Source organism: Rhizophagus irregularis, chromosome 20 (genome assembly GCF_026210795.1).
Source record: "Rhizophagus irregularis chromosome 20, complete sequence".
NCBI classification, from domain to species: domain Eukaryota; kingdom Fungi; phylum Glomeromycota; class Glomeromycetes; order Glomerales; family Glomeraceae; genus Rhizophagus; species Rhizophagus irregularis.
The window spans coordinates 1,193,299-1,337,477 of NC_089448.1; the positions used below are offsets into that span (position 1 = coordinate 1,193,299).

Genomic DNA, 144,179 nt, shown 5'->3' on the forward strand with positions numbered 1-144,179 from the left:
ATATGTAACGTACTCAATATGTCGGATATTAACGGGCGTAACAATAAAAAACAATTGAATGGTTTTATTTATTTGTATTGTTTGCGTTCTCTATTCTTATTACACAAAAAAGAAATCATGCCAAAGAAAGTCTCATTATTACAAGCAAGAAATTTGGCGTCACGAAAAATATTAACCTTTTTTATTACCAAAACTCTTTATTTTCATCGCCACGCACTATATTTGGATATATATAAATTATTTTCGTCATTCATAAATAACTACAAAATGAATATTGTTATAGCAGAGGATATTTTACACGTGATAACTAAATGATTTAGAATTTATTAGACCTATTTTTGAGACGTTCAACCAATGTAAATACAATATCAATAAACCATAATCTGCATTAACTGAGAAAAAAAAGGAGTCCGGACAAGCCACACGCAGGGAAGTAAATGATTGGCAGCGGTGCAGAAAAAAAAGCTAAGGGGCGATTGCACAACCTTCCAATTTTACTAAACTGAGAAATCATACTGTAACTTGATCCACCAAGAGAGAAAGATCTGCTAATTGTTTATCAAAAAATGATTAAAAAGGGTCATACAAATCGAGTGCAAACGAACTCATTATCATTATGGATGAAATATTTTGGATTTTCATCGAGAGGTTCAGAAAACTAACTATAATCACGGATGGATGTCTTGGATTTTAATAGATAAAAATCATTTTTTTTTATTTTAGTTTAAAATATTTAAGTTTATTAATAAGGATATTTTTAATTACTGACTGCTATTAGTACAATATTATAAATATTATAACAAAGTAAACAATTTAATACTACTTATAACCACTTATTAAATAATAATAATAACGAAAATGATTATTAAATAAAATTTGCCGTTAAAATTGTATGTCACTCGTTATTGAAATAAAAAGGCTTTATTAACAATCTAGTATTATGACATATAATAAGAATAAGATAAATCCTAAGGTTAATTTGAAAATGACGACTTTAAACCAGTAGGAGCACGTGTAATATTCAGGAATTTATTCAATGATTTCCAATTATTTTATTGCTGAAGATAGTTTAAGGGAGAAGACCACTGGTTTATGTATAATGAAGAAAATTTAAAAATAAGTGACTTACTTAAAATTATTTGTATTATTTTTGTAACATTAGCCATGTAATAACCTAATCATACTCACCAATAAAACCATGTTTAACGGAAAGAAGACCCAAAAAACAACTGAACCGCGAATGGATCATTTGTAGTTTGTAAAGGTAATCGACTTAATGTATTAATATTAAACGCATTTCTATATTTTCTATTAACGATTCTACGTCTTCTTCGTTTATGAATAACACGATTGAAATTATCAGAAGGAACATGATTCTTTAACGTCATCTTAAATAATAAAATAAGGTTTGAAGTGAAAGTTAAAAGGATGAAAGAACGAAAGAAAATTTCATTAGTTATATTTATATTGTAATTTGTGTAACACTGTAGTATTAAATACATGCCGTTCATTTGAGAATATATAGAAAGTAAGTAACGGAAATTGGCTAAGTAAGTAACGTAAAGTCACATGATCTATTACGTTACTTCTCTTATATAAGGTACGGAACGTAAAATTTTTTGGTAAATACTTTACGTTACTCTTATTACTAGGGTCATCGATCACGTGACGGATTTAATATTTTTGATTGGCCAAATTGGCCACATGATCGCGTCATGTTTATTTGTTTATCGTTTCCTCAGTTCTTTCGGTCTCAAGGTATTTTTCTTTTCTTTTATTTTTATTTCTAACTAACTCTATTTCATCATTTTTAGGTCCTTTAGTCCTTCCAGTTCTGCAATTAAGGTTCAGTTGTTTTTTCACTTTACGTTTCGTTTCTTGCTCATTATTTTATTATTTTATTTATTTTGTTTCTGTTTGATATTTCGTTTTTCACTTTTATTTCATTTTTTTTTTAGATATTTTAGTTCTTTCAGTTCTACAATTAATAAAGGTATGCTTTTTTATTTTTTATTTATTTTTTTTATTTCATTTTTATCTTATATTTCGTTTCTTACTAACTTCATTTTTTTTTACTTTATGGTTTATTTTTTACTTGGTTTCCTATCATTACTCAACCTCTTATCATGATCTTTTTTTATTTTTTGTCTCTCATCATTTTTCACCTCATATTACTTCTCATTATTCGTCTCCCATTATTTTCTATTACATCTTTCATTTTCCTTTATTTCTTTTCTCTCCTGTTTACTTCCCATCATTTCTTTATGTCTCTCATCGCTTCTTTATGTCTCTCATGTCTCTCATCACTTCTTTTCGTTTCCCATTACTCCTTTTTGTCTACCATCACTCCTCTTTGCTCGTCTCCCATCACTCTTTTTTGTCTCCCATCACTCCTCTTCGTCTCCCATCGCTCTTTTTCGTCTCCCATCACTCCTTTTCGTCTCCCATCACTCCTTTTCATCTTCCATCACTCCTCTTCATCTTCCCATCACTTCTTTCGTCTCCCATCACTCTTTTTCATCATCCATCATGTCCTATTTCTCCTTTTTGTTTCCTATCAATTCTCATTACTCTTTTTTACTACCTTTCTTCTTCTATTACAGTTGGCTCGCGTTATAACGAATTTGGTGTCCATGCTGATCTGACCTTCGTTATGGAAAAATTCGGTAACACTATAACGGATTTTTTTGACATCCATATAGCAAAATTCGGAATATTGTATAACGAATTTTTATTAAAAATTCGTTAAATATTTTAAAGTAAATTTATGTAAATAAATGTAAATTATAATATATTTATATTATTTATTATTAAATGTAATACAATTATTATATTATATATTGTAAACATTAATGAAATTAAGAGATATTAATAAAATCATTAAGATTCGTTTGTCTTGCAGAAATAAAACGTTGTTTTAACGCTTCCTTCCTAAGTTTTTTAATGCATCTTATTTCTTCTTTTTTCATATCAAATTTATCCTCTTGTTGCTCTAAATACAAAATCACCTTATCATAATGTTCAATGACCTCGCTATGAGTAATGGATGGTAAAGGATCAGAATTTAGTTCTTCTACCTCTTGTTCATGATTATTGGGAAGAACTACTTTCAAAATTTCTTCATTGGATATCATTTCTGCTGTAAGTTCAGATTCATCACATTGAATAAATTCATCAGCAGTTAAAGGATTTCAAGATTAAGTTGATCAATTAAATCTTGAACTTCTTTCAGCTCATTTGTATGTGTTAGAAGAACTTGTGTTTCAGCACAGAAATCCATATCAATTTCACTTTCATTATCTTTAGGTAAAATATCTGCTTTTAACCAGCAATTTTCAATAGTAGATTGAGTAACATTATCCCATGCGCGTGCGACATATTTGATGCACTTTTTGATATTAATTTCAACAGGGTTAATGCCAAATTCATTATAATTATCAAAGGCTTTAACACGATTTTGCAATAATAATTTTCGGTATTGTGCCTGAAATAAAATTAAATTTTTTATAGTTAATAAAAGGATTTGAAATTACTAAAATATAAGGTGTAGATTTGAAGTTAAAGTATGAATTCAACTACCTTGAAACTGTTAACGATCCCTTGATCACATGGCTGGAGGTGTGAAGTGGTATTTGGAGGAAGGAATTCAATTTTAATATTAGTTAATTTTGTATTTTCATTGAGAGAATGAGTTGGTGCATTATCAACAAGAAGAATGATATTTCGGTTCTGTACTCTCATTTGAGCATCAAGCCTTTTAAGATATGCATTCCAGATCGATACTTGCATCCAACTTTTTGAATTCCAATAATAATTTACTGGAAGAGTAGTTTTGTTAATATTTTTTAGAGCCCAGGAATTTTCATATTTGTGTATGAATAAGGGGCGCAACTTTTCAGTCCCAGTTGCATTAGAGCATTACAAGTAAATAAGTCCGTTATACGATCCTTAGATTGTTTCGTTCCAGCCACAGGACCATTAGATATGGTGTGATTAGGTCGTATTTTCCAAAAAAGACCTGTCTCATCACAGTTAAAAATATCATTGGGATCATAATTTTTTAGAATTTGGCGAAGATTTTCATGCATTGTGTTAAGTTCTGCAAGTGGTGCACTTGCCGCTTCTCCATGCATATTATATTGTTTAAGATTATGCCATTTTTTAAATTTGTCGATCCATCCATCTGATCCCTTGAATTTTTCTTCATTACACAAAAAAGCAAATTCTAAGGTTTGATTGAAAGAATATCATCACTAATAATAAGACCAGCCTGGAGTGCATTTTCCACCCAAAGAGCTAAAGCCTCTTCAATAACAATAAAAGGGAGTTTTCTTTCTCGTCTCAAACCAGCTTGATATGAATAAAGATCCACAACAAGCCAACGGTCTTTTGTCTTTAGAATATCACAAATCATCCCTTCACTAACATCATACTCTTTGGCTAGGTCTTTGTTTTTTAAGAAAGGTGAAGATTTTTTTTTAAGCAAACTTCTTGTTTCTGTGCAGCAGTAAGAGACTTACGTTTTTTAGGGGCAGAAGTTTCCTTAGAAAGTTGTTTCTTGGACAGGTTAATAGGCTTAGCTTTCGGCATTTCAAAAAAAAAGAATAGAAAATATGAAAACTAACACGAAATACGAGACGCGAATATCCCTTAAAAAAATACATTTTGCGACAAATCTTCGTTATAATTAAAAAAAATTTCGGTATAAAAAAAATTCATTATAATGCGATTCATTTTATATATATAATTTATGCAGTTTATTTTGTTATATGTTATACAGCATTTTAATAGTAAAATTCGGTTTAGCGAAATTTTATTCATATGATAAAATCTGTACCACAATGAAAATTCGTTGTATTAAATAATTCGTTAAATCAAAATTCATTGTAACGTGAGCTGACTGTACTTTCAATTACTCTATTGTTATTTCATTTTTTTATTAGCATCTTTCTCCTTGATCAATGTCGGTAATTTACTTATCTTTTTTATTTATTGTTATTGTTTTTTTATTTGTATCTTCATTAAAAATAAATACAGTGATTTTTTCTTTAAAATCGAAATTGTGGGACTTAAATTTTAATATTTGCAAATAAAATTTCATTAAAGATTATTTTGAATAATGTTTGTAAAAAAATTTTTTAAAAATACCGCAATAAAATTTTAAGTTTAACCGATCAAAAATTAGTTAAGTTAAAAAAATCAGCCATCAGCCGATTAAATAAATTTACTTTATATATTGTACATCATGTGAAATATTTGAAAAAATAACCCAGAGGATGTTTAGTACCTTATATAAGAGGAGTAACATAAAGTAAATATAATTGACTTTACGTTCCGTGCCTTATATAAGGGGAGTAACGTAAATTGACCTAAAATAGTAATTTTATGTTACTTAGCCAATTTCCGTTACTTACTTGCTACCTACCGTTCATTTGCGAATCCTCAAAAAAATATAAATTCTTCGGAAAAAAATTCCTCGTGCATATTTTTTGCAGCCTTCTATAATTAAATATCATTCAGTAAAAGTGGCAAAATAAAAGGAACCAAATCACAAGTCTAAAAAGTGAGTTTTATTTCTAGGAATAGCTAGTGCATATGAAATCTCTTTTTGTTTTGTACCGTATAAAATTTTTTACTTTTGGGCGTTATAAAATTATCCAATAAAAATCTTCTAATAACAATCAAATTTAATATAAAATGCATTATTTAGTACATGTATATGATTGTCTTAAAAAAAGATGTAAAGATTGATAGAATTTCCAAAAAAAAAGATCCTTGATCTTTTAATCTTTGTAAATATAAGTCATAAACTGCATCAGATATGAATGTTTATAAAGAAAACATTTCTCTGAAATTCTCAAATATTATGGTCACGAGCTGTCAAAATCTAACCAAAATATGAAAAGATCTGCAAAATACAATTTCATTCAAGAATAATAATATACTATCAGCTATACTTTCTAAGTTCATAAGTTCGGAATTTAATCGAAATCATTATTTTTTTTTAACTATAATAGTTATCGTTACAGAGTTTACGGATACACGATGATATTGGTTGCATTTTCTTTTATTAATTGAACTATAAATCGCTAACTTTATTATGTAATTGTATCAATAATTTCGTCATATGTAACGTGCTCTTATCGTTAATCTCGCTAATATTCGACATATTGAGACAATTGATGATATTATTTGTATTGTTTGCGTTCTTTATTTTTATTGCATGAAAAAAAGGTAAGAATCTTCCGTGACGCCGCTTATAATAATGCAACATTTTTCTTTTGAGCATGAATTTTTTTTTCCACCAAAACACTTTCTTTTCATTATCGCTATATTTGGTTACATATATGTTACTTCTGTTTCTTCTGTAATTAATTAAATAAATATGGCGTATTGTACGTTAGTTACCTTGAGCGATGAGGAAACTTCGTTGTTTTCTATTAATATAAAAGAAAAAAAAATTATATTCAGTAAGTATAATCGTATGTAATGAAGGCGATGGAAATTCCCTTTCTTTAGAGTTACATTTAGAATCACGTACGAAAATTTTGACGGCATGTAATAATCATTCTCCGTAAGAAAGTATATAAATGAATGCTTCTGGGCTTCCGATTTATAAAATAATTAAATAATAATAAAAACAATTAAGTAAAGTCTACTTCTCACATTTGTTCTTTAAATTGATTATTATAATCTTTTTTCCTAAAACAATTATAATCAATAATCTATACGAAGAAAAGATCTGATAACTGTTTCCTTCTATTTCGTCAAGAAATGATGAAAGAAATGTCGTACAAGAAACTACATTTCCTAATATTCGGCACGTGATCAATGAGCTATAGGGCAAATCTGTGAATAAAATTTATATAATGCAGGCCCGAACTATAATACGTTGATCAATCCGTGTATAAATTTTACGATGATATTATAACACAATTTTCGAACCATAAAACATCATTTTACGTTAGATAGTATTTACACGCAAACGCTTTATTTTATAGGGTGAAAGATTAAAACTGTCTATATATATATATATATATATGGGCTTTTTGTCCTCTTCAATAGCGAGTGACTTGTAGAAAGCACTCGACACGGGGTTGGTCTGTAGATTAAGTCTTGGGCAGTATATTTTACTTTAAATTCATCATGTGTCACTTTTTATTTTATAATTAATATATAGAATTTAATAAAGTTTAATAAACAACGTGCGGCTTCAATTTAAAGTCTCTTTACCGTAAAATAAAAAAATAAACAATATTATAGCGAAGATAAACTATAAAAAATTTTATCCGTTATTTCTGTAAAAACTCCATAAAAATGAGCCTTTCAAGGATCCATTCACGGAATATTGAAATCAAAGGGCTTTATTAACAATCTAGTACTATGACATATAATAATGAAATAAATCCTAATGTTAATTTCGCGACTTTAAACCAGCAGGAGTACGTGCAATATTCAATTTATTCAGTGATTTCCAATTGTTTAATTGCTGAAGATAGTTTATTAAAGCGAGAAAATCACTGGCTTATTATGAAAAAAACTTTGAAAATAAGTAACTTTTTAAAATTATCTGTATTTATTTTTGTTGATGTCAATTAAATATTTCGCGTCATTTAGATGTCTTTAAATCAAACATATCACTTAGATAAAAATAGCCTAAATTTATTTAATTCAGTTTAATTTTAAACCTTCTTACTATTAAATGCCCAATAAAAAATTTCTACCGTAATGGTAGTGGAGCAGCAATTTTGAGGCGATTCCCTTGTAACACAATTTTTTGTAATACTTATTACTTGTAACACGTGATTTATAATTAAAAATATGATTGGCTCAAAAATACTAATCATCAGCCACACAATTCGTGTAACATCTGTTTTTTAAAATATTTTTGGCTTTTTTTTCGCGTGCGTCATAACTAGCTTCAAGCTTTCTTTTAAAAAAAAAGTGAAAAAAATTATACATCAATTCTTCATGAATTTTTAAATATTAAAGAATAAAAAAATATGATGTAATTTTGTACATATTAATAATATAATCAGTTAGAGATTTTAATAAACCATAATAAAATTTTTATTTAATTTTTTGTTAACAATTATTAGCGTCAGTTTAATCTTGAAAAATACAAAACTTTTTTATTAAGTAAAAGCTTTATTTGAATTAAATACCAAAAATCAATATCGGAATTAACGCTTTACATTCTATTAAATGTTATTAAATGTTATATTGTTTTAACACTGAAATTTTTACTTAAAAGAATGCGTTCTAACGTTATTACAAAAACAAAAAGACAATCAATGACTCGCACAGCCACTTAAGCTAAACCCCATGAAAATTAATATACAAGTATTTTAATAATTACTGAATAACTTTTAAGTTGTTTGATTATTTTCTTTGACTAAAGCATTCAAGTTACAACTTGAAAGTAAAAAAAAGACAAAAATGCGTCTTGATATTATTAAACTTATATGATTTCTTCTTAATAAGCGATAATTAAATTTATATATGCATATTTTTGATAGATTAATTAAAAAAAAAAGTAATATAAAAACTTAATATGTTTCTCATTTTAGGTTAAAATCAAAATCTTACCTATCAAAGCTTATAAAATATGCAAAAATTTGATCAAACTTCACATCGGCATATCCAGTGATCGTAGAAGGATGAGATATGGTTTGTTAGAATCGTTTCATTGAAATGCATCTAATGGCAATAGATTTATATTTTTAGCATCAATAGATAAAATTTTATTGACTTTTGTTTGGTTTATATATATATATATATATACTCGAACAAACTAATGAAACGACGCCGGACGTTCCAACAAATCCAAGAAAAAAAAGATTCTGGTAATAGTGAATCTAGTGGTGATAACAATAATAATGTAAAGAGAAGGAGTTTAAATGGTCGAAGATTAAAGAGACCATCTGATGGTCCATCTACACCATCTACACCATCAAAACCAAAAGATGAGAATATTTCTCTCTTTGTAATTTTATCTGCAATAGAATTAATATACGTACACGGTATTATTGTTTTATTACAAAATTTTATTATGAGAATATTAAGTTTTATACCTCATTAATAAACTCCTTTAGCGTAGTTGTGTAATATATATATATAGAACTTTTGGAGATATCATGATATCTATATTGATTCTATAATACCATCATTTGACACGTCTCAATAATCAATAATTAATGCAATTAGTACTCTTGTAAAAATCAGTAAAAATCATTAAAATTTCACTTTTCAAAATTAAATAATTCTTTATATTCTCAAATAATTTGGAAGGATTTATTTACCTTCACATTTTGGAAATTTCTTAATAGCTCACCTCCTTCTTATCCGAATTACGAATTAACTTTATTAATTGCTTTAGGAAAAATAAAACATAAAGAAAAAGAAAATTTATTATCGTTAATTAATGATAAGCGAATAATTATAAACTCTTCAATTAGTTGGTACAAATTTGCATCATATATGATTGAAGAAGAAAATGGTAAACCAAACAAATTTGAGATCTAGGTTAAGATTCCCCCGTATTTACACAGATTCATAATAAGCGACGACGAACTTCAACGTTTCGTTTACCTAGATTTATATTCCGAGAAGGCATATAATCAAATGGGTGGGATATGTTACTACTATATTCGGTCCACACAAAAGGATCATGTAGTGCAGGTCCGAGTTAGAAGATATATTTCTAATAAGTCGTTGATCCAAAGACTTTGTAGCTTTCCATAAATACTTCCTTTTGAACGTGCTAATAACGTATTGGAGATATCTAAATGCTGCTGCCGTTATAAATTTTACAATATTATTGTAAAATATTATAAAATATTCAACCAAATAAATAATTTAATACTACTCATAATCACATAATAACGAAAATGATTATAAAGATTTGTCGTAAAATTGTATATTATCAAATGGCTTTATTAATAATCTATTATTATGACATACAAATAATGAAATAAATTCTAATCTTAATTTCTGAAATGACGACTTTAAACCAGTGAGAGTACATGCTTCAATAATTTCCAAGTATTATATCGCTGAAGATAGTTTAAGCGAGAAGATCACTTGTTAAAGGAAAATTTAAAATGAGCGACTTGCTTAAAATTATTCACATTAATTTATTACTTTATTTATAATAACCAATCTTACTCACCAGTAAAATCGACCATTAACGGAAAGAAGCTCCAGAAAACAATTGAACCGCGAATGGATCATTTGTAATTTGTAAAGGTAATCGACTTAATGTACTAACATTAAACGTACTTCCATGTATTTTGTTGATGACTCTGCGTCTTCTTCGTTTATGAATAACACGATTGAAATTATCAGAGGGAACATGATTCTTTAATATCATTTTAATAAATAAATATAAAGGTTGGATTGAAAGTAAAAAGGACGAAAGAACGAAAGAAAATTTATTATTATATTTATATTGATATTCGTGCAATTATAATATTTAAATACATACCGTTTATTTGTGAATTTTTGATGATTTAATGCCATCGTTTCCCCAAATAAAAATAAAAAAAAAATAAATTCATCGAAGAAAAACACTAATTTTTTTTTTACTATAAAAGGTCTTTGTAGAGTCGATGAATACCAGATACACGAAGTACGTAATTTTTCATAATCACTTTTTCGGATTCTATATAATCTATAGTAGAATAAGCATGATAGAATAAGCAACAGACATATGCATATAATGTTAATAAATTGATTGAGAGATGAAAAAAATTACCTTCTCGGAGTTCTCGGGAGTTATTCAATCCGAATTACTAATTTTTTAAATATAAATAATGAAAACTTTTTTGGATATATTAAAAAAAATAAATGTTAATTTAAACAATGTTAATATAAAAAATAAAGAAAAACAATATATGAAATTTTTATTTAAATAAAGTTTGATTCTGCATATTATTGGCTTTGTGGGTGGGTGCTTTTTGCATATAAAGAAATGATCGGTAATGAGTCACATGATCTTTTTTTTTTTTTACGACGTTTGCTCTATAAAAAAAAAATTTATTATAATAGTTCTGATTCCTTCTGATTCTTATAAAAGTAATTTAACCATTAATATCATGGCACGCGTTGGTATTTTTTTTTTTATTTTTTTAACAAAATAATTTGGAAAAGAGAAATACTCGATAATTTGAACCTTTCCATATCGTCCCATTATTAAAAGAAAAAAAAATGTAAAAGTTTCCCCTTAAAGTATAAAACAACAAAAATCTTTTTTTTATTTCTTTATCAAATATAGACAAGCTAAATCTTAACGAAACAAAATAAAATACATTTTTTTAACTCCGAACTCCGTCGTGCGATCTCAATTACAGAAGTACAAGCAATAAAAAAGAGAAAAGGTTTTAGACAATAAGATTTAGTTCGGTCAGTCGGTTTTAAAAAACAAAATTTATTTTTTTAATAAAGTAAGTCGGTAAAGATTTATTATTATAATACATATATATTATATATTTTATAGTTTATTTATAATAGTAATTTATATGAAAATAAAATGAAAAAATGTTACTGGAATTATTGTAATTGATACAAGTATAATTTAAGAAAAAAAAGAAGTTTTTAGTATAGCTTTGTGTTGAGGAGACGTTATTCCTTACTATTACAAAATTGGCTAATATTTATTATTTTTATTTTATTATAAAAAGGTCGCCATTATCGCTCTTTTTTCCTCATTACTGATATTTGAGTCAAACGGGTTGAGAAAAAAAAAAAAAATTCTTTACGACGAAACCTTAATGTTACCAGAAACTAGTTTCCAATCCAACATTACGCAAGATAATTTTATTCGTGAATTCCCGAATAAAAAAAAGGAAAAGCCCAAATGGGTTCATTAAATATCGAACGGTAGAATGGCAACGCTTCAAGAAGAAATACCCTAACGTTACGACTCAACAATTTTCATCTATTGCTGCAGAACAATGGCACAGAATGACCGATAGCGAAAAAAATTACTACATTAAATTAAAACTAGACAAACGGCCAAAAAAGAATAATAGAGACGGGCCCAAGCAAAAGTACGACAAGAAGAATAACGAAAAGAACGATATCGAACGAGATTTATCAGCAGAATCTTCTCTTTTTCACTTACAATTAGATTTTAATAACTATAACGAAAACCTTTATTTCAATAATTCTACTAACCAAGAGGATGATAATTTTTTATTACCCTATCCTTCTTATTCTTTATATGATGACGCAAACATTTTTTTTGATTTTGGTTTTTAATAGTATTTTACTATATCAGATATATTTAACTGGGTGAACGCTATATTTTTATTATTTATTTATGTAACTGGGGTTAAATATGTATGTTTTTTATTTATGTAACTGGGGGTTATGTATGCAAAGGGAATATGTACATTCGGTGCTTATGCACCATTCACATTATGTAATAGCATGATGTATTTTTTTATCAAATAAATGTTTTTATCAATAAATCGGTAATTTTTTCGACGCATCAATAATTGATCCCTAAATCATTGAACTTTGATTGAGTAAAAAAAAAATATGATCCACGTGAATATCAGTTTAACAAATAGCAGAGATTTCATTTTTTTTTGCACGTGATAATTGATGATAAATAACACAGCGTCGCACAAAAAAGTTGTGCCCGTACCGTGCATTCAGAAATAATGACTTAAAAAATTCTATTATTTAAATTCAAAATAATTTATTTTTTTTCAAAATTAAAATATTTTCTTGGTACGAAGTTGATCAATTAACCGGAAAAGAAGATAACAAAAAAATTAAGATTGGTACGATATCATTTTTTTTTGCATTTCCATTCATTTCAATTTTAATGAATGTTAAGTTGAATGAATATTAATAAATTATAACATTTTGTACAAATTATTTTTAAAAATAATTAGACTAAACAAGAATAATCCTGTTAATCCTCGTTTGCTCGTGCAAATTATTTTTTTTTTGTTTCACAGGTGACGAAAATCAATATTTTTAAAGAAGACGATTAAAGATCTGACTGTATTAAAATTTTATGATTTTGTAATCAAAAAAATGTGGTGAAATGATAAATAAATTTTGTTCACCCAAATAAGATAATGCAGAGTTTTTCATAGACTGATATTTTAATAATTAACATATGATTAATCTAGTATTGATATAATTGATAACTGCATTAAAACCACTTATTTAATAAAGTGGAATGTAAAAAAAAGATGTAAATGAAAATTTATGGTAGTTAATATAAAGCTTATAAATAGTATAATGCATAATAAATGGAAGTTTACATAAAGCTTATTTATTGATGATATAATTAATGATGATCAAAAAGGCGTCAGTACGATAATACTTTTATTGGATGTGGATACCTTCATTAATTGGTGAAAATGGCCATTACTTGGCTCATTCTCATCCAATCATTTTCTCCTGTGACCGATATAGCTATCAATGTTATATACATATATATCATAAAATATATGATATAAAAAAAAAAAAGGTTTTCCTAGATCAAAAGTTTATGTGCAACAGGATTGACGACACTAGACATTATTGGTGAGGATCAACTGTTGGTCAATTTTCATATGGATACACCATTTTAATAGACATTAAAAGGATATTAAATTACGGAAAATGTATATCATTTTGCTCATTATTAACTAGAAATGAAACCCATTATTTAGTTCGGAACGAAATAAAACTGAGAGTAAATTTATTTTTCACCTTAAGGTGAGATTTGATATTTCTCACTCCAAATTGATTGGCGGTAGATTAATTTTTTTTTAACTACGTACAATTTTAACGGTAAATCTTGTTTAATAGCCATTTTTGTTAATATGTGATTATGAGTAGCACTAAATTGTTTATTTGTTTGAAGACGAAACAAAAAAAAAAGAAGGAAATTGTACCTTTTGCTGCAAAATTAAAGATCATAAAGACCTAAAAAGAAAGAAAAAAAAGAAAATTAAAATGGAATGTTGAAAAATAAAAACTACCCGCCAAAAAAAATTGCAAACTGACACGTTTTTTTCTATTGTACAATTTAATTTATTCCCATTATACGACTTACTGTACGACTCTTGTTTTTGATTATCGATATTATTAGACGTGACAAACGGAAATCCTCACGTGACCTTTTTCACACTAATTCCTAAGAGTATTAGTCCAGTGTTGGAATTTGGCCGAAATTTGTTTTGCCGTTTGGCCGATTTTGCGATCGACCAAAGCCAACAGCCAAAATTGACGGCCAAAAATTGATTGAGAATTGGTCGCGGCCAAGAACTAAATTGGCCAAATTGGCCAAATCGACTAAATATAATGGTCAAATATTTAAGTTTTTTTTCATACTTGATTCATTGGAATAATAAAAAATTGTTTTATAAAATTATTTTATTAAAATGTCTCAATTTTGGTGATTTTTATTGAAATATTAATAGAGAAAGTAATTTTACTGAAGATATTTCAGATTAATTGTTAACTTTATAATTTTCAAAATAAATATATAAATATAAATAAATTTACTATTGAAAGATAAATTACTATATGGTCAAAATTTATTAGAAATTTGGTCATTCGGCCGGCTAAAACTTTTAAAAGTTTGGCCGAAACGGCTAACGGCCAAGTTCTAACACTCTAGAGAATAGTAAACCATTGTGAGTCCGGAGCAAGGATCATTTGTATAACATTTACTTTGGGTTAATATCTATTTGTCCAGCCAATCAGAAATAACGTGGCGTCGTGGCAGGACGAACGGAAATCCCACGTGATTTCAAAATTTTCACAAACGTCCTTCTGGACAATTAATCGATAATGACAAAAATTTTAAATTTTATTAATTCTAAAGTTTTATACACAGATATATTTTCAATATTGGACCATGCTTATCTTGTATTTATACTTAAACTAATTTTTTTCAATAAAACAAAAAAGTCAATCGAATTTGGAAAATATAATATTTAATATTCTAATTAGCAGAATAAGAAAAGAATTTTGTCATTGAGAAAATTCATAAAAAATCATTTTTTTGTCTAAGCTTCCAGTGACAAAAAATTTGACACATCAAGTAAAATCTTTAGTATCTTCGATATTGTCTGAACTCTTCTTTTTAAATGTCAACATCTATCTTTCAATATTCTATTGGTCATATTCATATTATTAATATTGTAAAAAAATATAATATTCTTTGCAATCTTGTTTATTTTTTTTGTTTTGACATTTCCAAATTAATTCATCATCTTTATATCTAATCCATGGTACAAACTTGATGGAAAAAAAATCAAACCTTTATTTTATTTATTAGATAATATAAGTTATACCTTACAGAATTTCTATATAATGTATGACTTGTAAATTTTAAGGTCATAGTACTGCCGACTAAAAGATCTCCTTTGGTGTACTCATATGAATACCCGTCTCTCAATATGTGACTCATTCAACGACTATTACTTCAACGACAATCATTCACCGACGGACGTTTCACCGACTGTATCATCTCACCGATGTGTCATTTCACCGAAATTTATAGTAATTCAATTATATTAAAATTTAATTTTATCTTTAGCAATTGTCCGAAGCGTAAGCGTAAGACACTTAATTAATAATATAAATAACAATGTATCAATCATTATATCATTATTCAAATAATAAATAAAACTCAAATTGACATAAATTTTAAGTTTTAATTGTGTTTTAATGTTTTTATATTCTTGAAATACAGTACATATATTAAAAAATGAAGTATATGATTACCATTTTGAATTCTTGTCTAGTATATCGTGTGACAATAAATATGTTATGTAATTTTGTTTGCATCACATTAAATAATAATCGATTAGTTTATATACTTTAACGATAAACAAGTGATTATAACGCTTCGGATGTCCAACGGTTCCCGTTACTTAGTATTTAATAATTATAATAATAATATGTAAAAAATTTATTATTTTGTTATCTTGTGTATTTCTAAAAACTCTATTCAAATTATTATATTTTGTTTGCTTGGAGTACACAGAAAACTGTTATTATTTTATTATTGTGTTAATTAAATTATAGAAATTCCGAATTAAATACATACTGTGTATTAATAAATTTAACCTATGTCACAGGCTAAAGTTAGTCAATATCATCTTATTGTCCGAAGCGGAGCGGAGGACTTTTACATTCGCATGCTGTCCCGCACGTGACTTATATACACGTGACCATATATAACAATGTATACTTTTTAATTTTTATACTATTAGCGTGTTTTAAAGTACTTTGTCAAAATATTAATTGCCGCGTGAGCGGCAAAATTTTTTTTTTGCCATATTACATGGAATTCTTGTGGATTTCCATGGAATTTTTGTAAAATCCATAAAAATTACATGAAAACTAGTCCGAAATTTTATATTTTTATTATTGCTACTTATTAAAATTATCCAACTTTAACCCATAATATTAATTAAAATTCTTATTAAATTCTATAAAATAATCCGATAGAAATGTTTAGTACATGTTGCTATATCATTTTATCGGTTTAGTTTTTTCTTTTTACTATTCAATTACAATTTATAAAAATTTGAAGTCACTTAATATTAGTGTAGTTTATAGGTGACAGCCACCATAGTCAGAATTAAAATTCGGCCAGGATTAGCATCAAATATATTTTTAATCCCGGCCAAAATTAGGCCAGACCAAAACTCTAACAATCGAAACGAAACTCTAGCTAAAAGACGAAATTCAGGCCAAAATTGTCTGGCCGGCACTATGAATTTCGGCCCGCATATATAACACAAAAAATTCCTTACCTGGTGGCTAAACTTTTATCCGAAGTCCCGTGATTTATAATTCTGGCCGGCACTGTAAATTTGGCCAGAATTACGCATTTTAACCGGTTAATTTAACCGATTAATTTAACCGATTAATTTAACCGGATAATTTAACCGGATAATTTACAGCAAATTTCAAAATATACGGGACACTTGAGAAATTTGATTGTCGGGTTGTCGGGTAGCCGGGTTACTCGGCAGTAGGTTGTTTATTAGAAAAGTATAAATAACACGTGACGAGTATAATGAATAGTAGTATATCAGATTATATAATAACCTACTGCCGAGTAACCCGGCTACCCGACAACCCGACAATCAAATTTCTCAAGTGTCCCGTATATTTTGAAATTTGCTGTAACCGGTTAAAAATTGTTTTTTAACCGGTTAACAAATGTTTTAACCGGTTAACCGTTTTAACCGGTTAATTAACCGATTAAGCTTAACCGGTTCCAACCTCTAATTTTTATGTGAAAATAAAAATACAATTTTCTACAAATATAACGTGTAATATTATTAATATTGTTAATACTAAGATCTATATGTCTTCTCCCCAGGAAATATTTGAAGGTGAAGTACCTGAACAACGTAAAAAGAGATTACATAATGAAAGGCAAGCACATTATCACTATGAAAAGAGGCAAAAAAGACCAAACATAAATTGGGTATAAGTCTTATAGATGGGCAGTATATTAACATAGAGCATCATGAACTGGGAAGGATGAATCAGATTTGCACTCATTATGGTGCTAAATTTTGGATAGACGAAAGAAACCATAATAGCAGCCAAACTTTTCCATCTTTCGAAATGTGCTGTGCTGGTGGTAAAGTCAGTTTACTACCTCTACTTGAACCACCAACATATTTACTTTAAATAAAAATAATAATTAGTTAAATCTTTTTTTAAAATAAAATTTTAATATTCATTATTTTTATTTAAAATAAATTCAAATTGCTAGATTTATATACTTCATCAAGTTCTGAATCAAGTTCATTTCGCAAAAATATAAGAGCCTATATTAAATTTTGATATGGTTAAAATAAACTGCAATTAAATTTTTTTTGATTTTTTCTCCCGATAACAATGGGCACGCCGATTTTTTTAAAAAAATTATATTTTTTTGCCAATAACAATAGGCCGCAACAGATTTTTTTTTAATAATATTATTTTTTTAATATTAGTAGTATTCTTATTTTAAATTATATTTTTTTTTAATCGATAACAATAGGGAGGAATCATCATTTTTTTTAATCGATAACAATAGGGAGGAATCATCATTTCAAAATATTCAGCCACAACCATTTGGTATTGAAGTTGCATCGAATATTTTTAATAAACTATTAGGCACTTAAATCATTAATTAATGGTTATACTATTTAACAAATAATAAACAATAAGAATATTTCTGTTTGTGAAGCAAAAAATCATATATTATAAAAATTGCATTTTAAATAAAAAGAATCATTTTTTTATCGTAATTGCAATAAGGAAATTCATCCGGATGGTTCCATAATTATTAGTGGGTCATGTGTACATTCGATGGCCAATCTGATCACTAATAAAGTTCCGGTTAATGAAATTTAATAATTTAATCGAATAGTTTTTTTTTTGCTAATTAACGAAAAAAACTTTTAATTTGTTTTACTAATCATGTTTCATTTTTGACCATTCCCACCCACCCTTTCAATCTGCTACCAGCAGATATCCGAATGTGAATTTTTTCCAGTTAGATTGGATCTTTTTTTATATAATAATATTTTTTTCGGCCTTTTTAGACTATATCTTCTTTTTTTTAATAATATTTTTCTTGGTCTCCTTTTTTTGAGACTGGAACTTTTTTTCAGTCTTTTTTTTAGACTGGATCATTTTTTTTAATATTTTTTTTTTGGTTTCTTTTTTTTTAGAGCGGATTTTTTTAATATTTAATATTTTTTTTTTATTTTTTAAACCGAGATTTTAATAATTTTTCTTTACAATTTTTTTAAAACTGAATTTTCAATATTTCTCATCCTGGTTTTTTTCTCTTTATAATAATAATCTATACAAATATGTTATTATGTAATTTTTTATTTATTTTTAACACTTTTTTATGTATAGATATTATCGTTATTATTTATTTCGTCTTTTAGGCTTAGATCTAGATCAGTGATTGGACCTTTAACGTACAATTATTTTATTTTCTAGAATCCATAAAAACAATAAATTTCACTAAACTCAACAGGTTAGACTGACGCACTAACACTGCAATCCTACAGTGAGTATCACCTCTTAGGTTTTGATCGGCGATACAATCAAAATAAAATATTTTTTTTATTGAATAAATATACTTTGTTTTATTTTTTTAGTTAGAATAAATATATTTTTTCTTACTTAAAATAAAAAAAAAACATGTTAATATAATAAGATCATAATTCATCTAAATATAAAACAAAAATAGTATATTGATTTAAACTTATTTAATCCTGTTGCAACGCAACAGGTTGCGGCTAGTAAATATTTATGAGAAACTATCGTCTTTTTTATAAACCACGACTAGTTACAATAAACGAATTGATAGATTTTAAAAAATAATATATAATAAATTGGAATGTTTTCCGAATATCTCCACTAATAATTCATCAGGTCTATAAATCCAAGGAAGAATTATCTTTTGGATTTTTTTTTTTAGCTACATTAGCCTTGTGAATAAAAATACAAATTTTTTTCTTTGGTTTCTTGATGGTAATACTGTCTCACAACTCAGAAATATCTACTATTATATCGATTTTATGGATGAAAACCTCTAGCATTATAAGACCTTCGGTTTTATGCTTTGGTTAGATAATTGAGTTCATCTTGTTAGCTAGATATCTGTTGTTAGCATTATGTTTCGTTTCAATCCAAAAATAATAAAATAATAACTGCATAATAAATAATTAATAAGAATTCGAACTTAATATATATAAAATATTATACCTAGAATATATCGTATAATATTTGAGCTTTATTTCTTCGAAATGAATGTTAATGAATTCATTTAATATTAAAATCCACATGTTATTTAAAGGTTAAATGCAAGTCATTTTTTCTAATATAGTTTGACTATTAACATATAAAGTTTTTTATTTTTAAATATCAAAAGTATCATTTGCAGTCTATCTAACACCTTTAATTTATCCATTAAAATTATTTGTTTTAACATACTAGAAAACGGGGAAACCGTTATTAAGTCCGAAGTGTTGTTTAAGCCTTTAAAGGTTTATTGTTGTACTTCTTCACGTGTCGGACGGACATTTTGGTGTTACCTTTGTATAGTAGTGTATAGTCTTTTGTTACACTTCGGACTAATAAAAAATACGTTACTTTTGCAGTTTTTTGTATTTTTTTTTGTAACCTTTAATAATTTATATACGCAAAAACATCATATCAAAAAGGTATCTAATCTAAAAATTTTGAAACTACACTATAAAAGATTAATTAACTTGAAACCCTTCTAATATAGCGCTAAAATCATACTTTTGTATATTTATTCATTCCCTTCACTATCATCATCCTCCTCGAGAACCTGCAACACGTTTCTTGTTTTCATTAATATTATCACCAATTTTTAGTTTCCTTTAATACTTTACCTGTTGGTTCATTACCGTTAATTTCCTTAATTCTGTCACTAAAAACTTGCTTGTTCAAATTCTCCTTCAGATCTGTTAGAGCGTCCCTTGTATCGTAAAATTGTTCGTCATCCGACTTCTCAAACTGCCGTCCTTCCCTATAAGTTCATCTTGACTTTTAGTTGTAACCCTTGGCCTATTTCGTCTTCCATTCCCGATTTATATACTTGTTCATCATTTCATTTTCGTTGTTAAAGTATAAAAGGATATATTTAATTTTGTTAACCTAATAACTTTTCCGAAAAATCCTCCATATTTTTTAATATTTTCTTTAATGATTTCTCCATAGGTTTATCACTACCTGCTACAATTTTCTTAACTGCTTACTAACCAAACTTTTTATTTAATTCACGTGGTAATAAATCAGAGTCAAACATTCGGAAAAAATATTGACGACCATTTCTAAGAATTGTAATATTGGCCCCCAACTCGCTTATAAGTGTTTTCATATTCTTTGGTAAAACAAAATCTGGCCTTGATCGTCTTATATTTATAACTTCTTTTGATTGTTATTTTCTCCACATAACCTACATCTCTTATACATTCGTCGTCTGACCAATACCAAGGAAAATCGTAAAAGGTCATATCACGTGATTTCTCAAATAACTTTTTACCGTCCATTTCATCGCAGTTGTTGTAACAATCGGAAGCCCGGTGATCCTTCCATTTGGGTAATTTTGTGTATCCGAATTTTTCCGGCTTTTACGCTTCATCAGAATAATTTGTATTAGATTTTTTTTTCATAAATTAGTTTCAGATATGTATTAAGTTAATACGATATCAATCCATAAAATTAACAAATTTTTTTTCAAATTTCCAAATTCTTTTTGGTTAGGTAATAATCAACATTCGTAAAAGTTTAAATTAAATTCACGTTGATATTTAATTTCGTATTTTCTTATTTTAATTTTACCTATTATGGAGAATTTAAATAAAAAATTGTAATTTACCAAAATTGAATAAATTTAATTGCAGATCAAGATTATTGTGTTTCCTCTGTGTATTTTAACTAGTCTTTTTTTGATAATTTTGTTGCCGATCTTGAAATCATTGCAACATTTCACCACTTTTTTTTCGTTTTTTTTTCTTTTCTTTTCCTTTATTAATTTTTAGTAATTTTTACATTGCGAATTAATAACATTTTTTTGTTTAAAAATTATTTATTAAAATGGATGAAATTAAATTAAGTGATGATGTCATTGAACAAATAAAAGGCTTCCATTATTGGAATTTGACTAAAGAACAAGAATCGTTAATTGATAAACTAATAACAGACAAAGAATTAAAAGAACGTTATAAAGGCTTTGGTTTATGTGAAAAATGTAAACAACCTAAAATTTATCCTGATTATTGTCGGCCATGTAAATCACAATATTTTAAACAAAATTTCAAAAATTGGACAAGTGGAAATCATAATGTTGATGAATTTATTCAAAAAGCACAATTAAAAGCTAAAAATATTGATCAAGTCATAGAATGGGTTGAATATGATAAATTTGAAAATGTTGAATATTTAGCAAAAGGGAGATTTGGAACTACTTTTAAAGCAGTTTGGAAAGATGGTCCTTGGAAATTGAATGATAACTATCAATTGGAAAGAAAAGGTGAAACAAAAGTCGCTTTAAAATGTTTACATAATTCACAAGATATTACAGCAGAATTTTTAAAAGAAGTAAGATATTTTCTTTTAAATCTTAATTAGCCTTTATAAATGTTAAACTAACCATAATTTTCTTTTAAGGTTGAATCAAATATTTTAGTATATAATACTGGTTGGGTAGTTCGTTGTTTTGGTATTACCAAAGATCCTAAAACAAATGATTTTATGATGGTTATGGTTTTAAAAGATGGTAGTTTAAGACAATATTTAAACAACAACTTCATTTCAATTAATTGGGAGGAAAAGTTGCTTAATTTACAAGGTATTGCATTTGGTCTTAAAGATATTCATAATAAAGGATTAATTCATCATGATTTTCATTGTGGGAATATATTAAGCTCTTCTGTTCCATATTTTCATGTTTCTATTACTGGTTTGGGATTATGTCAACCTGCTAATGTCAAATCCTCTCAAAAGAGTAATAAAAAAATATATGGAGTATTACCTTATGTAGCTCCTGAAGTTTTAAGAGGAAAAGAATATACTCAAGCAAGTGATATCTATGGATTTGGAATCATTGCATATGAAATTTGTACAGGTTTCCCTCCTTATTATGATATAGCTCATGATGAATTCTTAGCAATGAAAATTTGTAAGGGATTGAGGCCAACGTCTGATTATAAAATCCCTCAATTAATTTTTAATATTATTAATCAATGTTGGGATGCAGACCCTTTAAAGCGACCTGATGCAAATGAATTGCATGATTTAATAGCGGAATTAGATAATGATATTAGTGACAATAAAGTATCTTCTGTAATTTATGGGCAAGTTAAAGAAGCAGATGAAATTAAAGAGTCATCTTTAACAGTTCAATTACCATTACCATCTACAAGTACGCTCTCATATATGTTACATCCTCAAGCAGTTTATACAAGCAGACTTTTAGATTTTAAAAATCTTCCAGAACCAAAAAATGCTGATAATAATGATTTACTGAAGTAGAATTTTCAGGTAAACACTTATAGTTTTCTATAATAATTTAAATTAGTTTTATAATTCTGACAACCAATATTTATAGGTTCCTTAAAAATGGATTTTACTAAACTTGATATTAATCCTAAAGGTAATTTCTTTTGCATGTGATTTTTTGGTCTATTAGAATTTAATTAAACTATTTTTTTTATTATAGATGAAAAAAATTAAAATACTTTTAACTTTAAATGAAAATATTTTGTATATAAATCAAATATAATTTTATTTTGAACTTGAGGCAGGATAGTCTTTAATATTATTCAATGGTAATATAATAAGACTGATAATTTATCAATTATTCATATCTGAAAGATTGAATATTAATTTGATTGTAAATGAATAAGATTTTTTTTTTATTAATAAATTTGGTTATATTAAATTATTTATAAATAAATCATTAATATTTCAATTGTATAAATCAGTTGATAAACAAGGGAACACATTTTTTTTTCACTTTATAATGTAATTTTGCCATTTTGGTTAAATAAAACAGGACTTGGAAGATTAAGTAAGTTGTTCATTGGGCGTGAAACTACCCACGTGTAAATTTTTATCAAGCTAACTCAAGTACTTATGAATTTTTAATGGTATTAATCTTTGAGTTTTTTTTTGTGTAAAAAGATTATATGTATAGATAATATTACTATTATTATATTCATTTAATAAATTTAATAAAGAAATTATAAAATTTTATTTATGAAAGTTTTATTTTCATATTGTTCATATTTTTCATAAAGCCAAATTTTAAGATTTTTGAGCCAACTATTTTTGAGAAAAGAGCAGCACTGTACGATCTTAATTTGTAGAAGTTCGTACAGCAGTACTGTACTGTACTGTACTGTATGAACTTGTTAAAACTTACTGTACAGTACTGTTTATAGATCTGCCTTTTGAATAAACATAGAGAGAACAAAATTTTATTTTATCAAATAAAATTAAAGCTTTATACTCATTTATTTTTATACAGTGGTTAAAATTAAAGAATAATTGTGCAAATTCTGCAATCATTTTTAAAATGATTCACGAAGTTTTATAGTAATATATGAAAATTTCTTTATGAAACTAAGTCCACCTTTTTCTTCTTTCTGCTTTTATTTTTTTATTTTTTATCTATCAAGTCACAATTACTAATATAGGAATTTTTAATAGATGTATTTTATTACAACAAAGATATTAATGAAAGTAATTTTATACATTAAAGTTAACGGCACAGTAATTTTATGCAAAAAAATCTATATCTCCACCAATATTTAAGCTAACTTGATAAAATTATTGTCTGAATAGTCCTAACAACTTTAAGACCTGTTTATTTAACCAAAATGACGAACGTTATAAAATGAAAAAACATGCAGCATATAAAGAAAATCATACCTCCACAAATATTAAAAATCGATATCTAAATATTCTTACACTTGCTAAACAACTTTACTTAATCCCACAAGATCTGTTTTATTTAATCAAAATGATGAAATTAAAATAAATATGAGCGCCACAGTAATCTATCTTATTAAAAAAATTCCTGTGAAACCGTTATTCGATATTTATACAGGTTAATCTAAATTTCTGAGTTGTGCAACGCATCATTCCCCTGCGCCAGATTTGCGCCTGATCTATACTTAAGTGTTTAATGTTTTTGATCAGCAAATTTGTGATTGCTAATACCAATTTTTAGTTTCCCGAGTAACTAATACAAATAACTATTAGAATAGATAGATTATTAGCTTTTTTTAATAATGATGATAAATTTCTATAATCGATAATAAAATTTTTTCATATTAATTTTTCATATTAATTTTTTCTCCCCATATAATATTAGATCAATTTAATAGTTTAGTATATAAAAGAGAATTATTTGGCCTTTTCCCTAATAAAATTTTTTTATATTGATTTTTTTCTCCCGATAATAATAATTCAGTGTAATAAAGATAAAGATTTTTTAGCGTTTTTTCTCCTAGTATCAATAAAACTATTTATAATAAATTTGAAAATATTCTACAGTACTGTAACATCTACTTTATACAATAAATAAAATTTATATTAATTTCTTATCAATATATTATTAATATATTTCTTCAGACCAAAAACATTGTAATAATGAAATCTTTCAAAATATTTAAACATGCTATAATAATACTACATTTTTCAAATATACAAAAAAAAGTTTATCTCACACATAAAAAAATTTTTTTGCCATCATATACAAAAAAAAAAATTCTAGCAAATGAAAAGATATGTTTTCTAAGCTCTAAGAACTCCATCTTAGCCTTTTTTTTATCACCTTTTTTAAATTTATTAAATTTATTTTTTATTTTATTATCATTTATTTACACTCCTTTAGATTTCTAATTATGAACAATAATAAAACTTGAAGTTTTTAAACATATATCATAATTTTCCTTTCATTATTCATTACTACATTAATATAAAACAACTTACTAATCCCGGTGCGAAGCAGCGAGCTACTGCTAGTTTTATACAAAAAAAATCATATTTCCACGAATATTTAAAATAATTTATGTCTGAATAGTTCAACACTCCCTAAACAACTTTATATTATCCCCAAGATCTATTACATTTAACTAAAGTGGTAAAATTACGCTATAAAATGAAGGGAAAATGCGACGCATAACACAGTAATGCATTTATTATCAACTTTACATTTATTAAAGAGAGTGTAATAGTTTTTTTATTATTTAACAAATATTTTACAAAGAAAAGAAAATGAGTTAGAAAAGTAAGGGGCGAGCAAGTAAACAATGAAACAATGATAAACAAATAATCAGTATCACGTGAAAATCTTGTACTATACGATTGTTACATACAATCGCAGTTCGTACAGTGCATTTTATATGTATACTTTATTCAAATGGATAAGAGAAATTAAATTAAGTCTTTCATAAATCATCAGCGGAGCTAATAAGTTTATGCAGATTTACAAGATTTATATTAATTCTAATAATATATGTAAATTCATGTAAAAAACTTTTAAAATCTATGTTCCATTATAAGAACTCTCTTAATATGAATTTTATTGAAAAAAAAAAACATTAACTGAACGTTCATACTGTTATGCTTCATATTTAAAAAATGAGAAAAAGTCAGGTCAGACAATAATAATATTGTGAACTTTGTGAAAAATTTTTTTTTTTAAAAAAAATTATTAAAAGAAGTTAAATTAATACATATGATGATGAGATTAATTTTATTGTATAATTACATTATCAATTTATAAGAAAATCCTGCAAAAATGCGCAAATAAAATTTGAAATTTTGCAAAAAGAACAGAAAAGGAAAAATTGCAATTATCTTTTTAAATTTAAAAACAATTTCAAATTTTCAAATTCTCTTTTAGTTAGTAATAATCAACATTCGTAAAAGGTTAACTTAAATTCATGTTGATATTTAATTTCGTATTTTCTTATTTTAATCTTACCTAATTATGGAGAATTTAAATAAAAAAGCAGGCAGAGATTGGGACAAGTAGTCTTTGTAGGATTGTAATTTACCAAAATTGAATAAATTTAATTGCAGATCAAGATTATTGTGTTTCCTCTGTGTATTTTGTGTATTTTTAACTAGTCTTTTTTTGATAATTTTGTTGCCGATCTTTAAATCATTGCAACATTAAAATAATGTTTCACCACTTTTTTTTTTATTTTTTTTCTTTTCCTTTATTATTTTTTAGTAATTTTACGTACGAATTAATAACATATTTTTGTTTAAATAAAATGGATGAAATTAAATTAAGTGATGATGTTATTGAGCAAATAAAAGATTTAAATTATTATTACCTGACAAAAGAACAAAAATCGTTAATTGATAAACTAATAATAGACAAAGAATTAATAGAATGTTATAAAAAATATAATTTATGTAAAAAATGTAAGCAGCCTAAAACTGGATATAAATATTGTCGGTTATGTAATTCACAACATTTTAAACAAAATTTCAAAAATTGGACAAGTGGAAATCATGATATTGATGAATTTATTCAAAAAGCACAATTAAAAGCTAAAAATTTTGGTCAAGCCATAGAATGGATTGAATATGATAAATTTGAAAATGTTGAATATTTAGCAAAAGGGGGATTTGGAACTACTTTTAAAGCAGTTTGGAAAGATGGTCCTATATGGAAATATGATCATAATCAATGGAGAAGAGAAGGTAAAACAAAAGTTGCTTTAAAATGTTTACATAATTCACAAGATATTACAGCAGAATTTTTAAAAGAAGTAAGATATTTTATTATAAATCTTAATTAGCTTTATAAATGTTAAACTAACTATAATTTTCTTTTAAGGTTGAGTCAAATATTTTAGCATATGAAACTAGTTGGATAGTTCGTTGTTTTGGTATTACCAAAGATCCAAAAACAAATGATTTTATGATGGTTATGGATTTGAAAGATGGTAGTTTAAGACAATTTTTAAATGATAACTTCATTTCACTGAATTGGGAGAATAAGTTATATAATTTACAAGGTATTGCATTTGGTCTTAAAGATATTCATAATAAAGGATTAATTCATCATGATTTTCATTGTGGGAATATATTAAGCAATTTTAATGAAGAGGCTTTTGTTACTGATTTGGGATTATGTCAACCTGCTAATGCCAAATCCTCTCAAAATAGTAATAAAAAAATATATGGAGTATTACCTTATGTAGCTCCTGAAGTTTTAAGAGGAAAAGAATATACTCAAGCAAGTGATATTTATGGATTTGGAATCATTGCATATGAAATTTGTACAGGTTTCCCTCCTTATTATGATATAGCTCATGATGAATTCTTAGCAATGAAAATTTGTAAGGGATTGAGGCCAACGTCTAATTATAAAATTCCTCAGTTAATTTTTGACATTATTAATCAATGTTGGGATGCAGACCCTTTAAAACGACCTAATGCAGAAGAATTACATGAATCAATATGGAAGTTATATCCTGATATTGATAACAATAAAGTGGATTCTTTAATTTATGGGCAAGTTAAAGAGGCAGATAAAATTAATAAAAAGTCATCTTTTCCAGTCCAATTTCCATTATCATCTACAAGTAAACTCTCATATACAACACATCCTCAAGCAGTTTATACAAGTAGACTTTTAGATTTTAAAAATCTTCCAGAACCAAAAAATGCTGATAATAATGATTTACTTGGAGTGGAATATTCAGGTAAATACATATAGTTTTCAATAATAATTTAAATTAGTTTTATAATTCTGGCAACCAATATTTATAGATTCCTTAAAAATGGATTTTACTAAACTTGATATTAATCCTAAAGGTAATTTCTTTTACATGTGATTATTTGGTCTATTAGAATTTAATTAAACTATTTTTTTTTTATTATAGATGAAAAAATTAAAACACATTTAACTTTAAATGAAAATATTTTGTATATAAAAAAAACACATCAAATATAATTACTTGAGGATGGTCTTTAATATTAATCTGGGATATTTGATGGAAATATAGAAGACTGATAATTTATCAATTATTTATATCTGAAAGATCAAGGATTAGCGTTGTAATAAATTTAAAAATTGTTTTTTTTATTAATAAATTTGATCATATTAAATTATCTAAAATTTATAATAAATAAATCATTTATATTTCAATTGTATTAATAAGTATCATGGTTGATAAGCAAGAGAATTAAGTTTAATGTAAATAATTACTTTTCAGTGATGTCTTTATATTACAGTAAAAACACCCACTAGAAGTTCATGTATAAATCGTGGCTTGATAAATTATTTTGTATGTAAGTTATATAAGAATGATCCTTTTACATTAAATAAATTATGGATTATTGCGAAATAAAAATTATTTTTTATATGATAGAAAGTATAAAAAGAGATTTAAAATATTTGAAGTTAAATAATCACTTAAAATTTTAGCATTTTTATTTTAGTGGTTGGAACTGATTAACGTTAATCGATTATTTAATTAACTATTAGTAAGCAAACTAGTCGATTAAAATTATTTAAATCATTATTCTCAAATTATATAATGTAACCCAGAAATGTTATTTTATGCTTTAATAATAAGATTATTAAAATATATGGCTTCATGTAATTAATTTATAACGGAGTAATATAATTTGCAGCCAAAAAACAGCTTCTAACCGGTTAATCATTCCAACCTCTTTTATTTTAGTGTTTAAAACAGTCACTTGTTAACTCATCAAGTTAAACTTGCACCCAGAGATTCTTTTACATACTAAAGAGTAATGATATTAATTTTATGGATTGATATAATGACTTTAGCGTTTAACTACATTTTTACATTTTTAATTTGTTTATAATTTTCATATTTTTTATTATTTCGTGTAATAAAGCCAAAAAATACTCGGCAAATGGAATGGTAATGGGAACCTTTAGCAGATTAGACTTTTAATATTTTTTTTTTAATGTCATGTGAAATTTAAAATATTTGATAGAGTTAAAAATAATCAAGAAACATTAATTAAAGGAGTAAGCAAATTAGCAAAACAATGGGTAAACGCCACACAATCACGTGGGGGAGAAAATTTATAAGGTAGCTCTTTCACCATTATTCACTATTCCCAAAGTAATTAGAAAGTACAAAGAGTACAGTATGATGAATTATTTTTTTTCTTCTGCAAGTAAACATGAAAAAGATATTATAGGAATTTTGTTGGTAAATGGATTTATTCTATATCTGATATAAATAAATTAAGCGTATTATACTTTTTAAATAAAAACTTGATGTGAAATAATTAAAATAAATTTTTATATTCTGTGAATATTTTATTTAAATAAATGTAGCTAACTACTCATCCTATTTCATTTTTACAAAAAAAGAAATTTTCAATTATTTATAAAATCTAATATAACTTGTAACCTGTCGGGTCATGTCATATCCAATTTTTTTCAAACCGAAATTTTTTTTCGTTTTCTTTATAAACCCGATTTTTTTATTATATTATATATTTTTTTTGATTTCTTTTTTTTCAAACCGAAAATAAAATTTTAATTTTATCAATCTTTTTTTTATTTTTTTTTCAGACGATCTTGGCTGTTAGAACTGCCGTTAGGCTCCATCACCCGAGTTTGTCCGTCAGATCAGTTCATACCAAAGAATAATTTTGTTTTAATCCTTTTTTTTTTATTTTCCGAAAATAAAATTTTTTTCATTCTTTTTATTTTCGGTTTCTTTCAATACCGAGAATATTTTAAAGGCAATTATTTTCAAAATTTTAATATTTTTTCAATATATTTTCTCTTAAATTTTTTGTACGTTCACCCGACTTCTCTTATTCAAAGTTTTCCCTTTTTTTATTTTTTAAAAAAAAGTCTTTATTTCATTATTTTTAAAACTTTATAATTTAGGGTTTCTTTTTTTTGTAGCACATTAGGTTTCTTTTTATAGGACCAAACTCCCGAAGACTTAAATTAATCCAGACTACTGGAAGAAATATACGGAGAAGTTATACTTTCGATTGTATTAAAGGAATTAAAGAAATGTAGTAATATTCTTTTTTTTTGTTTTTAAACCGCTGGACATTCTAGAGACTTAAACGAACCTGGATTTAGGTACTATATATAGAGAGGTGTTGTATAGCAATAATTTACTGTCACATTTAAAATTATTTACATCATTCCAAAGGTTAATTTTCTAATAAAAAAAAATATATTTTTTTAAAAGGGATTTCTTTCATGATAAAAAATTTAATTTAAACCCAAATAATAGAAATGGTATAATAATAATAAAAAATAAAATGTGAATTACTGATACAATAGTATATTTTTTTTTCTAATTTCCTAACAAAAATAAAACCGAAATTTTTTTTTTTGAATTTTTTTAACGAAATAAAAAATGAAATAAAAAAATATTTTCTTTGCAGAAATAAAAAAATGATGTTTCTAATTTTTCAAAAAAAAAAATCGAAAAAAAAAAATGTTTTTTTCTAATTTTATTAAAAAAAGATGATATTTCTAACAGAGGGCTGAAAAAAAAAATTGTGTTTAAATATTATACAACTTTTGTGTTGTTGCGTAGTCTCGTGTCAGACAAAAATTGTATTACCTTTGCATAACATTATTCCTTCGTTACATATTGGACTAATAATAATTACCTTCTAATAATTTGCGAAACAAGTTTTTCATGCATATTTAGGTATTTATGCTGTATATTCGAAATTCTTTCTCTCGGAAAAGTTCTTTTGTAGTACTTAATCCTTCTCATGATCTGTGTAATATATAGGAAAAAATTTTGTAAATACGATTGGAATAATTTATTTTGGAAATCTGATGTTTATAAAATTTATAGAAGAGTTTGTGAAAATCCCATAGTTAACTAATAATAGTGATAGAAACAAACTAGTTACAGGAAATGTGAAAGAGCAAAAAATAGTATGATGCAGGGATTCGCATTATATGGCCCTGAAAGTGTCACATTGCTACTCTAAAACTTTTGATATTACTAATAAAGTTTCCTTGTATGCAACAGAAAATAATAATACGTCATGTATGTTAATATCATTTCTTTAAAGATTAGTAATTTTATGTTATAAATTGCATTGTAAGTTAGCGTAAAAAAATTTTTTTAAAAATAAATTTATTAATAAATTTTGAGGCGTGATCAGCATAAAATTCAGTTACGCAATTCTAAACGAAATGAGAAAAAGCTATAATATTTGAAAAACGTTCTTAAATCTTGAACTGGAAATTTTCTAAGTTGTTACGGGGAATTTGAGTTATTTCATAGCAATCTTCTAAATCTTGTAGATCTTTCAGATATTAAACGTTCGGTATGTACTTTGCCTATCCCTGTGAATGATGTTAACTCAGAAAATTTGGTCTTGTTGGCATTTAATTGATCACTGCGCGCTAACAGGAAGGCTCTTCCTGCAAAGGGACCGAAATACGACCTCCAATGATTACCATCAACAATAGCAGATAATGATGGAAGTTTATCTACATCGGAAGATCCACCTCCCTTATCGGTTGCTTTTTTTGCTCATTGTCGAACATTGTTTTGCTCACTTTTGTTGACTTTAGAAGTTTACACTGATGGGACTTAATATAAATCTGAGGTGAAGTGAACATAGGTATATCCATACACTACATGTTATCGTAACAGTGACGTAACACCCATTTTTAAGTAGATAAATTTCGTTGGATAATCATCATCAGTTCTTGTAACATCAGTAATCTCTTTGACAGTATATTCTTGAGTTAGACGCTCAGTAGAATCGTTAACATAGCAAAAAGCTACAAATTTTGCAGGCATTATTTTTTAATAAAATATTTTTTTTCGGAATTTAAATATACGTAAAATTTTTTCTCTCTTTATTTATTTCTCAAGCTAAATAAATGTCTGTAATGTTTTTATAAAAAAGTATAATATTGTAGACATTTTAATTTTATTTTATTTTATTTTTACTTTGTAATTTTTTCAAAAAAATATTTACGCGAAAAAAAAAAAAATTTTACGTGAAAATAAATTAAAATTTAAAAGTATTTACATAATTTATGTTATGTTATTTATTAAAAAGTCAAAAAAGTACATTTTCGCATAAATAAAATATTTATGGAAAAATATTACAAATATTTACATAATTTATCTTACGCATGAGATATTCATATTACACCGAAAAAAATTATTATGAACATTTTCATACTTAGTTATAATTTAAATAAACAAGTTAACTTAATCATAACCGGAAGTTTTAAATAGATTCATATGAGACAAACTTCTTTAATATTAAAAATAGTAATAATAATAATAATTATTTATTGTTTAAAATAAATAAATAATAAATAACTACACAAATATTAAGAAGTGTTTAAATTTCAAATTATATTAATTTTGCAAAAAAAAAAGTTGTCAAATTTAATAAAAAAAATAATCTATTTTGTTGTATTCTCTTTTAATTATTCAAATCATTCAAAAAAAAAAAAAAATCTTCCGTAATTTTTTTTTAAAAAAAGATCTCAAGCAATTATATATTTTAGTAAAAAAAAATCTTATATAATTACTTATTTATTAAATAAAAGATAATTAATGTATATTGTTGTACTTTATTTTAGAAATAAAAAATTTTTTTAATTGTTAATTCGTTACTAAATTTTCAGATCACGTGTAAATGAACTCATGCAATGACTACGCCAAAGATCATGTGATAAAGTATTTTCTTACGATCGTTCCGGGACCGTTCAAGGCGTTTCATCTGAGGGACTAAGAGGATGGCTGTGTTTATTAATGCGAAGTGGCACGGGAAAAGGTTAATAACCATTCTCTGATGTGATATGAAATTTATGTCTGAAATTTAAATCGTTGTTCTGAAAATTTTAGTTGTGAGATGGTAGGAAGTTAATGTTATGAGATGAGTGAAAAATTTATGAATATAAATATATCGTGAATTAAATTTATTATACATATAAAAAATTATCTGTTATCATCAAAAACTGAAAAGTTCATTTCATTTATAAACCTATCTAGAATATACTGTATTGTACATCATTAAAATTATATTATAAATTTTATATTTTTATTTATATTCGTCTAAATAATCCTTAAAGACGTTTTTTTCTTTTAATGATAAAATGTTATATGATGGGTTAAACATAGCATCAGTTATTCAGTTACAGTACAATGACAATGGAAATGGATTATAAGATGTTAAAACGGTTAACGATAATCCGTTCTAATCAATCAATCACTAAACGTCAAATAGTTCTCCCTGTTTAAGAAATTTTATAATAATCTACGTCACACTATAAAGTGTCTTCATGACTTTCATAATTTTTCACACATAATTATCTACATTTATAGTCAATCATAATTATATTGTGACCGAAAACTTTTGTTTATTTATTTCTCGGTTTCTTGGTCTCCAATTCAATAAGCATTTTATAAAATGTTTTTATTTAATGTGCATAAAAACATTACTACTCCTGTCATAAGAACACTAATTTTAATAAGAAATAAAACATTAAATAATTTTTATAATTTATTATTTTCGAAGAATAGTAGCCGAGATTTAGATGATTCTTCGTTCCATTAACTAATATGATCTTTAGGAATTTCTGCTGTTATTCCTATCCCCAAATAATGCTAATGCAAAATTTAATTATCAGCTTCGCTTATTTTATCGGCGAAAAGCAATTTCAATATATATACGATATACGAGTAGTTTCTAAAGAAAAAATATTTATTTACCATTGTCAATCACTGTATGTTTCAATTTGTGTAATTGTAAGATAAACTAATTAAATGTTGATACAAGCCTTAATTTACTAATTTTAGAAATTAAGGGTTTGTTTATCCTATAATACTCGTAGTACCTAATTCCTTTAACAGTTTTTTTTAAAAAAATTTTCATATTGTGAAAATAAGGCTAATATTACGTTATATAACTTTATTGAATTTAAATATTCCAAAGTGCTACCTTTCAGAAAAAAGGATTCTCATTCTATCTTTTTCAAAAAAAAAGATAATGATGATGATGGTGGTGAAATTAGAAGCGTTGCTTTACACTAAGGAAGGTACGAAATAATACATTAGTAGGAATTTTAATATCTTTTCTCTTTTTTAATATTAAATAAATTATATAGGATCATTTAATAATCAATTTATATGTTATTCATTCAAATGAATTATTAAGTCACAGATGGCGGAAGTATTCGTGAGCGGTAGGTTATTTTATTTTATTTTTTTTTTACAAAAATAATATTATATCAATAATAATTTTTTACTTACAACTGAATTTTTTATTCATGCTAAATATATTATCCAACTAGTTTGTATTTTTTTTTTCTAATTAATTACTTTTATTTTATTTGTTAATTGTCTTATTAATTGATTAATTTTCTTTTAAAGTTGATAAATCTGATCTAACAATTCAAGAAAAAATAGCAATTGATGAACTTCAAATTAAATCTAGTTATTTCTAAGAAACGGGCAGGTATAGTCAAGAAAATATTATTAAATAGTAATAGGGAAGAAGAACGGAAACTAAAGTTAAAATTTATTGTATTGTAAAGATAGCAACAAAAGAAAAAAAATTATGAACGTATTAATAATATTATGATTATGAGATTCCAAAAAAACGAAATTTTGTCCTCCAATAAAATCGTGAAACGAGCTACCCAAGGTTACATCAATTTCCAAACTGGAAATTGTCGATCACTTAGTTATTATTCAAGTCACGTGACTAGTGCTTCGACCCGGATGAAAACCGTCATCCGGATTACACAAAAAAAAATCCGGATTATATCCGGATTGACCCGGATTTTGAATCCGGATCAGATAATCCGGATAGAAACCGGAAACCGGATTGGATTTACAAATGATCGGCAATAATTCTGGCCAGAATTCATAACGCCGGCCAGAATAACAAGTTGTGTAACATTAAATTTTCATGCCAGCCGATAAAAAATTTTTTGCCCGGTGGCTAAACTATTTTTCCGGTGTCACGTGATGTTAATTTCGGCCAGAATTACAAATTTGGCCAAAATTATCCAAGACCACGAAATTTACATAATTCCAATTTCATTAAATACTTTTCTTTAAAACAATTTCACATTATTTCAGCATTGTCTCAGACTATTGTTTAACATTTCTTTGTAAATTAACTAATTATGAAATTTTAAACAAGATATTTTTATATACAGCTAAAGATTACTATAAATAGATGTGTTGGGTTAGTAAGGCAATTTTTTAAGGATTTGTTTCTTCTTTCAAAAATTAAAGAATCATTTGAATCAAATTATATAACACTAGTTTTAATTTTTAAAAAAAGTTTTTATAATTATATAAATTTATAATATTGAACAATTTTTCATTTAAAACAATAATTATTATTTTGTTGTAACAAAAATAATATAAAGTTTTTTTCTTTTGAACGTTTGAATGTGAAATCTAAAATTATTTGTTATTTGTTAATGTATAAATTTAAATAAACAAATCTGATACAAACTTCAATAAATAAATTATAATTGAAAAATCTTCTTAAACTTACTGTATTAAAAAGTTTAATATAACAAATATAAATTTAATATATTTTAATAAAAAAATTGGTATTAGGCGCAAAAATAATTAGCCATAATATCATTTAGATATAGATCTTTATGGATCAGCAAAATTATTATTAATAAAAAAAAAATAATAAAAATTTCATCCGGATTCCGGGTCAAACCGGATATTTTTCATCCGGTTTATAATCCGGATGAAAACCGTGAAAATCCGGATATCCGAAAAAAAAAATCCGGATCAATCCGGATTGATCCGGATACGGGTCGAGGCACTACACGTGACAAATATTAATTACGACATAAAGTTACAAAAATATATGGCAAATACATCACAAACTTTACAGCCGGTTACAACTATTACAGTGACCAACACTAGCAATAATATTTTTTACAGGGTAAAAATGATGGTTATATGTCCTTAAATTTTCGATGAGGAGAAATTTTCAACTTTTGAAGACAGCTGCGGGTGGCGAAGTAAAGATGATATTCACATGAGCGACCATAATAGTTGTGATGATTGATTAAATAGATAGTGGAACGGTAAAAGATGTTGTGCACTCCACCTTGCAGATCCTTAGATCAAGAATGATAAGAACGGAAATATATTCTGAAAAAATTTTGTTGTCAAATAGGAAGATTTTGATTTGTAACTGCGGAACTTTTTCTTGATGTATTGGTAATACTTTTAGTTTTTAAAATTATAAAACAAAAACATTGGAAATTTAACATATGTAGTGCTTTATTATTCTTTTTTTTACTTCTACATTGTTGAAAAGTGTAGCATTTGCATAGTTTGATGATCTTCAATAAAGAGAGAAATTTAAAAAAAAATGATTTTAAACTATCGAAGCAGTAATTCATATAATGACAATCACTTTTTTTTTCTTTCATTTGTACACGTACAGTACATTGATTTGCATAAATTTAGGTAGTACAATGTTATTTTATGTACTGTAACCTTCACTTTGGTTACATATTACTATTTTAATATCTATAACTACGGAGTTAAACCACCGGTTTCTTCTTTTTTTTTTATTAAAAAAAATTAATAAATATATTTATAAAAAAAATTTAAATCCTTATAACATATTTCATTATGTCATATGGTAAAAATAAATTAATTAATAATGCACTTAACAGATCATTTGCATTAATGGATTCAAATGTTCGTAGTAGTGCACACAAAGCTTATGAATTTAGTAAACAAACAATTCTTGATGATGATTCACTTACGGAAAATGAAAAATCTGAAGCAATAAGAATAATAACTCAAAATTATGATTATAACAAATTTATTTTAAATGAAGGAACAAAAAGAATTTGTGAAAATTGTAATCAAGAATGTTTAGCTACAACATATTGTGAAAATTGTGTTCGAAATTATTTAAAAGAAAATTTTTCAAATTGGACATCTGGAAATGTTATTATTGATAATTTAATACAAGAATGTCAAATGAAAACAATTGTCCCAAGACTAATTCCAGAATGGATTCCATATAATAATCTACAAAATATTAAATATCTAACAAAAGGTGGATTTTCAGAAATTTATACAGCAGACTGGATTGATGGGAATTTTATTGAATGGGATTCTGAAAGGCAACAATTAAAAAGATTTGGAAGTCATCATGTAATACTTAAAAGATTAGAAAATGTTGAAAATGCAAACCAAAGTTGGATTGAAGAGGTTTGTAATATAAATATTAAAAAAGTTAACAAATAAATATTTTGTTTAAATTTTTTTAATGGTTTATTTTATAGGCTAAATCACATTTAAATATAAGCAATAAATATGGTGAAATTGTCCAATGTTTTGGATTAACACAAAATCCATCAAATGGAGATTATATGCTTGTAATGAATAAGATGAATATAGATTTAAGAAAATATTTACAACAAAATCATAATCAACTTACATGGAAAGAAAGAATTCAAATTATTACTAATATAACTATTGCACTTAGAAGGATTCATGAAGAAAATGCAACTCATAGAGATTTGCATTCTGGAAATATATTATATAATATCCAATTTTACATTAGTGACCTTGGGTTTTGTGGACCTGCAGATAAACCATTAAAAAGTATATATGGAAATCTTCCTTATATAGCACCTGAGGTTATTATTGGAAAAGAACAGACTTTTAAATCTGATATTTATAGTATCGCAATGCTTATGTGGGAAGTTTCATCAGGACGACCACCATTTATTAATTATGAACATGATTATGATCTTGCAATGAATATTGTTAATGGTATAAGACCAAAAATTGTACCAGGAACTCCTTTAGAATATAAAAATTTAATGAAACAATGTTGGGATGCTGATCCATCAAAAAGACCTGATATAGTTACACTTGATGTAAAAATAAGAGAAATTAATTTATTTTATCAAAGTAAATCAAATGAATCATTAACTCAACCAGAAGAAAATAATAATTTTGAAATAGAAAATTGTACTAGCAGTAGCAAACTATTTACAAGTAAACTTCATCAATTTGATAATCTTCCTGAACCAAGAAATGCAACAGAAGGTATTTATTGATTTATTAACCTTTTGTTTAATTTCTTAAAAAGTGTATTAATATATTTAATTATTAATGTTTATTTTTGTATTTAAATAATAATTGAAGAACAAGAAGGTACAAATTAAATAAAATATATAATTTTAATTTATAAAAATCAATGGTAATAATGGTTAATTTTTTTTATAGCATTTCATAGTAATAAATCATATGATTTTTATATTCCTAATAATAGTAAGTGCAATTGCAATTATATATGTCAAATATTATATAATGAAGTGTTATTTATTGGCTTATTTTGCTTTTTTTTAGTTGATGATTTTAATAAATCAAGTAGTAAGAAAAATATTACTTCAAAAATAAGTACCATATTTAAAGGTAATTAAATATTATATTTATTTTATTTAAAATAGTCAAATGAATGTATAGCTTATAATTAAGATTATTTAGATAGCAGCAAAAGGTTATCCAATATATTTAAAAGAAGCTCAAAAAATGGTAAGTAAAATAATTTAAAATATGTTAATTTTTATTATAATATTAAACATGATTTATTATTTAGATGATTACAAAGTTGAATCAAGAATAAAGAAACTTCATATTAATGATAATGGTACTATAAAACAATTATCTAAATTCTTAAAATAATTATTCTGTAGTATTTTTTTTTAATTTTAAATTTTAATTTATATTTGATAGATGAAGATGAAGCACATAACAATCCAAATCTTCATTCAGAAGAACAAGATGAATTGGAACTTCCTGAAAGTAAGAATTATTTTTTAAAATGTTTAAAAATTACCTCTTACATTATCAAATTAAACGAAATATTTTTTTTCTTTATCTTAGATATTTAGATACAGAATAATTATATAAATTGAATCAAATAACATTATTATATCTGATTTTATTTCTTATCATAAATTATTTAAACACTATGACTTGGTGAAATTTTTTCTTCAAGATTCTTAGTTTGTAATTTGAATAATTTATTTTTTTTTATTTTTTATTTGTTTTTTATTTTTATATTATTTTATATATTAGTAGAGTATCATGTGTATAAATTGAACATGTATTTATTAAATAAATTTTATAGTAAATTTTTAAAGGTTTTACTATTCTTTAAAGGTTTTTACTTCAAATCACCGGGGGTGATCATCACCGTTGGCCGGATTATCAATTTTTACCGGCACTATATTTTTTTAATGCTGGTCGATTGTCATAATTTCAGTCACCGGTGATGATCACTCCCGGTGACAGTTAGAAAAATTCATTTTTAATTGTAAAATTTTATAATATTTAAATATTTAAATATTAAATATAAATGGCTAACTACAGTGATCGTTAATAAATTTCATGGCCGGAATTGTCAGAATTATCATAATTTTGGATCCAAATCGCATAAACGGCATGTATCCACCACACACAGCCGCATCTCGGTAATATAGCGATCTCATTAACCAATAAATTAATTTTAAAATTAAAAGGAAAAGGGATCAAAATGAAATTAAATTATATATATTATATTGATTTTTACTTCAAATCACCGGGGGTAATCATCACCGTTGGCCGGAATTATCAATTTTTACCGGCACTATATTTTTTAATGCTGGTCGATCGTCGTAATTTCAGTCACCGGCGATCATCACCCCCGGTGATAGTTAGAAAAATTCTATTATATTTATTATATGATATAAATTTTTTTATTATAAATAATTAAGTATTCGCTACTCTTGTAAAACTTATAAAATCCTTTTTTTTCCTTATTTTCAAGGGTTTAAATGAATAAAAATAAGTACAATGTCTAATAATAATATTATAATGCTTGATAAACTTTTTTTTTAATACAAAAAATTAATGGAAAGAAATTAAAATTAAAAATACTGTATCTGCGACTAGAAAATAAATAAATAAATACTTTTATTTTTTTAAATAATTTTTTTAATATAATGCATGAATTTTAAAATATAAAAGAACGAAAAGTAAAATTCGAAGCATGTTGTTATATACTTCCACCATTAGTACTATTACTGCTATTACTATTATTATTACTTCCAACACTGCTATTTCCGTTATATTATTCATTTTTTTCAGACCATTTTTTTACTTTTTCCAACATTTTTAAACTAACAGGTTTAGTTAAAAATCCATCAACTCCACTTTCAAAAGCTAGATCTTTATATTTTTCACTAGCTGCTAATTCAGCTAAAGTTAAATATTAAAGAACGAGAACGTTTAGTAATAGTATTGATATTACCATTATTAAATATAGGAAGGTATGTGATGAATGTACTGGAAATGGAGATGGTAAAAGTTAGTGGTATGTTTGATTTTGTTGAAGTTATTATTGATATTTTAGGTTTTAATAAACTGAGTTCGTAATTTGAATAATATATTTTTATTTTATTTTTATTTATTATATATTTATATATTATTGTATAGGGGAGGAGCAATATCACTTATTTTAGTATAGGTCAATGTATGATTGGTTTTAATTTTGCCACGTCAGTGGCAAAATTAGTAACCAATCATACATTGACCTATAAAATAAGTGATTTTGCCCCCTGTACAATAATATTATTATCGTTTGGAACTGACCATAACATTTAAAAGCTTAAAAAAGTTTATTTAAAAGTTTAATTTTTTACTGTTTATATTGAAAAAATGATTTACAAATTATGCTTTTTTCTCTTGCTGACTCTTTAGTATTTTTATAATAATGCCACCACAAAAATCTCAAAAGTAATATTTATTTGTATTCATTCAGTTAATATTTTATTTTATTTTTTTTTTGCATTTTATTAAAGATTTTTTTTTAGAATAAAAAAACTTTCACATATATGGCCCCTACTGAAGAAAAAATAAAAAGTATGCAAACAGCAGCTCGTGGCAAAGCTACACATAATTCTACAAGTACTTGGACTAATGCACTTGAAACTTTTCGTAAGTATATTGGATTACCTGGAAAAATAGATGATGTGAATTCTAAAGAAGAGTTAGAGCGTCAACTTGTTTTATTTTTTGTTTCATGTAAGCAGCAAAATGGAGCTGAATATTCAGTACAATCAATAAAATCAGCAAGATTTGCTATTGCACGACATATCAACACATATTCTAAAATTCGTCCACAAGAAATTACAAATAAAAATATATATTCTGAATTATATAACGCAATTACTGGCAAGATCAAACTTTTAACTGATTAGGGATTAGGTGAAATACATGGTGCAGATGCTTTTACTCAAGATGAGATTAGGAAAATTATTAATCATCCCACAATGCAACCAGATTTACCAAAAGGACTTATACGACACATATTTTGGCATAATACTTTTGAATTAGCTCTTCGAGGTGGAGAGCATTATAATCTAAAGATACAACAATTTAAAAAAAGAAAGGATGGTGGTATTGACGTTACATTTTATAGATCTAAGTGTAATTAGAGATCTTTAAGTGAATCTAATTCTAAAGCTGAAGTAATTTCAATACCTGCTGATAATGCTGTTATTCAAGATTATGAGCTTTATTTTAGTAAAAGACCACCAATTTGTGAAGATGCATTTTACTTGCAACCTTGCAACAATAATGAAGGTAATTATTTATTATGTAGTAAATTATTATTTTTTTTTACCTTTCTTTTAATTTCAAATAGTTGAGTTTACAGGTTATTGGTTCAAATCTGCTCAAATGAGAGGAAAATCGGTAAAAGGACTTATGAAAGAAATTGCAACATTAACTGAAATCGATTGTGATAAAAGAAAGTTCACAAATCATAGTGGACAAAAATCCTTAATTCAAATTTCAAAAAGTGAAGGAATTAGTGATAATGATGTGATGTCTGTGTCACGGCATAAAAATCCTCACTCTTTGGCTTATTATGAACGTCCCAAGTCTATATTGCAGCAAAATACATTATCGCAAATTAATTCTTTAATTTATAATGGTAAGAAAAGAATTGCACCTGTGGTTTTAATGTAAAAGTAATATACAATATATTTATTATTTTTCTTTTCATTAGATACATTATTGTCAAATGACAAAAACTGCAAATTCTTTTTCTTCAGCCTTAGAAATTTTCAATGGTAAGATTTAAATTATGAACTAATAATTCTTATGGTATAAAAAATTTTATTTTTTTTTTAGAATCACGGTCACCACTTCAGCAGCTCAACTCAAATGATTTAAACGAATTAAATGATGATCAACAAAATCAAGAAATTAACGGAAATGATGAGACCATTAAAAAAATTCTCCATGGGAATGTTTTTCAGAATTGTAATATTACATTTAATGTGAATAAATGATTTTTATACGAATTTTATTATATGTACACTTATAAATAGCTTATTTTAATAATATAAAGTATAAATAGCTTATATAAAGTATAAATGGTTTATTATGATATTATAAAGTATAAATAAAATATCTAAAAATATAGTATGTTATGATCATATGTACCTGAACGATAATGTAAGATATCAGTTCGTAGTATAAATAAATAAATCAAATATATTTTACGAATCATACAAGCAACGTTAATATTTAAAGTGGGTAACATTTAATTGTTAAAACATATCCATAAAAAATTACGGATATAGATGAATTGTAAAAATTTTGATCAGAATTATCAGGATTGTCATAATTCTGGGAGCAATTTGATGACTAATCACATGATACTTATACATTGAGTAACAGCGATAAAATTTCGAAATTAAATATACTTCATTATTTAATTAGTTAAATTTTAATTTATAATAAAAATGGTATTTACCATCTTGTCATCCTCGTATAATACATTTTTTTTTTTTTAAATAGTAACGCGTTTATTAATTAAGCAACAAAATACATTGATTACATAATTTTAAAACACCTAGAAAATATTATAATTATCAATTATAAATAACTAAACTAATTTTATTATAGTATGCCAATTTTTTTTGGTCGAGATCCCTTCTGTAATTGTACCTATCATCCTGTCTTTCGTTACTAATTTAAGTTTTTATTAAAATTTCTTTTTTTTGATTTTTTCTTTTTCATCTGTTTTTCTATTTTAATTATTATTATTTTCTAATTCTATTCCATCATCATCTTCCTTCGTTGATAATTCTTTTTTTTTCCTCAAATCTCTTTTTTCCAAACCCGCTCCTTTTCTAATTCTGCAACGACCTCGCATCTTTTTAACCAAATTTTTGACCTTATATTTTCATAATAAAAATTCCATAGATTTTTAACAACTTTCTTTTTCCCTTTTCTTTCGCAATCTTATTAAAATTATCGTTATATACTCCACGTAATAATTCCCATACCCTTTTTTTTCCGATTAAAACTTGTGATTGCTGATCCATTACTCTAATAAAATCGAACACAATTTCTCTCAAAATTTTAACCTCTTCACCGTTGCCTTCTTTTTTTATTTCAAATTCACAAATTGACTTTCTAATAATTTATTCTACCTCAAACTCATTAGCCCTCTCGTATAAAACATTTTTGAAAAGCCTATTTTTTCTTCTTTATAGAGTCAATGAATAAATTACGAGTTAATTTTAGGCGTGTTACTGAAAGCGTTAGGTGTATGATCTCGTTTGTTTGCAAATGGTGTTATTCTCATCTTTCCTTACCTTGAAATTTTTTTTCATTTTTTGCATCGATTCTTTCCGTTCTTGTATTTCTTTATGTTTTAGTATTGATCATTGATATATTTTCTCCATTGATCACTACCTGGTTGGTAATATGATTTCTCTGAACGCGAATAAATAGATGCTTAGGAATTAAACGCAATACTGTAAATTTTGTGGAAAGTGGAAAGATCGAACTCAGAAAGTGAATAATTTTATCCTTTTGGAGGTTATTTTGAATATCGTCAATGACTCATTATGTTTCTTGAACATAGAGGAGAGCAAGCACAATTGTTCTTACTCTACGTTTTTGTTGATTTCTGCTGTTTTTGGAGTGAATAAATTTGATGTCTTGAAATTTGCTGAGTGCCTGAGCGTGAGCAATAAATATCCTTAGGGTTCGACTTTTGGATTTATCGCGCATTATATGTAACATTTTTTTTTTATATTCTTTAAAGGTGAAATCTGGACTAATTTTGTGTAGAATAACTACTAGAGGTGAAAAAATACATAGTAAAGAAAAACTAACTACAGTAAGTTGACAGACGTGTTCCCCATGTAAAGGAATCACCCTTCGTAAAAGAAAAGAAAAAGAGAAATAGCTATCATCAGTGAAACCACGCCGCTGAGATAACTCACGAAGGGGTATTAGAAAAAAATAATAGCAAAGAAGCAAAAATTCTGATTAATAATCACTATCTTCGTATTTGCCTTTCATTTAAGATGCCGCCTGTAAATACTGTCATAGGCGGAATGTACTTCTAAATAATAAACCGTTTTATTGTCATAATTAAAGGGAAAAGTTATTCATGTAAAGGGGAAGGTAAGTAAAAGATACTCGGTACGCTATCCGCCACAACCGAAGTATTAGCTTGAGCGTGATTGATATCCGTATCATCGTTAGGTGTCGTTGCTATTTTCTATTTTTTTTTGCGTTTAGTCGACGTTTCATCTTCGCTTGAGGGTGGAGTAGTTTCAGTAATTCAATTGATTGTTTGTTTAAAGAGTATTCGAAACGATCTTGCATTTGTGAATAAACGTCACTTATAAAAGTGAACGCATCAATGGTGTTAGGGCGAAGGTATCCTAGTTGACTGCGTGTTGAATTCACGATAAGTAGTTGATGATGATGACGATGTCGAAATCACAATATCCCTTGAAACGGTATTCGTGATCTATTTGGACTTAGATGCGGAAGCCGTCTTTCTTTGTGCTTTCAGAAGTTCTTTCTGTGCCTTGGCGGCCTTCTTTTCTTTTCTCCGAGCCTCGGATTTGGCTTTTTTTGTTTTTCTCCTTTCTTATTTAAGTTGAATGGCTATCGGGTCATTTGCTTCTGCTTCTTGACAAACTTTTCAGCTTCTCTTTTAGCTTAACGTTCCCGTCTTCGGCGTTCATTTTATAGTCAAGTGCGACGTCTATTTTTGGTACGTTTCTTTTGAGCTTTTTTTCAGTGAAAGAAGTGGTAAAGAAAACGAAAAAAATTCTGAGGGAGATGTTGTATCTTTATCTGATCATCATGAACTGCACGTCCGGGAGGAGTTATAAGATTAGGACTTAAATTCGGCATAATACGGTCACAAGCATAATTAGAACGATGGAATCATATTTCACGTTTCCATCTCTAATCTTGATTCTTTTGGTCCTTTAAGATTCTTATATTCTTTATAAAAAGCATAAAAATTTTCTGTTAACCGCATCTCGAAAAGCGAAAAGGTTGTTCTTTTTGGTATCATACCTCTTGATATTAACCGTATATTCCAAACCTAAACGGTTACTCCGGACTTGTTTTGGTCGATTTAATTTCGATATCGTTTGTTGTAGACAATCAAAACGTATAGGGTTTCTATCTTCTTCAGGATTTAGAACATATTTAGCATGGTGATTACACCTCCAACGTGAGTTTGGTAACAAGGGTTTCCACAACTTGATTTGTGTCCACAAGGAATATATAATTCAAGATATATGACGTAATTTTTATAAGAAAACTTAATATATGTTGATATGCGACGTCGTCTAGAATCACGTTTGGGGATACGATCATGTTTTGCAGCAATTTTGTTTAATAGTAATTGGCGTAAGCGGGAAAATTATTTATCCACTACGCTTTTGGGGAATTGGTGGTCAAGGGAAATGTGAATACGCCTCGTGAGTCACCACCCGTACGAACGATTGAACAAACCCGGGAAAAAATTTGTGGGTTTATGGAGTCTAAGGTTTAAGTGTTTATTAGGTGTCTTTTGGTTTTTATAAAATAATAATGTATAAAATTTTAAGAACAAATTTTTTTTCTCACCTAGTCACAACCCCCTCTTAAAGTGTATGATATAATATTCTTTCAATATTTTATGTGTTATGGAGTGAGAAAATAAAACTCTTTAGTAAAGCTTTTTAGTTAAAAGAGCTGTAGATCAGCCGTGAAAAATCTTGTACCAAAAATTAGAGAAAAGAGTCCATATACTGTATGTAACTTGATATTTGATTACCCGTCGCATTTTTTTATTATATTAAATAGATTACCGTTGATGACTTCTTTGATCACGTGTTTGTTCCAATTGTCAAAGGCAGTAATAATCTTTTGATAACAACATTATGAACTAGCACTAAAACAAAATAAAATGATATTTTTTGTGTATGAAACAAAAAAAAGCATCGGTATTACAGTCGGCACCCTTTATAGTCACACCCCTCGGGACCGAAAAAAGGGTGCGATTATAAAAAAAGTCATAATAAATATATTAGAAAACCTTCTCTATAGTCACAACATATAATTGGGTCAAAATATGGTGTGTTTATAAAGGGGAATTTTATGTGATGTGATTATACGGGGGTGACTATATCGGGGTCGACTGTATTTCGTAAGGACGGTAAGGTTCTATAATTTTCAATATCGACGGCATATGTAGATCTTATCACGTGAAAATGCAGATGCATATGATTTAGAAGAGCACAAAAAATAAAATGGAGATGATCTTCTTACAATTCTATTTCAAAGTTGTTTGTGTTGTGATACATTTATGGGTACACCGTACACAGATTAATTCAATTTGGCTAAGTTCTCGTTTCTTTATTTAAAGCTTGCATATTCCAGTCGTAAAATTTTTTTTTAAAAAAAACGTTGTTTGTTTGATAAATAATGTCAAAACTTAATAAAGATATTCTTTTCTTAACATTTGAAGAATTACAAGATAATTCAAAATCTCTCTTTTCATGTCTAATGGTTAATAGACTTTGGTGTGAAACTGTGATACCAATTTTATGGAGGAATCCTTGGTGCTACAACAATATTAAATATAATAATAAAAGTTCTTTATTCACCATTATTGCTTCCTATTTACTTGATGATATTAAAGAATTTATAACAAATCAAGAAATTCAATTACCTTTAAATTCAAACCAACCACTTTTATTCGATTATTTTTCTTTCTGTAGAAGTATCAATATAATCATTATAAATAATATAATTTCTATTGGATCAAATTTAGCTTATAATCAATTTCACATACAACAAATATTTTATTTTTTCATTATAAAAAAATGTTCAGAATTGAAATATTTTGATATGAGATCGATTAAACATCAAATATTTTATTTTCCGGAAGCAATGGTTCGACTTGAATCACTTTGTGAATTAAGATGTGATACATCTATTGATTCATCATATTTTTATGGAATATCACGTTCTTGTCGATATATTCAAAAACTTATCATTGATAATATAGATCCAAAACCTAATGATGGAATTGTTAAATTAATTGAAACTCAAAAGAATTTAAAATATTTTGAATGGAAAGATAATTTTGAAAATCATTATCTTACAAAAGATCCTTATGAAGAAATATTTCTTGCATTAGAAAAAAAAGCGAATGATCTCAATTTTTTAAAAGTACATTTTCAATATGTAGAAGGTATTGATTGCACATTATTTCAAAATATACTATCAAAGTTTTATAAATTAAAAATATTAATAATTGATGATTATCTTTATTTTACCGAAGAACAATTAAAGCAATTAAAAATTCAAACTTATAATGAACTTGAAATTCTTAATATAGAATATAATAAATTAAATGTAATTTCTAGTATAATTGAAAATAGTGGAAAACATCTTAAAAAAATTTTCTTCAATCCTTATGATACTATTGATTGTGAATTTAATGATAATTTTAATGGTAGTTCTCTTAATTTTATTCGTAAAATTTATGAAAATTGTCCTTTAATTGAATATTTATCAATAGCATTTTCACCATCAAAAAAGCATTTTGATGAATTTGAAAAATTATTAAAAATTTGTCAAAATTTAAAATCAATATTATTAGTTATATTAGATAGTAATGGTGGAGAAACTAATGAAAAAATTTTAGAAAATGGTGAAGAATTATTAAAAGTATTGACTAGATCTGCATCAATTAATTTAAAAGAAATTAGATTTTATGATGATTTTAAATTTTCTTTAAAAAGTTTGGAAAATTTCTTTGAAAATTGGAAAAATAGACCTTCACTTTCCATACTTACTAATGATTTGACTTATATGGAAGAGGATTATGTAGAATTGATTAATAGGTATAAAAATAATGGTGTAATTAAAGATTTTGATTCTAATTCTGATGAAATTTGTTATCATTTTTATAGTACTATTATATAAAAGCATGATGTTAGCATATTATTTTTATATTATAAAGAATATAGAGTTTAATTTTATTTTATTTTTTTTTTTATAAAATATTTTTAGCTTTAATTAAATAAAAATATAAAATCTTTAAAAAAAATGCATTGCATATGAAATGAATAATAATACAGGTTTATATCCGTAATTATTAGGATAAACTAATAAAGCAATAATATAAATACTGACTTTACAAGAGTAAACTCGTATGCGGATTTTTGAAACTTACACTTTATTATTACATTAAGGAACAAATTTAAGGTAGAGTTGAATGGTATAGAAATCAAATATAATAGTTCGGAAGGTCTGTTGAGTATTTTCTATTGTAGCACAAACTGTACTACAGTACTTCTATTTGCATGAGAATTTTTATTCATGTAAGTAGTACAAGTAATTTTTTATGAGTCATATAATTAATAGATTTATAATATTAATATTATTTACATTAGACCATAACTATAATAAGCTATTACATCATTATCCATTATAAAGATTATTGGTGTAACTATAAACAATAATAAGATTTATTGCTGTTAAAAAAATTTTCATAATATAAAATATTGGTGTAACTATAAGTTAATAATGAAAAATATAGAAAGATCATTATAAAATCAATATGAGTCATATTTATTAATTTTTTGTAAGATTCTTTTTTTTTCTTTTTTTGGTAAAAAAAAAATTGAATTTTTATTATTATTTCTAAATCAAGTTACCTTCTTGTAATATTAATGCATAATTATTAAAAAGATGGAATATCAATAAAGATGATTGCAATATTATTCATTATTATTAAAAATGATGCAAAGGCAGTTTTTTTTTATTTAAAGGCCTGCAATTTGCCAAATATTTTTTTTTGTAATTTTTTTTTTAAAAATCAACATTTTTGCAATTTATTTTTTTACAATATATTTTTATTTTTGCACAATTTTTTGCAATTTATTTTTTTTGAAACCAATATTTTTTGTAATTTGGAAAATTAATATCTATACTAGTTATATCATCATTTGTTGGGTCTAACAAACTGGGCTGGATTTAAAAGAAAAGGTGTGTATTTTTTATTTTGCAATCTTAAGGGGCTCAGGACTTTAGGCAACAGTGGTATCCTGAAGGACCATGACAGTAGGGACCATATATTAGGTAGCATGGTATCATCTTTCTGTAACAGTGGTATCCTGAAGGACCATGACAGTAAGGACCACTTAGGTAGCATGGTATCAATTTGTGACAGTAAGAACCACTTGGGTAGATTGGTATAATTTCTTTCTATTTGAGGTGTCCTAAGTTTGACTTAAGTTTGTTGTTGGTAAAGGTCTGTTGGTTCTAATATGAAGAACTAGCTATGTGCCTTCCTTTATCCTAAGTAAAATGTTCACACTGCTAACTAGTATTCTTTCAATGTATAGATAAAATTAGAGCACTCAGTACTATTTCACTTCAAATTGATGGTAAAGTATTTATTACATTGTGGTAAGTATAAGTGATTCTCATGATTATAAATTGTGTAAAGAATGAGAAGATAGTAAAATATTATACTATAGTTATTAATACAGAACAAGTAAATAAATCTCATGGGCAATTACTATTTAACATTGTTTAATATTAAAGTTTTTTTTATTATAATAATAAATATACATAAATATTTTTTTTGATCATCAATAAATTATGGAAACTTTTCGTATGATATCAATTTTTATACATTACATTAACTTAAATTTTATTTCATTATTTCTTAAATATATTATTAATATTTACAGTATTATTTCAAGTGCAAGTGTAATCAAATTGTAACTAAAATGTGATCCAAAGTATGGTATCAGTAGGCCAGTTCATAATTGCAGTATTTTTGATTGGGTTACATTAAATTTCATGATTAAAGTTCATAATTGAAATGCTTGATTGCATATATTTATTAACCTACAGTGCATACAACCTAGTCCCAACAAAAAAATTTTTAAGTGGCCAAATTTTTTATATTATGTAATACTTAACCCTGTAATTTTATTGGTCAGATTTATTAATTTAAGTTATAATTCTTAATTCTAGCCAGAATTATATATAATTTTAACAAACGAAAGTAATTTTGGCCAGATTTACATGTAATTCTGGTTAGAATAAAATGGCCAAATATTTAATTCAATAGTAAAATATTTCAACTTTGAATTGCTACTACTTTATTAAAAAATACCTTACAGGAAATTTAAAAACATAGTTTTATTAAGCTTAATCTGGTTTATCATTGTACGTTTATACTTTATGTTTATCTTTTTTTTTGAATGAATAGTAGTGATTTAAATTTCATCAAATCTAATTGCTGGGACTAAGTTGTATGCACTGTATGAATACAAAAGTTGTCATGTAGTTATTACTTTTATTCTTATAAGGTACATTTAAAAATTCACAGTTAAAATGTCTAAACACAAGAAAATAAGGGAATTATTATCATTTCATGTTATTACAGCTTGTCAAGATATGGAATATTTGAGGAAAAAGGTGATTCAGGTGAAAAAGAAAAGAATAATTTGATAATGTTTAGACTAACCTCATTACTTGGAATAAGATATTTAGAGCAAAGATCTTATTATATAGCAAAATCAAAAGATTGGTATAACTATATTTTACCAAAATATAAAGACTGTAGATTTTAAAAAATTATTAGAATGAACTCTATAAATTTTCAAAAGCTTGTTTCCCTATTAATTACTCATCCAATTTTCAAAATAATAGTAATCATTCACACAAACTCCTGTTGAATTGCAACTTGCATTTTTTTTGAGAAGAATTGTTTTTAAAGAAGATATATTTGGATTATGTGCAAGATTTGGAATTGCAAAAGGAACCATTTATTTATACTGTAAAAGAGTAATGATTGCAATTTTTCTTTAAAGAAAACTTTGGTTAAATGGCCACAGGTAGGTGAAGCCAAGTAGAATATACATGAAGGATTTAAAAATATTGATGGAATGGAAAATGTCATAGGTGCAATAGATGGAAGTCACATAGTATTAGAAAATGTGCTATTAAAGCAACCTGAAACATATTGGAACAAGATATTCCTTAGTATTGCAAGGAATTGTAGATTACAGAGGTATGATTATAGATTATGTGATTGGACAGCCTGGCTCATTCATGATGCTAAGGTTTATAAAAATTCATATTTTTATCAAATGTTTTCTAAAATTATTAGAGAAGAATATTTACTTGGACTCTTGGAGACTCAGCATATCCTTTATCTTACTTTTTTAATTAAACCTTTGGTAAATTTTTAAAATCATTTACAAATTTGATTTAATGTAATTCATTCTTTACTTAGAGTATTAGTTGAAAATGCATTTGGAAGATTAAGAACAGATTTATTGCATTAAAAGAATTGAATGTTAGAGATGTTTCTACCATTGTAAAAATTACTGAATGTGCAATCATCTTACATAATTGTCTTGAACTAAATAATGATAATATAGAAGAATTGTACGAAAATGATGAAGATGAAGATGGTGATGATGATAGTAATAATGATGAAGAAGACATAAATCAGAATGAAATAGTAATGAAAAGAGAAGAAGAAAAAAAAAGTGAGCAATTAATGAATCCAAATTATTAATCATTAATAAAATATTCAATTCTTTCATAATAAATAATATTATAAATAAATTTATGTGTGATAACCATAATATTAATGTTATATGAATGTCATCTGCAAATGTTATCATGAACATTACATAAACAGTATATACAAATATTGAACACTACAAAATAAAACCTTTATTATTGTAAAATTTTTACATAAACCTGTCGCTATTTACAAAAAGAAAATTATATTAAAGTTATTAGAAAAAAAAAATATACTAAGATTATATAAGAGAATATTATTTCATTGGCTCATATTGTTTGATTGTCTAAGTTCCATCTCTTTCAATTTTAGTTCATGCTCCATTTTCATTTTGTCTCTTTCAAATTCCCATCTCTGTTTTCCTACTTCTAATTTACCCATTTCAATAGTATAATTTTTTTCAATCCTTTCTTTTTCTAACTTGAGCTTCTTTTCCCATACTCTTTCTCTAGTTTCACTCATTGTAGAAATAGTCATAGCCTACATTACTTTTTTTTTGATCTTTTAGGTGTTTTAGGTTCCATGCCTGAAGATTCTTCACCATCAATATCAGTGGACCTATTTGCTATAAAAGAAGGTGCTATATTTTCATGAGTACCAAAAATAGCATCCAATTTCTCATAACAATCCCAGTCTTTTCTCTCTACACCAAATTTTTCATTATGATCTATAATTTCACCATAGTATTTGATCATCCTTGCTAACTTGCTTTTAATAGCACTAGGCTCTTTATTTTTTAGTATCTTTATGGACATTTCATTAAACAATTTAGTTTTATTACCTTTTGTATACTCATCAAAATTATCTGCAATGTATTGAAGTAAAATATCAACTTCATAGACTTGCCAATTGTTATTAGACTTTCCATCATTACCAGATTTATGCTTATTATTAGATTTCTTTTTGTAGTTAACATCCTAAAATTAATTTTAATTAAAATAAATTACAACTAAAAATTAATAAAAGTACTTTTACTCACTGTTGATTCCTTTTCATCTTTAATCTTTTCTTTTTCTTGTTGATAATTAATTTCTACATCGGAAACTTTATCACTAGCAAACATTTCTTTTTGATACAATTCTAATCTTTGTAACTCTGCAGATTCTCTCTCAAAATAGTTAGGCCCAGAAAAGCTTTGGCCAAAACTGCTTCCATTTTGTATATAAAAATTAGGAGCAACAAAACTTTGTCATGTTAGTAAGGGATTTTGGTATAAATCTACATAACTTTGTTCAAAAATCCCAGTAGATGGCGAAGGGCATAAACTTCTAGGCTTAATAAGCCTTAATAACTTGTTATTTTCATATGAAATATTTACTTGGGAGTTATTTGAAGGATCTTTCGGAAATTCCATTGGTAAAGAAGAAATAAGAAAGAAAAAACGCGTCTAGTATACGTTTTTTACGCATACTTTACCCTTATTTTATCAACTCGATCATAACGATCTGCGTTTTTGGTGGGTCAAAAAATTAGCTAGTTGATCGTTCTTGAGGTGAATTTTATTTGCCAATTTTAGTGTAGCCCGATCAAAAATTCCGATCGAACAATTATGAACTGGCCTAGTGTTAAGCAATATGAACATTTTTTGTTATTGAAAGAAATTTTTAATTTATTCCATTTGTTTATTTTCGAGAATTAATATAAATTTTTTTTTTCTTTACAAAAAAAATTTTTTTTGAGCAAAATTTTTTTTAGAACGAAATGTTTTTGAAAAAATAAAAATTTTTTCATAATGTTAACCAAAGTAGAATTTTTTTTTTCGGGCCATATTTTTGCCGATGCATTAATCTGCATTCTATTATTTCTATTACAATTATAGTGATATAAATAATTATTAATTAAGCATTCGTATTATATTTGTCAGTAAATTTAATTGTGATCACCAATGATCGTGGTAAAATAGGACGTAATATTGAATATCTGTAAAAATATGCAAATAAATTTTTATTTATTATAGATTTATACATTTGTACTTTTATAATTTATTAAATATACATCTCATTTTTTTTTGCCACATACGGTTAAACTTTAGTATAACAATACATTAATTACATCATGATCAGTAAAATCTAAAAAACATCAACATCAAAATTATACAAACGTGTTTACTCTTTAAGAAATAATCATATGTATTAGGCAGGTAAATTATAATAAAATGTTTTTTAAAAAAATAAATTTTTTCTTGAAACAAAAAACGAGATTTATTGGTATCTATCTATATAACTAAAAAAATTCGGTTAAACGTTATAATAAATAATTTGAATTGTGCAACATGAAACGACGAAACGTGCAATGCATCTGCGCCTGATCTATTCCGTATTTATTATAGTTAAAAATAATTTGGTTAGCTATTGCAATTCCGGTTATTTATTTTTTTTTCGCTAATGAGATGATGCTAACGAAAAAAAAAGTTTATTTCATCTTATCAACCGTGGCAGATCGATTATCGAAGCTATCCGGTTACCTTTCTTTTAAATACCTTTCTTTTAACATTTCTTATTAGACTGAATTTTTTTTATTATTTCGGTTCTTTTTTTTCAAACCAAAAAAAAAAACATTTAAATTATTTTTTTTTATTTCCATTTTTTTCAATACCGAAAAATAAAATTTTTTTTAATTAGTTTTTTATAAATAAATAATAATGGACTTGAATTTAGTAATAAATAATTATTGGAGATATCGATCAAAGAACGATATCCCCATCCAATAACTGAGTTATAGTTCGATCAATATACTACGGTGATCAATAAGTTAATGCCATTAATACTGATTTCAAAATCCCGCATATTAATAAACGACTGAAAAATAAAAGTTTTTAGTTGATAAGAGTATAATTAGGATTATTTAGGATATCAAAAATGAAGTTCATGAGCTTTGAACCAAATTTTTTCATGTCATTTAAAAAGTGTTAATTTAAAAACTTTATTTGTATAAATATTAATATTATTAAAAATTAATTAGAAAATGTAGTATATTTATTCATTTTTATATATTATTGTATGAAAAAATTGTTTGGAATGATATTTTATAGGTTGGTTTATTTAATAATTTCTTTTTTAAAAACTAAAATTGAATGAGTTATCGGAACTATTCATAATACATTATTTGTAATTAAATGTTAATAATAAATGAACAATAAAGTAACAAAGGCAAGAATTGGCAATCAAAGTTAATATTCATAATTTCATAATTCATACTGCTTGAAAATCCCAAGTAGCTAAGCATCAAACAAACCAGGATATGTGTAAAGTAACATGAATTTTACTTACTAGATTATAATGTTTTCGATCAAGGTCTCGATAAATGATGAGCGAAATGCACTTATTTCTTTCATTAAAGGTTGATATAAGTTGGTAATATTAAGTCTGGAATTTAAAATTAGTTGGTTACTTCATTTGTTTATGAAGTTTATAAAAGCAAGTAAATCTATCCGTTATTGCAAAAAGCTTGTCAATTGTCAAATGATGATTGCTGATTTACTGATGGCATTTTGTACTCAAAATCCTTATCCTTCAAGCTATTCGGAAAATTATTATAATACTTTAAAGAATACTTTATATATTCTTTAATTTAACATTTATTTATTCAGGAATTTTCAGAATGTGATTAATATCATGTTCAAATTAGCAAATGGCTTACAGTCTGCCTGTTGGAAGTTTCCACATAATCATCTTCATACTATAAACGTCAGATTCTTTAAAAAATGAAGTCCCTTTTAACATTTTTGGTGCAATATATATAGTATGTTACCACTATAAATATCTTAGAAATTATCATAGGTATTATAATAAAATACATTAATATAAATTACCTTCTGAAATTTTCCATAAAATAATGAATTTGTTTTATTCAACGTAATTTTCACCTAACTTAAGATCTTTTGTAACACCACGAATTCCGTTAATAATATGATATTGATTAATAACAAGGATTTTAAATTAAATTATTTTGTTAAATGAATAATATAAGTACTTAAAAAATACGAATATTTACTACCTCATCTAAAAAATATTTGCTGGTATATTGTGAATCATTTAATTTTTTTAAATTACACTTATTTGAACCCAATTTGTAAGACATTTCCTTTACGGGATTCCTTTACACGTGTAAATCGAGAATATGTTTATAGATTTAAAGATTTAACCAGGCGATATCATTATGAAATAATCTTTTGTAGATTAGATGAAAATATATCTTCAATGTTGGTTATATTTACTAATATTGAAAATCATATTACTTTCATGCTTTGTCGTTAAAAAAAAAAAGAAAATCTAATTATTTTTTGTTTACTAATTGTAATTATTATAATTATATAACATTTATTTATTACATTTTACAATAAATTAAATTACTCATATAGCTAACTAAATTATAATTGTTTAAATAATCTTACGTCTAAACTATAGTAAAAAAAAAAAAGTTTAAAATTTTGAAATTCAAAACAGTATTTTAAAATTTATCTCGATTGAGTTGATTTGGATTGCAAAGAAAAGAAAATTTTTGTTGACTCGATTTTAAAATTATGTGAATGATTGTTTTTGATCAATTTTAAATTTTTGTAACGTCAAGGAAACCTTTTTGCCAATAATATATGATTGATTAGGTAAACATAACCCTAACATGCATAGTTTATCAAACATACATTATTAAGAAATTAAACGTATAAAATATCCTAAAAAAAAATCAAATATAATATAAAGTTTATATTTTAACATATAGTAAATATAAGTAGCAAGAGATAAGCTATATAGAATATAATCTGTCAAAATATTCAATTTAAATACTTTTTCTCGTTAGCACCTATTATTTTGACAATTAATTAAAAGCCACCAACTATACTAGGCAAACGGAAACCGTTATAGTTCGTCACTTATTAAATCACGTATTACAAAAAATAATAAGTATTACAAAAATTGTATTGCTAAAAAAAGGGGATACAAATATAAAAGGAAATGAACAAGGGTAGTTTATTCAAAAAAGGAATTATGACGTAAGTGGATGGAAGGAAGGGAAGGAAAATTGTATAAGTTACAGATCAAAAGTCCAAACCCATCTAGTACATAGCAATAGGACAATAAATGAAAAAAATTATTATCTAAAAAAGATAATATTTTAAAATAGAAATACCTTTCATATTTCAACTAAAATTAGATCTATAAAAAATTTTATCTGTTATTTCTGTAAAAACTCCATAAAAATGAGCTTTTCACGGATCCATTCACGGAAAATGTAAATTATTCAATAAATTCCATGATAATTCCGGAAATATGAGCTTTTTATGGAAAAAAGACCACGGATCGTCTTTTTTTAACAGAAATTTATACTATTCTGATTGGTACATTTACATTCTTTCTTCAAAGCTCTATTCTATTACCATTGATATATTAAAATATTACTATGTCATTATGTTACATCCCATCATATAGGGAGAAATCCCGGATTATTAATTTTTGGACTATACTTTCCTGATGCATTGATCTATTGTTTACATTAACAAATTATAAATGTCATAAGGACATGCTCATAATCCTATTTTATTTACTAGTAGAAAGAGAATACGTGTCTACCAATTTTTTTGAATAAAATGCTGATAAAAATGCGTTTTATAATCTTAATGTGAGAAAGTAAACAAGTTTAATTTTGTTAATTTTTTTTTTATTTTAGAAAAAAATGAACACCTATTTCACTTATTTACAGCAAACAGAACCACGTGATTATAGTAAAGATATTTGTCACATGTCACACCCCTCCACTTTTCATTTTTAGTAGATATTCTGGGGACTTGAATTTTTTCGGTTAGTGAAAAACTATTTGTCATACCCATTATTTGTCACAAGTGTAATTTCTTAATGCCGTAATGCCGGCCAAAACTACTCCGCTTTAGACGACCTATAGTTGTAATTTCTTAATGCAGATCAGTGCATTGAGTGTATCGGAAAAATACGGACCGAAAATTTTTTTTTTGTTGTAATTTCTACTTTTGGTTAAAATATTTCTTTTTAAAGCTTCATTCATGATATATTACAGTTAATAAGAAAAAATTTTTGTTAAAAAAATTTGTCTAGAATTTTTTTTCCAGTAAAACAAATTTCTAAATAACAAATGGAACCTGAATTTAATAAATTAAATATCTCAGACGAAGATACTGTTACAATAGACACCAAAAATTGTTTGTATTGTAATATACCTTTTACTGAAGAATTATGGTGTAAAGAATGTATTAATTCTTTAGAAAAATTAGCAGAAAATAGTGATAAAGAAGCAATGTTTAATTTGGCCAACTGTTATAAGAATGAAAAAACAACAGAAAAGAATTTAGAAAAAGCCTTTCATTGGTGTCAAAAAGCAGCAGAAAAAGGTCATATTGATGCAATGTTTAATCTAGCCAATCAATATTATAATGGAGAAGGAACAGAAAAGAATTTAGAAAAAACCTTTCATTTGTATCAAAAAGCAGCAGAAAAAGATCATATTGATGCAATGTATGGTTTAGCTTACCACTATTATAATGGAGAAGGGGCAGAAAAGAATTTAGAAAAAGCCTTTTATTGGTATCAAAAAGCAGCAGAAAAGGATCATACTAATGCAATATATAGCTTAGGCATATGTTATAGAAATGGAGAAGGGACAGAAAAGAATTTAGAAAAAAGATTTTATTGGTATCAAAAAGCAGCAGAAAAGGATCATACTAATGCAATATATAGCTTAGGCATATGTTATAGAAATGGAGAAGGGACAGAAAAGAATTTAGAAAAAAGATTTTATTGGTATCAAAAAGCAGCAGAAAAGGATCATATTAATGCAATGCATAGCTTAGGCAAATGTTATAAAAATGGGAAGGAACAGAAAAGAATTTAGAAAAAGCCTTTCATTGGTGTCAAAAAGCAGCAGAAAAAGATCATATTGATGCAATGAATAATCTAGCCAATCAATATTATAATGGAGAAGGAATAGAAAAGAATTTAGAAAAAGCCTTTTATTGGTATCAAAAAGCAGCAGAAAATGGTCATACTGATGCAATGAATAATTTGGCTATATATTATGAAAATGGAGAAGGAATAGAAAAGAATTTAGAAAAAGCCTTTCATTGGTGTAAAAAAGCAGCAGAAAAGGATCATATTGATGCAATGTATGATTTAGCAGTATATTATAGAAATGGAGAAGGAATAGAAAAGAATTTAGAAAAAGCCTTTCATTGGTGTAAAAAAGCAGCAGAAAAAGGTCATATTGATGCAATGTTTAATCTAGCCAATCAATATTATAATGGAGAAGGAATAGAAAAGAATTTAGAAAAAGCCTTTCATTGGTGTCAAAAAGCAGCAGAAAAGGATCATATTGATGCAATGTATAATTTAGCAGTATATTATAGAAATAGAGAAGGAATGGAAATGAATTTAGAAAAAGCCTTTCATTGGTGTCAAAAAGCAGCAGAAAAGGATCATATTAATGCAATGTATAATTTAGTTGTATATTATAGAAATGGAGAAGGAACAAAAAAGAATTTAGAAAAAGCCTTTGATTGGTGTCAAAAAGCAGCAGAAAAGGATCATATTGATGCAATGTTTAATTTAGCCAATAGATATTATAATGGAGAAGGAACAGAAAAGAATTTAGAAAAAGCTTTTTATTGGTGTAAAAAAGCAGCAGAAAAAGATCATATTAATGCAATGTATGGTTTAGCTTATCACTATTATAATGGAGAAGGAACAGAAAAGAATTTAGAAAAAGCATTTCATTGGTATCAAAAAGCAGCAGAAAAAAATCATATTAATGCAATGTATAGTTTAGCTGCATGTTATAGAAATGGAGAAGGAACAGAAAGGAATTTAGAAAGGGCCTTTTATTGGCATCAAATAGTAATAGAAAGTAACAAAACAAATTCTAAAAATAATGTTGAATTTTGTAGAGAATGCAAGCTACCAAACACTGATTACCAATGGTGCCAACAATGTAATACTAAGCGATTTCAACAAGATTTTTCAAAGTGGACTAGTAAAAATAAATTTATTGATAAATTTATTCAAGAAGCACAAATAAATGCTAAAAATAGTTATGAAATTTTGGAGTGGATACCTTACAATAATTTATCAAGTATTGATCATTATGCTAAAGGAGGATTTAGTGAAATTCATAAAGCTATCTGGTCAGATGGGCCTATTTTTAGTTGGAATTTTGACAAACAACAATGGAATAGACAAGCATGTTATGAGGTTATTCTCAAAACACTTAATAATTCATCAAGTTTAAATAGTGAATTTCTGGATGAGGTATAGTATTTATATTTAATAGCCAATTTTATTTCCTTGTGCAAAAGTTTAATAATTTTTTTGTTATTTACATAGTGGAAATATCATTATAATTGTCAGAAAAAGTCATTTTCGAAATTTATTCAATTTTTTGGAATTACCCAAGATCCAAATAATTTAAATTATATAATAGTAATAAGTTATGCAAAAAAAGGAAGTTTGAGAAAATGTTTATCTGATATAATTAAATTCAATTGGCAAGAAAAGTTACAATTATTGAAAAAAATAATATTAGGACTTAAAGTAATCCATGAATCAAATTTAACTCATGGTGATTTTCATGATGGTAACATTTTAATATCAGATAATTATAATGAGTCATTTATTATTGATTTAGGATTATGCAAACCTATAAGTGATTTACAAGATTCTGGTAATAAAGTTAATGAAATTTATGGAGTTTTACCTTACATGGCGCCTGAAATATTAAGAAAAAAACCCTATACTCCAGCAAGTGATATTTATAGCTTTTCGATGATAATGTGGGAATTTACATCAGGTATTCCTCCATTCAACCATGAAGCACATGATCATCATTTTATTTTGAGTGTTTATGAAGGAAAACGTCCTAAAATTATGAAAAATACTCCAAAATGTTATGTAGATTTAATGATAAAATGTTGGGATTCAAATCCTTCCAATAGACCAACCATAATAATGCTTGAAAATATTATATCTGCATGGATTAGATGTACTAATGAATATTATGAAATAAACAGGGATGGAAATTATAAATATTTAGTACCCAATATTGATAATCAATTAAAAAATGATATGGAAGAATTCGTAGAAGCAAACAAATTTTCAGTGCAAAAACAGACAAATACTTCTACTATCCAATATCATTCACAAGCATATTATACAAGTCGCAAACTTACTGAAATTTTAGTTCAAGAAGAGTCTCAGGGTTTTGATTGCATGATTGTGGATTATTAATTCTATTAAATATTCATTATTTGTTGGTTTATTTATCAATTATCACTGTATATAGAAAGAATTATAATTAGTATCATCAAAAGTATATCATTAGGTATTTCTGCATTTTTCAAAGAAAAGAAGGATAGAGAAAATGAAAATCAGAAAGTAGAAATTGCATGGATAATTTATTATTATTAAATTCTTGATCAATTTGCCTTATATAATTATAATTAAAGAAATAAAGATTAAAGATTAATGGCTCAATTAAAATTTTACAAAAATTTAAAGAATCCATTGGAAAGTTGGATGAATAAAGAATAATCACGTGTTATAAAAACTTAAAAACAAAAAATAAAAATAAAAATTCAATTCGTTAATCATTTACCATAACTGCCTCATGTCAGTTCAGTTTCAAATTGCTATCAGTAATAGGGTGAAATATTCGGTGATTATTATATTTAATGATTGACAAGTATTGCTAGTGTTGCTGATATCTGTTATATCAAATAAAATATAATAAAAAGTTGATAATGACCACAGTTGTAGAAGTCATGACCTCGTCATCATCAAAATCTTATAGAGGCAATAATGGATCACTATTATTACCTATACCACATGAGCAATATAACGTTCCTTTTTTATCAGTTCTTTCGCACAAGTCTGATAGATAATATCATACCAAACGTTTAAAATGATCAATCTAGGTGGTTTTTCTGTTAAAATAGAAATATCACATTCTTCACACGGCTCATAACCTGTGATAGCTTTGTTAGATTTAATCAACGAAAAACCTGGCTTTTCGAGAATATCCTCTGGGAGTTATTTCAATAGTATATTGTTTTTAGGCCCCCTGTTACATGTTAATTACACATTGTAAATATTACTGCTTTGAGTAAAGGTGATTTATGATATCTCCATATTGATATCCTCAGCAGTAATCAGGTATTTGACTTCCGTGTTAACTGATGGTAACGTTTTCTGAAAAAAAATAGCTACCCTATCAAAGATTTTTGGAATGCATACCCGAAGACATTACTTCATAGCATCTTTTTTCTGTCTAGGAAGTTCAATCTTTTTCGAATGAATATGAGAAAAGGGGACAATTACACACTGCATTTCGTCGTTGCGTTAATCCTCCTTGCAATTCAGGCATTCACATCCCATCATGTGAATATTGATTGCCAAAAAATATCTATATTTGAATAATGTTTTATTAATATCTATATGATAGAAACAGGTTGTCTTGAATAACGCGGATGTGTTTTTTGGGTGGGTTTAAGCAGGTGATTTTTGTTTGAGAGGTAAAATATTGGGTGACACTTACCAGTAGTAGCAGAAAATTGCACGATGATGTGGATATTATTGTTATTGTCATCATCCTCATCTTTCTTATCTGTAACTGGAAAATATTTCTCTAAGTTGAAGCTAGATATCATCATCTTGCCTTTAAAGTCATTTTTAATTTCTTCTTCAATAACATATTCAAGCTTGTCTCTAACTATATCGTCAGGAGCAATGTTGACCTTCCAAAGGTTCAAAGTGTCATAATCAGATTTTATTATTTGTTTTTTCTTATCATAAATAAGAGACTTGAGTTGTCAATTCTGACAATTTAACAACACTTTTACTTTGGACATAATTCTGTATATGTAATAAATGAATTTTTAGAAAAAAAAAATTTTTAGAGAAGTAGGATTTTGAAATTTTAGAGAAAGTAGTTTGAGACTTGAGAAAGTGAGGGTATATACAGTTCGCGAAAAAAATAATCGGAATTTAATCAGAATTACAAAAAGTGTAAAAACTAGTGATTAGAATTTCTTCAAATCTTGCAAATTTGTTGTCAAATATATAAACCTTATGTATACTAAATTTCAACCTTCTATCTTGCTTGGTTATCTCTCAATCGATTTTTTAATTTAATAAAAAAAAATCGTCAAAAATTTAAACTGTAAAGAATATATAAATTTCATAAAGCATTCAAAATTGCAGTTTATTAAAACTTGATTTGAGTTTATACCATGTTAATTTCATTAAAAAAAAATTAGACACTATTATTCATTAGTTGTTGAGCAAATTGATTCATCAATTTCATCATGATGATCGTAATCTGACCTTTACCCTTAATTTTCATTAAAAGAACTAAAATTCAAAATTAAACATAAAATAAAATAAATATAATAGTTATTATAAATATATTTAATGTTTAGATTAATAATTTTCAAAATATACAAATAAAATTATTAATCCAAATATTCTAATGTGGTTAAATTTATCTAAATTTTACTGATTTTTGAGGATTTTTGAGTCAATTTTAATTTTAATTTACTGAAACTAACTGATTAAAATAGCAACAAATTTTTTTAGTAAATTAATTATGGATATGCTAATATGCTTTTATGTTTATAATTTTTTATTATGGATATACAGGCATATTGTTAATTTCTGAGCACAATATTAAAATCTTTATGAAATTTTCATTTCTTAAATTTTTAAATGATTTTTTTTTCAAATTAAAAAATTGATTGAGAGACAACTAAGTAAGACAAAGGGCTGAGACTTAATATACACAATGTTTGCACATTTAACAACGGTTTTTTATTTTTTGCTCCTTTTGTAATTCTGATTACTTTTTTTGTGAACTATAGATACTGTATACAGTCAAAGCTCGCTATAGTGAATCTCGTTATAGTGAACATTAAGTAAAATCGCGTTATAGTGACCTATTGATTTTTTTCTTTATGATTAATTTCTCTCGATACAGTGAATTTTCTTAATAAATCTCGTTATAGTGAAAAAAGGGGAAAAAATTATATAGTGGAACGGAAAGTTCACTATGACGAGCTTTGACTGTATACACTTGTTACACTTGTAAAAACTGAATACATCATGAGTACTGGCCATCAAATAAAATCATATGATTGAATTCGTCGACTACTGCGCCCAGAAACTGATTGCATCATCGTATCACTTGATCAGATCTGTGACCTCTATAAAAGTATAAAACTACTTATTTCCCAATCCTGCAAACAAATCCTTTTCTTTCATCACTTGTAATTAACTTGTAATTGCAATACAAATGATTGTAAAAAATGTTTATTGTCAGTACACCAATTACTCTTTTTTTTGTGCTTTAAACATGAAGTAGTTCCTTCTACGTTACCATTGGAATAATAATTCTATTTTTGACTTATCTTTAAGGAAATTAGTATACATGGCAACATAAAAGCCAAAAACCTTAGATTATGAAATGAGGAGAGTCAGTTGGAGAGTAGTAATTTCTCTGATGATTTATTGATTGATGAAAATGAATAAAAATCGTCATACAAAAGGTTGGCAACTTTCAAGGAAACAACATTTGAGTTATCATTAGGGCTCCTGCTGCCACCGATGAGTCATAACAAATTTAGTCAATATGATATAGCTTTTTGTTTTTCTCTGCAATATAATCATATAATTCCAAATACTTGCCTATGCTTTTTTTCCTGCTTCTTAACGTCAGAGCCATTCAAGAAAATACTCACGTTATCATAGATCAACATGTTGCCACCGGTAAGTTAGTTATAATAAATTTGGCTAGTGCAATTTGATTTTTACAGTGATAACTTATACTAAAAGTTCATTTCTATGTTCTGGCACAGGATTCTCAGATCTTGTTCATGTATTCATGGATAATTTTAATACAAGGAGTATTCCATCTGCTGTGAATGTAACGAACCACTGCGCGTTACCTATGAACAATAATTGTATCACTTTGATTATGGTCTACTCTTTAAAAAATTAAGGGTACCTATAATTCAGGATTTCAGGTAATATCCTGGTTCAAACTCTCATCAGATGAACAATTAATATACAATGTCAAAGCATTTGACCAAAATTTTATGGGCAGAGAAAAGGGAGTTGATAGTTCTCACACTTAAAATGACTGAAGCATTATATACAAAAAGTTCCAGCACATTAGTTCTAGGTAATTGCCGGGGAAAACATAAATTCTTTGTTATGCATTTAATTAGAACATATTTTTAAAAATTTCTTCATGATTCATTGATTACTTAAAGTTTTTATTTTAGTATTGTATGTCTAGATATTCAACCATTTTAAAAACAATATTAATCTTGTATAACAATTGGTCATGTTCTTATGCAATGTAAAAACAATAAAGTTTGCTTAGATTCAAGCTTTATCTTTAACCAATTGTTCGCACAAATGTAGTGATGGTAATGTAATGTGAAGGTGTAACCGTGCTTCGGAAAAATAAAAATTTCCATATGATTTTAAGTTCTTCATGTGTATAGTAATTCTAATGCTCACAAACCTGAGATTCACGATCCAAAAGTTCTGAAATATTATAGTTGAAGTTTGAAATTATGATTGAATGAATCAATAATGTAACATATACCATATAAGAATACTTAATTAGCTACTTACAAATACTAAATAAAGTATAATAATAAATTTTTATGATTTTCGTTTATCTGCTATAATTTACTTATTAAATATTTGACATTACGATGTATAAGTAATATCATAGTTTATATTGAAATTATTGTGATAGTTTGCAATCTCTATTTTCTTTTCTGAATTTATATTTAAGAGCGTTCTCAAGCACCTCAATTGATAGACTTATGAACGAACTGATTGGCCAAAAAAATATAATAGAGTTACCATTTCGATGAAAAAACAAATGAGTTGCAAACCACCTTTTTTCTTCAATGATCTACAATTGATAGAGCATGCTCAAGCCGTTCACGATTTTACATATTTTTTATAACACTTTTCATTATTGTACCTCACATTCTGCTCTTTAATAATGAATTCTCAGCATAATTCCCTTCAACGTAAAAAAATTATTGTTTTACTTTTAATACAAGAAGTTTTTAAGTTTTTAAAAAGAAAAATAGCGTTTTCAATGCAAATACACACCTTTTAACTTTTACTCAAGCTACATCAAATGCAGCTTTTCCATATTTACTCATTTGAACTTGAGAGCTTCTCAGCAAAAAAGACCTATTTTTTATTTTTATTTTTAATAACAAGTGGACGAAGTTACAGTAAAATTTACAGAGAGACTTATAAAAAGTGTTGTAAATTGAGTAAAACTGTAAACCAGACCGCTTAAACTAGACAATGTCACTTTGGTGTCCAAAATAATAAAAATGGCAGTACATCCTTAAGGGAGTTCCTACCCGAACCAAAAAAAAAACAGGAAACGGGCAAAGAAAATTTGAGGAAAAAAAATATACATAATTCTGAAATATAAACTAATACAATGAAAAAACCCAGTGAAGAAATATTATACTAGGTTACGTAACGCCCCTAAAATTTCATACATAATTTTATATATATCAACTTGAATCTTTAATTATAAAAATACTAATCATTCTTTCATAATTTGAAATATTTCATATTCTTCTACGGAAAAATAATTATTAGTTTCTCTAATTAAATTAGCATAAGTTCTAATATGAGAAGAACAATAACTCTCATCATAACCATTGTTTCCATACAAAATAAGGTCATAGCCAAATGATGGACCGTAATCAGTGTGATTATATGTGGCAAATTTTTCATTTTTTACGTGACTTAAAACATAATCTTCAATATTTTCTTTATTCTTAAAAGAGAATATAAAACTACCTTTAGTAGTGACATAGCCACTTTCAGAATTCCATGTGAGCGGATTATAACCTCCAAGAATTTCATTACTGTCTTTCACTTTGATAATTGTTATAGTATAAGGTTTATTATCACAGATCTCATGAAATTTATGAGATGAAAATCCATCACGAGATCCACGAAGAATTAATTTAAATTCGTACAAATTTTTTACTTTATCGGTAGTTTTTAATTTATCAATCCATTTCGAGATTAATTCAACATGTTGGAATGTAATAATTCTTGAATCAATACTTTCTGGGCTAATTTCTTTTGATATCGTCTTTGATTCCGGTTTGTTACTTGGTTGAATTATAAAATCTCTAATTAATTTATCTCGTAATTCTTTGGGTATGATCTTTTTATATGGATACACTTTATCTGCAAATTCACTTGGAGTCAAATTGTAGAATTTAATTAAAGGGATAATTTGTTGTAAAGTATTCTTTAAAGTATTAAAATCATCTTTTGAATAACTTGAGAGATCCAAGGAAAGGTCAGGATTTTGAGCAATACCCCATTTAAGTACATGTTCCCAAACTTGAATATCACTCATTTGAAAATTATCATGCTGAATAAGAGAAATCAAACAATTTTCTGAAATAGAAATGAAATCGATTGAATTAAAAATTTTTTCTGGTTCTTTAGACATCAATTCAGTACAAAAATTTTGTAATTTCGAAAAAGAATTATTCTCAAAACTTGTTTCATATATCAAGTTAAAATTTTGTTCCATCCAATCCTTTTTAGTTTCAATCAAAAATAATTGTAGGTGAGTAATTAATTCTTGAAGATTAAGTTCACTGGAAGCAATCAATATTTTAATAATATCCGAAGTATCGTATTCCTCTAAAGAAAGCCTTCCTCCATAGATGTATCTAAAATGAAAATATTTGAATTTTCCGTAAACATATAAATATTTTTTTTTTTTTTTTTTGAAGTCGACATAATTTATTATTTTAATTCTCTTACCTCAATATCATTTGGAAGATTTCAGGTAAAATATTTGGTAATTTAATATGTGTCATAGCTCCATCATCCCTCTTTTCATTAACGTTAGTTGATAAAATTCTTCGCAAATAAGAAGAACGATAATTTAAAATTACCATGTGGGCACGGAAAATTTTTACATGAGGGTCATGACCAACTTCAATAGTAATATCATAAAATTCATTATCTTCTAAAACTTCAAGTAAATTTTGAGATAATTTTGGTAAAAATTTATTATCATACATTATTTTCGAAATTAGAATTTTTCGAGAAAATGAAGTGAAAAAATACGGGTAGAAGTGAAAAAAGTTAACCTGCAATAATATTTATTTTTATGGATTTATTTGGCAAGATCCGAAGATCTTGAACATATTTCGGCCCGAGAAAAACACCGAAACGCCGGTAACTCACGTGACTAATTATCACGAAACTCGTTCTGTCTATTCATAAAAACTGGAATAGCCGTTATAAGACTACACAAATTTCGTAAATTGCAATAAGATACAAAAGAGTTATTCAATTATTGTACAGTGTGCCAGTTGGTTTATATTCACAAATTGTAATGTAATGTTGGCTTGTATAAATTTTACTGTGTCTTGTCGATCATGATACTGATACCTATAAATTATCACAATTTAGACACGCGCCTGAAATTTGAAATTATATTTTAATGAATCAATGATATGATATATACATGAAAAAATAATACTTGCAAATATTGCAAATACCAAATAATAAATAGCTAGAATAATAACAAATAAATAAATTTTTTACGATTTTTATTTATCTATTAAATTTATTTATTAATATTGACATTATTATATTAATCTCCTGTCGCACTAAGTTTCATTTCATACTAATTTTAGTAAAATATTTAGGTTTAAAATTGTTAATATTTAACGAGTGACACGCTCCAGGAGAGTCCAGAGGATTACCCATTTATTTCAATGGGAAGGGGAAGGAATAAATCGCGTAAAAGTTATTTTTTTTTTTTAACACGCTTCATTTCTTAACGCGCTTTTTATTTATATTTCATAATTTTTTGCTTCTTTTTAAACATTTTACATAAATACTGAATATTTAAAGAAAGTTTTTGTCCATAAAATCTCGTGTCAAACTATTTAACATTACAAAATTAAATAACGAAAGTGTTTTCAAAATTATAGATAACCAAATAAAGTAAATTTATAATATATGGCAATGATTAATAAAAAAAATTAGGAAATTATTTTCATAACTAGAGTTTTCGTAATAAATGATATTAAAATGTCAAGAGAAAATTTCTTTTTTATTTTTATGTACATCAAAAATCAAACTATGTTGTATTAATATTATTATTTACTATATTCGTTAAAATAAGAAATTTTTATACATCATTTATTAAAATTTTAAAAAAACGCTTATTGTCATTTTTTTTCATACAAACAGATTTATTGGTCTTATTATCACATTTTATTAATAAAAATTTTCAAATCCATGATTGAGTTAAGTGTTTGCTAAACAATATAAATTTATATTCATTATTAAAGAAAAAAATGATTATCATAATTTATTTAAAATTTTTTGTTACAGGTACAAATTTCAAAAGATACGTTCGCTTTTGCATTTATTTTGAGCGTATTTAATACAAATCATTACTAATATAACTTAATATATAATATACATATACGTTAGTTTTTGTTGGTATACTAAAGGAAATAAAGTTTATGAGTTTATGAAATTAAATCACATGGTTCAGAAAATTGGGATTCGGGAAATAGGTATTCGGGAAACTGGAGTTTCGGGAAATGATTCGAGGCATTCGGAAATTGACTTCAAAAAATGATATATTCAAGGAAAATGACACTCAGGGAATCGTACTGTGACCATGAAAATCATCATCACCCTTGCTTGTACTGTCCTATAAAAAATTTTCATTTAATACACTCTGATTTTTCCAGATACTTTGAAAATATACAGCTTTCATTCAGAAAAGGTGCTGAATAATGAAACCTATGAAATCTGTATGTTTACAAATATAATAAAACAAAATGAAATTTGAACATTCCAAACGTCATAAAAATTGTAAATTATCAGCATAAAACATGACAAAATCATTGTCCATTTATAATACAGAAACGTACACATTTTATTTATGTTTTTTATTAAAAAATATATTATTTATAAAATCATATCATTAAACTAATATTAACTAGGTTACAGTACGAATTGATTTTCATATAGGTAATACGTAAGTCTCTATCAGGTTTAGCATCAAATTTTAAAATTAATTAATTTAGTTTCTCATACATTGATTCCATCGAAATATTTTACTTTGAAATTTTAAAATAGAAACAACTTCCATAATCCAAAGCCAAAGAAACTTGTCAGAAATTTTTTCGGCTTCTTTTCTTAAGATGAGATAATTTTAAACAAATATGAAAACTATAATTAGTCAAGACTTAAGATAAATCACATGTGACCCAGTCCTCCATGTGCAGCTTGTCAATCATAATAATGGATGAAGGGAGAAATGACCAAACCTAAAAAATAAAACTAACATTTAAATCAAATTGTGGGTAAAAATAAGATCATGATTTACACCAGTGTTTCTTAACGTGATACAAAATTAATGATACTTCCAATATAGCTAAGCTCACGTTCATCCGGAAATTTCTCTTATCCCATCATCCGATTCAGATTCTATTGATTATGTGTGAACTTACTAAGAAGAAAAGCCTATATTATGTGCAAAGTATATCAATTAATAAATAGTTAGAAAATTATGGTAGTTTAGGCAACAATATTGAGTAACAGGGAAGGAATTGCTATCCTCTTTTAGCAAGTGGCAAATCTTCCTTGAAACCCTGCTTCTCTATTATTACTTCATTTTATTAACCAGCCAGCCCTTTCACATTTATTACTTCACGAGTAAATTATTTCTTTAAATGTGTGTAAAATAAATTATTGTAAATTAGGTTTCAATGAAATTATAAACTAGACATTAAAATGTCATTTTATGCATGTCATACACATTTTGAAACCGTAACTATCTACTATAATAATAAATGAAGTAAATACAATAATTACAAAAATAGAAGTATATCCTTTGATGAATCACGTTTTTAATAATTTTTTTAATTTTCATGTGAATCATTTTTAAAAATATTCAATTATTAAAAAATCATTTTTTTTTTTATTTTTCGTTTAATAAGTTTTTAATTTTCATGTAATATAATATAATAAAGTCGTTATGTGATCCGATCACTTTAGCCAAAAAAGATTACACGATATTTTTTTTTCTTTATTATCACATATTTTAAAAAGTTAGTGAAAAAAAAAAATATCAACAAATGTTGCACAACTGGAAAAGTATCACATGTTGAAAACGTGTCTCTAAATGGCTTAAAAATCTTACATTATTAATATTAATTTGTAAATCCTTGATTAGAAATAGGCGCAATTCTATCTATTCACTTTAAGTTATTTTAAAAAATATATTATTAACTAATCATTATTAACCAAAAAAGACATTATTGAAACATCAGCCGTAATAATTAATTCTTACTTCATTATAAATCAAAGTCAATAGTACACAACATATCAAAAATTATTTACTTTCGCAAAAGTGCTTAACCCTTTTTGTTATTAAATCAAGTTCCTCCCGATAAAAAATTACAATGAATTTTAGTGAAAATGATGATCAATAAATTTTTTATGTCGATTACACAGGATGTCACGATGAGATTTACACTGTAAATCATCTGACGGTGGTCTTCTCAGAAATAATAGTATCATTAAAAATAAATACAAGTTTTATATTTAAGAATAAATAGTATAATTAAATAATGTATTATTTTAAAATATATTATCAATATTATCAATTTTAAAAATTTATATATCTGACATTTTATCAATAATTAATTATTATTTATTATTTATTTAATTAAACAAATATCAAAATATACAAAATATTATTAAACACAATAATGTTTTTTTTATGAAAATATTTATTTTAAAAAGACTAATGCTACAATTAATAATGGACATCTTAATAAAAAAAAAAAATTATTTTCTTTGGTAAAATTGTATTTTTTATCACGTATACCAATTTTTTTTTTTCACAATATATTCACTTGTCATCCGCGAAAAGTTGATTGTAGACCCTAAAGAATAATGTGTAAGCATATGCATATGCATATGCTATAAAAACGACAGTAAAGATTAGAATAATTAGACCATATTTGGCATCAAACTATACATAAATTGAACTTATCGATTAGATTATGCTTAACTAATGATCTACAACAAAGCGATATCGTGAAAGCTTATCTATATTTACACAGGTAATAAAATTGTACTGCTCTTATCATAGTTATATTTTCTTTCATAACCGGATTTTCCTTTTTTGATATCGTTTATAAATTTTCGGCAAATTTGAATTTTCTACTTGTTTTTGGTTCATTTTACTAATGGTAAATCCAATATAGATACATAAAAATTTTCAAGTCGATCCGTTTTTTTATATCCATCTTTTTTCCGTATAAGGCTAATATTTCCGGAATTAATAACCTTATATCCCGGAACTTATCGAATTATTTACATTTTCCGTGAATGGATTCGTGAAAGGCTCATTTTTACGGATAAATTTTTTTTTATAGGTAAATATATAAAGGCCGCCGGGTTTCTTTGCTAAACTTTTTTTATTTATTGAATTAATAAAAATGACAACAACACAAGATAATTATTCAATAGTAGATTTCCTACGCACATTACAAGATCCTGCGCCTCAGTATGTACTAGGTTGTGGACCGGCTGTAGCAACAATAGGTGCATCGCCAGAGAGTGGTTTAATAAATAAGTTATTATGGTTATTACGATGTCTTGGTTGTCCATTTACCGGATTGTTTTACGCCTGCGTATGCAATGATCCGATAACAATGAGTATATACTGGCTCACTTCAGATCATTTTATGATGAAAGATGAAAATATACTTCCCTATAGACCTTTAGGTCATTATACTATGAAAATAACAGTAGATGAACAAGATGATGATGTTATTAAATTACTTGAAGAATGTATTGCAGAGGCTTCCGTACTAGATAGACTTAGTTCGCTGGCCTCTGCATATTATATATTTCTTGGTATAATTACAGGGTTAATCAAAGCGATGCGTATAGGACAACCATGTCCTAAAGAAGATTGGCCATATCTACCACTAGCATTAGCCTGGACATTACCAGCAATTTATAAGAGAGTATATGGAGGAAGAATGGTAGTTAACGACCCTAGAGACAGGTTAAAAGATATGCACCTTGTTGTGAGTGACCTTAAACATCGTGAAAGCCACAAAAGAAGTGCCCGAGTTGCTCAAGTTATGATTATCCTTTTATTCTCAATTATAATTCATTGGATTTCGGTACTTCTTGCTTATTTTACTTATCCAGTAGGATATGGATGCCGAAGCAGATATCTTACAGTATTGTCTTCTATTTGGTCATTCAATAACCTTATTGCATATATATCTCATATTATAGGTGAAAGATCTGTAGAGGGTAATAGATTCATTCATGGATGGTTTTGCCTTTGTGGTGTTACTATTTTTATCCTTTTGATTTTGTTAGGCTTGTTAAGCCATACACAATCATGGTGGAAAGATCTATTCGGAAACATCTGTGACGATGCAGCAAGATGTAAGATGTGATCATGTCATGTGCATCATGTGATACTACAAATCGGAACTCTTCGTATCATTCGTGTCGCAAACATTGTATTCCTTTTTTTTCTTTTTTTTTTCTCTTTTTTTACTCACGCGCTCTCTTCTCAAGAAGAATGACCTCTTTATCGTTTTATTTTTTACTTAGTTTCTCTTAACGTTTATGTAATTAATGTAATTAATATATATGCTTTTATATTAAAATCAAAGTATTTTATTCATTATTTTAATTTTTTTACATCATTATAGAAGGTGATATTACCGAAAAAACACCGGTTAATTAATTATGCACTCTTCTCGTTACTATCTAGATTTTTAGAGCATTTATACCTTAGAAAAAAATACGATTTTTTGGTAAAAGTGATATAATTTATTTGTATTTATTATATTATGTACCTGTAGCATGTTTTAGATTTTTGTGTTTATTTTATTATTACTAATTTATCATATGTTTTATTTCATTAATAATTCGTTAAAATATAATTGATTTGTCTATAGCGTTGCATTTATTTTTTGTTAAAATTCATTTTTTGTTTTCTTTTTTTTTTAAAAAAAAATAATGATACGTTTTTATCTGTTTAGAATATTAATTTGTTAAATTTTTATTAATTGTCTGTTGTAAAACTTTAATTAATAAATTTTTAATTGATAAATTTATCGTGAAGCTTTAATTTGTTAGATGATATTGAATTATTATTAAAGAATGATATTAATGAAAAAATTCTTTTATAGATCATTTCTTGGGATACTCTCGAATTTCTAAAACAAATACTTCCTCAAAATTATAAAAACATTAATGAAATTACCATCATTTCGAACTGTTGAAGGTTTTGAAATTCCACAATTTGAATTAGATGCAATTCATGAACATTAGTGACAAAGAGAAGGTAAGAGAATGGTTTAAAGATTTTGAATCTAGATCAAAAACTACGATGCCAGAAACTAAACGTTACAAAATGAAAGAAAAGCGTATACTTTTTCTAGAGAAACGCCATTGTCTTCACAGCGATATGGTTGAGAAGAAACAGGGAAATCAGGAAATAAAGCGTCCACAATAATCGCGAGCACGAAATGTTGGATGCAATAATAATGCAACGATCCAACTTTCGTTTAGAGAGTTGGCGCATCGAATTGAGTCACCCACTAGTGGTTAACTCGGCGGAATCATTGAGCTTTCGACGTGTAGACGGAGCAGTTCGTGAAAAATACTTGAAGTTATTCAAAGATGGGTACTCCCCTATATCAGCAATGTATGTTTACAAGGATAACTTCACCTTAGCGCAACCAACGATCAAGAATTATTGGAACTGCTTGCCGACCGAGCAAAAAACCTGATTACGTTATATTGCCAAATTGTCAAATTGTCTGAGTGAAAATGTATTAAAAAATCAGCCAAATTGATAGAGTTTCAAGATTTGTTCAATGTTTATAAAAGAATTTATTCAATTCTTTGCTTAATTTAATTTGTTTATATTACATTTGTTTATATTACATTTGTTTATATTACATGTAATTATTAAATTTATAATTACAATTTTTTTATTATACGAAAAAAAACCCAATTATACGTAGTCAACAAATATGAAAATACTAATATTGTTTATAAATATTTTAATTGTTATGATAAATTATTAATTTTAGCCTCGAAAACAAAAAAAATAAAAATGAAGCATAATGTTTGTGACACGAATGATACGAAGAGTTCCTTTGTTGTATTGTGATTTGTGACGATAGGTGTAGAATATAGATTGTATTTACATACACCAATAATTTAGATAGTGATATAAAACATGTAATTCTGTTCCCGTGTGTTGTCTGCGTTTCACTGTTCATTTTCTATTAACAAACTTATTAGAAATTGAATACAATAATTACAAAAATAGAAGCATGTTCTTTAACAATGCAAATTCTCACGTTTTTAATAATTTTTTTTTCAATTTTCATGTGAATCATTTTTAAAAAAATTCAATTATTGAAAAATCAATTTTTTTTTTATTTTTCGTTTAAAAAGTTTTTAATTTTCATGTAATATAATATAATAAAGTCGTTTTGTGATCCGATCACTTTAACCAAAAAAGATTATATGTTCCATGCACATTTTTTTCAAGTAAAATTAATTTTTACATTTTAATTTTTACAATATCTTTTTTTTAATTAATAGCTTGATTATCACGTTTTTGTTTATATTTAAAAAAGTTAGTGAAAAAAAAAATATCAGCAAATGTTTCAACAACTGGAAAAGTATCACATGTTGAAAACGTGTTTCTAAATGGCTTGAGAACAAAAATCTTACCATTATTAATATTAATTTGTAAATTCTTGATTAGAAATAGGCTCCGTTCACTTTAAGTGGGTTCAAATATATTTTAAAAAATATTATTAACTAATCATCATTAACCAAAAAAGACATTATTGAAACATCAGCCGTAATTATTAATTCTTACTGCATTATAAATCAAAGTCAATAGTACACAACATATCAAACATTATTTACTTTTCGCAAAGTGCTTAACCTTTTTTGTGATTATATCAAGTTCGAAAATTACAATGAATTTTAGTGAAAATGATGGACAATAAATTTTTTATTACACAACTGTAAATCATCCAAAATAATAGTATCATTAAAAAATGAATAAAAAAATACAAGTTTTATATTCAAGAATAAATAATATAATTAATAATGTATTTTTTTTTTAAATATATTATCAATATTATCAACTTTAAAAATTTGTATATATTCTATCAATAATTAATTATTATTTATTATTTATTTAATTAAACGAATATCAAAATATACAAAATATTATTCTGATTAACGCAATAATGTCTTTTTATGAAAATATTTATTTTAAAAAGACTAATAATGGACATCTTAATAAAAAAAATTATTTTCTATAATAAAAATGTATTTTTTGTTACGTATATCAATTTTTTTTTTCACAATATATTCCTGATTGCAGACCCTAAAACATAATGTGTAAGCATAAGCATATGCATATGCTATAAAAACGACAGTAAGGATTAGACCATATTTGGCATCAAACTATCCATAAACTGAACTCATCGATGCTTTAACTAATGATCTACAACAAAGCGATATCGTAAAAGCTTATCTATATTTGCACAAGTAATAAAATTGTATTACTCTTGTCATAGTTATATTTTCTTTCATAAGCCGGATTTTCCTTTTTTGATATTGGTTATAAACTTTCGGCAAATTTGAATTTTCTACTTGTTTTGGTTTCATTTTACTAATGGTAAATCCAATATAGTTATATATAACAAAGATGTAAAAAAGTCGATCTGTTTTTTACTATATTCCATATTTTTCCGTAAAAGGCTCATATTTCCGGAATTAATAACCTTATATCCCGGAATTTATCGAATTATTTACATTTCCGTGAATTCTTACAGAAATAACGGATAAAATTTTTTATAGGGTCACAAATATATAAAGGCCGCCAGGTTTCTTTGCTAAACTTTTGATTTTTATTTACTGAATTAATAAAAATGATAGCAACATTTCAAGATATTTCAATAATAGAATTACTACACACATTACAAGAACCTGCGCCTCAGTACGTACTAGGTTGTGGACCGGCTGTAGCAACAATAGGTACATCGCCAGAGAGTGGTTTAATAAATAAATTATTATGGTTATTACGATGTCTTGGTTGTCCATTTACCGGATTGTTTTACGCCTGTGGAATACGTAATGATCCAATAGCAATGAGTATATACTGGCTCACATCAGACCATTTTAGGAGAGATGGAAATATACTTCCCTACAGACCTTTTGGTCTTTATACTATGAAAATAGCAGAAGACGAGCGGAATGAAGAAGTTATTAGATTACTCAAAGAATGTATGGCAGAGGCCTCCGTATTAGGTAGACTTAGTTCGTTGGCCTCCGCGTACTATATATTCCTTGGTATATTTACAGGGCTAATCAAGGCACTGCAAATAGGACCATGTACTGAAGAGGATTGGCCATATCTGCCACTAGCATTAGCCTGGACATTGCCAGCAATCTGTAGGAGAGTATTTGGAGGAAAAATGATAGTCAACGATCCCAGAGTTAGGTTAAGAGATATGCACGTTGTTGTGAGTGACCTGCAACATCACGAAAGTCACGAAAAAAGTGCACAAGTTTCTAAAGTTTTGATCATCCTTTTATTCTCAATATTAATTCCTTGGATATCGGTACTTCTAGCCTATTTTACCCGTCCAAAAATATATAGCTGCCGAAGCATATATCTCACAGTATTGTCTTCTATTTGGTCATTCAATAATGTTATTGCATATATATCTCATATTTTAGGAGAAAAATCTGTAGAGGGTAATAAATTCATTCATGGATGGTTTTGCCTTTGTGGTTCTATAATTTTTATTCTTTTGATTTTATTAGGTCTGCTAAGCCATACACGATCATGGTGGTTAGAACTATTCGGAGGCTGTACCATTAAGTGTTGATGATTATACCCAATAATTTAGATAGTGTTTTATTTATGTTTCACTGTTTATTTTCTATTAATAAACTTATTAGTAATCTTTCAACTATTAAATCATTTTTTATAAATGCATCAGTGGTTTTTAATTTATGGCTGCCACCTATTAGCGAGCGATAATGTTTATTGATGCATTTGATTCACATTTACTATAATCTATTATAAATGTACACAGTGTATTATAATTTTTAAAAAATTCTTTATAATTTCAAAAAAAAAACACAAATCTATTTCTTATAGTTAATAATAAGATCAATAATTTAGAATAAATTTATTCATTTTATTAGTAGTTTTAAAATTTAGAATAGTAAAGTCGACAAGAAAAATCTTGTGTATAAAACATCAGTGAAAAAAAGGATGATAATAATTCTTATTAATTAATATATATGAAAATTTGAAATAATTTAATACCCATGTTTTATATTGAAATTATTGCTGTTTTCGATTTAGTTGAAACTGATCAAATTATAAATAAAAACTAGATTAGGTTGATGTGTGGTGACTTCATTGCCTCAGGAAATTTTTAGGTAGATCGATCCATCCAAATCCACGCAGGTTAGCTCGGAAACATGTGGAATTCTACACATCGAATCATGTGGACATGTTTCCACATATATCCACGTATTTTATTCAAGAATTGTGTAGATTTCCGTTTGGTGTAAAATCTCATTGGAAATTTGTAGAATTTTTTAGCGAAATATGTGGATTTCATTTACGAAATATGCAGAATTTATTTGTGGAACTCTGGGTTGATTAATTTTAAAGAAAACATGTCATTATTGGAGTTAAAAGCACTACGTATAAAGTGTTTATTCTTTATTTATTTTTTTTTAATAAAGTGTTCTACTACTAATTTAATCACTTATTAAAAAAAAGAAGCTTAGTACAAACTGAAATAAATGGTTGGAATTCTAATATTTTCAGTAAATAATTTTTTGATTTTATATTTTATGATTACTGTAACTGAATCTGTAATAATTGCTTTCGCAAATAGTTCTATTATTTTGTATTAACATTTTTCTAAAAAGTTATATTAAAAATTTACGTACATGTGCGTGAAACTTTGATAATCATATATATTGTTAATCACATGATCATCACGAGTATACTGTTGTATCAGTTCTTTACGCTTAAAAATATTAAGCAGTTTATGTGGTTAGGTAGCAGAAGGTTTATGTAGTGTATAATTAGACAATATATTAAACAATATATCAAAATTATCCGATCAGACGTGTTGTATAGCGCTGTACGTCGGCATATACCTCCAAACACGAATAAAGGATTTCACTTGATAAAAACTGTCACTTTATAACTTAAAAAAATGAAAACTTTATTTATTCCCTAACATTACAACAAGAAAATTGACCTATATTTATACATATATTAAGAAATTTAACATATTCAATATATTTACTATGTATAATATGACTAACATGTTCAATACGTTGATCATAACCAACATGTTAATTAGGTTCGACATGTTAATCATGTTAAACATTTGCAACATCGATCAATTTCGGAGTGGCACATGACGATCACATGACAATACTCATACTGTATTAAGTTTTCGTTAAATCATGATTTAAACTTTAGTAAGCTACTTTAAATTCTTTAATATTCTTTTAACCTTTTAAATTAATTTCTTCTTTTTTTCTAATAACGAACCATACTTTAATATGAAAACTAAAAATAAAGATAATAATATTCAACCAGTATGATATAGTAATAGAGAACAACAACTCAAATAAGTAGTAATCAATGATTTATTATCTGTTATCAAAAATATAATGATCTGCAATTTGACCATTTACGTTAAAACTTAAGCTTTTTTTTTTAAAAAAAGCTTAAGTTCTCATTTCCCCCTTTTTCTTTCATTCTTTCACTCTCTCTTTCTTCGCCCTTTCCACTACTTTCCTTTCCTTCACCTTTCTTTCTCTTTTTTCCTTTAATTTAGGCCACTCCAATTTAATAGTTTGTTTAACGTACCCCACCCCCCTCATTTTTGAAAAATTTTTAAAAATAAACAAACATATGTTATATCACGTGACTTATAATAACATCACCGATCTGTATAATATTTAAAAGAATTTCTTTCCAGTGTAATTGAATCTACCAAAGAAAATGGTATAATTAATAAAAGTAATATATGTAAACTTATTAATTGCATTATCTGTAATAAATTAAGATGTATTTTTAGTAAAAATGCATTGAGTGATAAAGAAAAAACTATGTTTATTTTTAAATGTTTACTTAATTTGACCCCCTCCCCCCCTCAATTTTTATATAAAATTAGGACGTTAAACAAACTATTAAATTGGAGCAGCCTTATTATAACAAACTGTTGCTAAAGATTCATTTATTTTTTTTATACGTTTATATTTTGGAGTATGTATACATGGAAAATTCAGCGGGATTTAATTATTCTAACGAACATTTTAACATGTTTTTTTTTTGTAGATGGCGGTACGTACTTAAACATGAACTAAACAATTGAGCCCTTCAAAAAAATGGTATGGAAAATAACTTGGGTCACGATCATTATGGAGTAGAAGATGTCACAAATATGTCGGACTATTTATTTTTTTGGATAACGCGTCAGAGATTTTATTAGTATAACTTCCGATTAATTCTTTTAGTGAAACGTTTTTAACATTTCATTTCTTCCTTTTTTAGATAGTCCAGAGCGTTGAAACTCTTCTTGTTAATTTTGTCCAATTACTAATTTCTTTTTTCTTTTTTTTTTTAAACAGTTTTGTTCCTCAGCTCTTTGGATGCAAAACCCTGTAAAAACATTCTTTTAACGAAATATTTTAGACTCTGGGTCTTTGGATGGGTGAAAGCTTTGGTAGGTTTAAGCCTTTTTAGTTTTCTTTTTTTATTTTTTTTAACAACCTGTTTCTAACGGTGATTTTTTTCATTTTTGTAGAAAGGCTTGGTTATTCAAGTATGAGTTGAGCGTGAGATACTCTTTCTTTCAGTCATTCAATTTTCAAAAATTTTGATTTTGATGGCTCCCTTGTGGAAATGCAAGTAGATTTTAAATTTTTAATTATTTATTCTTTTTTTTTGTCTTTGATTATAATCTCTTTTTTTCAGTTTTTTAGATTCCATCTTCATATCAGTCTTCAGATACATGTGAAATTGACAAAGAATAAGTATTTCAATTTGGAAAACTTTAAAAATGGTGAGTTTTATATTGTGAAACTTCAATTATTTTATTTTTTTATAAGAAATATTAACATTTCTCTTTTTTTTGCAGGTATAAATGTTTCGATAAAATGAAAGCATACATTTGGTATATGAAAATTTTTTTTAATTTTTTTTTCATATGAAACGTTTTCTTCTTTTGTTCTCTTGTAAGTACCTTTCGGGTTCTTCTTATATTGGATACTGGTTATACAGTAGGTTTCAAAGTTTCATTTTGAAACTTTGGTTCTTTTTTTTATTTATTTTTTTTAAAAGAAACAATGCTTATTTATTTTTGTAGACTTCCTTTGATTGGCTTTGATTTTGGATTAGGAAAACAGGTGGTTTCAAAATTTAACTTAGCAAAACTTCTATTTTCAGTTATTTCTTTTTAGACCTCTGGAAATTATTATAATGTGATATCAGTGGATTATAAAGTTTAATATATAGGTTTTAATTATTTATTACATCGTATATTACTGTAAAATTGAAGAAATGCATATTTACGAAATAAATAGTAAATGCCACTATAAAATAATACTTGAAACAATGTAGTATTTATACAAATTCTTTATGATTTTTCTATGATTTTCCGATGAGAAAAACTAAGTGGGACGATCTTGAACTCTGCACCCCATTCAACTGATCAACAAAGGTTCTAACCTTACATTTCATGTCTCAATTGTCTAGGTTATATCCTTCGTGGTCCGCCCATGGTTTTAACCCATGTCCATGATATACTTTGACTTGTCATGCTGTGTCATAGAAACAAATCATGCTAATTAATTTAATCCAACAATATATGATTATACTCACTTCACTGGTCGAAATCAAAACTTTCGACCGTTAAGAGCTTTCGGCATAATTTTTGCCGATTGGTCATGTGATTCATCACATTTTTTGACCAACGGCAAAAATCGGTAAAATCAATCACAAATCGACTGATACTGATTGTTAAACGAAAACTCGTTCAGTCTTTTGGTGAAAAATTGACTTATACCGATTGTTATACGAAAACTTGTTCCTTTAAGGTCATTCAGTAAATTTTGCCGATTGGTCACATAAATCGACACAATTTTGCCAAATAGTAAAAAACATTATTTTTTAATTCGAATTTTATACTTTGTTTACATTGTTTATATTCAGTGCATAATCATTAATGAAAATTTTTATTGTAAAATGAATTTCGTCTTGTTTTTCGTCAAGTAATTATAATAAAAATACTACAAAAGAATCTTTTCGTAAAATGAAATTTTGTCTAATAAACGTGTCTCTCGTCAAGTAATTATAAAAATTAAAAAAATAAAAAAAATAATTCGGCCAATTTTTACCAAAACACTTAATTATTAACGAATTTGGAGTTTGCGATTAATTGGATTAATCGCCAAATATTCAATAGCATTACTCCAAGTAGAAATTCGATATTTTGATGGTATAAATCGACAAAGGATATTATGTACAGGAATAATACAATCGCGGCTTTCATCATAAAATTCAGATTTTCACAACTCAACGTTACAGCTCTCGTCTTCATCATCAATATGAAAATAATATCGACTTTCACTCATACTAGCTGGTCGATACCAACGAATATATGCCAAATTATGTTCCATTTGTCCATTTGGCAAGTCGACTGTATGTTTGAAGAAGTATTGAATTTGTCCAGGATAACTGTCGACTTCCCCATCACTAGTTATAAATTTGGCTAGGACATACGAGCTTTTTGTATGTCGAACTGACATTGCGGAGCCAAATACTTTGGAACCAATTCAGCATCTTCCAAATTGATTTATCTTTACTCGAATTGTTATAGAATCTTGGATAATTTCATCTGCTGGTTTGCGAAACTTGTACATTTCGATATAAGAAGCATTATAAAAAGCAACCATCAGTTCGAGCATTGATTCGGTCATTATTGCTTCGGAACTAGGCTTCAGCATTTCTCCAGGAAACGGCTCGCATCCAGTAATAGTCGATTCCTGTATGTTTTTAGCATTTAGCCAAAACCGCTCTAGTTCATCTGAAGAAAATTGGTCTGCAGCCGATATTGAACCAGTTGTGGGTCGATCTTCAAGCAATTCTAAGCCTTTCGTTTGAATGTCAGAACTAATGATATCTCCAATTCGATTATCATTCATTATCTGACGCATTATTTCTGGTTCAATTTGTCTATTACTTGTTGGCAACGAGCCTTAAAAATTATTAAAAATAAGACTAACAATGTAAACATCCGAATAAAGTAAAAAAAGTAAAAAAAAGAATATCTTACTGAGTATTCCATTCATACGCTCAAATGAAAAACACCAAAATGCATACAATAGACCAAAATCATTCGAACAATCGCACAAATGGAGCGAAAGGTGAAGATTAGGCGTAATTTTTACTCTTCCATAGTGTACTTCAATAAGCTTAATTATTTTAATTAGCCTCTCATGAGCTTCTTCCATTAATTCAATTTCTAAAATTCGGCTTACTAAAATAGAACAAACTCTAACGAAATGTGTCAAGATTTTTTGATCTTTTGACGGTAAATGTTCCCACAATGAGGTAGTTGCGTAGATCATAAAGAAAATTCGCCACTGATCGGCTGTATAGTTTGAAAACCCTTCTCCGCGCTCAATATTTCCGGGAATTCGTCCCAAATCAGCCGGTATTTTGAATTGATTCATTTTTCTTGAATCTTCTTTAGATCGTTCGGGGTTAAAACACCCTCATTGATCCAAATCCTCTTCATTATCCACCTCGCAATTCCTAAGAATAAGCAGTGCATTGGATCTACAATAATAAAACAAATTGGGTCAAAGTACGGCAATCGAAGTAACTCCGACCACCTAACCCCTTTTTCACTAACGAAATTCTTTCTTGAATTGGTGGAATTGCAACTTCGCCATGCAAGAGCATTCCGACGATGTTCGGTCGAATCACGAGTAATGAACCAATTCTCCATATCCTCCATACCTGCAAAATTATGTTGGTGGTCTTCATAATTTGCTCGTTTCATACACCGATGGCAAGAAACCAAAGCTGAAATATGCCCGCATATTTTTCAAGCAGCAGGGATATCGCACGAAATTAGTACTAAAGCCGCACGAATATTTTTCCCGTTTTGGCACTTAAATGTTCGATTTAAAGTTATTCCACTCCATAGTAACTCTAATTCATTGACAATAGGCGCAATATAATGATTAATCTTGTGCAAGCTTACTTCGTTCGGTCCTGGTAGTAGACCGAGAACCAGCAAATTTTCGCGCTTGAACCGAATGTCACGGGGTAAATTACAGACAGCTGCGTAAATTACCCTGATACTATAAAATGTACCATCGTAGGGCTGGAACCAATCAAGGTTTATCATTAGTCCTAGATGTGAATCGGCTACTTCTGGTCGGAAAAATTTGGCTGAATTTTCATCGTCAGTTTCTCTTAATGTTTTCCAGATTTGACCGTCATATATATCGGTCAGTATGTTATCGAATTGTCAACGATTTGACCAATGTCGAAGTAACCGTTCAAAGTGAGGCCGACGATATAGAGTTTCCAATTGTTGATGAATCGGTACAAACGGATATATTAATTCTGGCTTTTTAACCTCTCTCTCAGCCAAGACCGTTTGACACGATTTCGTCCTTCGAGACGCAGAATTTGGAAATTCGATGTGACTGCATCTTATGATACTAATACTGTCATTTTTTTGAATTTCGTCCATGTCTGTCTTATTATATAATTTATGACATTTCAGACATGGCACGAAACTATGGAAACGATCTTTCAGGCCAAGTTGAATTCTTGCCAGATATAGAGAGTCAGGAAAGTTATCGTAAATGTCTCCACCGATTTCTTTTAACACTATTTTCATGAATTTTAGTTGAGATTCGGTCGCTGTTTCAGGGAGATTGAACTTTTTTCGAAAGGTCATTATCCACAATAAAATCCATGAAAATTTATCATCGATTATCGTTTTTCTTCCTCTTGATATGATTTAAAATCTGGTGGTGAATAATTTTCAAAAGTATCGGCAAAAGTTTCATCATCTGACTCATTGCCATCAGATGAAGAAGTATCAGTATGTTGTTCATAATCAGAATTGCTCAAATCTTCTGTTCCTGAATGTTCGAGCATAGTTTGTGGGCGATTTGCATAGCTTCTTGTACGTCTTCGAGGTAAAAAAATATATTCATTTTCGTTGTATTCTGGAGTTGTTGAATTATCTTTTTCATTTAATGGAATTGTTGTCAAATCTTCTTCTAAAGGAGTTATTACCGAAATCTCTTCATTTAATGGAGGTACCAAAATATCTTCATTTATCAGATTTTCTTCTAACGAAGTTATTGTCGAATCCTCTTCTTGATTAATTAGTAACAATGAAGCCAAACCACTATTAAGATTCGAGTCAGTTGTGTTTTCTGCCGCTTCGTGAAGCATTTTGGTTCGTGTTATAACCAGTTTTCCATTACATTTGTCACAATAACAAGGGACTTTGGTTCTTTTTTTGCTAAACCTTCTAGAAGATAGTCGGTTTGCTATCCTTTCCGAACCCATAATTTGATTAATCGATCTTCTTCTCGTCATGTTTTATAAAATTTGATAAAGAATCGGTTATAATTAATATGTACTTTAAAATTTAACGAAACTTTGACAAATGAAGTCAATTTTTCTCTTGAAAATTAAAATTTTATGAAATTTTTTTTTTAGTTTGAAAATTTCGGTTAAATTTAATCCGTTAGTAATTGATTTAATAAAAGTTTAATTTCGAGATTTCGATTAATTAAATTTTCAATCATGAGAATTTTTTTTAATTTGAAAATTTCGGTTAAATTTGATCTGTTAGTAATTGATTTAATAAAAGTTTAATTTCGAGATTTCGATTAATTAAATTTTCAATCATGAGAATTTTTTTAATTTGAAAATTTCGGTTAAATTTAATCCGTTAGTAATTGATTTAATAAAAGTTTAATTTCGAGATTTCGATTAATTAAATTTTCAATCATGAGAATTTTTTTTAATTTGAAAATTTCGGTTAAATTTGATCTGTTAGTAATTGATTTAATAAAAGTTTAATTTCGAGATTTCGATTAATTAAATTTTCAATCATGAGAATTTTTTTTAATTTGAAAATTTTGGTTAAATTTAATCCGTTAGTAATTGATTTAATAAAAGTTTAATTTCGAGATTTCGATTAATTAAATTTTCAATCATGAGAATTTTTTTTAATTTAAAAATTTCGGTTAAATTTGATCCGTTAGTAATTGATTTGATAAAAGTAATAAAAGTCTAATTTCGAATCAAATTTCGGTTTTATTTTTATCAAATAGACTTTTTCCCAGGAAAGCTTATTTTGAATTTTGAATTTATAAAGCTCCATCAATCGAATTTTTTTCGCAAAAATAATTTTATTTTTTCGATAAACAATTCTCGTAATTTTTATAAAATTTTTATAAAATCTGCAATACATTTTTATATTGATTATCAAACGTAACTTTTATATAAATCGAACAATATTTTTCGTCATTTTGAAAGAAAGTTTTACTTTATTTACTAATTTTACTATTCTTCTGTTTATTAAAATCTCTATAAAGAATGAAACGATCTGGAAAAAAAAGTGTCGAAAAAAGTCGTCAAGAGTCTCACAAACAAACTTCTTCACAGGAATTTGTAAGTTCTGATTCTCCCAAACAAACGTCGATATCGAAACAACAATCCACAGCTTCCAGATCCGGTTCTATCAAAACTCAAAAACAAGTGTCGAAACAGGAATCCGCAGCTTCCGGTTTCAGTTCTACCAAAACTCAAAAACAAGCGTCGAAACAGGAATCCGCAGCTTCCGGTTCCGGTTCTATCAAAACTCAAAAACAAACGTCGAAACAGGAATCCGCAGCTTCCGGTTCCGGTTCTACCAAAACTCAAAAACAAACATTGAAACAGGAATCCGCAGCTTCCGGTTCCGGTTCTACCAAAACTCAAAAAAAACGTCGAAACAGGAATCCGCAGCTTCCAGTTCCGGTTCTACCAAAACTCAAAAAAAAACGTCGAAACAGGAATCCGCAGCTTCTGGTTCCGGTTCTATCAAAACTCAAAAACAAACGTTAAAACAACAATCCGCAGCTTCCGGTTCCGGTTCTATCAAAACTCAAAAACAAACGTCGATACCAGAAGCTTCGGAAAATAATGGGCCATTTCGCTTAGTGGTACCATCCAGCTTGTACTCGCAACAAAGCAGGATGGTACCACCAATTCATAATGTAACCGTACATAGGAATTAACGCCCATTACACGCACAGCCGAACCGTATAGGAGCAATGTACATAGGGAATTAACGCCCATTACACGCACCACCAAACCGTATAGGAGCAATGTACGCATCGCCGAACCGTATAGGAGCAATGTACGCACCGCCGAACCGTATAGGAGAGAATTAACGCCAATTATACGTGAACCTTATAGTAGTAATTGGACTAGAGATGTAAATGGTGAGCTACAATTGACTTTTGTATTCATTTTAGAGTTCTGGTCGACTTTAACGTTTTTTTAGAAACGTATGATCTCCGAGAAGAAAATGCCTACTTACGGGGAAGAATCGACGAATTAAATCGGCAACTCGATAATGCAAATGGCGAGTTGCGTGACCTACGGCTAGACGTTGGCCAATTACAATCGTATAACAATATACTTAGTCAGGAAAACGATGGCTTGCGTCACCGACATTCATCTGACCTTCAAGATATCGAATTTGAAGAGGATCAATGACCAACAAAGCGTAGGAAAGGAAAAAATCTTGTGCGCGATTCTGAAGATGAAATGGAAGTAGATGAAGAAGAAGCTAGGGTTCGTCCAAAAATCCTCTTTCAATGTATGCTTTTAACGCTCGCTAAACTGATATTTTGTACAATTTAGGCCGAGATGAAGACGATTCTAAAAACTTTTCCGATTGAACTAGAATTAAAATACGATGAAAAGTTTACCAGTGAGTCGAATGATAAAATTCTTCGACAGGTTATACCTCGACTAATTGAAGCGATGAAGCCAAGGTATACTCCACGATACAGGCAAGTCAAGTCTTGGCTCTCCGCTTTACATAAACATCGCAGAGTGCGCTTGTTATATAAACAACGCGGCACTTTAGACAAAGATAATCGCTGTCTACATCGAAATAATCGGTTAAATGAGGTAAATAATTTCTTTATTATTTCAAAAAAAAAAAAATCTCATCATTCGTCGAAACTTTAAATATAGAAAAAGGCACGTCGAGTTAAAGGCGCAAAATCGCTTTTCGACAAAAATGACGAAAAACTGGAGAATTATGATCGAAAAGAACTTTTGAATGTTTTAAGTGACAACCGATATCACTCTCCAGAGTATTCTGAATCAGATGAGGAGCAACCAGACAGTAAAAGACATATCAATGTTTATAATCCGTCTTGGAGATCTGAAGAGGTTCGATAACTTATTTGTCGCATTTTTTATTTTTTATTTTTTATTTGTATTATTTTTTTCGTAATAGGATTGATTTTTTTTCTAATAATAGTTAATAGATTTATTACGAAATGTCTTGGACCAACACGCTTTCTCTCTTCAATCTGCACAATTGATACGAACGCGAAATTATGACGATGAGATATATAATATCGTCTCTCGTCATCCACGAGGTGCTCCAAATTGGACCTATGTGGAGCAGAATATGCCGGCCGATACTGACTTTTCTGAGCCGGAGACACTGATTCAAACGATGGAGAATCTAATAATGGTGGAAGATGCGGAAGTGTCGGCAGAGATGGACGAAATAGTGGTAATAGAAGATTCGGAACCAACGGGAATGGAAGAATCGGAACCAACGGAAATGGAAGAATCGGAACCAACGGGAGTGGAAGAATTGGAACCAATGGGAGTGGAAGAATCGCTGGAAACGGAAGATAAAACAGACAAATGGTATAAATTTGTACTTTAATTTTTGTTTGAGTTTTTATTATACTAACTTTTTTTTTCGAATTTTAGATTGTGAATTCATCAGTTTTTTTTGGATTTTTTTTTGAAAATTATGGGATTTTTTGTGGAATTCTGGATTGAATTTTTTTATTTTCGTAGGAAATTTTTATTAATTTAGTATTATTTTGTATTATTTTCGTATTGTTTACGTATTATTTACGTATTATTTTTGTATTATTGTTGTAGGAAATTTTTATTATTTTCGTATTATTTTAGTATTATTTTTGTAGGAAATTTTTATTATTTTAGTATTATTTTCGTATTATTTTCGTATTATTTTCGTATTATTTTCGTAGGAAATTTTTATTATTTTAGTATTATTTCGTATTATTTTAGTATTATTTTCGTATTATTTTAGTATTATTGTTGTAGGAAATTTTTATTATTTTCGTATTATTTTAGTATTATTTTCGTAGGAAATTTTTACTATTTTTGTAGGAAATTTTTGCGATTTAATTGATTTAATTAAATAATTGGTAAATCAATCGAAATAAAATCGGTTTTAAAACTTAAATTTGCTAAATTTCGTCAAAATTATTATGGTCGATTTTATTTATTTTTGCAAATCGGCAAATTAAATCAATATCGATTTTTAAACGAATAGTCGATTGTTTATGACGAATTTCATTTGCATGGCAGGTTCGAATTTTATTGATATGTACAGCCGATTTTTTTAACTAATTCCGAAACTTTGCCAATTTCTAATAGGTGTTACGGTGCAAATCGTCCATAAAATTAGTTGCCGATTTTTTTGGTACTGATCGGCTAATGTCAGACCGAATTTTGTCCAACATTCGGCAATTTAAAATTTTGCCGAAATGGACTATTCTGACCAGTGCTTATAGTCATATACGGACATTTATGTCCATGATATTTGTTGATAATGCTCCTTGTCAGATATGGCTGTGATATTTGTTGTCAATTGCTCATGATGATACTCCTTGTCAGGTACGGACATTTATGTCTGTAATATTTGTTGATGATGCTCCTTGTCAGATATGACCATGATATTTGTTGTCAATTGCTTATAATGATACTCCTTGTCAGGTAAGGACATTTATGTCCGTGATATTTGTTGATGATGCTTCTTGTCATATACGACCATGATATTTGTTGTCAATTGCTCATGATGATACTACTTGTCAGGTACGGACATTTATGTCCGTGATTTTTGTTGATGATGCTCCTTGTCAGATACGACCATGATATTTGTTGTCAATTGCTTATAATGATACTCCTTGTCAGGTACGGACATTTATGTCCGTGATATTTGTTAATGATGCTCCTTGTCATATACGACCATGATATTTGTTGTCAATTGCTCATGATGATACTACTTGTCAGGTATGGACATTTATGTCCATGATATTTATGATAACCTTTGTCAAGTACAGACATTTATGTCCATGATATTTATGATAACCTTTGTCAAGCACAGACATTTATGTCCATGATATTTATGATAACCTTTGTCAAGCACAGACATTTATGTCTGTGATATTTGTGATAACCTTTGTAAAGCACAGACATTTATGTCCATGATATTTGTGATAACCTTTGTCAAGCACAGACATTTATGTCTGTGATTTTTGTTATATTTATGATAATCTTTGTAAAGCACAGACATTTATGTCTGTAATATTTATTATGCTTATCCTCTGTCTTATAATAACCTTTGTCAAGCACAGACATTATTTATGTCCATGATTTTTGATTTTTTGCACCCACCATCCAGTATTTTAATTATAAATAAGGCAATTTTATAATTTTTGACTGCATATTCATATACCAACTTCATTAATAAATATTTTATATCACCTTATAACTATAAAAAAGGCAATTTTTTTTCAAGTTTACACATTAATTTGACTAGGTTTAAAATAATTTTGCACAGCAAAATTTGTCAGAATTATTTGGCCAGAATTATAAAATGGACATAAAGTCTAGTTTGCAAATTTGACCAGAATTATAAAAACAGACATTTATGTCTATTTTGTAAATTTGGCCAGCATTATGAACGTAAATATTTTAACTAATCATCCAGTGATCATAAATAAATAAATTATAACTTGTTAGCTTTATCTTATTAAGATATATTAAATGGTGGTAATGTGGCAATTTCATATTTCTATTAGGCCACACAGATTCAATTTTTCAGTTCACGTAACATTGAAATTTAAAATCGACTTGGGGACCCAGGTTTATTGTTTATTAGTAAAGAAAGTTTATATATATAATCGTGACATTTGATTGGTTGACTTTTAGAAGGGAGGAATTTATTTTCACTCTAGAAGTTCTCAGCCGCATGATAAACTTACCCGCCAATAAAATTACGTCCTGATCACGTGATAAATTTTTTATATATTAACTTTTTTTTATTGAAATTTGAAAAAGTAACCCGGCTGAGTGAACTGAAAATTTGAATTTGTGTGGCCTTATCATTAAATAAAAAGTTATTAGCATTTATAAATATTTAAGAATATAAAAAATTCTTTCAATAAATAATGTTAATATCTTATTATTTATTAATTCTAAAGGTATAAAACTACCACCATTTAAGATATCTCAAAAAATAATCCAACAAGCTATATTTTATCTTTCTGTAATTACTTGATGCCAAGTTAACTTTTAGCATTTTAGTGTATTTAACCAAATAATAAACATTTTTTTTATTGTATTTTGATATTCAATATATTCAATAAAAAAGATATACTAGATATTATTTTATTATTTATTTGAAATATAAAGATATATTATAAACATTGTGTTTTATAAATATTATGTAAATTTTGTAAAGAAAATTTACAAAATTTATAATTGATATAATATTACCAATTACTATAATTCATTTTTAATTGTTATAAAATAATACATTACATATTTATGGAAGTTAACATATATATATCACATTAAGAATTTATAAGGAAGATATATAAATAAACTTATAAATTATATTATATCAATTATTATAATTTATTATTTTAATTACTATAAAGATTTTTTAATATAATTCAACAATTAATTATTCAATTCATTACATATACTATTATATAAGTTATAGTATAGATATACTATTTGTTTTGAATTTAGAATTTAAAAATTGGTTTATTGAAAAAAATATTGATTTTTTAATTTTTTATTTTTTTACTATTAGATGCCAATTATTTAAAAATTGTCAGAAAATTGGATCTTTTAATGATTAGTCATTAGTATATTAAATATATGTAGTAATTACATAAATATATCTAATATTTAATTCAATTAAATAGTAAATTAAAATATATATAGAAGTTACATAAACATATTAGTATTTAATGTAATTTAGTATTTAAAATTATTTATTAAATAAAATATTAATTTTTTCATTTTATCTCCCTCTTTTATTAGATGCAAATTATTCTAAACTTGTTAAAAAATTAGATTCTTTAATTATTAGTATATTACATATGCATAGAAGTTATATAAACATACCTATTTAATGTAATTTAGCAATTAAAAAATTATTTATCAATAGGCCATTGATTTTTTTTTTGATTTTATTTTTTTTCTAATTAGATACTATAATTTATTTTAAAAATTATTAGAAAATTAAATGATTTGATTTTTTTTAATTATTTGTATATTGAATATTTATGGAAGTTAGATAAACATACCTATTTAATGTAATTTAGTATTTAAAAATTATCTTATTAATATAAAACTTAATTTTTGTTCTGTTTTTATTTATTTATTTATTATTAGATACAAATTATTTTAAATATTGTTAGAAATTGGATCAACAAAATTATTAAAATTAGATTTGCGAATATTGCAGTAATTGTTACAGAAATGTTATTAGTACATTTTTTCGCAAATCCCAAATTTTTTTTTTAATAAATAATTTTGTTGATCCAATTTCTAACTTCAATCATCATAATTTCAGTCACTAGTGATCATCCTGATGATAGAAAAATTCTTCTAACAATATTTAAAATAAATTGTGTTTAATAACAAATAAATAAATAAAGTTTTATATTAATAAGATAATTTATAAATACTAATTACATTAAATAGGTATGTTTATTTAACTTCTAATAGACATGTAATATATTAATAATTAAAAGAGCCAAGTCATTTAATTTTTTAACAATTTTTAAAATAATTTGAATTAAATAAAAAAATAAATAAAATCAAAATAAAATCAATGTTAATTGTTAAATTACATTAAATAGGTTTATATAACTTTTATGTATATATAATGTATTAATAATTAAATATTTTGACAATTTTTAGATCTAATAAAAAGAGTAAATAAAAAACAAAAAAAAATCAATATTTTATTTAATAGATAATTTTTAAAAAATAATTAAAAGATCTAATATTCTAGCAATTTTGTATTTAATATTAATAAATAAAAACAAATTATTTTTAAATGTTAAATTGCATTAAACAAATATGTTTATATAACTTTCATAGATATACTGACTTATATAATAATATAAATAAACTTTATAGCAATTAAAATAATAAATTATAATAATTGGTAAAGTTTGTTATACATTTTCTTTACTATAAATTTATAATGTAATATAAATATGTTATATTAAAGTAAACTTAATAATAAAATTATAGTAATTGGTAAATTATCATATCAATTATAAATTTTTACAAAATTTTCATATAATGTTTATAAAACATGATATCACATATATACTTTCATATGTCAAATAAATAATAAAAACAATATAAATATCTTTTTATATGTCTAATTTTTATTGATTATCTAGATACAATAAAAATAATTTATTTTTGGTTAAATATACCAAATTACTAAAAGTTAAATTGCATTAACTTGCCATTAAGTGATTGTAAAAAGATAGTATACAGCTTATTGGATTGTATTGAGATGTATTAAATGGTGGATTTATAACTTTAGGATTAATAATAAATAATAAGATATTAACATTTTTTTGAAAGAATTTTTTTGTATTCTTAAATAATTCTAAATGCATTCAATAACTTCCCATCTATTAATGATAGAAACCACTATTTAACAATTTAACTTATCTTGATGAGACAAAGCTAACAAGCTATAATTTATTTTTCTATGATCACTGGATTATGATAAGTTACCTTATAAACTAAATTTGGATTATTTTTTTGCATAAATTTGAGCTAATTTTAAACTGAGTCCATTTGGTATAAATTTAACACAAAAACTTTCTATAAGGATTAAAATATCTATATTCATAATGCCAGCCAAATTTACAAAAACTGTTCATTTTTATAATTCTGATCAAATTTGCAAACCAGACATTTATGTCCATTTTATAATTCTGGCCAAATAATTCTGACAAATTTTGCTGTGCAAAATTATTTTAAACCTGGCCAAATTAATCTTGAAAAAAAAATTAAGTAAATGTATGAGTTTTAACGAAATGCATTTATAAATCAATGAATAACGTAAGACAAGTATAATCACGTGCTAATCGGCCATTTTATTAGCTGCGGCAAGTTAGTACAAAGAATAATTACATCATAAATAAACATATTACATAATCATAAACAATTAAACTATTATTTTACTATATATAGACTACAATTCCCACACAAGCCTCTTTAGGCCGTTTTTACTAAACTAGTAAATAGGGTGGGAAAAATGGGAGGGAGCGTGATTATACTTGTCCTACGTTATTCATTGATTTATAAATGCATTTCGTTAAAACTCATACATTTACTTAAATCAATTTCATAACTCCGGACAAGTATAATCACGTGCTACTGCAGAGAATCATTAATGACTTCGTCTAAAGAATCGTGACCCACACGTGCTTCCGATAAAATCAACGAAGAAACCTGATTACGTTCTAACATCAATTTAATACCCCTTTGGTAGAAACGGTGATAAACCGAATTACTAGACCAATTGCCAAGTGCTAGTACGGTCTCCAATCCAGCCCCAGCATTTTGAGCGAAAAAAGCTGCCAATACACGCATATCTTTAGCTGTTGAACCCGAAGAGGAAATCTTTAAAATAGATTTTATCCATCCGGCAATAGTATCCACGGAAGCTGGTGAGTGAGGTTCTTTTGTAATAAGAAAAAGAGCGCGTTTTTGATCAGCAGATACACGCCATAGGGAAGTTCTTGATAACAAAGAAGTAACAGCTTCATATGGACAAAGATGTCTTTCATCTGGGTAAACACCAACAAAAATCTTTTTTAATCGGGATTTTGTTGTGGAGGCTGAATGTGCAACCGCGATATTATATTCCTTGGGTGCGACACAATTGAACGAAATAGAAGACCTTGTCTTGGTATAATCAAAAGCATTAATCCGATGAAGATCTGACAGACGACACGCTGAAATCAAAGCCAATAAAAAGGCTGTTTTGCAAGTAAGTTCTCTAATAGACATGGTTGAATTGTCACCCAAGGAAACAATAAATTCTAACGAAGGAATAATATCAATAGCGTCATCTGACTTTGAAGTAGGAGGCTTATCGATCCGAATAGCTTGCATAGCTTTTAAAATGTCTGGGTGAGTTCCAATTGAGAAATTATCAATTCGTTCGTGGATTTCACTAATGGCTGATCTATAGCCAGCGATAGTATTATATGATTTTCCAAATGTCAACATGTTGGAAAAAAATTCACAAATCTTATTTATAGGGCAAGTAACAGGATCGACGTGTTGTGAGTCACACCAATGTTCCCATACTCGAATAGCTGAAGACACTGTTCTTGAAGATCTATTATCCACTGACAATGAGAGTAAGTTAATAGTTTTATCCGAAAAGCCTTTGTCTTTGTTCCTAGTCTGGAAATATTGCAAGCGAGCAGTTTCCACTGTGGATTGCGAAGTGGGTGTATTTGGGGAGGTGATGATGGGCAAAGAATTTCGTTGGAGCAAATCAATATCGGTAGATCTATTAATAGGCTCATTAATAACGGTAACCATGGGGCTGACGGCCACATCGGAACCAGAATAGTCATAGAAGCCTTTTCCCGAATCAGTTTTGCCAATATCCGTGGAATTAAAACCCAAGGAGGGTTCGACCATAGTTTCATTTTGGACCACTTTTGCCGAAAAGCATCCATCCCTTTGGCAAACGGATCCATTTTCCATGCATAATAACGGGGAAGTTGGGTGTTGGTTCTGCTTGCAAATAGATCCAATTGATAAGGACCCCATATCTTGTTGAATACGTTGAAGATTTTGCGATGTAACTTCCATTCGTTCTTTTCGATAATTATCCTTGATGCTAGATCTGCTTCCACATTTTTTATGCCGGGAATGTGTTCCGCTATCAACTTTAGATTGCGTTTCAGACATAATGTCCACAAATTCTCTGCAATCTTTGAGAGATCCAGAGATATCGTCCCGCCCTGATGGTTAATATAAGCTACACACGTCATGTTGTCTGTTTGAATCAATATCGTTTGATTCACTAGCTCCTTGAACGTGAGAATGGAGAACTGAATCGCCTTCAGTTCCAGAATATTGATGTGAAGAGTTGACTCCAACTGAGTCCAATTTCCGTGGATAGTCAAGTTGTCCTGGGACGCACCCCAGCCGGTATTTGACGCATCTGTGTGAATTATAGTACTTGGTTCTTCCTGGATTAAACTTCTTCCATTCCAGGAAGGGAGATTTTTTATCCACCACTCGAGCTGCAACTTGCTTTCGTCGGAGAGCTGTACTGTACCGTTCCACCCGTGCAGTTTCAGACCATAATTTTTGTCTCGGAGCAGAGCTCTGGAGTATAGACGAGCTGGAAAAACCACTGACGTTCACACGTCAAATGATCAAAAATAGGCAAAAAAAATGGCGCAAATCGCATAAACTATTGGCAAATTTGTATAAACTATTTACAAATAGTATAGGTTAATTCGTAAATTGCCAAAAACAGCCAAGAATAGCCAAGAATAGCCAAGAATAGCCACTGCTTTTCGCGCCATTTTTTTTGCCGATTTTTAGCATTTCGACCTGTGGTTGTTGCCAATATCTTTCCGATTAGAGACGCTAGCTTCCGGACAGGTATTTTGGATAGATGTACTGCCTTTTTGCATTCGTTCACTAGGTCCTTTACTTTTGTCCGCGGGAGGACAAAGGTCATCGTCTTTGTGTTAATCTTGAAGCCTAGATACTCTATCGATTGAGAGGGTACGAGCATTGACTTTTCTTTGTTGATTGTAAATCCCATTCTTTCTAAGGTATCCATGACTTCCTTTAACTGTTGTAACGCTTCGTCTTTCGTCCTTGCCATTATGAGTATGTCGTCTAGATATATCATCAATCTGATGCCTTGATTCCGAAGAGATTTTATCACTGGACGAAGGATCTTGGTGAACACCCTCGGACTTGTTGTTAAACCGAAAGGTAAACATGTGAAACAAAAACGTCTGTTCTGGAAATCGAAAGAAAAATAAGGTTGTTGGTCCACTGCTAGGGGAACATGGAAGAAAGCTTGATTTAAATCTATGGACACCATATAATCGTTCCGTCGGATCATAGATTTCAACAATTCTAAGTTTTCCATTTTGAAATGTTGGTAGTATACGAACTGATTCAGTTTTCGTAAGTCTATGACAGGTCGGAGTTTCCCCCTTTTTTGGGTACTAAAAACAGGTCGGACAAAAAACATGGAGTATCGATATCTAATTCTCGAATTGCTCCAATCCGTAATAATGCTTGAATCTCGTCGTAAAAAATCTTGAGATCTTTCTTGTATTGGCGATTGGGTGAAATAGGATGAACTTCTAAAGGAGGGACTGTTAACCATTCTGGACGATAACCATATTGGACAATATCTGTAACCCAATTTTTGCCAAAAGACGCGATCCAATGGTCTTTGAAGTGGGAGATCCTTCCAGCGATCTTTGAGGAAGTTGAAGAAGAAATTATTTTTGGTTGTTTGTTGACGTGCTTGACTGAAAATTTCCCTGCGATTGTGAGTGTGATTGGGATCGTGAATAATTACGGTTCTTTCCTTTGTAAGAATTGTATGAATTTTGAGATCCTGTTGTAGGTGATTTAAAACTGACAGGAGAGTATTGTTTCTGTTTTGAATTTTGTTGAGCTCATTTCTTTTGAAAAGCAGCTTCATTAAACAATTTGTTAATTTCATTTTCTTGTTGAACCAACTCTGGTAGTTTATCCCCGAAAACACCTCGTTGACCGGTAGGTTTTCTATAATTGGAAGAGAGGTTCTTAAGTGCCAGTTCCCTACGTAGGTCGTTTCCGTATGATGAGGCGTCCAAAAGGAGGGCTCTTGAGTTGAGTACTGTCTGTTCAAGTTGGAGCCAAGACTCGTAAGAATCTCCAGAGTCTTCGGTCGGCTTTGAAGCATAAACCATCCTGAGTGTATTATCGATCGGTCTAAGAACTGAGGACGTTTTATAGAGCAGTCTACTATAGTTTTTGTCAGTTTCTTTATCAAAACGGGACATGATGGATAACATGCGTTGTTCCATCTTGAGTGGTGTAAAGGATATATCTTTATTTCGAGGTTCAGCCTGAAAAATTTTTTTCTTAACAACAGGCTCGAGAGAGTTTCCACAATAAATTTCTGTGGGTAAGTTTGCCATGGGACCGCAAGCAGTCCAGGTATTTGAGTCGTTTTCCTCAAAATCGAGGTCATCTTCATTTGTATTATTAATATTATTAACGTTTTCTTCGTTAGTCATTTCTTGAAGATGTTAACAAGAGCGAACCGCAACAAGTTAAAAACGGCCTAAAGAGGCTTGTGTGAGAATTGTAGTCTATATATAGTAAAATAATAGTTTAATTGTTTATAATTATGTAATATGTTTATTTATGATGTAATTATTCTTTGTACTAACTTGCCGCAGCTAATAAAATGGCCGATTAGCACGTGATTATACTTGTCCGGAGTTATGAAATTGATTTGCCTTTTTTATAGTTATAAGGTGATATAAAATATTTATTAATGAAGTTGGTAAATGAATATGCAGTCAAAAATTATAAAATTGTCTTATTTATAATTAAAATACTGGATGGATGGGTGCAAAAAATCAAAAATCATGGACATAAATAATGTTTGTGCTTGACAAAGGTTATCTACCATAAGACAAAGGATAAGCATAATAAATATTACAGACATAAATGTCTGTGCTTTACAAAGATTATTATAAGTATAACAAAAATCACAGACATAAATGTCTGTGCTTGATAAAGGTTATCATAAGACAAAAGATAAGTATAATAAATATTACAAACATAAATGTCTGTGTTTGACAAAGATTATCATAAGTATAACAAAAATCATGGACTGGTCTTGACAAAGGTTATCACAAATATCACAGACATAAATGTCTGTGCTTGGCAAAGGTTATCACAAATATCATGGACATAAATGTCTGTGCTTGACAAAGGTTATCATAAATATCATGGACATAAATGTCTGTGCTTGACAAAGGTTATCATAAATATCACAGACATATATAAATGTCTGTGCTTGACAAAGGTTATTATAAATATCACGGACATAAATGTCCATACCTGACAAGTAGTATCATCATGAGCAATTGACAACAAATATCATGATCGTATATGACAAGGAGCATCATTAACAAATATTACAGACATAAATGTCCGTACCTGACAAGGAGTATCATCATAAGCAATTGACAACAAATATCATGGTTGTATATGACAAGGAGCATCATCAACAAATATTACGGACATAAATGTCCTTACCTGACAAGTAGTATTATCATGAGCAATTGACAACAAATATCATGGTCGTATATGACAAGGAGCATCATTAACAAATATCACGGACATAAATGTCCTTACCTGACAAGGAGTATCATTATAAGCAATTGACAACAAATATCATGGTCGTATCTGACAAGGAGCATCATCAACAAAAATCACGGACATAAATGTCCGTACCTGACAAGTAGTATCATCATGAGCAATTGACAACAAATATCATGGTCGTATATGACAAGAAGCATCATTAACAAATATCACGGACATAAATGTCCGTACCTGACAAGGGATATCATCATGAGTAATTGACAACAAATATCACAACCATATCTGACAAGGAGCATCATCAACAAATATCACGGACATAAATGTCCGTACCTGACAAGGAGCATCATTATGAGCAATTGACAACAAATATCACAGTTGTATCTGACAAGGAGCGTCATCAACAAATATCACAGACATAAATGTCCGTACCTGACAAGGAGTATCATCATGAGCAATTGACAACAAATATCACAGCCATATCTGACAAGAAGCATCATCAACAAATATCACAGACATAAATGTTTTGTATATGACTATAAGTGAGTATAATAATATATTGTTGGATTAAATTAATTAGCATGATTTGTTTCTATGACACAGCATGACAAGTCAAAGTATATTACAGACATGGGTTAAAACCATGGGCGGACCACGAAGGATATAACCTAGACACTTGAGACATGAAATGTATTGGTTAGAACCTTTGTCGATCGGTTGAATGGGGTGGAACTCTGTGGATCCATTCCACGTGGTTTGTTACAGGGTATTCGGAAAATATTGGTTCCACTTGGAATTTCCATGATGGTTCCACGTAGAATTCTCAGTAGATCTTAACCGGCAAAAACTTCCTGATAGTAGATTGTTGAAAATTATATGTGATTAGGCCTTTATTCATGATTATTTTATTTACTATGAAAAATAATTGTAATCCAAAAACTATAAAAAGTTTTGAAATAAATAATAGCAAATTTATTTATTTTATTTATAAAATTAATAAAAATTTTTGCAAATATAAAATGAATATTAAAAATTATAAGATATTTTTCATAAAATTGATCGAATTAGAAGTTTTTTTCTGATTCGTTTAACATACATAAAATCTGTAATTTCAAGCAAGTATTATTATTAAAATTTGTTCAATATATCAAATTAAGATTAATTCTTGGGAGATTAATTTCACTAGCAATAATCAAGATTTCGACATATAGTTACTTAAAGGCTAAATCCTTGCTTCATAAGTATTATATTATATCAAAGTTTGAATTTATTTCCATGCAATTAATTTTTTTTGGGGAAAAAAGTTATAAATTTTCTTACCTCAATATCAATAGGTATAATAATATTTGATAAACTGATAAAGAAATAAGGAAAACGATAATTTAAAATAGTCACACGAACACGAAATATTTTACGTACGGATCATTGTTACTACAATAGTTATACTATAAATTCACTAACCTACAAAAATTCTAGTGCATTTTGAGATAGTTTCGGTACCTTAAAATCTTTTGACCCAAGAAACCTGACTCAAAGTCGGTCACGTGATTTATCTAACTCGACACACCATTTTTTCTATGCACAGCAAAATGTTCTTTCTTACTTCAAGAATCCTGAAAAAAAAAGATAGAATCCATTCATTTGTTAAAGAGATGAGTCATATCTTTAAATTTGAGACATTACATTTGAAGAAATTAGATCCGCTAAATCAATTAACCCAATTATCAATTCATACATCAACATTATTATATGAACGAATTTAGGATTATCTCGTCAAAAATTTAAAATTTTATTTCTTAATAATAAAAAGTAACTTTTCCTACGATTAGTAACAATCGATTTATTATTGAAAAGTAGAATTTTATTTGGAAAAAAATCTTTTTTTTTTATTTGATCATAACATTAGGAATACACTAGGATCCTTAATTATTAAAATATTAATCATTCTTTCAAAATTTGAAATATTTCATATTCTTCTACGGAAAAATTGTCTTTAGTTTCTCTAATTGATTTGTCATAACATCCATAATAAGAACAACAACTCTGATCATAGCCATTTTCTCCAAACAAACAAAATTCACCAAAACCAAATAATGGACCACCATTAATGTGATTAAATATAGCATAATTTTCATTTTTTACGCGACTTAAAACATAATTTCCAATATTTTCCTTATTCTTAAAAGATAATATAAAACTGTCTTTAGTAATGTCATAGCCACCTTTAGAATTCCATGAGAGCGGATTATATCCTCCAAGAATTTCATTACTATCTTTCACTTTAATAATTGATATAGTATGAGATTTGTTATCACAGATCTCATGAAATTTACTAGGTGAAAATCCATCACGAGATCCACGAAGAATTAATTTAAATTCGTACAAATTTTTGATTTTATCGGTAATTTCTAATTTATCAATCCATTTCGAGATTAATTCAACATGTTGGAATGTAATAATTCTTGAATCAATACTTTTTGGGCTAATTTCTTTTGTTATCTTCTTTGGTTCCGGTTTGTTATTTGGTTGAATTATAAAATATTTAATTAATTTATCACGTAACTCTTTGGGTAAGATTTTTTTATATGGATATACTTTATCCACAAATTCATTTGGAGTTAAATTATTGAATTTAATTAAAGGAATAAATTGTTGTAAAGTATTCTTTAAAGTATTAAAATCATCTTTTGAGTAATTTGAAGGATCTGAGGAAATTTGAGGATTTTGAGCAATACCCCATTTAAGTACATGTTCCCAAACTTGAATATCACTCATTTGAAAATTATCATGTTGAATAAGAGAAATCAAACAATTTTCTGAAAGTGTAGTAAAATCGATTGAATTAAAAATTTTTTCTGGTTCTTTAGACATCAATTCAGTACAAAAATTTCGTAATTCCATGAAAGAATTATTTTCAAAACTTGTTTTATATAACAAGTTAAAATTTTGTTCCATCCAATCCTTTTTGTTTTCAATTAAAAATAATTGTAAATGAGTAATTAATTCTTGAAGATTAAGTTCACTGGAAGCAATCAATATTTTAATAATATTCGAGGTATTATATTCTTCCAAAGAAAGTCTTCCTCCATAAATGTATCTAAAATAAAAATATTTGAATTTTTCCATAAGAATGTAAATATATATACACATATATTTTTTTTGAAAGAAAAACTCATCATAATTTATTAATTCCAATTCTCACCTTAATATCATTTGAAAAATTTCAGGTAAAATATTTGGTAATTTAATATGTGTCAAAGTTCCATCATCCCTCTTTTCATTAACGTTGGTTGATAAAATTCTTCGCAAATAAGAAGAACGATAATTTAAAATAACCATGTGAGCACGGAAAATTTTCACGTAAGGGTCATTACCAACTTCAATGGTAATATCATAAAATTCATTATCTTCTAAAATTTCAAGTAAATTTTGAGATAATTTTGGTAAAAATTTATTATCATACATTATTTTCGAATTTCGTATTTTTCAGAGAAACGAAGAATAAAAAATAAAAAAAAAAATACAAAATATTTGTTGAACCAAATAAATATTCGATCATTGATTTATTTGGTAATTTCGGACCGAAAAACATCCGAGTGAGGGGGTCTAATCACGTGATCAATTTACGAAATTTACGAGTCTTAGAAGCAATAGTTTACTTAAACACTCACAAGAGTCCTGGAAAAAAAAAGATAAAAAACAAAGGTAAATCCATTTATTTGTTAAAGAGCCAGAAATTATCATCATTTATGAAATAATTTTTCACAATGAGGAATATCTTTAAATTTGAGTCGATTCAGTTAAACTAATTATCAATTCATATATCAACATTATTATAATAACGAATTTATGATTATCTCGTCAAAAATTTAAACTTCATTTCTTAGTAATAAATATAATAAAAAAGTATTCAACTTTTATACGATTAATAACCTTCGAATTATTCTTGAAAAGTAGAATTTTATCAAACAAAAAAAGATCATTTTTTTTTATTTGATCTAACTAATTTACTTACTAGTTCGTAATAACTAATAATTATATATACAACATATTATGAGGAATAAACTAGGATCCTTAATTATTAAAATATTAATCATTCTTTCAAAATTTGAAATATTTCATATTCTTCTACGGAAAAATGGTCTTTAGTTTCTCTAATTGATTTGTCATAATATCCAGAATAAGAACAAAAACTCCGATCATAGCCATTTTTTCCCAATAAATATAAGTCATCACGACCAAATAATGGACCACCATCAATGTGATTAAATATAGCACAATTTTCATTCTTTACGCGACTTAAAACATAATTTCCAATATTTTCCTTATTCTTAAAAGAGAATATAAAACTATTTTTAGTAATGCTATAGTAGCCACCTTTAGAATCCCATGTGAGCGGATTATATCCTCCAAGAATTTCATTACTATCTTTCACTTTAATAATTGATATAGTACGAGGTTTATTATCACAGATCTCATGAAATTTACGGGATGAAAATCCGTCACGAGATCCACGAAGAATTAATTTAAATTCGTACAAATTTTTGATTTTATCGGTAATTTCTAATTTATCAATCCATTTCGAGATTAATTCAACATGTTGTAATGTAATAATTTTTGAATCAATACTTTTTGGGCTAATTTCTTTTGTTATCGTCTTTGGTTCCGATTTGTTATTTGGTTGAATTATAAAATCTTTAATTAATTTATCACGTAACTCTTTGGGTAAGATTTTTTTATATGGATATACTTTATCCACAAATTCATTTGGAGTTAAATTATTGAATTTAATTAAAGGAATAAATTGTTGTAAAGTATTCTTTAAAGTATTAAAATCATCTTTTGAGCAATTTGAAGGTTCTGAGGAAATTTGAGGATTTTGAGCAATACCCCATTTAAGTACATGCTCCCAAACTTGAATATCACTCATTTGAAAATTATCATGTTGAATAAGAGAAATCAAACAAGTTTCTGAAATAGAAATGAAATCGATTGAATTAAAAATTTTTTCTGGTTCTTTAGACATCAATTCAGTACAAAAATTTTGTAATTTCGAAAAAGAATTATTCTCAAAACTTGTTTCATATATTAAGTTAAAATTTTGTTCCATCCAATCCTTTTTAGTTTCAATCAAAAATAATTGTAGATGAGTAATTAATTCTTGAAGATTAAGTTCACTGGAAGCAATCAATATTTTAATAATATCCGAAGTATCGTATTCCTCTAAAGAAAGCCTTCCTCCATAGATGTATCTAAAATGAAAATATTTGAATTTTCCGTAAGCATATAAATATTTTTTTTTTTTTTTTTTGAAGTCGACATAATTTATTATTTTAATTCTCTTACCTCAATATCATTTGGAAGATTTCAGGTAAAATATTTGGTAATTTAATATGTGTCATAGCTCCATCATCCCTCTTTTCATTAACGTTAGTTGATAAAATTCTTCGCAAATAAGAAGAACGATAATTTAAAATTACCATGTGGGCACGGAAAATTTTTACATGAGGGTCATGACCAACTTCAATAGTAATATCATAAAATTCATTATCTTCTAAAACTTCAAGTAAATTTTGAGATAATTTTGGTAAAAATTTATTATCATACATTATTTTCGAATTTCGTATTTTTCAATGAAACGAAGAATAAAAAATAAAAAAAAATACAGAATATTTGTTGAACTAAATAAATATTCGATCATTGATTTATTTGGTAATTTCGGGCCGAAAACATCCGAAGGTCTAATCACATGATTAATTTACGGCAATAGATCTTTCTCAGTAACACAAACAAATTTTCTAAGATGCAGCGAACATAACTCGGCATATCAAAGCTTTCAAATTAAAAGCCTTAACCACATCCTTCCGCGTGGAGATGTACTTATTAAACATTATCCTAAATTATATTCGGACACAGGCATACCTTGTCCGATTTGTTCGAACCACCCGAATCACCTTTTTTTTTTTTTTTAAATAGTAACGCATTTTATTTTTTAAATTTGATACAAATTACATAATTGATTATTAAAATACTTAGAGAAACTTAGAGATTTTCGAAATAAAATTTCTCAAAACCCTATAACTAAGTAATTTTCGAACAAATTTCTAGTACTAAAACTATGCTAAAATATATCTAATCTAAATATTTTGTCAATTTGACAGTTGTATCCCACGTTTTTGCTATACTATTCCCATCTACAATTGAACCTGTCAGTCTTTCTAACGTTACTCTACTAATTTTTTTATTAAATCTATTTTAATTTGATTTTTCTAATTTTCCTTCTGTTTTTATTTTTTTTCTATTAATTTTTATTTGTTATTTCGTATTTTCCTCCAAATTTCCTACTAACTTTTCTCTTTTTTTCCTAAAATCCGATTTTTGTATATTAGCTTTTCTCTTCTAATCGTTTAATTTCCTCGCATCTTGGTATCCATAAACGATCTTTAATTTCATCATAAATAAACATCCAAAGCCTTTTTATCATCAATTTCTCCTCTTTCTTATTTGATAAACTATTGAAATTTTCGTTGTATACACCTCTAATAATTCCCATTTTTTACTTTTTCCTCTTAAATTATTGAAGGGCTTTTTAAAATACTTATAAATTCAATATTATAATTCCTCAGAATATCTATATCTTCATTTTGGTTACAATTCTTTAAATTCTGTTCAAAACGATATATTGATTCTTGTACAATTTCATCGATCGAGAATTCGTTATCTTCGCAGATCCAGATATGTTCCCAACTTTCTACTTCGTTTTTTCCGCATCTTATACATATTTCATCTTCTATTTTATCACCCGGATCACTTTGGCTTTTGCGCCAACCTTAGACCTCTTATTAACAATACCCTAAGAAATCATAAGGATAACTAAACTTATGTCTCTTATTGATTCCAAGACGCAAAAACACAATTAAATTATCCTAGATGTGTTAATCGTTATTCTTTTTTTAGTGACGTTCCACTTATGTCTGAGGATTCTCATGAAATTTATCTCGTTTTACATCAAATTGTCCCTCAGAGCCTTTATGATCCGATCAACTCATTTACATTTAATATGAAATCAACTCGTGATATTATTTTTGAATTCTTTTTGTCAGTGCAACAATGCCTTTATCAAACCATTTAGCCTCAACACAACTCCTTCCTGCGTGCCTGGGAACGCACACAAGGGATTAGTAAAAAGAAAAAATGGCACGTTAAACGTGCTCCCAAGAAACATGCACTTCATACCGCAATTTCTCCAGGCTCTCCGAGGCTTCACGTGGGACTGAACTCTCCTTTGGTCGTAGCTGATCCGTTACCTTCACCTCATGACTTGCGCACTTCCGGACCTGCGATTTCGCCTCCACCCGAATAGGCCTCCGATTCCTTTGTGGTTTGTCCTAGTTACATCTAATTATTTACATTCTGGTGGATGGACCGCTTTTTCTCATTATAATAGTTATAAATTTTATACTTTTTTTCGGTTCCTTTTTCTATGGTTACGTTTTTTGACGATGCTGGTCATGCCTAGTGTTATTTATTATAAATAACAGGCAGGATGGTCCCTCTAGCAGTGTTGGACTATGACCTAGAATGACCACTATGACCTATATGACTAGTCATAGGTCATTTGGTCATTTTGAATTTGTAAGATCATATGACTACAGTCATAAATTATTAACCAATCAAATCATGGTATTTTATATAATAAAATTGGAAGAAATTTTTTATTTTTATTTTTATTTTTATAATCCACTCATGTGGACACGATTACAGTAAGATAAACATGAACAAGATAAATCAAGTCAAACACTATCTAAAACTATACTATAATCTAAATCACCCGAGGATGATGCCACCCTGGTGCGGTTACAGGAACTGTGGAGGCTCAACCGAAGCTTTACCAACCACCTATTGAAGAGTTATAAGGATTTAAGAAGAACGAAAATGAAAAAAATAAAAAATAAAAAATTAAAAAAAAAAGAACTGGGGAAAGGAATATGATCATATAGGGAGTAAAAATGGGGGAAATAGAAAAAAAAGCAGAAGCTAAAAAAAAAACTATAGGACTGCTCTACAACTACCTACAGTTCAACTAAACACTCCTTAAAACACCCAACTACATCTAGTGTTTGGATCCGAAGCGGTTTTATCCGGTTTTTATCCAGTATCCGTTTCGGTTAATTCAGGATAGAACTATCAGAATTACCAATTTTTTGATTCATAATATATTAAATATTCTGGTCGAAATTATAGTCTATTCAGAGCTGAGATTTAAAATCTTTTTTCGGCAATAATCTCATTTAAAATATTTAAGATTTTATCTGGATCAAAACACTAACTACATCCTCGTGGGATCCTGCATAAATTAAAAAGTATAAGGGTTCGTAACGTTAGTATCACTTCAGCATTACATGGGTACGAAACGCCTTCTTTAATTCGAAGGATTTTGCTCAAAATCTAGGAGAGGAGATTCAGGATTGATTTCAACAAAGACCGCGTGTCGTCGTTCACTTTGGTGTGTTTTTTGGATTTATTGCGGGAATTTTTTGAAGAGGTAGAGTACCGCCTGCTTCCCTTTGAGGGATTTTGAGTTTTTCATTTTGTCTTTATTAGACTTGGGTTTTTGTTTAACATAGGGAAAACAGGGCGGACATGCATTATATCACAATGTCGATCACTTGCCGATCATGATATAAGTGATATCACGTTAAATTTGAAGCTTTATTCCAAGCAATAAATGTTCTGACAATTTATGTTAAATTATTTTATTTAATAGTTTCATTTATCAATAAATTAATATAAAAGTATTGTGGCAAAATAAGGTGTGTTTCCAAAGTTAGATTTTACGTCAAATTTTCAATAATTAATATATATGCTATATATATGCCGATCATCTGCTAACGTGACTTTGAAGCTTCGGGCGAAGCCACAGATCTTCGGGCAAAACTTGAAACTTTTACAGTATATTATTTAGGTATTCAAGAATCAATGGCTATAATAAACCTGGATAATTTTTGATAACCCAAAAGTTATCATTAAATAAATGTTTACAATTATTGTAAAATTAATATATGTCTGATATTTGACAAAATCTTTATGAATTATTTTAAGAACTAATTTATTAACAATAAATAAAATAAAGTAAATAAAATCGAAATTTTATACATTATTATGTAGAATTTGTGAAAAAACTAATTCAACGGTATTTTTTAATGTGATAATATTGGACAAGTGATCGGCAAAATGATCGGCAATATTGTGATAATATGGGGATGTCCGCCCTGTTAACATAGGGGGAGTTTGATATGGTCATCTTCCAAGCCTGTGGCACCTCTATAGCAGAATGTAGTTGTTTTTGGGACTCGAAATCAAATATTTATTCCCTTTGTCCAGTATAGAAGAACCAGACCTAGCCTTAAGAGTCTTGTACACAAAGTCTCCAAAGGATTGCCCTTTATAATAATTTTTAAAATCTTTTTCGGGGCGTCTGATGGGATTAGTACTTTATCCTGGAAACGTTCACGTTCCTTGCGGTCCTTGAGTTTCCAGAATCCTGGGTACCAACGCATGGTCACGTCATCCAATAATTGGCACCAGGTTCTCATAACAAAATCGGTGTCTTAAATCCGTCCATAAACTTATAATTATAAGATAGTTATATAGATCATGTGATCATTAACCAATGACATTATGATTATATAATTATGACCAATAGGCATTTGACCACTGGTCATAAGTACATATGAATGATATGATCATGGTCATTGTCCATCACTGCCCTCTAGTGGGGTTGAGCGATTCGTTTGGTTTGGGATTTTTTTCGGTTTTGTAAATCGTTTAAAATAAAATAAAAATAAAATAAAATAAATCAAATCAAATTTTCTAAGATTTTTTTAAAAAAATAAATTTTTCTACCCGCACATGCCCTAAAAGTACTCGTCACCGCCGGCACCGCGTTTTCACTGTTTATATTTATCTGAGGGACTTAGTCACAGTTTCTTTTTTCGCCTCCCAAAATTATTTTTTTCACATCCTATAAATTACAAAATTCTAGTGCATTTTGGGATAGCTTCGGCATCACCTGACTCAAAGGTTGCTCACGCGAACTTGATACCATTTTTTTCTAGGCGCAGCTAAATGTTTTTTCTTATTTGAACGCTCACAAGAGTCCTGGAAAAAAGATAAAAAAGATAGAATCCATTCATTCGTTAAAAAGAATCATATCTTTAAATTTGAGACGTTACATTTGAAAGAGTTCGATCTACTAAACACCAATTATCAATTCATATATCAAGAACGAATTTATGATTATCTCGTCAAAAATTTAAAACTTCATTTCTTAATAAATATAATATAAAAAGTATTTAACTTTTCCTACGATTAATAACAATTGATTTATTCTTGAAAAGTAGAATTTTATTAAACAAAAGAAGCCTGGAAAAAAATCTTTTTTTTATTTGATCTAAATAATTTACCTAGTTCGTAATAACTAATAATTATATATATATGTCATGAGGAATACACTAGGATCCTTAATTATTAAAATACTAGTAGTAATTATTCCTTCAAAATTTCAAAAATTTCATATTCTTCTACTGAAAAATTATCTTTAGTTTCTCTAATTGATTTGTCATAATCAAAAGAAGAACAACTACTCCGATCGTAGCAATGTTTTCCCAACACAAAAAAGTCACCACGACCAAATGACGGACCGAATTTAGTGTGATTATATATAGCATGAGAACTTCCACACTTTACGCGGCTTAAAACATAATTTTCAATATTTTCTTTATTCTTAAAAGAAAATATAAAACTATTTGTAGTAAAGCCATAGGTGTAGTCGTCTTCATAAGAATCCCATGTGAGCGGATTATATCCTCCAAGAATTTCATTACTATCTTTCACTTTAATAATTGATATAGTATGAGATTGACCATCACAGATCTCATGAAATTTACTAGATGAAAATCCATCACGAGATCCACGAAGAATTAATTTGAATTCGTACAAATTTTTTACTTTGTCGGTAATTTCTAATTTATCAATCCACTTCGAGATTAACTCAATATGATGGAATGTAATAATTCTTGAATCAATAATTTTTGAATTAATTTCTTTTGTTATCGTCTTTGATTCCTGTTTGTTATTTGGTTGAATTATAAAATCTTTAATTAATTTATCAAGTAATTCTTTGGGTATGATCTTTTTATATGGAAATACTTTATCTGCAAATTCATTTGGAGCCAAATTGTAGAATTTAATTAAAGGGATAATTTGTTGTAAAGTATTCTTTAAAGTATCAAAATCATCTATTGAATAACTTGAGAGATCTGAAGAAAGTTCAGAATTTTGAGCAATACCCCATTTAAGTACATGTTCCCAAACTTGAATATCACTCATTTGAAAATTATCATGTTGAATAAGAGAAATCAAACAATTTTCTGAAAGAGAAATAAATTCGATTGAATTAAAAATTTTTTCTGGTTCTTTAGACATCAATTCAGTACAAAAATTTCGTAATTCCATAAAAGAATTATTTTCAAAACTTGTTTTATATAACAAGTTAAAATTTTGTTCCATCCAATCCTTTTTGTTTTCAATTAAAAATAATTGTAGATGAGTAATCAATTCTTGAAGATTAAGTTCATTAGAAGCAATCAAAATTTTAATAATATCCGAAGTATCATATTCTTCCAAAGAAAGCCTTCCTCCATAGATGTATCTAAAATAAAAAAATTTGAATTTTTCCGTAAGCATGTAATGATGTAAATATATATATACAGTCGGACCTCTATATACCGATACTGTTGTTTTGGCGAAAATATATCGGTATATCAAATTATTTTACGTTACCGTTATCAGTGAATCATAATGCGGTCCAAAATCAAATTCTTGCCAGCATTATAGCATTATGCAAACTACGATAATATATTAAAATTTCATGTGATTTGGATGGAACAAATTTATAGTGTTGGCCCGAATTAATACCAGTGTAACCCATACCTAAAGTAACATCTTATTATGTATAAAGAGGCAAAGAAAGGTATCGGTACATGTTACATCGTGAAACTATATATAATATCGGACAATGAGGTATTTTTATTAATTGTGAAACGGGACATAGAAAATTTATCGGTACAGGCAATTATCGGTATATAGGATATCGGTACATAAAGGTCTGACTGTATATATTTTTTTGAAAGAAAAAGTCGTCATAATTTATTTTTCCAACTCTCACCTTAATATCATTTGAAAAATTTCAGGCAAAATATTTGGTAATTTAATATGTGTCAAGGTTTTATCATCCCCCTTTTCATTAACGCTGGTTGATAAAATTCTTCGCAAATAAGAAGAACGATAATTTAAAATAACCATGTGAGCATGGAAAATTTTCACGTAAGGGTCATTACCAACTTCAATGGTAATATCATAAAATTCATTATCTTCTAAAATTTCAAGTAAATTTTGAGATAATGTTGGTAAAAATTTATTATCATACATTATTTTCGAATTTCGTATTTTTCAGAGAAACGAAGAATAAAAAAAAAATACAGAATATTTGAACTAAATAAATATTTGGTCATTGATTTATTTGGCAATTTCGGACCGAAAAAAACACCGAAAGGCATAATCACGCGATTTATTTACGAATAATTACTCTAACTCTCAGTTGGAGATCGGTCGATCCTTTGACCAAAAATTTCGCTAAAGAACTTTATTAAAAAAACTTTTTTTCGGACTAGTTAACATTACTAAATAATTAAAATTTTTGGATTCTCCGACGTGAGTTACATATAGAAAATGAGTCACAATACTCGTTCCAATACTAAAATTGCAAAAAATATAGACAATATCCTAGTAAAATTAGAGCTGTTCATATAGAAGATGACATGGAAAAAATAGATAATATTTTTCCCCTCAGATAATATGGATACTGACGAAAATCCTCTTCCTCAATCTTCCGGATTTGACATCACGTGATACTAATAATCAACACCAATTATCAATGAACACGGACAGATGAACATTGATCATCCACCTACCATTATTAATCCCCATCATCACACAATGATATCATTACTTTAAATATACACTTTTGATGGTTCATCAGTACAGCAAATTAACCTCTTTTTCGTTGGAAATAGGGTTTTACCGAAATCCCAACGATCAGAATCCTGTTACAACACAATCCCGAGCTCACAATCCCCCTGTAAAAAAAGACGATCCATTTTTTATATTTCATCTTTATTCCATAAAAGGCTCATATTTCCGGAATTAATAACCTTATATCATAGAACTTATCGAATTATTTACATTTCCGTGAATAGATCCGTGAAAGGCGCATTTTTACGGAGTTTTTACAGAGATAACGGATAAAATTTTTTATAGGGTCCTGACAAATCATAATCCAAAAAATTAAACCACATTGTTCCTGACATTCATTATCACGAAACTTATTATCCTCCTGACAATTATATTATAATGACGTAATAATATTTAGTATTTAAAAGCGGATTTACGTAGTTTTGGGATTTAATTTTCGGGATTATGATTTGTCAGGAATTGTGAGCGTCAGGTTTGTAAATCTTTAATTTCAAGGAAGTGTATAAAGCTTATTTAAAGATTTATTCTTGGCGACTAATTTCAAAAGCAAAGATTTTCGAAGTATCCTATTAGGGCCATGACATATATTAGCTAATATTTTAGAGGGTAAGCAAAATCTTACGTGACACAAAATTAAACATTTTTATTGGTTAAAACTAGTATTATATTTATAATTAAATATTATTGGCTAAAAGAAATCTTACCTGGGGGTGGAGGGGTAAGGCTCCTTCATAGTTATGAAACTAATATTAGCTATATCACTGCCCCTTATAATTATTATTATTATTTTTTTTTTAAAAAAAAAATAATTATTTATTTCAATTTTCTTATCTCAATATCATTCAGTTAGGTATAATATTTGGTATTAAAACTGATAAGAAAGTTTTCGCAAATAAGTAGAATGATAAATTAAAATAGCCACACGAACACGAAATATTTTTACGTAAGGAGCATTACTATTACAATGGTTATACTATAAATTTACTATCATCTAACATTTTCGATAGTTTTGCCTGTGGTACCTTGCTTCAGTAAGTGTAGAATTGAGAAATCTTTCGACCGAAGGTTGGTCACGTGATTTATCTAACTCGACACATTTCTAGACACAGCAAAATGTTCTTACTTAAACACTCACAAAAGTTCTGGAAAAAAGATAAAAAGGTACATCCATTTATTTGTTAAAGAGAACCAGAAAATTATCATCATTTATGAAATAATTTTTCACAACAAGGAATAACTTTAGACATTACATTTTGGAATACTAAATCAGTTAAACCAATTATCAATTCATACATTAACAATATTATAAGAAAAAATTTATTCAACTTTTCCTACGATTAATAACAATTGATTTATTCTTGAAAAGTAGAATTTTATTAAACAAAAGAAGCCTGGAAAAAAATCTTTTTTTTTATTTGATCTAAATAATTTACTTAATCCGTAATAACTAATAATTATACATATATATCATGAGGAATACACTAGGATCCTTAATTATTAAAATATTAATCATTCTTTCAAAATTTGAAATATTTCATATTCTTCTACGGAAAAATAGTCTTTAGTTTCTCTAATTGATTTGTAAAAAGCACCAGAATTACAACTCCAATCATAGCCATTTTCTCCACACAAAACGAGGTCAGAACCAAATGATGGGCCACAATTAATGTGATTAAATGTAGCATAACTTACAACCATTACGCGACTTAAAACATAATTTTCAATATTTTCCTTATTCATAAAAGAGAATATAAAACTGTCTCTAGTAATGCCATAGCCACCTCTAGAATTCCATGGGAGTGGATTATATCCTCCAAGAATTTCATTACTATCTTTCACTTTAATAATTGATATAGTATGAGATTGATCATCACAGATCTCATGAAATTTACTAGATGAAAATCCATCACGAGATCCACGAAGAATTAATTTGAATTCATACAAATTTTTTACTTTGTCGGTAATTTCTAATTTATCAATCCATTTCGAGACTAATTCAACATGTTGTAATGTAATAATTTTTGAATCAATACTTTTTTGGCTAATTACTTTTGTTATCGTCTTTGGTTCCGGTTTGTTTTTTGGTTGAATTATAAAATCTTTAATTAATTTATCTCGTAATTCTTTGGGTAAGATTTTTTTATATGGATATACTTTATCTACAAATTCACTTGGAGTCAAATCATAGAATTTAATTAAAGGAATAAATTGTTGTAAAGTATTATTTAAAGTATTAAAATCATCTTTTGAGCAATTTGAAGGATCTGAGGAAATTTGAGGATTTTGAGCAATACCCCATTTAAGCATATATTCCCAAACTTGAATATCACTCATTTGAAAATTATCATGTTGAATAAGAGAAATCAAACAATTTTCTGAAAGAGAAATAAAATCGATTGAATTAAAAATTTTTTCTGGTTCTTTAGACATCAATTCAGTACAAAAATTTCGTAATTCCATGAAAGAATTATTTTCAAAACTTGTTTTATATAACAAGTTAAAATTTTGTTCCATCCAATCCTTTTTGTTTTCAATCAAAAATAATTGTAGATGAGTAATTAATTCTTGAAGATTAAGTTCACTGGAAGCAATCAAAATTTTAATAATATCCGAGGTATCATATTCCTCTAAAGAAAGTCTTCCTCCATAGATGTATCTAAAATAAAAATATTTGAATTTTTCCGTAAGCATGTAAATATATATACAGTATATATATATATATTGAAAGAAAAAGTCGTCATAATTTATTATTCCAAGTCTCACCTTAATATCATTTGAAAAATTTCAGGTAAGATATTTGGTAATTTAATATGTGTCAAAGGTCCATCATTCCTCTTTTCATTAACGCTGGTTGATAAAATTCTTCGCAAATAAGAAGAACGATAATTTAAAATGGCCATGTGAGCACGGAAAATTTTCACGTAAGGGTCATTACCAACTTCAATGGTAATATCATAAAATTCATTATCTTCTAAAATTTCAAGTAAATTTTGAGATAATTTTGGTAAAAATTTATTATCATACATTATCTTCGAATTTCGTATTTCCAGAGAAACGAAAAATAAAAAATAAAAAAAAATACAGAATATTCGTTGTACTAAATAAATATTCTATCATTGATTTATTGATTTATTTGGTTATCATTTAGGACCGAAAAACATCCGAGCGAAGGTCTTATCACGTGATTAATTTACGAGTTTAGAAGCAATAGTCTCTCTTGTCTTTACTGTATTAGTGACGATCAAAAAGAAGCCAATGCGAGTTGCTATACTTACAAAAGTCGACGGAAAGTACATACACAGGACTAGGAATAATCAGACAAGATCTAGTACTTTTCGATAGTGGAGATCTTTTTTCTGCGCTTTTGATATTTTGGTTTCTTGGGAATTTTTTGTTGCTGTCGTTTTCCGGCCGGCGCAGCAAAAATTTCAACACGCGATTGGAATCCAAAAATGGCAAAAATGGCAACGGAAGATTTTTGAGGAACAAACTAGATCTCCGGAAAATGACGTGATTTGAGGTGATTAAAATATATAAATGCCACTTTTTTTTCTATTTCCAATAATAGATTTGATTTTATTAGTACGACCACTAATTAATAATGTAAAGGGCCATTAAGGAGTTTAGTTACTAAATTTCGACGAAGTTTAGCCGATCGTCAAGTTGCGGTCGCACGTGAGATCACGTTTACGTCATACCAACTACATTGAAGATATCCTTCAATAAAATCACCGTAATCTAAAAAATTTTTCTATAAATAACACCGACATATCCCATTCTTAAATTTATCTTCTTCTTGCGTCAGATATATCAACCCCATCTTTGAACTGTTTTTTGATTGAGAATTATGATTTCAGTTATGGAAACGTGTGCTCGAGAAAGATTCGACACTTTTTGTCACAATATTCAGATCGGAAGAGAATTTAAGGGTAGTTTGGAAAAAAAGTGTGACTGAAAAAGGTGTAGGAGGAGTAAACCAATTCACACGTTTACTTCGCAAAAGATTCAATCGTCAAGAAAGGAACAGACGATACATCCGGCGGTTCCTAAACAAAACATTACGAAGGAGGTTACAAAGGAGGCTAGTGCGAAAGAGATTAAAGATGCGTTAAAGAATTAGATGAATCCTTTTTTCAAGAAGAGTAGCCAGAATGAAGCGATAGCCATCGATGAGAACGAGAGCGCCACAATTGGGAAATGGATTACCGAAGGGAATAACATGAATCAAGGGGAGATCAGAAGACTATCGTGAATTTATCTGCAAAAAGTGATTCCTCTTCGATAAATTTAGACAAAGAAATCGCGCATGCTTTAAATGAAGAGGAAGTGTTTAATACGGTTGAAAGGTATGGAAAAGATGTGTAGATAAACGGAAGAGTTTTAAATCGGTGACTGTGGAGGAAGATCCTGCTCGGACGAAGAGTTGTTCTCATGCGTATTTTCCAAACAAAGTTGTAAAAATAGTGGAGGAATATCGTGAAAATGTCGTAACTAAGAAAAAGGCCCAAATTACTCCTTCGTGAGAGCGAATTCATGAGTTTAATAGAATCAAGTGCGCCTGAAAAGGTAATTTTTGATACCAACTCAGTACAAAAAATTTTGTAATTTCAAAAAAAAATTATTCTCAAAACTTGTTTTATATATCAAGTTAAAATTTATTCCATCCAATCTTTTTTGTTTTCAATTAAAAATGATTATAATGAGTAATTAATTCTTGAAGATTAAGTTCACTGGAAGCAATCTTCTTCTGAAGAAAGCCTTCCTCAATAGATGTATCTAGAATGAAAATATTTTATACATAAATATATATATATATATATTTGAAAGAAAAAATCGCCATAATTTATTACTTCAATTTTCTCCTCATCTTGAAGATAAAATAAAATTCCATCATCTTTCTTTTTATTAACGTTAGTTGATAAAATTCTTCGCAAACTATGCATGGGCCATATAACGTCACATATTATGACACTAAATTTGTCGCTATTAATTAATGACCACAAAAAAAAAAAATGATTAAACTAGGATTAAATTGGATTAAATTGTTTTTTGTTATAGGACATGGGAATTAAAGTGTTACACATATATGATGGAATCAGATGATTAATCATATTATATATCTGTGTAACAAGTAAAAAAAATAAATAGTTTCATCAACTGGTCGTATTAGAAGGATGTTACGATAACATATTAGAATTATTGATAATATTTTTCTTTATTTAATATTTCAATAAAAACTAATTTTTAAAAATATTCCAATTGTATCATTTGTCTTGAACCATTTTCGTTTATTATCTTTTTTTTTGAATATGCCCAAACTCAATAAAGATATTCTTTTATTAATATTTGAAGAATTACAGGATAGTTCAAAATCCCTCTTTTCATGCCTTATGGTTAATAGAATTTGGTGCTTTAGTGCTACAACAATACTATTTATAGTAATGAAAAATTTTTATTCGTCATTATTGCTTACTATTTACTTGATGATACTAAGAACTTATAACAAATCAAGGAATTTAATTGCCTTTAAGTTCAAACCAACCACTTTTATTCGATTATTATACTACACTTAATCCCATGCCCACCAACATATTATGATAATATCCCTTAATGGCAAGCCGGCTTATGGAGAACTTTAAGAAAAATGTGAATAATTAAATGTAACCAATGCATATTATCAGGATCATGCGTCTCTCTTAATTGAATAAATTTATCAGAATCAATAATAGGACCTTATATTGATGGTTATACAATATATTAATGAGGCGTTGAACTAAGAAATCGCGAAAAGTATAAAGTTCAAATCAAGTAAACATACAAACTGTTTTTTTTTTTAATTCAATTTCTAATTCAATTATTCTAGCCATTAGCGTTTTTCTTTATTGAAAGGCTCATTATATTCATCATGGTCTAAGACAACTTGACTCTTTTTAGATTCTTGAGAAATCTGGTTTCTACCAGCATTATATGCAAAATCCTTTTTTCTTTTTTAATAACTGATTTAATTTTCTTTATACATAGCTCATCATTAATTTTAAGCTTAATAATATAATATTGTTTCTAACCTTCCACATATCTAAAGATTTCATTATCGTACAGCTTATTCTTTCGTGACCTGCCCTACTGGTAAAATATTTTTGATCTGTATAAAGAAAATGGAAAGATAAATTTATAAGTCGCATTATTGCATGATATTCATTAATAAATAGTACTTTGTAGTTACCTTCTATAATATCATTTAATATGATAATAGTATATTTGTCTTGAAATTAATACGTTATCAACGCAATTTATTTTGACTGCGTCCACAACCCTATAGTCGTGATTCGTGATACGCACAAATCAGATCATCGGATAAACGTCTTCATATACAGTATATAGGAAAAAAAAATGGAAAGATCTGTGACACACAGCTAATGCTGATTATGTAACGATTTACCAATTAGAGGACTAGTAAAAACAATATAAAGAAATAATATTACATTATTTCATAATTATGTGAAAAATTTTGCCACTTTTAGAATAATTTTCATTGTAAACAATGGAGTAACAAATGGTTACAATGAACTCACAATGAATATACATCAATAAGAACAGAATCAGTCATTACGAGGTGATCAATTTCTTAGTAAAACAGTGAAATATCTTGAACAATATCTCTTTTTTTTTATACTTTTTATTAATTATATTTTGGCTATTAAACCCAAAGCCTCAAATCAACTTAATTATAGCATTTGCTTAATAAGAAGGTCAGAAACAGTGAAATAGAAAAGATTAAATTGTTTGATAAACAAAGAAAATGTCGAGACTTTGCAAAATTTAATCATTAACTTTATTTACCTGGATTATAAACAACAAATATTTAAATAAGTTTAATAATTTGTTTGTGTATTTGTAACAATCATATTTGTAGTAGATTTATTCATTCTCATAAATATTGCTGTGGAAATTAATAATTATAAACCAGCAAACCAGGAGGTGCAAGCCATACAACATCAAGTTCCGGAATGATTAAGTTGTTTCAAGACAAATAACCTTATTTCAAACTAATTTCTTTTAGAAAATAAATTATTAAGGTTTAAAATTACAATTAGCTAATAATAGTTTAATCTGATTCAAATATTTTACGCCAAAAATTAAAAAAGTCAAAAATGCGTTTAAATGATGCACTCAAAAAGTGGAAAGTATCTACATGAACACTACTTAATGCATAATGGTTTTCATACATATTTATGCATTTTATGTTTAACTAAATATGTGATAAAATCTGCATATTGATTCAAATCAATCATTTCATTTTGATAAAATAGTTAAAATAGTCCAAATTTTAATTGTTAAAAACTTTATATTAAATACTGGCTATACTAATTTTCGCCTCTAGTTCCATTGATGAACAGTGTTCGATTGATCAACATCTGGAATTTTTTGATTTGTAATCATTTGTAATCATCCGGACCATGTCTTCTGCCGTCATTACATGGAATCCGAGCCAATTCCACATCGGATCCAATGAAAATTAGTATAGCTCTATAAAGGCAAAAAAAAAATTATGGAATAAACTCCGATAAATGACCATTTCCAAATTTATATTTCATAAATATTTCCTGAAGCGCTGCTGTTAAAATAAATTTTGCAAATATTCAACCATTAATACTACTCATAACCCATATTAGCTAATAACGAAAATAACACATATATATTTCGTCTAGATACATTTGCCTTTACAATATGTATTCCTGCTATATTAGAAATATCAATATCATATTAAATATATTAAATAAGATTTATCACTATAAAGTTGTATCGTTCAAAAATTGAAATCAAAAGACTTTATTAACAATATAGTACTATGACATACAGTAGTGAAATAAATCCTAATATTAATTTTAGAAATAACTTTAAACCAATAGAAGTACATATAATATTCAGGAATTGTTTAATAATTTAATAATTTTCAATTACCTTGTTGCTGAAGATGGATTAAGCGAGAAGACCACTGGATTATGATGAAGGAAACTTAAATAAGTGACTTGCTCAAAATTATTTTATTAAGTTAGTATACTATACTAAAATAACAAATCATGCTCACCAATAATAATAATGTTTAACGAAAAGAAGACCCATAAAACAATTGAAACGCGAATAATGAACTATTATTAATTTGTAAAGGTAATCGATTTGATGTATCGCTTCTAGTATATACTCTACTGATTAATCTGCGTCTCCGTTGTTTATGAATAACACGATTGAAATTAACAAAAGGAACATATAAATTCTTAGGGTTCTTTAACGTCATTTTAAAAAATTAAATATAAAGGTTGGAGTGAAGGTTAAAAGAATGGAAGAACAAAAGAAATTTTATTAGTTAGATTTATACTAATATTCATGTAACACTCATTTGATTGGTTGATTTATTATTATAGTCTCCTCAAATAAAAAAAAAAATAAATAAATTCTTCGAAAGAAAATTCCTCGTCAAACAAACATTAGCTTTCTATAACTAATCATCATTCAGTACAAACTCTTTTCTTAGCAAATTAAAAGGAACTAAATCACAAGTCTAAAAAGCGCTTTATTTCTAGAATAGCAAATGTCTTTTCTTACATACAAATATAGTACAAAATAATAAACTTTATTAAAATATACAAGAGACCATTCAATCATTTCTAAATAAAATATAATCTGCAATCTCATCTAAAAAGTGAAAATAATATAGAGTATCTGAATTCACGTCAGATGTGTTCAGGATTCATCAAAAATTTTTTCTTTTTTAACTATAAATGTCTATAATCTTCATATATAATTATTTCGTATTATTCATTGCCCAATAGCGTTGGATATTGCGTCATATGCAATGTACTCAATATGTTCAAATACTAACGAGCGTAACAATAAACAATTGGTGATATTACTAATATTGTGGCGTTCTTTATTTTTATACATGAAAAAAAAAAGGTAAATATACTCCGGAATTTACTGTTTTTATCTTACTTTAACAATGCGACTTTTGTCTTTTGAACATGTATTTTTTTTACGACTAATCATTAAAATCCTTTCCTTTCATCACCTCTATATTTGGTTATATATAAAATATTTCTGTCATTAAATAAAGATTTATAGCGTACAAGACGAATATTACATAAATAAAATGACATGTCATTTCATACTGTATATTAGCCTTTCTAAGTAAATTCATCGTTTAACATAATGTAGGGAGATCATAACCTGGAGAGGACAAAAACATGTCCAGAATCATCAAATTTTGGCCAGAAATTATTAGTAACAATAAACATGTCATGTGATTTTATAATTTTTTCTTATAATTCTGGCCAAATTTTATAATTCTGGCCTAAGTTATATGTATTATTTTCTCCTATTTCTATTTTATATCAAGTAATTTTTTTATTAATTTTTATATAAATTAAATTTATGTTTGTAATAAAGTCACAAAGACAATAAAAATGAAAAAATTTCTAAAAAATAGGAAATACTGTATAATAAATTTTGGCTTGTAATCATTTATTTTTAACAAACTTTTATGTGAATTTTAGATTTGTTGAAAAATCTTGATTGTGGTTATTTATTATAGATTTTAAACTTTAAGTATCTTATAAATAAATTAATAAAATTACGTTTTATTATATTGTAAAATAAAATTTTAAAAAATCGCGTATTTATGTGTGTAATCTTTTCAAGTTGAAGCAATTGCTCTTTATCAATGACATAAAAAGTAGTAAATCAAGTTACGCCAATATTTGTATAACATATGGCGCAGTATAACTAATGATCATCACATGATAATCAAGTGACAAGTGACATGAAGAGTGATAATGGAGGGAACCAATGGCTATATAATGCCAAGAGTTAGTAATACTGTACATTAATGTTCCAATAGTAATAATGATTATATGACAGTCTTAGAAAGAATTTTAGTTTTAGCAAATGCTATAAAAACAAGAGCTTTTGAGGAGTTTTCCAGAGTTAGATTTTATGTTAGAATTTCTTCGCAATGTTATACTTTCTTTATGATAAAAGTATTGTTATTTAGTAACCCAATATTAGCTAGATCAATGTTTAATGAATTGTAATATGTGTTAACCCAATAATCTTATAATTTATGTCTTATTTTTATGTAATAATGAACCAAGCAATGATATCTTATTTAATAACGTTCTCTTCCCTATAAAAACGAAATGTTAAATTTGTTGTTCATGTGTAATAAGTGTCTAAAAAAGCACCATTTTGTCCGATTTATGTCTTATTACAAAAAAACGAAAATTAAACAAAATGGTGCTTTTTTAAACATTCATTACAAATGAACAACAAATTTAACACATTTCGTTTTTATAGGGCTTGTATTATTAAATTATTTTATATCACTTGTCAGGAGAGAAGGTGGCAGTTTTTTTTATATGACATCATTGTTTATAAATTTTTATTGCGATGTTTCCAAAGTCTTTTTCCATACTTTCCCATATAATAATATTTTGTGCATACTTGTATTTTGTAATTGAAATAAGTTCATCAAAGAAATCTTTAATTGATTTTTCATATTCTCAAGTTTATGTATAAAATTAAATTTTGCATTGATTACAGCAAACCTTGCTGACAAAAGTTAACTGTATACACCATTAATCCAAATTATTATAATTGTTCTATTTATATGTGATAGTACCTGAAAGTAGAAAGTAAAAGTTTGCATCATAAATATTAAATTAATTTTGCATTTTTCTCTGTAACTTAAAGTCTATCAAATAAGTTTAAGTTTTGAGAACTTCTTAAATGGGCATTACTCAGGTCCTTCGAGTTGTTTAAACATAATTTTAATGCTTTAAAGGTTGCTTTATAACAATTTATTTCCTATTAAATTTTATAATTTATAATATAAAGAGAAATAAGATGAATTTTTTTTTTAATTGAAGTAAATTATGCTTAATCAATAATAAATTTATTTAATGCATTAATTAACTAATATTCTGCCCGATCATGAAAATAATCCATTTTTTATTTAATATAAAACGATTGCTTCAGTTGTTCTAGTTAAACTATAATAACCATTTCCCTTGAATAAATATTCTTACATCAATATCATTTGTTTTTCAGGTAAAATATTTGATGATATGATTTTTCAAGTTCTATCGTCTTTCTTTTTTTATTGACGTTATTTGATAAATTTCTTCGAAAAGATAATTAAAACTAACCATATAGCATGGAAAATTTCATATAAGAAGCGAGTCATTACCAACTTCAATAGTTATATTATGAATTTTCATTATATTCTAAAATCCAAGTATAATTTTTCTAAGAATTTAATGTCGTACATTGATGAATTTTGTACCTAAAAATTTTTTCATTCATGAGGACCCGGAATATAGAGACAGAGTTCAGCTGTAAAAACTTCAGTTACTATGGGCTCTACAGTAAGCAAATCTTCAGGGAAAAAAAATTCCCGACTTGTATAATCTAAAAAGGAAGGAACTGCATAATTTTTGCCAACTTTGACCTTTCCGGGGTTCTCATTTATGATGTATCAGTTAAAACAAATTTCAATTCATACATTAGAATTTTGATAAGAACGAATTTTAAAACTAATACAAGATTTATCACTTTAAAGCATAAAATATTCAATTTTCCTTCATGACGTAAAAAATGATTTTTCTAATCACAAAAACGTCAGACCGCAATAATGTTAATTTTTATTTAAATTTTTTAAATTTCTAGATATCATGCAAAAATTATAAGATTAATAACAATAAATCTGTTCGTGTAAGATAGAATTCTGTTAAACAATAGAAGCCTAAAAAAAAAATTAGTTCGTAATAACTAATAATTACATATACAGTACATGCGTCACAATTACGTCATTAAATCTTACGTCATGCCGGCGACATACATACTTATGCCATAAAGAGTGACATATGACGTAGCCGAGTCATACCTGTCTGACCAATCAAAATCAAAGTTTTGATTATATGCACAAAACTTCAAATCAATAATAATAGTATTTCATTTAAAATGATTTTGTATTTGTATTAATGGTATTTTATAGTTAAAAATTTATTAATAAACTATTCAATTAAATATAATATATTAAATTTAAGTTATATAATACGTCTTTGAGTCACGTCATTAAGTTTGCACCCTTAGAGAAACAGACTAGAGTCCTTAACTATTAAAATTCAAATCATTATTTCATAATTTGAATATTTCATATTCTTCTACGGAAAAATAATCATCAGTTGTTCTAATTGATTTATCATAAGAACTACTAGAATAACAATAACTCTGATCATAGCCATGATTTACTCCACACAAAACGAGATCAGAACCAAATGATGGGCCGCAATCAGTGCAATTATATATAGCAAAATTTATTTTACCCTTTACGCGACTTAAAACATGGTTTCCAATATTTTCCTTACTTTTAAAAGAGAATATAAAACTATCATTAGTAATGCCATAGCCAAATTCAGATTTCCATACAATCGGATTATATCCTCCAAGAATTTCATTACTATCTTTCACTTTAATAATTGTTATAGTACGAGGTTTATTATCACAGATCTCATGAAATTTACTAGGCGAAAATCCATCACGAGATCCACGAAGAATTAATTTAAATTCATATAAATTTTTAATTTTATCGGTAATTTCTAATTTATCGATCCATTTTGAGATTAATTCAACATGTTGGAATGTAATAATTCTTGAATCAATACTTTTTGGGCTAATTTCTTTTGTTATCATCTTTGATTCCGGTTTGTTATTTGGTTGAATTATAAAATCTCTAATTAATTTATCACGTAATTCTTTGGGTATGATCTTTTTATATGGATATACTTTATCTGCAAATTCATTTGGAGTCAAATTGTAGAATTTAATTAAAGGGATAATTTGTTGTAAAGTATTTTTTAAAGTATTAAAATCATCTTTTGAATAGCTTGAGAGATCTGAAGAAAGTTCAGGATTTTGAGCAATACCCCATTTAAGTACATGTTCCCAAACTTGAATGTCACTCATTTGAAAATTATCATGCTGAATAAGAGAAATCAAACAATTTTCTGGAAGAGAAATAAAATCGATTGAATTAAAAATTTTTTCTGGCTCTTTAGACATCAATTCAGTACAAAAATTTCGTAATTTCAAGAAAGAATTATTTTCAAAACTTGTTTTATATATCAAGTTAAAATTTTGTTTCATCCAATCTTTTTTGTTCTCAATTAAAAATAATTGTAAATGAGTAATTAATTCTTGAAGACTAAGCTCACTGGAAGCAATCAATATTTTAATAATATCTGAAGTATCGTATTCCTCTAAAGAAAGCCTTCCTCCATAGATGTATCTAAAATGAAAATATTTGAATGTTTCCGTAAACATATAAATATATATTTTTTTTTTTTTGAAGAAAAGTCGTCATAATTTATTATTATAATTCTCTTACCTCAATATCATTTGAAAAATATCAGGTAAAATATTTGGTAATTTAATATGTGACAAAGTTCCATCATTCCTCTTTTCATCAACGTTAGTTGATAAAATTCTTCGCAAATAAGGAGAACGATAATTTAAAATAACCATGTGAGCACGGAAAATTTTTACGTAAGGGTCATTACCAACTTCAATAGTAATATCATAAAATTCATTATCTTCTAAAATTTCAAGTAAATTTTGAGATAATTTTGGTAAAAATTTATTATCATACATTATTTTCGAATTTTGTATTTTTCAGAGACGAAGAATAAAAAAAAAATACGGAATATTTGTTGAACATAAATAAATATTCGATCATTAACTTATTTGGTAATTTCGGACCGAAAAACATCCGAAAGGTCTAATCACGTGATTTATTCGGATAATCGTCCAACTATTCTTCAAGTCTAGAGCAATACTAGAGCATTTGTTTCTTGTCTACTCCATATACATTATTTATTCCGTGATAATTTTAAAATTACTTTTATGATGTTTTAGATCCGGAATCATTATCTTATACAGAAAATAAGTTGTTTACTAGTATCTTTTATTATTGATTTTTCCCGGTTATTGAATTTTCTATCAGGCATTTACAAATAACTATAATATTTTATTTATTATGGGATAAACAAAATTTGTCTAGATCCATTTTTTAGCAGTCGTAATATACTGTATTTCAGAGTTCATCTCGATTGATTTTCTACACAAAATTAGTCAAAGTGACATCTTTTTTGGAATAAAATAAAATAAAATTACTAATTTTAGGATTATCTAACAAATTTAATTCCTTAAATTAGCCAAATTCAGCAGCTTAGTTCTAAAATGCACAAATTGAATATCTTTACCTTAGCAAAAACGTACTTTAGTTAGGTGCAAACCTAAACCTAAAACAATCTAAATTTTGTTGTTTAAATAAAAAAACAAGTTCTTTCTTTTATGATTTACTGTATTTATTTAATTCTTTTTAACATTATTATGGATTTAAGATTTGTTTGTAAAAATAGGAAATTGATCATTTTTTTATTAGCATAATGAAATTATTAAATAATTTATTTGTTTGTATCTATTATTTCATTTACTAAAACTGTTAAATCGTAAATATTATAACATTGCAGATAAATCTAATTTAATTTAGGTGCAAGTAATTTCGTGATAGAATATGTGAAATAAAATGTAAGTAAAGCTGTGTAGTGGTTATAGTTTCTTGTTCTATAATAAATGGTATATTTTCCTCTTTTATTTTCATTTCATTTCTTCTTTTTCTTTGCTTTAAGTCTTTAGATTACTGCAGTTAATTTTTTCGTTGTTTTTGTTCCTTTCTTTTTGTTTCTACAAATATATATATAACTAAGATACCGACTTCTTTTCGTTCTTTTAGGTCTTTAGGTTTTTCAGTTCTAAGGTTATAAAGTTATATTTTTATTTTTTTTATCTTGCTTTTGTTCTCATTTCCATTTTTTCAGTGGCTTCTTATTTCTTAATATCTTTTGAAATTTTCTTCTGCAGCCAAAGATGCTTCTATTTATTTTTCCTACTTTTATTTTGTTTTTTCTTCCTGTTTTTAATATCATTTTTTCTAGGTCTTTTTTTAGGTACACAGTTAAAGGTGCATTTTTCTTTTTTTCTTTTTATTTTTATTTCTTATATTTATCTACAAATCAAGCCATTTACTTTATATAAATTGAGTTCAAAGCTTGTACATAAACATGTAAAATGAATACATGATAGATCGGCAAAAGTATTTAAGGAGAGTCTTGAAATAATTATCATTATAAATTTCACTACCATAAATGAAGTAATTTTTTACATATGATCGTCCAATTTTAACCGATTGTAAAAGATAAAATTATACTACCCCAAGAGCACCGTAACCAAAGTTACAGTCACGTGATATTTGTTTGTACTATAAAAAAAAAGGTCCAATCAAAAAAAAATCTCCTCTTCATTGGTAAAAATTTGTATTACGAACATTTAACATGTTATTTAGTTTTGTTTATCAAATTCTTATTAATAAATTGTCATTCGTTTAAAAGATTTCGCATTTTATTGTTATCAATCAGATATTCGTTCATGACAGTGAGAACAACTTTTCTTAACTCTTTTCCTTTTTTACTAAAAAAAAATTTGTTGTATTGCTTTGAGAGCAACGAATACAAGTATGCACTTCTTCCATTATTAAATGAAGAAAGATGATATTAAAACATGCTAATATTGACAGTATTTTTATTGTAGCTTTAGAACTTGGTGAATAAAAAAAAGTTTATCTATATATTCTTAATTTTTATTGGCAAAAGGATGTGTTTTTGATTGGACGTTTTGTAGTACAAACAAATATCACGTGACTGTAACTTTTGATTACGGTGCTCTTGGTGAATTTAAAATTATTTAAACTTAATAAATATCGACAAAATTAATATTTTAGGACAATTTCGGTTAATTTAATATTATTGGAGCATCAATACTATTATACTGACTAAAAAAGACAAATTATTTGGTTCTGTATCTTATATTTGGTTTCATTCAGCTAGCAAGTTATATCATTAGGTTATATTATTTTTAATCAAATTATTTAATGTTACACATGTTGCGCAAGAGTTCATTTGCGAATAAATTTATCCGAAATCCATTAATTCTTTCTTTTTAAAAAAATTTTATTTTTATTTTTATTTTTTTTATTTACCCTCATAGGGATCGATATTTAATTATGAAAAAATTTTTATTATTTAGCTAATGATATCATTTAATAAATAAATTGTAACATAGCTATATTCAGTGCAATATAAATAATTTATTATGGAAATATTAACAATGGATCCTAAAGAAAATAAGAGAAATTTATGGAAAATGAGTTGATGAAAAAAAATATCATGTAAAACAGTAAAACAATTCATTTTATCATTAATGACATTATATTAATAAAATTTATGATTTAGAATGATAATATATTTTTTTAAAAAGTACCATTGTACTATTTCTACTATTGGTTCAACTGCTAGTTTATATGGAAGGTTTAGAAAAAAGAAAAAAATGCACATGGAATTACCTTATATGGCACCAGAAGTTTTGCGTGGATATCAACTAATATATAAAAGCATCTGAAATTTATTCATTTGGAATAATGATAAATGAATATATATTTGAGTAAATTCCTTATAACAATATTCATTATGATCATTCTTTAGTTATTGAAATATGTAAAGGACTTAGTTTGAATATTTTTAAATATACACAAACCATTTGCAGACTTGATTTATAATGTTGGGATGCAAAAAAAGAAAACAGATCAACCACCGAAGAATTGCATCAAAATAAATGGCATTTTGATGAATATGAAGATAATGTCAAGTAAATGAATATGATGATAAGATCAAATTAAACAGAACAAGTGAAAAAAGATCTAACTAATAACATTCAAACACACCCACAAGAAATCTATACTAGTAAACTTTTTAAGTTTCAAAAATCTTTTAGAACCAGTAGATTCAGGTAATATAATTTACCTTAATAACAAAAAATATACTTACATTACTAATTATTTGTTTCTTTTATTATGTAAATAAGTAACAAGAAAAACTCGTCTATATTTATTTACCTTAGACACAACTAACGAACCATCATGATCCTAATCGGCATCTACGTCACCTCATTATCCACAAATTTTATTCGTTCCCTTGAAGATCGCAATTTTGGACACTGGTAATGCGCAACAACTTTATGCTGCGCCACCGAAAAAGATGAATCCCAAGAGAACTTGAGACTAGGTAAAGAATAACAAACCCAAAAACGCAAAAGAAAAGTTATTTTTTTTTGCAGTTCTTTCCCTGCTGTATTGCTCTTTCCAAACTTGTTTATAGAAAAACCTATGCCCACACCAGCTTATTAGGTATATTTTTCTTTCAAATCCGTTATATTTCACTGATATTCTATTATTTACCAAGTGCAGTCAAAGTTATGTTTTAGCATGACTAATTGTGACATATGCTTGTCTAGGTGCGAATAGTGAATCCAATGATATGTAACATATGGTATTGCTAATGCTTAAGTTTTATGCACTGTTATAATTGACTAATTGTTGATTTTTAGTTTGAATTTCTAACAAAGAAAAGAAGATCTCAAATGATTATAATTTTGATAAAAAAAAATCTTAGATTATTATTTATTATTAATTTTACAAAAAAAAAGTTTATTAAAATTATTAATAAAGAACAATCTACTCTATTGTATTTTTTTAAGCTATTAAAATCATTCAAAAATCCTTTATTTAATTTAACTTTTAAATAAAAAGATATTATTGGCAAAAAAAATCTTAGATAATTATTTATAATTATTTACTGTTCTATTGTACTCTTATTAATTATTAAAAACATTTAAAAAAAATCTCTTTTTACTTAATAAATCAAAAAAGAATTATTTCAGTCATTATACCACCCATCTAGAACTGCAAGAAAAAATTTATCAGGAGATAAATTTTAGGTCAATATGTTAATATTTAATAAATCACCTAAATAAACCATAAATTATACTTACCGAGCTTTAGATTTTTTTTTTTTGGACAAATCTGCTCATATATTTTCATTAACAATAGTTATTCACTTTCAGGAAGGCGTCCAGATAAATAATCTCGTGATGGTAAATTGGATGTGGTATTTAATTCCTTTACGAAATCGACAAAAAAAGGGTGTTCAACAATTCTAAAAACATTTCACAAGCCACAAAGAATCTCATTAAAACATGATTGATTCAAATTTTCGATTTTCAGGAAGTTTTGTAGAATCATGAAAAACTTTCATGGTTGTTTTCCCACCAGAAAGAGTGTCTGTCTTTCTTTTTTTTATTAGAAACATCACTCTTTCTTTAACTTTGGTACGAAGCACAAATACAGGTGCATCTGTTGGGTAGTGATTGAAATAGGTGTTTCTCCTCGTTGCTACTTTGCTTGAAAAATACTTACGTTCTTCTCCGAATTTTCAGCTTCTTTTCTTTCAATATGAAGCCGTATTAATCCTAAAGAACGTCCATCAACACTTTTATCCTTATTTTTATTACCTTTAGATGTTCGAGCTTGTTGAATGGCAGACTACTCCATTACATCCACAATAATTAAGTCACGTGTGAGTAGTTATATTAAACGTTTTAAACTAAATAACAAGCGCTTAAATATCTCCATTTTAATTAAATGCCCAGAATAAACTAATATAATCAGAATTTTTAAATGTGCTCGAATATTTAAAATTTTTTAAGGAAAAATGTGTGGCATTGGTTGAAATGATCTACCGCAGCTTAACCGTTTTGGAATAAAATTGTGTTTCGTATTTCTACTAAGTTATTTTGGTCAATTCATACAAAACTACAATGCCAGTCGTAGAGTTGCAGGGGAAACTGGTTTGATACATGCTGAAAGTCAAAACTTTAATTAGAAGCGTTTCAACTATTGGGCAAAAGGTTTCAACATCATTTTGTGTCACAAACAAACAAATTTTTCTGCATAATTTGTTCGTCAAATTTGGAAATTTACCGGAGCTTTATTATATATAAGTGTAATTATAGTTATTTCTTTTTCAATTTATTTATTTTTTTTTTTTTGCAACAAAATATTATAAATTGCAACTTTGAAAAATTTTTTTAAAGTGTACGGTTGCAAAAGATTATTTTAAACGTCCTATACAGTATTTTTTGAGGGTAAAGAATGTCCAAACTTAATAAAGATATTCTCACCTTAATATTTGAAGAATTACAAGATGATTCAAAATCACTCTTTTCATGTCTAATGGTTAATAGACTTTGGTGTGAAACAGTGGTTCCGGTCTTATGGAGGAACCCATGGTCTTATAATGGTATTAATTATAATAATAAAAGCTATTTATTCTTTATTATTATTTGCTATTTATTTGATGATATCAAAGAATTGATAACAGAACAAGGAATTCAATTACCTTCAAGTTCAAAAAAATCACTCCTATTTGACTATTTATCCTTTTGCAGAAGTATTAATGTGAAAACTATAAATAATATAATTTCTATTGGATCATCTTTAGCCCATAATCAATTTTTTATGCAACAAGAATTTTACCTTCACTTCATGAAAAAATGTTCAGGCTTGAAGTATTTAGATATGAGATCAATTAATCATCAAATATTTGGTTTTCCAGAAGCTAAAATTCATCTTGAATCACTTTGTGAATTAAAATGTGATACATCTATTAATTCTTCATACTTTTATGGGCTATCACGTTTTTGTCAATATATACAGGGACTTTTCATCGTTCATATATGCCCAAAACCTAATGATGGAATTGTTAAATTAATTGAAGTTCAGAAGAATTTAAAGTATTTTGAATGGAAAGATGATTTTAATGGTGATTTTCCTAGAGAAGATCCTTATGAAAAAATTCTTCTTGCACTAGAAAAAAAGGCAGATAATATCGATCATTTAAGAATATTTTTCCAATATGTAGATGATTTTGAACATCAATTATTGCAAAAGATACTTCCGAGATTTCATAAATTAAAAACGTTAATGATTGAGAACGAGTTTCGTTCTTTTACTGATGTACATTTGAATAATTTGGTTTATCGTGATCTTGAGACCCTTAATATAGAGTGGAATAAGCAAAATGTACTTTCTAGTATAGTTGAAAATAGTGGAGGACGTCTCAAAAAAATTTTATTCAGACCCAATTATATGAACCTAATTGTAGATGCAAACTTTTATAATAATTCTCTCAACTATATTCGTATGATTTATGAAAATTGTCCTTTAATTGAATATTTGTCAATTATGTTTTCATCATCAAAAAAGCATTTCATAGAATTTGAAAAATTATTAAAAGTTTGTAAAAATTTGAAATCATTTTTACTAGTTTTATCAAATGTATATGGCGATAAAGCTAGCGATGAGAAGGTTGTAGATGGTGGAGACGAATTATTAAAAGTATTAATTAATTCTGCACCAACTAATTTAAAGGAAATAAGATTTTTTAAACATTTTAAATTTTCTTTAGAAAATTTGGAAGAATTTTTAGGAAATTGGAAAGGTTGTGCACTAACTATATTTACATCTGATTCACTTTATGAAAGAGAAGATTATAAAAAGTTGATTGATAAGTATAAGGATGATGGAGTGATTAAGGATTTTATATATGAAAATTATCCAATTAGGATTAACTATATATTTTAATTTGTTATATAAGTTTACGTTTAATTTAATAATTTAAAGTATATTTTTTAAAATTTAAGCTTCATAGTCTATATTTTCGCTATTGAGCTCGCTATTTTAATAAAGTAGGTATTTATCAGAATAGTACTTACTGCCATTTTTAGAATTTTGACTAATATGTAACGAGTTTAAAAAAGTAATTTATTTATTTATAATTTTAAATTAAAATCGTTAATAACGAACCAAGAGAATTTAGAAAATCATGATACTGTAATCTGTCATTGATTTCTTAAAAATTTTATAAGAATCAATGAGCGATAACAATGAATTAGTCAAATGAATTTATTTATTTTTATTATTATTTAAAATATATAATCTATTTTTTATTAAAAAAAAAATACTGGAAATTTTCTGCGATATCAAAGGAAATTTTATTTATTTCTTTTTATCTTTCTTATATAAACTATTACGTCTATTACTCTTTTTTTGATTTTTTTTATTTGACTGACTCAAGCTTTACTAAAAAATATGTATTAGAAAGTGCATATAATTAGATTATTAGAATGATGGAAAATTATCCATAGTCACGTAAAGAAATAAATACTTCGTGTGTGAACAAATACATTTTGCAAATTATTAAAAAAATACTTGCTAATCGTTTCCTTTAATTTCACTAGGAAATGATTCGGGCCAATTGTAGTTCAAAGAATAATATTAATATTATAAAAATTTTAGACAGTAGATAATTAAGTTATTAATTGTAACCTAAGATAATATGATCCAAAAATTATTATTTATTAGACCTAATATTTATTGAGATTTCCCTTGATTATTCAGATTTAATAAATTCAAATGAACAAATGAGACAAGTTATCAAGTTTAATTATATCTGATTTACATTTATTCGGATTTATGCCTAAAGGTTCCGACTTCGTATTAATTCCTGGAAATTTTGAATACCTGTAGAATGCAAATATTTATATTAAATCTTTGCTTTCTATATTTCATTCTGCATATGAGGTCATATTTTCTATATTCTTTTCACTTGTTTTCACTCCTAAAAAATTAACAATATCAAAATTAAATAGTGAGATCAGATTTTTGACGTGAAACTTTGGCAAAATTTTGTTATTCATATAGTCTTGTGTTTGTTAATATAGTATATACTTGCACATTTTTAAATATAAATGGATCAAAATTCGTATATTATTAATTATAAGTTTAAATAATGTAAGATAATTAAGGCCACTCCAATTTAATAGTTTGTTTAACGTACCCCACCCCCCTCATTTTTGAAAAATTTTTAAAAATAAACAAACATATGTTATATCACGTGACTTATAATAACATCACCGATCTGTATAATATTTAAAAGAATTTCTTTCCAGTGTATTTGAATCTACCAAAGAAAATGGTATAATTAATAAAAGTAATATATGTAAACTTATTAATTGCATTATCTGTAATAAATTAAGATGTATTTTTAGTAAAAATGCATTGAGTAATAAAGAAAAAACTATGTTTATTTTTAAATGTTTACTTAATTTGACCCCTCCCTCCCCTCAATTTTTATATAAAGTTAGGACGTTAAACAAACTATTAAATTGGAGCAGCCTAAATCACGAAATAATAAATATTTAGGTTGAATTAAATTAAAATAATAAATATATTAAATGAATCGCGTCTGTCGAGCAAATAAATTTTTAACCTGCATGTGATGTTTTTCTATAATTGATGTATTTGCGAAAATTAAAAATCGAATAATCAGAATAATAATTATAGATGAGAAATAAATATTAATTTTATTTTTAATTTATAGTTTAATATATATATTTAATAAAAATGAATTATTCATTACTTTCTGTTACAACTTAGCCACTTTAGTCTGTTATCATCTGATCACCAGCAGCAACATTGATCAGGAAGGAAGGGAAGGAAAAGAGAAAGAAGACGGAAAGCAAATGAGAGAAGGGAAAGGAGAATGGAAAATGAAGGGAGGGAAGGGAAGGGAGAGAGGGAAAGCGAATGAGAGAAGAGAGGGAAAGGAAAAAGAAAGGAAAAGGAAAGGAAAGGAAGAAGAAAGAACGAGAGAATAAGGAAAGAGAAAGGGAAGGGAAAAGAAAAAGAGGTAAAGCGAGAGAAGAGCAAAGGAATACACAAAAATACACACCGACCACCCCACACTTCCAACCTACATACCTAAAAGATGTAAAGAAAAGAGGACCCAAAAAAAGACCTAAAGAAAAGAGAAGACTTACTGGGTGAAGTTATTTTTAGTTTACTTATCGAAGAATTATTCAACCATGTTCAAGATTATTTAATCGAAAAACAATAGACCTAAAGAAAGGAGAAGAGAAAAGAAGACAGAGAGAAGGCACTATATTCGAGATTATTTAATCGGAAAGCAATAGAAGACCTAAAGACCCATTGGTGAAGATATTATTGGTTTATTAGTTTCATCTGATGAGTTATTATCAAAGAAGAATTCAACATGTTCAAGATTGTTTAAGAAAAGGGAAGGTATTGGAGGTATTGGGACATATTTACAGTATATTATTTATTATATATACTCGTGACAAAACCAACATGATCAAGATATGTCATAAGAAATAATTTTTTGCATATTGAATTTGAAAAATTACTCAAAATTTGTTAAAATTGGAAATCATTATTATTAGTAATAGTGAATAAATAGGAAGTATATGAAGTAAAATCTTAAGAAAAGATTATAGAAAACGTGAAAGATTATTAAAAGTATTAATTCTACACCAACTAATTTAAAAGAGATAAGATTCTTTGATCATTTTAAATTTCTTTGGAAAATTTGGAATAGTTCTTAGGAAAATGAAGAGGTTGTCCAATTTCTATACTTTATACGTCTGATTCTCTTCAAGAGAGAGAAGATTCTAAAAAACTGATTGATAAAGTATAAAAATAATGGAATTTTAGATATGAATCTAATATATATAGCGTTAGCTACCATTTTTAATGTTTTGTAAGCTATATATTTACGTTTAATTTAACAAGAATTCAAAGTATTAATATTTTGTAAAAGTTTACATTTTATAATCCATGTTTTCGCTATTGAGAGACTACTAGAGGGAATTGTTCATATTTAATGAAGTTGCTATTTATCAAAATGATCTAATTATTTAATGAATTATTCGTTTTTGGAACTTTTGACGAACTTCTTGAATTATCTGCAACCAGTAAAATTCAAGGCGCAAGTTCTCTGGCATATAATAGGTAGAATTCCGTAATTTGCTTAAACCTTGATCAATATGTAATACGTTTAACAAGTAATATCTTTATATTTAATTTTAATAATAAGCACTCTTTAAATGTATAATATGATTTTAATACTGTAATCGAAAATGTCTAAGATTTACATCATATATTTTTGACTAACTAAATTAAGTAATCAATTATTTTTTATTATTTTCTAACAAAATTCAACATATTTTATTAATATTATCAACATCGATATGGATACTCTCGTCTCATGAGTAAATTTAATGTTAACATTATTGACAAACATTATTTTTGATAACTTCTTGAACCCAGTGAAATTGTGCCTGTAGATGGTAAATATTTAAGTGAAGTGTACTGTAATAAAATAAAATTATTCAATATTTTTTAAATAATTTGAAAAAGATATTAACTTAGTCTGTTTCCACTTTCCATATCAAATCATGGTAGTAAGATTATGTAAGTAATTTTCCAATATTATTTTTTTTAAAAAAAAACCAAATGAATCATAATTTAGAGAACTGTGTGATAAAGAGAAAATATAAAATATATTTATTTAATTCTTATAATTGATTACAAACTGGTTTATTTGGCTATTGATTTATTTACGATTGTTATTCATTTAATTAAACATTTTTAACTGACAGAAGAATATAGCTACAATTGATAGTCCGAAACTGGTTAATTAACGTGCATCTACTTAATTTATCAAATAAACGCTTGGTGACACATATTGTTCAAAAAAAAAATTAACTATAGTAATACTAGAATGCATAACTAGTAGATAGCTTTAACCGGTTAACATTTATAACCGGTTCCGACCTTGATGAAGATCATGCGCAGTACTATCTGTATACCTCGTACACGTTCATATTTATGCTTTTGCGAAACTTTTCTTAAATAGGAAACCTCCAACCAATCCAGAACATCTCTTCAAAATAACTTATTTACACCGCTAAAAGATTTGTTGGCTGCCAAAGTTAGCATCTTAAAAAGGAAATCACTTAAAAACTAATCTTATGTTAACAAAAAAGTTAACGTTAATGTTAACATAAACGTAATGCTAACCTGTCATTTTGTTTCAGAATGATGACGTTAACGCATCACCTGCCCACCCTAAGAGACATACTTTCTTTTGCTAAAAATTATAAAAATTACGGAAAATCATGTGAAAATTAAATAATAATAAAAAGAATTATTTTTCGTCGATTTCAGTTGGACTCTGCTGCGGAGCTGTGGTCTAACGGTAAGTGGTAATGATTTTTTATTGGCGTCGGGTTGATTTCTTTTAGGTTCAGTCAGTTCTGGGATTTTTTTTTTTTAGGATCGGTTCATTGCTGCGATTACTGCTGCGGTATTATGTTAAATAGCTTTGGTTTCCTTTGGCGTCGGGGGATTAGTAATATTAAGTTATTAATAAATTTTTTCTTTCTTTTTCAGTTCTGTTACTCTGTCTGAGAATCAGCTTATTCATTGATAGGCAATTAAATTATACTTAAATTAGTATTATTTCCATATGTATAAATTATAAAAGATTTGAAGTAAATATTTATTAAAGTCCTACTTTGTTTAAGTATGCATAAAAAATCTAATATATTTATAGTTTATGCAATTTCAGCCAATTCGGATTATACTGTATCCAATTTTCCCAAATCTTTATATAAACAACCGTTATTCATACAAAATTGATTTGCAATGCACATGATTTTGTTATAATGAACTGCAATGCAGTGAAATGTGGTGAATGTGCAACAGTGCAGTGAAACATAGCATATAAAAAAAGGGGCCCTTCCTTTTTGGAATGCACTATTTAGGAATTTAAAATTTTAAAATGTTAGCAAATAAAACTATTTGTTAATAATGTCAACTTTCACTAATATCAAAGATTCAAGTGATAACATTAATTGGTTAGAAAAATCAGCAGAGAAGGGTGATGAAGGGTCAATGCACAATCTTGCCTTACGATACTACAATGGTGAAGGGACAGAGAAGGACTTGGGAATGGCCTTTCACTGGTTTCAGAAAGCAGCAGAAAAGGGCTATAAAAGGTCAATGCATAATCTTGCCTTACAATACTATAATGGTGAAGGGACAGAGAAGGACTTGCGAATGGCCTTTTACTGGTATCAAAAAGCAGCAGAGAAGGGTTATGAAGGGTCAATGCATAGTCTTGCCTTACAATACTACAATGGTGAAGGGACAAAGAAGGACTTTGGAATGGCCTTTTACTGGTATCAAAAAGCGGCAGAGAAGGGCTATGAAGGGTCAATGCATGGTCTTGCCTTACAATACTACAATGGTGAAGGGACAGAGAAGGATTTAGGAATGGCCTTTCACTGGTATCAGAAAGCAGCAAAGAAAGGCTTTGAAGGGTCAATGCACAATCTTGCCTTAAGATACTACAATGGTGAAGGGACAGAGAAGGACTTAGGAATGGCCTTTTACTGGTTTCAGAAAGCGGCAGAAAAGGGCTATGAAGGGTCAATGCATGGTCTTGCCTTACGATACTACAATGGTGAAGGAACAGAGAAGGACTTGGAAATGGCCTTTTACTGGTTTCAGAAAGCAGCAGAGAAGGACTATGAATGGTCAATGTATGGTCTTGCCTTACAATACTACAATGGTGAAGGGACAGAGAAGGACTTGGAAATGGCCTTTTACTGGTTTCAGGAAGCAGCAGAGAAGGGCTATAAAGGGTCAATGTATAGTCTTGCCTTACAATACTACAATGGTGAAGGGACAGAGAAGGACTTGGAAATGGCCTTTCACTGGTTTCAGAAAGCGGCAGAGAAGGGTCATGTAGAGTCAATGCATAGTCTTGCCTTACAATACTACAATGGTGAAGGGACAGAGAAGGACTTGGAAATGACCTTTCACTGGTTTCAGAAAGCGGCAGAGAAGGGCAATGAATGGTCAATGCACAGTCTTGCCTTACGATACTATAATGGTGAAGGAACAGAAAAGGACTTGGGAATGGCCTTTCACTGGTTTCAGAAAGCAGCAGAGAAGGGTGATGAAAAGTCAATGCATGGTCTTGCCTTACGATACTACAATGGTGAAGGGACAGAGAAGGACTTGGAAATGTCCTTTCACTGGTTTCAGAAAGCAGCAGAAAAGGGCTATGAAGTGTCAATGCATGGTCTTGCCTTACGATACTACAATGGTGAAGGAACAGAGAAGGACTTGGGAATGGCCTTTCACTGGTTTCAGAAAGCAGCAGAGAAGGACTATAAAGTATCAATGCACAATCTTGCCTTACAATACTACAATGGTGAAGGGACAGAAAAGGACTTGGGAATGGCCTTTCACTGGTATCAGAAAGCAGCAGAGAAGGGTGATGAAGGGTCAATGCTCAATCTTGCCTTACAATACTACAATGGTGAAGGGACAGAGAAGGACTTGGGAATGGCTTTTCACTGGTATCAGAAAGCGGCAGAGAAAGGTGATGAAAGTTCAATGTATGGTCTTGCCTTACAATACTACAATGGTGAAGGGACAGAGAAAAACTTGGGAATGGCCTTTCACTGGTTTCAGAAAGCAGCAGAGAAGGGTGATGAAAAGTCAATGCACAGTCTTGCCTTACGATACTACAATGGTGAAGGAACAGAGAAGGATTTGGAAATGGCCTTTTACTGGTATCAGAAAGCGGCAGAGAATGGCAATGAAAAGTCAATGCACAGTCTTGCCTTATGTTATGAATATGGTGAAGGAATAGAAAAGAATTTGGAAAAAGCATTTTATTGGCACAAAATGACTTCTGATAATTTTAAAATTAACAACTTATGTAAGGAATGCAATCAACCATATATTGATTACAAATGGTGCCAACAATGTAATATTAAACAATTTCAGCAAGAATTTTCAAAATGGACTAGTAAAAATAAATTTATTGATAAATTTATTCAAGAAGCACAACTAAATGCTAAAAGTAATTATGAAATTTTAGAATGGATACCTTATAATAAATTGAATAATATTAATTATTATGATAAAGGAGGATTTAGTAAAATTTATAGAGCTAACTGGTTAGATGGACCTATTGATAGTTGGAACTTTGATGAACAACAATGGAATAGATGGACTGAATATGAAGTTATTCTTAAAAATCTTAATAATTCATCAAGTTTAAGTGATAAATTTTTAGATGAGGTATAGTATTTTTATTTATTAGATACTTATAATTGTATATTTTATTTTATCTTATAAATTAATAATTTTAAATATTTATTATATATAGTGGAAACATCATTATAATTGTCAGAAAAAATCATTTTCAAAATTTATTCAATTCTTTGGAATTTCCCAAGATCCAAATAATTTAAATTATATGATAATAATGAGTTATGCAAAAAAAGGAAGTTTAAAAAAATGTTTATCTAATATAGTTAAATTTAAATGGCAAATTAAATTGCAATTATTGAAAAAAATTATTTTAGGACTTAAAGTAATACATGAATCAGAACTTACTCATTGTGATTTTCATGATGGTAATATCTTAATATCAGATGATTATAATGAAATATATATTATTGATTTAGGATTATGCAAACCCATACAAAATTCTGATGATAAAATTGATAAAGTTTATGGAATTATACCTTATATGGCACCTGAAATATTAAGAAACAACACTTATATTCCAGCAAGTGATATCTATAGTTTTTCAATGATTATGTGGGAATTTACATCAGGTATTCCTCCATTTAACAATAGAGCACATGATATTCAACTTATTTTAAGTATTTGTGAAGGAGATCGCCCTGAAATTATAAAAAATACTCCAAAATGTTATATAGATTTGATGGAAAAGTGCTGGGATTCAGATCCTTCCAAAAGACCAAATATAGTAATTATTGAAAATACTATATCTGAATGGCTTAGAAGTATTAATGAATATTATATATTTAATGGTGAAGATGAACAAAGATATGAAGTTCCTAATATTGATAATCAATTAAAAAATGATATGTATGAATTTATTAATGCAAATAGAGTTTTGACACAAGAACAAGCTAATATTTCTGGTTTACAAACTCATCCACAAGCATATTATACAAGCCGCTTGCTTACTGAAATTTTATATCAAAATAATTCTGAGTGTTTGGATTGTATAATTAAAATTTAAATATAAATTTTTATAATGACCTTATTTATTTATTGATTCATAAAAACTTTAAACAAATTTTATTTGTGATGATAAAAAAAAAGTATCATTTGTAATAGATATTTTATTTAGTTTAATAAAGAATAAAAAATGTTTATTGTTCAAATAAATTTATTTTTTATTTAATTAAAAGATTAAAAATGGATGCAAATTTGTTTAATAAAGTCAATCAAAATATTAACTTAAAAAAATAATCTGTAATGATGTAATGATATCAGGATTCCTTATCAATTTGTATAAAAAATGAAAACAAAATAAACAATTTACAGTAGTAAATATACATTATTAAAAAATCATGAATAATGAGGTGGTTTTAACACAATGAGATATTTATTAAAAAAAAAACTTTTTGTTAAAAATATAGTCACCAAATAATCCCTAGTTATAAAATTAACATAATATTAAAATAATTTTGCATTTATTTCCTCCAATAATTTCTCTAACTTATCAAATTTCTCTAATTTCTCATGATAAGATTTTTCTAATTTTTCTTAATTCTGATAATTTCTCCAATATTACCTCATTGTCAATAGGATTATGTTCAATTGAAAGTACTTTGAATAAATTTTCCCGCATCTCTGTGAATTCCTTAGTATCCCATTCACCCTCTTTAATCAATCTTTTAATTTCTATTCGAGTCTTATCAACATCAGCATAATAATACCTTGAAAAATTAAATTTGACAAAATCATAAAATTAAACTTTTTTAAAAAGTAAAATTACATACATAACTTTAGGAAACCATGTTTTCCAACGTCTCTGATGTGGTAACAGGTAAAATAACTCAATCTCAGCTAAAATCTTTAAAAAGTAAAATCGAAATATATTAGTATATTTACAGAAATGGATTGATTAATGTTAATATTATTTACCTCTGCCTTCTGTATCAAATATGAGACTCTTTTATTATCTACTTCAATTGCTATATTGAGTAATCCAATTAACAAGTTCATAAGGTATACAACAATTATTAAGAGGCAAAATAAAATAATCAATATTGCAATTGATGGATTGTCTGCATATGGCCAATTGGATAATGCGCTTGAATCACCTATTGATAAAGAATTGCTAAAAATATCAGAAAATGTTATGAAGTATATTTATATAATTATGAAGAATTTAAATATACCTATTAAAAACAAATATATCGCAAAAAGAGAAGTTTTAATATCTATAAACATGTTTGTATTTTTATCAGGAATTCCATCATTATTAATTTGACTATAACTAGGAGCTAAATTCAAAGGATTATTTGGATCATCATTATTTGTATTATGTTGATCAAGTGAAAATTCAGATCTTAGTGATAATAAAATATAAAATGCATGTGCAAAACTTATTATAATAATAAATAAGACTAATAAAAAAGAAAAAATCTTTTTTCCAACACTAATAATAATTGCATAATATATACCAAAATATTCAAAAGCTCTAAAAAATAAAAATTTTATATCCAAAAATAAGCATGAAAAAGAAAGCAATTGAATTAGATAATTATTATCCTTATCCTTTGTTTGAAGCCAATAAATAGAAGTGAAAATTGAAAGCACATAAGCAATT

General features: G+C 27.2%; 29 protein-coding genes across 30 annotated transcripts; 18 read left to right on the top strand and 11 right to left on the bottom strand.

The window, feature by feature from the left end:
- Positions 1-1,428: 1,428 nt before the first annotated feature.
- On the top strand, positions 1,429-2,749 carry OCT59_012889 (uncharacterized protein; the record flags this gene model as incomplete). Its single annotated transcript, XM_066140437.1, has 3 exons — positions 1,429-1,469; positions 1,959-1,993; positions 2,604-2,749. The coding sequence occupies 3 exons, from the start codon at positions 1,429-1,431 to the stop codon at positions 2,747-2,749; spliced, it is 222 nt and encodes a 73-aa protein (XP_066001320.1).
- Positions 2,750-8,797: 6,048 nt separating this feature from the next.
- OCT59_012890 (uncharacterized protein) lies at positions 8,798-9,082 on the top strand (the record flags this gene model as incomplete). The annotated part of the gene is made up of 1 exon (XM_025325573.2): positions 8,798-9,082. One exon carries the CDS (start codon positions 8,798-8,800, stop codon positions 9,080-9,082), a length of 285 nt encoding a protein of 94 aa, XP_025180562.2.
- Positions 9,083-21,612: 12,530 nt separating this feature from the next.
- On the top strand, positions 21,613-23,250 carry OCT59_012891 (uncharacterized protein; the record flags this gene model as incomplete). The annotated part of the gene is made up of 6 exons (XM_066140438.1): positions 21,613-21,805; positions 21,962-22,116; positions 22,186-22,939; positions 23,047-23,058; positions 23,126-23,170; positions 23,237-23,250. The coding sequence occupies 6 exons, from the start codon at positions 21,613-21,615 to the stop codon at positions 23,248-23,250; spliced, it is 1,173 nt and encodes a 390-aa protein (XP_066001321.1).
- Positions 23,251-26,807: 3,557 nt separating this feature from the next.
- OCT59_012892 (uncharacterized protein) lies at positions 26,808-28,501 on the top strand (the record flags this gene model as incomplete). The annotated part of the gene is made up of 6 exons (XM_025323458.2): positions 26,808-26,890; positions 27,044-27,311; positions 27,380-27,431; positions 27,963-28,250; positions 28,318-28,362; positions 28,431-28,501. 6 exons carry the CDS (start codon positions 26,808-26,810, stop codon positions 28,499-28,501), a joined length of 807 nt encoding a protein of 268 aa, XP_025180559.2.
- Positions 28,502-31,802: 3,301 nt separating this feature from the next.
- On the bottom strand, positions 31,803-32,333 carry OCT59_012893 (uncharacterized protein; the record flags this gene model as incomplete). The annotated part of the gene is made up of 2 exons (XM_066140440.1): positions 31,803-32,050; positions 32,195-32,333. 2 exons carry the CDS (start codon positions 32,331-32,333, stop codon positions 31,803-31,805), a joined length of 387 nt encoding a protein of 128 aa, XP_066001322.1.
- A 5,915-nt stretch (positions 32,334-38,248) lies between these two features.
- Positions 38,249-39,460, top strand: OCT59_012894 (uncharacterized protein; the record flags this gene model as incomplete). Its single annotated transcript, XM_066140441.1, has 7 exons — positions 38,249-38,333; positions 38,793-38,837; positions 38,916-38,981; positions 39,054-39,101; positions 39,166-39,216; positions 39,303-39,371; positions 39,453-39,460. 7 exons carry the CDS (start codon positions 38,249-38,251, stop codon positions 39,458-39,460), a joined length of 372 nt encoding a protein of 123 aa, XP_066001323.1.
- A 2,013-nt stretch (positions 39,461-41,473) lies between these two features.
- Positions 41,474-41,809, top strand: OCT59_012895 (uncharacterized protein; the record flags this gene model as incomplete). Its single annotated transcript, XM_066140442.1, has 1 exon — positions 41,474-41,809. The coding sequence occupies one exon, from the start codon at positions 41,474-41,476 to the stop codon at positions 41,807-41,809; it is 336 nt and encodes a 111-aa protein (XP_066001324.1).
- Positions 41,810-41,881: 72 nt separating this feature from the next.
- OCT59_012896 (uncharacterized protein) lies at positions 41,882-42,379 on the top strand (the record flags this gene model as incomplete). Its single annotated transcript, XM_066140443.1, has 4 exons — positions 41,882-42,008; positions 42,075-42,194; positions 42,256-42,305; positions 42,362-42,379. 4 exons carry the CDS (start codon positions 41,882-41,884, stop codon positions 42,377-42,379), a joined length of 315 nt encoding a protein of 104 aa, XP_066001325.1.
- Positions 42,380-42,543: 164 nt separating this feature from the next.
- Positions 42,544-42,907, top strand: OCT59_012897 (uncharacterized protein; the record flags this gene model as incomplete). Its single annotated transcript, XM_066140444.1, has 3 exons — positions 42,544-42,546; positions 42,622-42,685; positions 42,747-42,907. 3 exons carry the CDS (start codon positions 42,544-42,546, stop codon positions 42,905-42,907), a joined length of 228 nt encoding a protein of 75 aa, XP_066001326.1.
- A 4,444-nt stretch (positions 42,908-47,351) lies between these two features.
- Positions 47,352-48,860, top strand: OCT59_012898 (uncharacterized protein; the record flags this gene model as incomplete). The annotated part of the gene is made up of 1 exon (XM_066140445.1): positions 47,352-48,860. The coding sequence occupies one exon, from the start codon at positions 47,352-47,354 to the stop codon at positions 48,858-48,860; it is 1,509 nt and encodes a 502-aa protein (XP_066001327.1).
- Positions 48,861-51,780: 2,920 nt separating this feature from the next.
- On the top strand, positions 51,781-52,479 carry OCT59_012899 (uncharacterized protein; the record flags this gene model as incomplete). Its single annotated transcript, XM_066140446.1, has 4 exons — positions 51,781-51,790; positions 51,858-51,966; positions 52,066-52,135; positions 52,225-52,479. 4 exons carry the CDS (start codon positions 51,781-51,783, stop codon positions 52,477-52,479), a joined length of 444 nt encoding a protein of 147 aa, XP_066001328.1.
- A 270-nt stretch (positions 52,480-52,749) lies between these two features.
- On the bottom strand, positions 52,750-52,950 carry OCT59_012900 (uncharacterized protein; the record flags this gene model as incomplete). Its single annotated transcript, XM_066140447.1, has 1 exon — positions 52,750-52,950. One exon carries the CDS (start codon positions 52,948-52,950, stop codon positions 52,750-52,752), a length of 201 nt encoding a protein of 66 aa, XP_066001329.1.
- Positions 52,951-52,973: 23 nt separating this feature from the next.
- On the bottom strand, positions 52,974-53,551 carry OCT59_012901 (uncharacterized protein; the record flags this gene model as incomplete). The annotated part of the gene is made up of 2 exons (XM_066140448.1): positions 52,974-53,405; positions 53,468-53,551. 2 exons carry the CDS (start codon positions 53,549-53,551, stop codon positions 52,974-52,976), a joined length of 516 nt encoding a protein of 171 aa, XP_066001330.1.
- Positions 53,552-58,590: 5,039 nt separating this feature from the next.
- Positions 58,591-59,346, top strand: OCT59_012902 (uncharacterized protein; the record flags this gene model as incomplete). Its single annotated transcript, XM_025316416.2, has 1 exon — positions 58,591-59,346. The coding sequence occupies one exon, from the start codon at positions 58,591-58,593 to the stop codon at positions 59,344-59,346; it is 756 nt and encodes a 251-aa protein (XP_025180557.2).
- Positions 59,347-62,932: 3,586 nt separating this feature from the next.
- OCT59_012903 (uncharacterized protein) lies at positions 62,933-63,732 on the bottom strand (the record flags this gene model as incomplete). Its single annotated transcript, XM_066140449.1, has 2 exons — positions 62,933-63,283; positions 63,730-63,732. 2 exons carry the CDS (start codon positions 63,730-63,732, stop codon positions 62,933-62,935), a joined length of 354 nt encoding a protein of 117 aa, XP_066001331.1.
- A 2,969-nt stretch (positions 63,733-66,701) lies between these two features.
- On the bottom strand, positions 66,702-68,599 carry OCT59_012904 (uncharacterized protein; the record flags this gene model as incomplete). Its single annotated transcript, XM_066140450.1, has 3 exons — positions 66,702-68,242; positions 68,337-68,407; positions 68,471-68,599. 3 exons carry the CDS (start codon positions 68,597-68,599, stop codon positions 67,087-67,089), a joined length of 1,356 nt encoding a protein of 451 aa, XP_066001332.1. The 3' UTR covers positions 66,702-67,086.
- A 4,458-nt stretch (positions 68,600-73,057) lies between these two features.
- On the top strand, positions 73,058-74,038 carry OCT59_012905 (uncharacterized protein; the record flags this gene model as incomplete). Its single annotated transcript, XM_025325572.1, has 1 exon — positions 73,058-74,038. The coding sequence occupies one exon, from the start codon at positions 73,058-73,060 to the stop codon at positions 74,036-74,038; it is 981 nt and encodes a 326-aa protein (XP_025180554.1).
- An 866-nt stretch (positions 74,039-74,904) lies between these two features.
- Positions 74,905-75,108, top strand: OCT59_012906 (uncharacterized protein; the record flags this gene model as incomplete). The annotated part of the gene is made up of 1 exon (XM_066140451.1): positions 74,905-75,108. The coding sequence occupies one exon, from the start codon at positions 74,905-74,907 to the stop codon at positions 75,106-75,108; it is 204 nt and encodes a 67-aa protein (XP_066001333.1).
- Positions 75,109-77,560: 2,452 nt separating this feature from the next.
- Positions 77,561-78,523, top strand: OCT59_012907 (uncharacterized protein; the record flags this gene model as incomplete). The annotated part of the gene is made up of 2 exons (XM_066140452.1): positions 77,561-78,389; positions 78,459-78,523. The coding sequence occupies 2 exons, from the start codon at positions 77,561-77,563 to the stop codon at positions 78,521-78,523; spliced, it is 894 nt and encodes a 297-aa protein (XP_066001334.1).
- A 7,169-nt stretch (positions 78,524-85,692) lies between these two features.
- On the bottom strand, positions 85,693-86,310 carry OCT59_012908 (uncharacterized protein; the record flags this gene model as incomplete). Its single annotated transcript, XM_066140453.1, has 1 exon — positions 85,693-86,310. One exon carries the CDS (start codon positions 86,308-86,310, stop codon positions 85,693-85,695), a length of 618 nt encoding a protein of 205 aa, XP_066001335.1.
- A 1,008-nt stretch (positions 86,311-87,318) lies between these two features.
- On the top strand, positions 87,319-88,485 carry OCT59_012909 (uncharacterized protein; the record flags this gene model as incomplete). The annotated part of the gene is made up of 4 exons (XM_066140454.1): positions 87,319-87,709; positions 87,787-87,926; positions 87,995-88,208; positions 88,271-88,485. 4 exons carry the CDS (start codon positions 87,319-87,321, stop codon positions 88,483-88,485), a joined length of 960 nt encoding a protein of 319 aa, XP_066001336.1.
- A 994-nt stretch (positions 88,486-89,479) lies between these two features.
- Positions 89,480-89,683, top strand: OCT59_012910 (uncharacterized protein; the record flags this gene model as incomplete). Its single annotated transcript, XM_066140455.1, has 1 exon — positions 89,480-89,683. One exon carries the CDS (start codon positions 89,480-89,482, stop codon positions 89,681-89,683), a length of 204 nt encoding a protein of 67 aa, XP_066001337.1.
- Positions 89,684-102,333: 12,650 nt separating this feature from the next.
- OCT59_012911 (uncharacterized protein) lies at positions 102,334-103,950 on the bottom strand (the record flags this gene model as incomplete). Its single annotated transcript, XM_066140456.1, has 2 exons — positions 102,334-103,582; positions 103,688-103,950. 2 exons carry the CDS (start codon positions 103,948-103,950, stop codon positions 102,427-102,429), a joined length of 1,419 nt encoding a protein of 472 aa, XP_066001338.1. The 3' UTR covers positions 102,334-102,426.
- Positions 103,951-104,578: 628 nt separating this feature from the next.
- On the bottom strand, positions 104,579-106,094 carry OCT59_012912 (uncharacterized protein; the record flags this gene model as incomplete). Its single annotated transcript, XM_066140457.1, has 2 exons — positions 104,579-105,737; positions 105,832-106,094. The coding sequence occupies 2 exons, from the start codon at positions 106,092-106,094 to the stop codon at positions 104,579-104,581; spliced, it is 1,422 nt and encodes a 473-aa protein (XP_066001339.1).
- A 4,939-nt stretch (positions 106,095-111,033) lies between these two features.
- Positions 111,034-112,977, bottom strand: OCT59_012913 (uncharacterized protein; the record flags this gene model as incomplete). Its single annotated transcript, XM_066140458.1, has 2 exons — positions 111,034-112,198; positions 112,715-112,977. 2 exons carry the CDS (start codon positions 112,975-112,977, stop codon positions 111,034-111,036), a joined length of 1,428 nt encoding a protein of 475 aa, XP_066001340.1.
- Positions 112,978-115,089: 2,112 nt separating this feature from the next.
- On the bottom strand, positions 115,090-116,606 carry OCT59_012914 (uncharacterized protein; the record flags this gene model as incomplete). Of its 2 annotated transcripts, XM_066140460.1 has the most annotated exons (2): positions 115,090-116,236; positions 116,344-116,606. In XM_066140460.1, 2 exons carry the CDS (start codon positions 116,604-116,606, stop codon positions 115,090-115,092), a joined length of 1,410 nt encoding a protein of 469 aa, XP_066001342.1. The 2 variants fall into 2 exon arrangements, with proteins under 2 accessions (XP_066001342.1, XP_066001341.1); XM_066140459.1 differs by lacking the exon at positions 116,344-116,606 and having other exon boundaries at positions 115,090-115,320.
- Positions 116,607-125,616: 9,010 nt separating this feature from the next.
- OCT59_012915 (uncharacterized protein) lies at positions 125,617-127,313 on the bottom strand. The gene is made up of 2 exons (XM_066140461.1): positions 127,022-127,313; positions 125,617-126,922 (listed from the first exon to the last, which is right to left on the bottom strand). The coding sequence occupies exons 1-2, from the start codon at positions 127,282-127,284 to the stop codon at positions 125,773-125,775; spliced, it is 1,413 nt and encodes a 470-aa protein (XP_066001343.1). The 5' UTR covers positions 127,285-127,313; the 3' UTR covers positions 125,617-125,772.
- Positions 127,314-132,736: 5,423 nt separating this feature from the next.
- Positions 132,737-134,227, top strand: OCT59_012916 (uncharacterized protein; the record flags this gene model as incomplete). The annotated part of the gene is made up of 1 exon (XM_066140462.1): positions 132,737-134,227. One exon carries the CDS (start codon positions 132,737-132,739, stop codon positions 134,225-134,227), a length of 1,491 nt encoding a protein of 496 aa, XP_066001344.1.
- A 2,004-nt stretch (positions 134,228-136,231) lies between these two features.
- Positions 136,232-136,471, top strand: OCT59_012917 (uncharacterized protein; the record flags this gene model as incomplete). The annotated part of the gene is made up of 1 exon (XM_066140463.1): positions 136,232-136,471. One exon carries the CDS (start codon positions 136,232-136,234, stop codon positions 136,469-136,471), a length of 240 nt encoding a protein of 79 aa, XP_066001345.1.
- Positions 136,472-144,179: the final 7,708 nt, after the last annotated feature.

What these genes read in the sequence shown, in the direction of transcription:
- OCT59_012915 (XM_066140461.1), bottom strand. Translation starts at nt 127,284, where the DNA reads ATGTATGATAATAAATTTTTACCAAAATTATCTCAAAATTTACTTGAA. An exon ending in ATTTTTCAAATGATATTGAG is followed by an intron (nt 126,923 to 127,021) that starts GTAAGAGAATTA and finishes TTTTCATTTTAG; the next exon opens with ATACATCTATGGAGGAAGGC.